Source organism: Caloenas nicobarica, chromosome 13 (assembly GCF_036013445.1).
Source record: "Caloenas nicobarica isolate bCalNic1 chromosome 13, bCalNic1.hap1, whole genome shotgun sequence".
Lineage (NCBI taxonomy): Eukaryota > Metazoa > Chordata > Aves > Columbiformes > Columbidae > Caloenas > Caloenas nicobarica.
The window spans coordinates 17203120-17338796 of record NC_088257.1 but is presented as its reverse complement, the minus strand read 5'-3'; the positions used below and the strand labels follow the sequence as shown (position 1 = coordinate 17338796).

At 50.3% G+C, this 135677-nt stretch overlaps 5 protein-coding genes across 21 annotated transcripts in view; 3 read left to right on the top strand and 2 right to left on the bottom strand.

Annotated features, from left to right (window-relative positions):
- The first annotated feature begins 20959 nt into the window (after positions 1-20959).
- On the top strand, positions 20960-48353 carry CYSTM1 (cysteine rich transmembrane module containing 1). Its single transcript, XM_065644258.1, has 3 exons — positions 20960-21010; positions 33688-33935; positions 47894-48353. Exons 2-3 carry the CDS (start codon positions 33707-33709, stop codon positions 47998-48000), a joined length of 336 nt encoding a protein of 111 aa, XP_065500330.1. The 5' UTR covers positions 20960-21010; positions 33688-33706; the 3' UTR covers positions 48001-48353.
- Positions 48354-51699: 3346 nt separating this feature from the next.
- Positions 51700-82380, bottom strand: PFDN1 (prefoldin subunit 1). Its single transcript, XM_065644087.1, has 4 exons — positions 82303-82380; positions 81971-82137; positions 68320-68404; positions 51700-51920 (listed from the first exon to the last, which is right to left on the bottom strand). The coding sequence occupies exons 1-4, from the start codon at positions 82333-82335 to the stop codon at positions 51837-51839; spliced, it is 369 nt and encodes a 122-aa protein (XP_065500159.1). The 5' UTR covers positions 82336-82380; the 3' UTR covers positions 51700-51836.
- A 4365-nt stretch (positions 82381-86745) lies between these two features.
- Positions 86746-93921, bottom strand: HBEGF (heparin binding EGF like growth factor). Of its 2 annotated transcripts, none has more exons than XM_065644044.1 (6): positions 93818-93921; positions 93250-93420; positions 90620-90797; positions 88424-88579; positions 88223-88315; positions 86746-87146 (listed from the first exon to the last, which is right to left on the bottom strand). In XM_065644044.1, exons 1-5 carry the CDS (start codon positions 93858-93860, stop codon positions 88243-88245), a joined length of 621 nt encoding a protein of 206 aa, XP_065500116.1. In that variant the 5' UTR covers positions 93861-93921; the 3' UTR covers positions 86746-87146; positions 88223-88242. The 2 variants fall into 2 exon arrangements, with proteins under 2 accessions (XP_065500116.1, XP_065500117.1); XM_065644045.1 differs by having other exon boundaries at positions 87130-87146; positions 88228-88315.
- Positions 93922-96927: 3006 nt separating this feature from the next.
- SLC4A9 (solute carrier family 4 member 9) lies at positions 96928-111156 on the top strand. The gene is made up of 21 exons (XM_065644043.1): positions 96928-97196; positions 98948-99108; positions 99323-99472; positions 99610-99671; positions 99748-99905; positions 101667-101754; positions 102039-102193; positions 102813-102929; positions 103143-103317; positions 103612-103745; positions 103860-104131; positions 104800-104855; positions 104951-105133; positions 105273-105386; positions 105938-106099; positions 106299-106477; positions 106730-106802; positions 108995-109063; positions 109920-110093; positions 110533-110688; positions 111106-111156. Exons 1-21 carry the CDS (start codon positions 96928-96930, stop codon positions 111154-111156), a joined length of 2958 nt encoding a protein of 985 aa, XP_065500115.1.
- A 1030-nt stretch (positions 111157-112186) lies between these two features.
- The window catches only part of ANKHD1 (ankyrin repeat and KH domain containing 1), a 117772-nt gene continuing 94281 nt past the window's right edge, over positions 112187-135677 (top strand). For 9 of the 16 annotated variants that reach the window (XM_065643730.1, XM_065643733.1, XM_065643737.1 and 6 more), the window contains exons 1-3: positions 112187-112554; positions 127633-127786; positions 134227-134250. In XM_065643730.1, coding sequence (XP_065499802.1) covers positions 112279-112554; positions 127633-127786; positions 134227-134250 — 454 coding nt within the window. In that variant the 5' untranslated portion in view covers positions 112187-112278. The remainder of the gene's footprint in view (positions 112555-127632; positions 127787-134226; positions 134251-135677) is intronic. The other 7 variants (XM_065643739.1, XM_065643732.1, XM_065643738.1 and 4 more) reach the window with 1 other exon arrangement.

Here is a 135677-nt window from a genome sequence, read left to right as displayed (position 1 = left end):
AGCTTTGGGCACATGGCCATTAGACGTGGGACTGCTGGTGGGAACATCCAGCAATCACCACTGCCTGCCCCAGGACGTTTGTCAGTCTTAAGGCCATCAAACTTTATTGCCACTGTGTTGTCACAAAGCTGGCACCCCCGTTGGCCACAGGAGGAGATGCCAAGAGGAACAGGCAGGAAAGAGACCTTCTTGGCCCCAGCTTACGGCCTGCTCTCAGACCACTCAGCTCCAGTGCCATTGAACCCGTAGCATGCTAGGCAGGATCTCCTGAGCTCTGCTGTCCTTCACGCAGGCTCGTTCCCTACAAGCAACATCATCTTCTGCCCTTATTTTGCCAGTAATGGGGAACACCAGGTGTACGGCTTGAACAGCCAGCACCTCTGAGCTGCTCAGGAGAGCCCACATGCTGACCAAGCCCCTCTGGGGAGGAGGGAATGAACCTCAGGCTGGACCACTAGTGGCCTATGTGTCTCCCACTTGCCCAGCTCCTACTGAAAGAGAAAGTCTTCCAGGTGTGGGTCAGGAAGCCAAATGAAGAATAAATTTCCAGTTCTTTTTTTTCACTTCACACACCAACGTGTCCAGTGAGGCGTCTTGTGCACTCCCTGCTGTGATGGCCCACGTGTCCTTGGTCAGCACTCCAGCCCACTTCTAAGCCTGAGTTTGACATCAGCCCAGTCCTGGCAGGAACATGTGCAACTCAGGTCACTCGTCAGGCAAATGAACCTGCATCAAACGGCAAATTTCAGTCTGTACCACAGCTCGCTGTGAGCAGAATGGGCGGCCTGGCCCTACGTGCTCACATCCGACACGAGCTCTCTCTTGCAGGTTACTGGAAAGATGCAGCCCAAGCCCTGGCGACGGGCAGACAGACAGATAGACACTGCCCACGGAACCAGGATCGCTGGACCTGAATGAAGGCACCCAAATTGCTGTTAGCGGGTGAAGCTGGATGCACTGGGGCAGCTCTCAGTCTCTTAAGAATGCAGTGCCTGAGGAAGATGAGGACAGGGAAGGCAGAGCAGTGACAGCCACATTCGCATTGGGTCCCTCTGTGGTGCAGAGCTGGGCTGGGACCCTCTGTTTGGTCAGAACAGAACCGGCTTTTCGGCTTTTTTTGCCTTTCGGTTGTGCACCCTAAGGTAATTCTCTCCAGACAGATCCTTGACACAAAATGGGAATCAGTGATTCAGAAAAAACGTAAACCATCTGTTGAGCAGCGTAACAGCAGAGACCTCTGGGATCATTCACGTATGTGAGCTCTCAAAAGACCTGTTCATTTGGACAAAGTAGAGTTAGCTGAATTTTTTTTTTAATGACACTGCTGTTTTGAAGGGAATAACTCATTGCTTTTTGTGCATGCCCAGCACATGGGCTTTGATCTTAAGTAATTATTTACAGCAGAGAAATGCCGGCACGCTGCTGCTCCTCTGTCAGCAGCCCACGTTTGGATGCTATGGGAGCTGCCATGCGGGGAAGGGGCACCCGCTGCTCTGCTGCCTCCACACACTGGATTTCTCCAGCCAAACCTTTGCTCAGCACCTTGCTGTTGCCATAGCCTAAGAGGTCTACGGGGCTGTCCCAGGCCCAGGGGGACTGTCCCTCCAGGCTGGACAAAGACCATTTTCCCAAGACGCAGAGTGCAGCTGTCCTGCTGCATCCCAGCATCGAACCAAGAAGGCTGCCTACAAATTTCTTCTTTTTCTACTGTAGGAAAGCCGATTTCCTGCTCAAAACAATGTGATGATTTTCACCTAATGTCCAAACAGGAACATTTAGCTTAAATAGCTTTGAAATGAGGTAAAAGGCTGTTTTTTCCACTAACTTTAGTAGCTAATTGTGAGCAAGCTGTGTGCAAAACCAGCATTTCTAATCCCATCCACTGGCTGCTCAGGGTGAATTTGAAGAGGAAAAGAAAGGAGACCTGCAAGGTGCTCAGCCTCGGTTGGGGAGTAAGACAAACTGGAGGTGACTCGAGGCTTTGGTGCTCCAAAACATCAGAGAAGCGAAAGAGATTCCCCGCAAGGCTCAGTGCATCCTGCTCTCCGAGCTCTGACAACACGCAGGTTTTCCTGCCCTTGCCTCTGCTCCCTGCCAGTGAACAGCTGGATTTGGCTCTCCTGAGGTGCTCACATCTGGTTTGACTCTGCCTCCTTTCACCTTTTCTTTAATCCTTTTATCTGCCTTTTAAAACTTCTACTCTAATTTCAGCATCTCTAGAAGATGAGTGACACTGACCACTGCGCGTTCTGCTGTTCAACACCCATTTACTAGGCACCAAGCCGCACTATTGTGAGCATTGAAAAAAAAAAAACATATCAAAGCTTTTCAGGCCTCTAACCCAATCGAAGCACAAAGAATTGGGATTTCAGCAGTTCCTGGGCAGTCCTGAGCAATTCTTCCAACCAGGCCTACAAAACCAATGCAGGTGCACGGCGTCATGTCTAAACCCAGCAACATCCGAATGAAACTTCATTACTAGGACATCCCTGCGCTTGGCTCCCCAGCACCCCCAAGTAGGAACAGGGCCTCCCTTTTGCTTCCCAACAGCTCTGGGCTGGCACAGAGGTTTTTCGCTGATGCTCGAAGACCACAAATGGTGCAATCACTTCAGCCCTCACTCCCCCACTGAAGTGGCCACATCCCAAATGTGATGGACCTTATTTCTGCCCGGATCTTTCACCCAGCCCTAGCACATTTAATGGTTGTGAGACTAAATAAAATGCTCACCTGTTTAAATAATTTCCAGATGAAAGTACAAATCCATTTGCAAGATGCAATCAGGTTCCGAGCCTGGTGAGAAGGAGGCAATAATACTTTCCTATGCAACCTTTTAGATTAATCAGCTATAAAATATGGTAGATTTAGTAGACAATTCTTTAGTTCTTGCACTGGTATTCACAAAAATCTTGGGTTCAGCCCCTCTTTTTTCCCAGCAGTCTGATATCAGGAACATTTGATAAAATGTAGGAAAACTGTGATTCACCAGGAGCTGCGCTGGAGGACTCTGGAGCCAAGGCTCTGTTACTGTACGTTACTTTGCAGGCAGGAGAGCCACCTTCTTACCTCTCGAAGGTAAATTCCTGCAGACGATGCAATATCCCAGTGGGGCTGGATCGGCCTGTCTCCTCTGCCCAAGTGTTGTCCAAATGGCAGACATCCAGAGGTGGGGTAGCACATCACGACAAGAGGGAGGGAGTGGCTGTGATGAAGGGTGGAGGTTTCCAATGGCACGCTACTTCGTGAATCAGCTTTCCCTGATGAGTTGCTCAAGTCATCTGAGCATCATTTGAGGGTTTCTTATAGTCCCCTTCTCCAAAAACCTCTGCAGAGCCAACGCTCCTATATACATTATTTGCATGTTGTTTTCTCACATCCTTCCCTGTTGGGGGTTCCTCTCTGTTTCTCCTGGGCTTGCTCACAGAGGGTCTCTCCTAAGACCATCCTGTTCCTCTCACTGCCACCCCATCTCACCCGCAGAGGGCAAGACTGCTTCAGTAAATGTGACCTGCTGCTGGGACTGCTCATGCACCGAATCCCAGCAGGTTTTACCATCCTGAGGACCTGCATGGAGCTTTCCCATGGAGCCAGGAGCAGGGACAGGCACGTCCAGCCATCCTGCTCCCACCAGCCTGTCCTGAGCGCCCCAGCCCAGGACATGGCTCAGGATGGCTCAAGGGGCTTGGAAAGAGCAGGGCTACCCAACAGTCGCCCCACGGTCCCATTCTGCCAGCAGCAGTTGAGGACACCCTGAAATGCTGCTCTTGGTACCCCTGTCCTGGGGAAAAGCCAAAACTGCCTGGGCAGTGGGGCAGCACACCCCGCACCACGGCTTCGCAGAGCAAAAGAAATCAGGGAGCCTCCAGGAAAGCTAAGATGCAACAGCCCCCCCCAGATTGAAACTGTTATGGGCAGGCCTATCAGGACAACAGGTTGCAGCCCCGAAATAACCCTCCATCTTTGCTGCTGAGACTGGTGGAGGTGCCTCAGGACAAAATGAAGTCCAGCACCCAGTGTGATGTGTCAAGGACAAGACACAGGGAAGTAAGGACAAGGCACTGTCAAAAGAGACACTAATTAGTGCTAATTGCGAGTAACCAGCCAGACCTAAGAGCATGAAGGAACCTAGTCCTGGCAAAGCCATTAGCTCTATCTGGAGCGAACATGGCATTTGCTTGGCAGGTCGCGGTGGGAGAACCCCGCAGACGGGGACTCCGCACGGCCTCCCCACACCGTCACCCGCTCTTCACGTGCCTCATGCAGACAGAAGTGCCTACATGCTACAGCATGTGCGTGGCTCCTCGCAAGCTGCTGTCCCACGTCCTTTGGAAGCTATTCCCTTAGCCAGAAGATGTATGCATCTTGGGAAATCCTACTGCAAATCCTAGGGCGGGCTGCTGGTCCTCCCTGGGCTTCTGGCTACTTCAGGTGGCAGGAATATCACTGGGCGACATGCTGGGAGATGCCACATCCCAAAGCAAGCCTTGCTCCTGTCCTCCCAGCACCCCAGGCCCATCCAGGGGAGATTCTCAGTGCACATGGGTGCTCCTGTGAGGCCTTGGGACTCCTCTTCTCTCAGCGGTGTTAAACCCATTTTCACCAGGTATTTGAAGTCAAATAGCATTTCCAACACAGCATCTGCTTTCTGTGGTCTGCAGTTTCTCTAGAAACCACACTCCCTTTAGCTCTCCAGCAGCTCAGCTTCAGCCCCAGGATCCTCATGGAGCTCTCTCTGCTCCGAGCAGATCTCTGAGCATGACACCAAGACCTGCAGCTCCAGAGTGACCTCGGCCAAATCATCACATCCCACTGCTGAGCCTTGGGGTACTTCCCTAAGATGAACGTGAGTGATGAACAGGGTGCTCTGGCTTGCTCTCAAAATGAGGATGGAAGTTTTTCTCTTTCGTCCTTGTAACGTGATTCTCCATCTGCAGTACATGGCAGTCCTCACATCTGCAAACTTTCTTGGGCACCCAGTTCCTCATGGGTATTGAGGAGCTCTCAGAATTGTGTTTCAAATCCTACCCAATTCCTTCCTTACCCATTCGCTGTAATTTCTCCTAGAAGACAGATAATATTTATATCCCTGCCCAGCTCTGGAATGAAAAGCAGGACACAGATGCACCCAGGTGGGCACCAGAGCAGGTGCTGGGCCAGGATCCCTGCCAGGGCTGTGACTCTTGTCTCTTCAGCACTTATGATAAATAGCAAACAGGACATATTCATAGCGAGCAAAATGGAGGTGTAAAGCAATCTCCTTTCCTCTGTGCCAAGCCCTGTGGACACCACACAGGTCAAAGCCTAACGATGCGCTTGCTCACCTTGCTGAACTAGGTAGGGCGGAGACCCACTGGCAGCCCTCTCTGAAAATGTCTGGAAGAAAAGTTCAATCCTCTGTCTTGCTAGTAAACTCCCATTCATGCGTGATTTCTCAAACGCCTTTTTGAGTGCTTTCCTTTGCTCTCCGTGCCAGTGATGAGTCAGGCTTGGATGCATATTGTCAGGCAATCCAGAGCTGGCCTCTTGCTAGGAAACACCATCCAGCAAGAGCAATATTTAAGTGCCCTCTGGTGGTAATTCCCTATGACATTGCTGAGATTTCCCCCTCTCCTTTCTGCTCAGCCTTCTCCTGGGATATTTGCTGGGATATCTGTGCACTGGTACCAGCACAGCTCCTGCTCTGCTATTCCCTATGCACTCACACGCGCTTCACGTCCTGCTTCCTTGCCAGGTTCTGCAGCAAAATCCTCAGTGTGTCCCTGATTCCATTCCTGCCATGGCCAGGACAGCCCCGGGAGCTGAGCACTTGGCCTAGTTTGCTGCCCACGTGTTAGCTCATCATCCTCCGCACCGTCCAACAGCAGAGAGCCGCGCAGCTGAGGATGCTCACAGTCGGTACTCTCACAGCCCCTTTCTTCCCCCGCTAATATTTGTATTTCAGCCAATTTTAGTAAACATTTGGATGTGTGAGATATCAGGGTAATTACATTCTCCTATGCTGCGTGAAAAGTGGCAGCCAGGCAGGAGAACGAAACCTAAACTTGCTCCAGTATGGAAAGAATGCAGTGAAAGCTCAACTGCAGTACAAGCCCTCAGAGACGCTGCAAGAAACCAGGTTTCATAACACTGCTTTTCCCGAAACTCCTCTTGCAACTCACTGTTCTATTTAATTTCTATAAAATATCTTACAGAGCCATTAATTTTTCTTTAGGAAAAAAAGCATTAGAGATGCCTGCACAGTGGCTTTGACCACTGTGGGGGAGAAGTGGGATATAACAGAAAATGTATGCTATGTTCACAACAGAATCAAAATCCAGCCTGACCATTTACTGAAAAATGAAAGAGGCATTTTTAATCACAAGATCGTGCCACTCAGCTCCCCCAGCAAGGGACACGCTTATACTGGCTCTTTCTGCTCTGCTCTGTAAGTGGAGCAGAAACGGGGAACTGCAAAGTAAAAGTGAGTCTAAGGAGGAATATCCTCCCAGTCTGGGATCCTGCAGACCCCGGGCAGACATCAGGGGCACACCAGTGGAATGCAGCACCCCAGGAGCTCCCTCCTGCCCCCAGGATGCAGCCACCGCGCAGCGACCCACCAGCCCTGCCACGTGCCTCTGCGCGTGGGCTGCACCCACGTGTTTAAACTGCATGGTCCAAACCTTTGTGCGCATCCCTCTTCTCTCACATCAGTCCCTGTGGGGACGTGGCGTCACCACCCCAAGCGCAGCCACCCGAGCCGCTGCGCAGGAGCTGCAGAGCTGTCACCTGCGGGTTGCATGTTGCTATGGGTTGGTTTAGCAGCAAAAGGACAAGTGGTCTGGCTAAAACTCTGCGTTGCCGAGAGCTTTCATTCTGCAGGAAACACTTGGCTGGCTGAAAGCCTTCTAAATTGGGGGCAAGGCTGACAATGTTTCACTCCTGTGTACGCTGTTCCTGGCACTCAGATGATATGCTCGCCTGAAACATGTCTGTGTTAAATACCAGCCTCAGGATGGTGAAATAAAGTTGCCTGAAGCTGACCTCTTTGATTTGTATTTCAGCCAGCTCAACAAACAGTCTGTATCTCACAGGAGCAGCTCAGCACATAGCAGTTTTGAAAATTCAGCGTAGCTGTTTAAACATAGACTAAAGCAGATATTTAAGTACTGATCATTTCTCTTGGCCCATACAATAAATCAAACAGCTTTCCTGTGCCCTTCTTCCCTCCAGGGCCTTATCCCTGGGACACTTCCAAGCAGATCTATGAAGAGGCCAAAGTCTGCTCTCCTGAAGTCCAGGGTTGTGAGCTTGCTTTTCACCCTCCTCCCTCTGCTCAGGATCCTGAAGTCTATGGCCTCTGTCTCAGCCTGTCCTGACCTCCAGGATGAGGCATATGATATGAGGCATCACCCTCCATCCGTCCTTAGTAGCCAGACGGGGTATTTTTAGTCCAAACCTGTCTAGCCAGCTGTGGACCTTCCATATTTTCTCCTCATGTTGACCAGGACTGAGTCTTCCCTTGTGTCAATTAATCTGAAAAGACCAAGCATCTTTGCTCTGCGCCTCACTCCGCCGTGTCCTGCAGCCGTGCCCACCACTCCTCAGCTGGGCTCTGGCCGTGTCCAGAGGGAGGTGTTCAAAAGTGAACACCACTGAGCTCCTCACAAACCAGGATGGGCTCCTAAAAGCAACAAGTTGCTGTTGCCCTGCAAAGTTACGAAGTGCTCTTGTGGAGCACATTCCCGGGATCTCAGGACAAGGATGAGGTGTAATTAGGCTGAGATTAGTTTGATTAGCCAAAAGTCGCACATTGGGGTGCAGTGCTGCACAAACATCCAATTTCACAGCTTGCCCTGTGGTTTTGCCACTCTAAGACAGGTACTTCACTGGAGATCAGGATGCATGCCGTGCTGCTGCTTTGTAGGGTGCAAACCCTGTGTAATTTGTGTCAGGTATGTAAATTATTGATCTTCAGCTCGGCAGCTCCTGGCAAGCACCAAAGCTCAGCAGCTTCCTTCAACAGGACATTTTAAAGGTTCAAACATCCATGCTCAGGGAGGCTCCCAAGTTCCCACACCACATTCACCCAGCCAGCAGACGTGGCCGGGACAGTGGGGAGTACATGTGCATTCATTGGCTCAGTCTCCTCAGTCTCAGGCTCAGCCTCCTCAGCTTAAGTGACATGGTTGTTCCCATCACTGCCCAGAGCTACAGGTCTCCTGCACTCCTGGGGCTGAGGACCACGTGTGGCTGCCCACGCGGGGCATGGCCGTGACCAGAAAGGGAATGGGCTGGGGACAGTCTGACCAGGCAGCAGCTGGCATTAAGGGGCAGGGGACTGTGACCACCCCCCAGAAGCCAAGGAGCTGTGGTCCCTGGCCTCTTTGGGGAAGTGACCTTCCCAAAGGATGGAACAAACTCTTTGGGAATAGCCACACTGAATATTAACTAGCACGAGGGACTTTCCCCACTGGGATTAAAGCTGCTGCTAGATGCCACCACCAGAACAGTGTCTCCGGTGACAGAGCAGACTCACTAGCATCTGCTTCTTCCTGTGGTCTTAATGATGGAGATACAAACCAATCTCCAACAAGGGCTCAGGTCTCACACATCTGGGTGACCCAGGACAGAAAGGACTGAAAACAGCCAGTAGGTGTCAGGCACCCCATCACATAGTGTCACCAGCACCAAGACCCATGGACACACTGCTTTGGTTTGCCTCGTGGCTGCCAGACGTGAGGATGGAGTCCCCAGAAGAGGACAGAAATCTAGAGAGAAGAAATGCCAGTACCCCAGGAGCCTCCTGCCAGGATTTCCTAGAGACAGCACGAGCTGGGAAGCCGGTCCTCAGAGGCTGGACCAGACAGCTTTCCTGATGGTTGCCTGGGAGCATCAGGGCACAGGAAAACAACCCTTGTGCTGTTGGCTCCCTCCTAGTGTTGTGTCCTGCTGCCTTGGGGATGGAGACAGTGCAGGAGAGTGATCACAGCAAGCAGGCAAGGCCCTGATTCCCAATGGCAGCAGCAGTTGCCTGGTCTCCACCTTGGAACATCTTCTCTGTGTTTAATTAAGATAATTAAAAAATGTAAATCCGAGAAGATGAACTCAAGCATTGTTCAGAGTACACAGGCTTGAGCTGGCTGACGCCTGCTGCCTGCCCGGGGACAGGTGAGGAGCAGCTTTCCTCTGGCCTGCTCGTTGTGTGGGTGGCACAGTTGTGTCTCTTTGCTGGGGTGGAGGTGATGATTTGAGTCTCCAGGGCCCTGGGTTCGCAGAGCTTCTTATGCAGCTGCCGATCTTTAAGCGAAGCCAAGCCCAATGAATGCACATGTACTCCCCACATCTGAGCCCCTTGGGAACTGCTGGCCTTTCCTCCCAGTGCTGGGACAGCTTGCTAAAGAGGTGACAGCAACTGCAGGGGTCAGAAGTCTTTCTGGCACCATGTGGACTGGAGGGCTGCATTCAGCCTTGTCAGCAGGACCTACTGAAACCTAGTGCAAAGCCATAAAGATTATCTATGTGCGCATTCACAACAGAGGTTCTTTGCTCATCACTTTACAACCCTGCTCATTGCAAAGCAGTATGTGGCTTTCTAGAAGGATAAAATAGAGCTACTGCGAGAGATCGACTTTTGCTTTCCTGGACTCCCTGCAGCACAGCCGTCCATGGGTGATGCATCTTCCCGGGTTGCACTCCGCAGAGGGTCTCTCCAGCAAGGTGCTGAGACTTGCATAGCTGAGGAGGGGGCACTCATGGGACTCCCCTCACTCCTGGGGACTCCTCCCTTGCGTGCCCATTCTGCCCAGGTTACCTGCATCAACTTGGACTCCATGTCAGGGCACCACTCCGCTGTCCCATATTTTGTAATGGTTCATTCTGCTGGCCCCCACCTGTCCCTCCTGCACTGCACCTGCACTCTCACTGTAAAAATCAATAGAGTTTTTTTCTTCCTCCCTTAATTGTTAAACTGCTTTATATTGGCTACCACTTCTTCCGTTTCTATGTATTTTTTTACAGGGGATGTCTCATAAACTGGTCTAAAACATCATTGCAATTCAGGAGAAATGCAATGCTCCTGGACAGAAGCTTGTAAACCCACTGTTATTTTCTTCCCTAATTACGATTTCAGTGACTCATCCCTGGTGCCACACTGCAGTGCACATCCATTGTGTGGATTTTTACCCAATCTTGAGCAGTCACAATTCACTGCTCAAGTTTTCAGGCCACCCAAGCCATTAGGAAAATAAATGTAAAATAAAAACCTGCTGGTACAGTTGGCTGGCTGAGCAGCAGAGCCCCTTGGGATAACAACAGAAGAGAAAGGCATTCAGTGCTTTCCAACGCTGCTTGTGTCCGTCATGGCTGAGCTAGTGCGAGCTGCTGTCTGAACGTGTGCTTCTCTGAATGAGAGATGACTTTTTCCTATCCCCTTTCCCATTCTCTTCCTCTCCACCTCTCTCTCAGCTCCATTGTTTCCCCTCCTATCCCATGCCTTTCCACTTTCCTCCCCATCTTCATCCCACACCACATTTTATCTCATCCCCTTTCCCTCCCTATCCAAACCCCACTCTGATCCCCATCCCTATCCCATCCATGCGCCATCTCCATCCCATTCACATCCCACTCATCCCATTTACATCCCTATTCCTATTCCCTATCTCCATCCCATACCCATTCTCTTCCTATCTCATTCCCATCCTATCCCCGTCCTCCTGTTTTGTATGGCATCCCTAAAGGCTTCCCCAACCACAACCATCCACCTCTGCAGGGAGAGGTTTCTCAGGACATTTCCTGGGAGGACGATAGTGCTGGGCAGCTCCTGCAGGAGCTGTTGGAGGGGTGTGTTGGGCCACAGACCAGAGTTTGCTCCTCTGCATCCCTCAGAGCACTTTGCCCTGGCCCTGCTCACGCTGTTGCTTCAGTGTTCAAGAGGCTTGTTGGGCTATTTGTAGAGGGATGTGCAATCCTGTTTTTCCCAGGGCCATTCCCCAGCTCCTGCCCAGTGGAAAGAGGCAGACGAATGCTGACTTTGGCCATGAAACTGGCACAACAACACTGGGACATGCCCTCCTAGTCCAGATGTCCAAATTCAAATCCAGGGCAACAAAGCCTTTTGTCAGCCTAACACAACATCCAGGGAACAGCCAACCGTATTTGTCCACCCTGTGCCAAGAGACCTGCTGTCTGCCATGTGGCAGGCTCTGCCAGCAGGTCCTAGCACCTTGCTGAGCATGGCTGAACCAATCTTGCTGAGCAAGGACAAACTCTGCTACAGGGAGTTTCATTCCACTGGGCTTTCAGAGCCGTGCTGTAGGGGCTCAGTGGGGCTGGGGCAGCTGGCAGAGGAGCCCAGGCTCCCCCCAATCTGCCATGCAGGACACAGCGCCCTGCTGAGCTGCTCTGAAGCCCATGCTGGCCACCCAGACCATTGGCCAAAGCACAGTGTTACCCAGCAGCCAGATGTGGTGGTTGTTGTGCAGCCCAGTTTCTCATTAGGTTCAGCATCATTTCGGATGAAGTTGAGTGATCTCATTTCAGACGCACACTCTCTGGCTTTGTTGCAAAGTGGGCTGGGAAGGAGAGATTGGAGCCTGTGGGAACCAAGCTGTCAAACTCTCCCAGAGTCTCTGTGGCAGGACAAGTTGGAGCAAAGGGGTTTCCTGAGCTACCCTGGGAAGCACGGCCAAAAGCTGGGTTTACATCACCTGGCAAGAGGCTCTTCAGCTTTCCCATTCCAGTGGTGCAGGGGCAATCACAGCTGGCTGAGAGGGATGGGAACAGAGTCCTCACTGACTCTGCACCTAGCAGAAGCAATGCACAAACACAAATCCTACTTGCTGTCTCGTACGGTCCCTGTTTACGCCCTGGGAAACTGCAGCGGGGGGAGCTGAGGCTAAGGATGTGGAGCAGAGCAGGGTGGAAGAAGGGGGAGCCCAGCTTGTCACTCAGCCCCACTGAAACCTCCAAAATACCTGCGAGCAGTGCACCAGCCAGAGCCAGCATGGTGGGATGGACCGGGGTGAGTGACCCAGGCATGCACTGAAGATACAGAACTCTGTCATTAGAGGGTGCCAGTGCATAGCGCTGCAGAACAAGCCGGTCCCCCTCACCTGTCCCGGCTGCAGCAAAGGGTTTCTGCAGCAGCCGGGGGCAGGAGGGGTCCTGGGGCTGCGCGGTGCTGTGAGGACAGCGGATCTAAATTCCTTCTTCAGAAGTTCAAATGCTAGAGCCAGCCTGGCAGTGGAGCCACAGGACTCGAGCAGCAGGTGCAAAGGTCAGGGTGTCCGGCAGGGGAACCCAGTACGACACAGGGATGCCAGCAGTGGTGGCTACAAGTCCGTGCACTGAGCTGAGCTGTGCCAGTGGCTCCAGCACCTCTTGCAGAGGTTGCTCGGCCTCATCCATGCTGGGACACCTGCACCACAGTGGCCACTGGCGCACCCAACAGGGCAGTGAGCTCACAACAGGCACAGAGCAACTGAAAACCAAACTATTCAGTACTGCAGCCCTCCCCAAGCTTCCCCATGGCAGTGCAGGCCTGGTGAGCCCAATAAACCTCAACCAAAAGGCTTAACCAAAGCTGTGCTTGGCTTCGGGGGTCCAGGAACAATCAAAACAGACCTCTGCATGGGGTCAAGGGCTTACACATGTCCCACAACAGAGGAGTCGTGGTTTGCTTTCCTTGTGAGGATGCTTTAATGTCAGGACTACATTGAGAGATGCCTCCAGAGCTTCCAGCAAACACAAATCTGCATTAATCCCCCTGAAAGGACAGTCCACAGGCTCCAAAACCTGCTCCGATGAGCTGCAGGGCTTGGCTTGCTGAGCAAGGTAGTGAGCAGCACTCAGCCAGGTTTGGGGACTCTAGGGCCATGGGTGTCTGTGACAATGACCTCCACACCTGGAAAGCCTCCTGACACCAGAAGAGGAACATTTTGTCCCTGTCTGCACTAACCAAACTACAGCAGGTACCTTGGAGGGACTTCGGTACAAACCAACACCTCGGTCTCCTTTGCTGCTGGGGACAGTCCTTCAGCATAAAGCAGAGGTCTTGGCTGCTACTGTTGGCTTCCACTGATGGACCCTCTCTCCCTGCACAGGTTTGAGGACTCAAGAGTCTTCCCATTAATCCAGGGGCTGTACAACAGAGGACATGCCCTGTGAGGGATAAAGCACCCCAGCAGAGAGAAATGCAGGTGTAAGAACAGGGACCAGAGCTGCACAAGCCAAGCTTTCTGCAGGAAACCTCCCAGTCGTGCATAAGAAGTGGGGCCTGGGTGCCCTAAAGGGCCCATGAACCACGGGGTCCCAACCCGCTCTTTTGGAGAGGCTAGGCACCCAGGCCATGCAATGGGGCTCAGTGGAGGGTTTGCTGCTCAGGGAGCAGCTGATCCACCTGGCACAGCCTCCCAGAGCCCCAGCCAGCTCCTCCACACCTAAACAGGCTCAGCTGGCAGTAAAGGTCATTCAGATGGAGCCTTTCCTATAACTGGGATTTTCCCCAGGCTCAGCTGCTACTCACAATACTTCTTAGAGTGATTTCAGCCTTGAAATCCCTCCATTGCCTTTCTGTGCAAGCATCTTAAGGAGCAGGAGGTTTTCCCAGGCTGAGCTGTGTAGCAACACAGCAGTGATGCTGTTCACACCAGAAACGGGGAGTTCAAGTGCAGAAGGTGCTACACCATATCTCTCCAGCACAGACAAGGCTGAAATGACCTGGGTCCCACTGCTGGAGGATGGAAAGCCAAAGTCAGAAACAAACCAGAACACCCACAAAGACAGACATGGGCCTTCCCTGTGCCCTCAACCTGCTAAATTGCTGCTGAGGCATCTGGAAGTAAGGTCAGTCCACAGCAATAGGGGATGCAGCTGAAGAGGGGCTGGCACAGCCCTTTGTTAATAGAAAGTGGTGCCTACATGCTGTCCCATGGGATATAAATTGTGTGCGAATGAGATTCCCAAGTGCGAGGGAAGAGCCCTGCCAGCGGCCAGGGTACAATTCTGCAAGGGCCTGATTTCAGCAGGTCCTGTGGGTCGGGGGTGGCCATGGGGCAGTGCTGGCAGAAGGGCTGTAGGCAGATCGCGTGGGTGTCCTGTGAAGTTTGGTATTGCTTGAGTCAAACCCCTTTGATTGGTGGCATGGGGAGCTTCCAGCCCTGGTCACCGGGCTCCAAGTAACTCACACATGCAACACTGAGAGCCCTCAGACAGAGGAGGTCTATTCTCCAGGTATGTGTCATGCCCAGCTCTTCCAGGACCAGGGCCAAAACCCATGATCATTCCAGGTACTGACAGAGAAACACTGAACAAAATCAAGGTCCAGAGAGGACTGCTGCTGAGCCACAGCCTCCTACCCTGGTAACAGTTGAGGATCTCACCAAATGGCCCTGTAGAACTGGGGGCGTCCCAGGGAAATCCCAGCTCAGTATTTACTCTGAGCCCCCCAGCACATTGAGCTGGGCAGCTCAGGACAATTTTTCCTTTCCTGCCCTGCTCATTAGGTCACAGCACTGTGGGTCACCCAAGACGGATGAATTTTAGGATGGAGGAAGATACTTCTTTCTTGCGTGGTACAGCTCTGAGGTTTAATTATTTAGGATATTGCAAAGCACTCGGCATTCTTGGGATAAAACGCTCTGTAGGAAGCACAAGGCACTGTTATGAGAGCGCCAACATTACTGCCTGCTCTCTAATGCTCTTCTGTCTGCCTTCCAGGAGCCAAGGGCTCCTGAATACCACAGCTGCTCTGCTCTGAAGGCTGGTGGTTTGCTACTAACAACAGAAAACTGCAGCCATCAAGATATAATTCCTGCTGAGAAATCTCATCTCTACCCCCTTTCCAGCCATCGTGCAGGACCCTCCTAAAACCCTTGCTGAAGTCTCCTGCGCTCAGTCTCATCTTGCACCACCTGCTCTCCCCAGACGTGCCTGGGCTCAGAGCATTGCATCCACGTGGACACACGCCACCCCCCGTGCACATCACACTCCTTGCAGTGGCAACGGCTGATCTATCCAGGCCACCCCAAGCATCGCCCCATCCTCTTGGCCATGCAGGTAGGGCTGGGTGCTCCTCACTCCTGCAGCGCAAGGAGGCGGCTGGGGTCTGCCTGAGGGTCCAGACCCAGCTCTGAGGCTGATTTATGGCTGCTTCGAAGCTCTTTTGTGCCAGCTCAGCTGAGCAGATCCTGTTTACAGTAAGAGCAGTGCCGGCTTGCCCTAACGTCCTCTAAACATGAAGCCTCTTAGCTGTGCGGGGGCCAGCATCAGAGTAATGAAAGAGGATCCTGGCCTTTTGGAGAACCAGATCCACATGGCCCTGCCACGACAGCCTGGACTACAGTGAGAATAGTTTATCCCATCTGTGAGGCCCTTCTTAAAATAGCACTTCTTGGGGACAAGTCTCATCTATGGGCATTATGGCATTTGCTGCCTGGCCTCTCAGGATCCAGTATGTTCTGCAGAGCATCAACATCATAGGCGCCAGGTACCCCAAATACAACAGGTCTGCAAATCCTGTGTCCACAAGTGAATTTCCCTAGCTGTCTGGCCAGGAGCTGCTCTGGCACTTTCAGACCATTCCCATGCCTTCTCCATTCATTTGTATGCAAGGCTTGCAGTGCTGCTGCCCTCTGCATCTCCCTGCAGTCCCATGCAGCCCGCAGGGCTCTCTGGCATTGCTCGGTGCTCCTGTGGAAAACCACACAGAGGCCCTGTGGCCTAAATAAAAGTAAGATTTCCACAGCCCACATCTACTCTGCCAAGCCTCCATTCATCTCTTCTGCTGAATCACAGTCAGGCCCGCCCAGAAATGATGTATTGTTCTTGGCTTATTGCTGCTGCTGGCTTGGTTTCCCATGGCTTAAACGCCTCTGGAGCGGAGTCAGCAGAACTGAAATGTGCCCTGCCTCAGCTGCTGCAGAGGACTCAGTCAAGGAGGTAACGGGTATTTCCTACAGCCATAAGCTGTAGGAGCAATGGACTAAACCATCCCCTTGAGAGCAACCAGGGTTTGCCTGCCCAAACCCCTTGGTGACAGCCCCTGAGAATGCACCAGCTGGAGAGCAAAGTGATCACATCTGCCTTTTGAACTCAACCCTGCAGCTCTGCTGCATGCTTTCTCCTGTACAAATGATGTCCTTTCAACGGCACCCGGCCTTGTGTTTCTTCACCTCATTTTCAAATGACGGTGAGTTGAAATCCACACTTGCAGGGTTGGCCTGTGCTCAGCCTTTTCTCGCAGACAGGAAAACTGAAGCACAGCAAAATTATCTGCTTATACCAGCCACACTGCAGTGCAGGGAGCATTCATGAATTTGAGATAGATCCCAAGCCTCTCTTACCCTGGTATAGCAGGAGCAGAGCGATGGCTCCAGCTTTCCCTGCAGTAGGCACCTTCGCATGGGGGTCTTTGAGCCAAGGGCCTTGCTAGATGATCTGCTCTCTTTCCATTAGTGATCAGCCTGGCCCTTGATGATGTTTGTTTTCCACATACACAAACATAACAGCCTTCCTATCTTATCTTCCAGCATAAATCTTACTTTACTGGGTGGGAGTGAGAGATGAGCATGAAGCAGGCAGAGATCAAAAGACACTGAGCGTGATGGAGCACAGATGCACAAGTCTCCAGAGAGACCCAGAACCAGACAGCAGGGGAGGATGCAGAGCCCTGGGATGTGCAAGCAGAAGAGCAGATCAACTTCAGGACTATCTTGCATGAGATCAGAGCACAGTGAGCAATGTAAGAGCCTTCTTCACTGCTCTAGCATGTGGTGCTTCCCAGCCCTTTTAAGAGAGGAAGGGAGAGAGGGAGGTGCTGCCAGTAATACTGCATTTCACTGCCAGACAGGGCAACTGAGACAAGGAGCAGCTGGAGGGTTTCAGAAGTCAGCGGGAGGTACACCAGAACCCATTCTGAAAAAGGAGGAACGAACACCACTTTCCTGTTGCAGAGCCAGTTTTTAGAGTGCAGGGCTTAGATTCACCCAGATGAGGCTGGCAAGATACGAAGGGACACTGTGTCTGTTCAACACCATCGCACTAGGAGGCTGTGACTCAGGCTAGACCAGCCAACAGGGCAGTGACTTGCTCCACACATGGGTTTTGCAGCTTGGGTTGCTGCTGCTCCTCTGCTGACAGAACCATGGTTTGCCATCAGGAGTACCAGCCCCATCCACTCCCAGCCCCAGTAGCACTTACTTGATTTGGATCAGACATCCGGGCACAGCTCCTGGCAAGACAGACAAATACCTTCTTCTGAAGCCATCCGTGTTCCTGAGAGAAACTATGGACCTGAACTTTTAAACCACTAATTTTCATCAAGCAAGTCAGAAAAATTTCCTGATAGTACAGGTGATGGGTAAGAAGTACCTTTGTCCTAGACAGGCCTTGGGATTTCAATACACGGTATGCAGATCCACTGACTTTATCCTCCCAGGCAGCATTTTCATTTTGAAGTGTTAGACCGATCCTTGATCTGCCCACAAGGTCCTTAATGGCATATTTGTGCGGAGGTGCTGGCATGTGATAGGAACGAACACACAGGCCGGTGGGAGTGTGGGGATGGACTGGGATCTCTTCAGCTGGCACTGTCACAGACGAAACGATGAGGACACCTCCTGCAACCTGTAGTCTCACATAACCATCTTGCAAGACGGTGGGGTGTTTCACAAGGCTTTTGCAACAGGTTTAACCAAATGACTGCATGGAAAGCGGTGCGAAAGACAGCAAAAATGGGGGCAAGCAACCATGGTAAGTCCACTGGGCAATGGTTTTGCAATCTGCTGTTCCCCTTCTTATGGTTCACCTCTTCTCTGCAGCTTGATGTGCTGTGTGGGTCCAGCATTTGTCCTCTGCAAGGTCAAGTCCTTCCCTCTGTTTTGTGTCTTTCAGGCAATCAGAATGACAGAAAGTAAACACCAAAGACAAAAGCTGTGATTATACAGCCAGAGTTTGCCAGGCATGGAGAGGGCTAAAGGAGATAAACGTTGCTAAACCAGAGTTTCCAGGCAGCACAGGTTTCCCAGTAAACAGGATTCACATCTCCTTTCCCACATCTGCCAGTAACAGTAGCTCATGTTAGGGAACAGGAGAAAGCAAGGGAGAAAATCACCAGTAAAAGTGTGAAGAGGACTAGTTTCATAGGTGCAAAAGCCAGTCTGTCTTCCAGCACCTCAGGCAACATTTTCAAGTGAAATTAGTGTATCTCAGGGGTTTCCTGCCCTTGGCTGCAACTCAGTACTGGCCACATCACACTCACACGCAAATGCACAGTGAAGCTCATGTGAAACCACTAATTCTATGTGTGTAACACCTCCAGGATGCTCCCACCACCTCTTGGTTAGCTTCTGCGGATGTGCTAACACAGCCGATGGAAACTGGCTGAACGTACCCTCCACCTGTCCTTGCTTAGTGGGATACCTGCCTCTTCTTGTCCCAGCGGAGAGCTGCCTTGACTCCTCTTTGTAGGCGCTAAATCTCGGTTTGTTGTATGGCATTACATCCCCGACTCATTTCCAGGGTAAAGATATCTGCACTTAGAAATCAATATATAATTTCTGTTGGAGGGGTAATAAGAGTGATAAATCCTGGACTGCATTAATATTTGAGATATGTGCAAACTGGGTAATAAGGAGATTCAAGTATCAAGTGTCATGTTAAGATTTTAGTGAAGCCAGGTAACATTTCTCAAGCTGCTTTCTCAGTTAATGTTTAACAAGACAATGGCGCGTGCCCACCAGAGTAAAGGACCGAGACAAGTTTAATGTTAACCAGTGGAACAATGGATATTGTGTCTGCTGCAAGGAACCTGGCCAGGCAGTATCATTTACAAATGCATATGTAAATAATATGCTAGGGTGAAGAAAGCTGTGCATGGAGGAACTGGTCTGCATCTTCCAGGGCAGTGGAGCAGCAGCCCTTCCTCATGCCCACATGTGCGGTGTCTTGTCCTTGACCCCCCGCACCAGCTCTCCCATTCATCACACCCTTTGCAGAAGTCTCTTGGGCTCACTGGCATGGCACAAAATGATCCAGAGGATTTGTTTTGGTTGGTTTGTTTTGGTCTGGGTTTTTTTTCCTGTTGGTTTTCTCCCGTTTTGCAGAATAAACTGTCTCCTGGGAGGCTCTGCCAGATGCGAGGAGGGCAGCGTGGCTGGGGAATGGTGGATTGGCAATTCACCCCCTGTATCCAGGGACCTATAGCCTTCCCTGGGGCAGCTATCTGCCTGGGAAGGGCTCTCTAGTATCTCCCGCACCTCCCACCAGTCACAAGGTTTCATTACGGTGCACTTAGGGTGCCGGGCTCTTCATACAGAGCAGCAGCAGCTGTGTATCTTGTTTTTCTCTTACGCAAGAATATAACATGTCATATAATGAATTTAAATACCATCTTCCTGGCTGAGCCTCATTAGGCAGCCAATATTGAACTGGTCTAATTAGATCTACTAATCGATGAAGGGGGAAAGGAAGCTGGCTCAGCCACGCGTGCCAGTGCAGGAGCAGGATCACCCCCTCCACTCCCACCACCGCCGCCGCCGCCAGCGCCCCTGCAGCCCCCAGCCCCACCACACTCCCCCCAGGCACAGCATCACTCTGCGGGTGCCAAGCACCATCCCATGAGCCAGCACTGGGCCCTTGCGGCCAGGAAGGCCAATGGGACCTGGGGTGGACTAGAAGGGGGGTGGTCAGTAGGTCAGAGAGGTTCTCCTGCCCCTCTGCTCTGCCCTGGTGAGAGCACATCTGGAATATTGTGTCCAGTTCTGGGCCCCTCAGCTCCAGAAGGACAGGGAACTGCTGGAGAGAGTCCAGCGCAGCCACGAAGATGCTGGAGGGAGTGGAGCATCTCCCGTGTGAGGAAAGGCTGAGGAGCTGGGGCTCTGAGCTGGAGGAGACTGAGGGGTGACTCGTTCATGGTGATCAATATGGAAAGGGGGAGTGTCAGGAGGATGGAGCCAGGCTCTTCTGGGTGACAACCAGTGATAGGACAAGGGGCAATGGGTGCAAACTGGAACACAGGAGGTTCCACTTAAATATGAGAAGAAACTTCTTCATGGTGAGGGTGCCAGAGCCTGGCCCAGGCTGCCCAGGGAGGTTGTGGAGTCTCCTTCTCTGCAGACATTCCAACCCGCCTGGACACCTTCCTGTGTAACCTCCTCTGGGTGTTCCTGCTCCGGCGGGGGGATTGCACTGGGTGAGCTTTCGAGGTCCCTTCCAACCCCTGACATTCTGGGATTCTGTGCTCCCCCGGCCAGCAGGCCCGTCGGTGAGTCACGGTCATGTGCCAAAGGCAGGAACGGTGATTTAATACTTTGACCTGTGTCCCTGACCTATTTTATCAGGGCAAACCTGAGTAATTGCTTTGCCAGTCTCTGTGCTTGGACCTGCTCCTACGCACATTTCCCGTTACCAGCAGCAGGCGACGCCAGTCCCGCCACGGGCAGCGCGTCCCCGCCACCCCCGTGTCCTCACCCTGAGGGGGAACGAGGCCGGAGGCGCCTGGGGGGCTGCGAGCCGAGGGGCTCCTGGCAGGGACGAGGCTTCCCCGCGCCCCGCTGCCCGACCCGACCCCGACCGGCCCTTTGCTGCCGACGCCGAGGCCTCGTTTGGCTTCGGAGCCCCCTCGTTTCCACCCCGACCCCATCCCTGTGCGGCCGCTCTTGCTTCCTCTTTCCTTCTCCTGCTCTTACTCAACCGCACTTTTCTAATTCCCCTTTCGGGAAGTCCCCGCTCCCCGCGGGCAGGGGCGGGCAGGGGCCGGGGGCGCCGTGTCCCACACGCTCCATTTGCCCCTCACGCCCCCGCGGCCGCTCCCGGTGCCAGGGGCCGGGGCCGGGCGGCGGGTGCGCGGGCGGGGCGCTGCCCCGGAGGCTGCCGCCTGACCACGCCCCCCGAGCAGGCACGCGCCGCGCGGGGCTTGTGACGCGCTCGGCCCCTCGTGGCCGCCCCGCGAGGGGCGGTGGCTCCGCCCTCCCTGATGACGTCACCGTCCGCCGCCGAGTGCGCAGCAGGTGCTGCCGGCGGCGGGAGACGGGCGGTGTGTGAGGTACCGGGGTGGGGGAGTGCGGGGCTGGGAGCCCCACGGGTGTGTGTGAGGGGCTGTGGGAGCAGGGTGGGGCTGGGAGCCCTCACGGGTGTGTGTGAGGGGCTGTGGGAGCAGGGTGTGGGGCTGGGACCCCCACGGGTGTGCGTGATGGGGTGTGGGAGCGGGGTGTGGGGCTGGGACCCCCACGGGTGTGCGTGAGGGGCTGTGGGAGCGGGGTGTGGGGCTGGAAGCCCCCACGGGTGTGCGTGAGGGGCTGTGGGAGCGGGGTGTGGGGCTGGGAGCCCCCACGGGTGTGCGTGATGGGGTGTGGGAGTGCTGTGTGGGGCTGGGAGTCCCCACGGGTGTGCGTGAGGGGCTGTGGGAGCGGGGTGTGGGGCTGGGAGTCCCCACGGGTGTGCATGAGGGGCTGTGGGAGTGCGGTGTGGGGCTGGGAGTCCCCACGGGTGTGCATGATGGGGTGTGGGAGTGTGGTGTGGGGCTGGGAGTCCCCACGGGTGTGCGTGATGGGGTGTGGGAGCGCGGTGTGGGGCTGGGAGTCCCCACGGGTGTGCGTGATGGGGTGTGGGAGTGCTGTGTGGGGCTGGGAGTCCCCACGGGTGTGCGTGAGGGGCTGTGGGAGCGGAGTGTGGGGCTGGGACCCCCATGGGTGTGCTGGGGGAGCCGTGAGGGGAATGTGCTGGTGAGGGCTGCTGCCCCGAGGAGGATGAGGAGGAAAACATCTCGGGGTGAAGCGAGGGACCCGTCGCACCTCCAGGCCAGGTTGCGGGGTCCCCGAGGGCTCGGGTCAGGTGGACGCTGTTGTGGAGCAGGAGGGTCAGCGAAGCCCCCAGGCGGGCCTGGGCCGTGGTGCTGCTGGCCTGGGGGTGTCTGTCCCTGTCTGCCAGCCCTAATGATGTGTTTGTTCTCGAAAAGTTACTTTAAAGGCTTTCAGGCTTTTGTGGCAGGGAGCAGGGTGGCCATGGGGTGCTGTGGGGTCTTACAGCCCTGCCCATGCACTGGGGAGAATGGGGCTGCTTGGCTGCAATTGTTTATGCAACATGGGGAGAGAAGAGGAAGGCAAGCATCTGCGCTCGGAGCACACGGGCATGGTTGATACTAATACACTTATTTAGTCTAGAGCAAGAGGTATGCTAGCACTCTCTGAGTAAAAATAATAATGCTACATGGTGTGTTTAAAAGCTATTATGGTTGTCCTGGATTTATATTTCCTGTTCCTAAAGCTGTTGGAGAGCTCATTTGGATAATTAAATGTCATGGTGAAATAGGAGAATGAAGAAAGGGGAGTACTCACCACCTGTCCTTTGCCACACGGATCTGACAGCCCCTTCAGATAGCAACAGGGAGACTGTCTCTGTCCAGTGCAGTGCCAAGATCTGTCCCAGTCATCCCAGATTCATGTTTAGCTCTATCTGAAAGGAAAGGGGGGGGAAAAAAAGTGCTTTTTGCTTTTGATGCTTTCACCTTTGCTACGAGACCTGTTTGAGCAGAAGGTTCAACCTGATTGTCTGAATAGGTTAAGTCTCGGTAAGGTAGTAAGTATGAATGAGTTAAAATGACTGTGTGGAGCAATTGCCGCCTCCTTTGTGCTATGGTAAATATAGTGATGAGCTGCAAGGTGTGGGAAGTGCTACTGTGCCAGAAAATCAGTATTTTTCTTTCAACTGTATCGATTGCTTTGATAAAAAGACTGACTCTTACTGGAAACATTGGGTGATAAGAATGCTATTGCTGTATCAGATAGACCGAGGAGGAGGCAGAAGACGCTGAGACTTGATACATCTTAATGCTTTTTTTGGGGAAGGTCAGGAGTTAGCGTGCATGTTGGATAATAATCTTCTGCACTGCACAGAACAGTGTTTTTACCAAATACTGAAACTTCTTCAGCACTAAGTCGGTTACTCTCTGCCCCTTATTCATGTGCTCTATAAAGGCCATCTTTGTTAAAATACTGATTTGTCATTCCCCCACAGTCTGAGAGCAGTAACTGATAATCTGCAGAGGCTGACGGGTGTCTTCACTGCAGAGGATGAAGAGAAGAGAATATCCTGCAAACAAGTGGCTCCAACATGAGTGGGGGGGCTCTGATGTCGGCTGATCAGACCCTGAGAGGTGCTATCCCAGTGTCAGTTAGAGGAAGGGGTTCCGGTGTTTTGCTGCTGTGTGTCCTCCCAGGTCCATATTGCATTTAAAATTGGCAGTGGCTTGCTGCTCAAAAAAGCAGAGACGTTCCTGTAAGCATAAACAGCGATGTTCCTGCTTATAGCGTTGCAGTGGGATGGTGAATTACCTAGAGGGTTGTGTTTCTGGTAAACAGAGGAACTACCTGTTTTCAGAGTAGCTCTGTGCATGATCAGATTAATATGTTACTTAATATTTTCTAGGAGGGCAGAGCAAGCTTGTGTAACTCTGGATTTTCAACAAACAGGTCTGCATTTCTCCTGTTACCTGTTCATGATCTCCCTGTGGCGTGGCTGTAAGCTTAGCAGGGGGCCGTGAAAACTTGTAGTGGGAACTGAAGACTTGAATGAGCAGGGCTCGAATGCCTGCCTTCAATATCGATGTTTTCTGCTCTCTCGGTTGTGCATTGTCTTTCTCAACTTCCTGTTTCTGAGCTGAAAGCATATGGCTCAATGAGTAGAAAATAGCCCTCTGTCATTTTTGGGAGTAGGGGAAGATAGCAAGAAGCCCGAGTTGTTCAAGCAGACAGTCAGTATTGCTGGGTCTGGCATCCTGCCGGCTGCAGCCTGGGAGCCTCCGAGGCTGCTTGCCCTGGATGGGAGAGGCCACCTTCCTCCAGACTTGGGGATGAAGTGCTTGGCTTTGCACCCATGCTGTGGGGCAGGCCCATGCTGTGTCCCAGGGAGCCTTTCCCAGCTGGGATCCAGTTATGTGGGCGCACGCATGTGTGTTAGTGATGCCACCGCGCTGGTTTCTTGGAGAGGCGGCGGTGCTGTGCTTGGGGTTGCAGGGGGCTTGGAGGAATGCACCTACTTGAAAGTGTCTGGTCTATTGTATTCCTTACACCAGGCACCGCCACTGCTAAACAAAAGCTGTTTTTTCTTCCAGTTCCGTATCAGAAAGATACGCATTAGTATTATACTGCATTGTCGTGGCTTTATTCGGTCTCATGAGCAATTGAGGGCAGTGCCCTGAACTGTCACAGCTTCTTGTCAGGCTCTGGCAGGGTAAGGCAAAGGCTTTCTTGGTTTCTTGACAGCTGGTATCAGAGGTACTTGCTTGTGCCCAACAACAAGGAGCCATGGAAAGATTCTTGAATATGCCCTATGGGCAAAGTAAAACATCCTGTTACAACTGCATGTAGGATGCGGAAAAGTAGAAAAAGTGAGAAAACATGAGGGGGAAAAAAAAAATCTGTCTTACTCTATTTTCCAGCCTGTCACAAAAGTATGTGTGTCATGAGATCTTAGCTGTAGAAAATGAATGTATTTCTGTCTGCGTACACGGACTTTACTGTGTCTTAGAAGCTGTATGTTCACCCTTAAGTGTTATTTCCTGCTTGTGATGGTAGAAGATCATCATGCAGTCTGGGTAAATCCATCAGTGTATCAGAACTGGGAGGTTATCATGAAAGACTTCTGCTGTTTCATTGCTGGGATGCTGCCAGCACACCATCTGAATATCATATATGAATGTTTCAACTGTGCTTATTAATTTTCTTGCCAGTCATAATCTTTGTTTCACATTCTCTTCCCAGTTGGACCAACAAAGCTTCTTTCTTCATTATTTGCAGGGTCTACTTTAACTTGACAATCAGATTTTATCATTGAGTTTTGTTTTGGTATTTGATGCACCTTAAAACTGTCTTAATACAACCCTTTAAGAACAAAATATATTTATGTATTCTGGAAGTATGTAATATAGCACATTATGCAAAGACTTGAACAAGAGCAGTGCATGCCAAAGCATTCAAAATCTGAAACCAGGGTGTTAGTGCCCATATCTGCAGTGATTTCTGTGTAAAGGGCTTTGGTTTTTGTACATTTTTCCACAGGCAGTTCTATAACTGGGCAGAGTCTCAGCTGGTGTGTCAGCAGCAAGTGCCTTGGCTTCCAACACTAGAAGGGCTGTACTGGCATTGTAAATGTTAGCCCCTGGTGTTAAATCATATTTTCTTAAAACTTTGAGTCAGATGTCTGAAAAATTTGAAAATTTTTCCCCGTAAGAGTGCAGTTCATGTAATAACAGTAGCAGAGCATTGGATTTTTTTTTTTTTTCACCAACACTTTTATCGCAGGAACTACACAGGCAGCTATTTCAGCTTCATACTTTTATTCTGCCATGCAGAACATGTAAGCGGACAGCATATTGCAAGCAGGAACATTAGGCAATAAGTTGTGAGTAGTATTTCTCAAGAGGTTTTGTATGTTCATAACAGTTTATAAGACACTGAAGCCTGTCTGCAGGCAGAAAATCCTGACATTTAAACCTGTGTGGGCATGAGGTTGTGTTGTTAGAGAGTCCTCTGGAAACAGAGCAGCAAGGACAGATTCTGTGACTGCAAAACTCTACAAAGGATGCAGTGTCTGCGGCAAATACTGTGAACATCGCTACAGGCCCTTTAGAGCTCATCAATACCCTGGTTTTTGAAACCAAAATCACCTGGAAACATGCATATTGATCCAAGAAGGCAGGACAGATGATGAGACTGGAGAGGCTGGACAGTTTGTAGGGACACAAGTGTCGCCTCACACATTGAGTGCGCTCTCCATTTGCACTGATGGGCAGACTTCAGGCCTCCAGAGGGCTTGGAGGCTGCTGGGAGGAGGCAACGCTTGGCTTAGGGAACTGGGAAGGCCAAGTGTTTGTTCATCCAAACCACTGCTGTTCGCTCTGCAGAGCTGCATGACGTGGTGGCCTCAGCCGCTCAGATCAGCAGCCGAGGTTTTTTTGTGCAGGAAATGCCTGGAAGCCACTCGAGTAAAGGTAAGGAAGTGCACATCTTCCTAATGACGCTGGAGTATCCCATAGCCCCGAAGACATCTTAAGGAAATGGGTTTGAACAAAGCAGCATTTTCTAGCTTTTCCTTTAATACCTTTTCACTTCTGCCTAGACTTGGGATGTTGGGAAGTAAAACAGTTTTGAGCTACTTTTGTCAGAAAAGGTGGGTGCAGTTCTTGTGCAGTTCTCTTCCAGCTATTACTCCAGGCTGATGTTGCTGCCTGGTGAAGTGGGTGGGTAAACCTGGGAGGAGTCTGTTCCTGGAAGTGAACCGAGCAAGAAAGGAATCTCTTAACATTTGTCCTTAATGTACCTTTCATGCAATCACTAAATGCAGCTTGCAAAGAAGCCGGTAAGAGGGAAACACAGAACCAGTGTCATTTAAAAGCCACTTGTGCTTTTTTTCGTTTGGATACTGTTCATTTGAAATGTAATTTAAATTCTAGGCTGGTTGCCAGGGGCTGGTTTGTTGATGTTAAATGTACTTTCCATTAGAGTTCTGTATTGGAAAACTGCTTTGTAGCGCTGCAGGCATTGGAAGGGGTGGGTTACATCAGGGTGCCCTGGCTGCCCTTCTCAGGATCCGTGCCTCTCACCATGCCCTCCATCTTCATCTGTGCAAAGGCCAGCTGAATCAGTATCCGACGTGCCCAAAATGTGACTCCTCCTGACTAGAGCAGCGTGTGAGGTGCAGTAGCTGTCCTAAAAACAAACAGCTTATTGCCTTTAACTTCCTGAAATCTGCTAGTTGAGGTTTTTTTTGGGGGGAGGAGGTTGTCTAGGTGTTCCAGACAGCCGATCTGCTTGGGTTTTTTTTAAATTTATTACCTCTATTTGTTTTCAGAGAGCTATTTCTTGCACTGTTCCCTATGGAACAGAAGGTGTTTAACGCTGTTTCAGTACCCAGACTAGACTGTCATCTCCCTCCACATAACACAACTTGTTATTTAATTCAATCACTTGCATAGGAGATTACATTTGAGGGATCTTACTTGCAGGCAACTGTCTGTAGGGACTGGTATTTCTTTGCAGGTGGATTAGCAGCTGCGAACACCTACTGTGTAAAAATGCAGATGGTTCTTCAATGCAGACTTTTTTCAGTTTTGCCAAGATAACAAGGTGTCATCAGTACCAACAGGTAGAAGCAGATTCGTACTGGTCTTCAGTCGCTTTGAAGGCCAGAATTATGCTGACCTCAGAAGAGATGCTTGGGAGCCCCAGCCTTGTAAGTGGCCTTTTGGAGGAGAGAAAAGGATGAAACTGGGTCGTCTTGGCCGAGTGTGAAGGCTTCTTGTTTGGGAACCCCTTGTGCTAACAGAAGAGCTTTCCTTCCATCATGCTCTCCCATGTTCTCTTAATTTTTGGTTGTTTTCCTGCGTCATGTTATCTTCTGACCAAAAGTCCTACCTGTTCAGGCCCTCATGCTGAGCTGCAGGGCTGCTCTTGCAAAGTGAGATAGTGGTCACATACCTAAATGAGGCTATCGATTTCTGTTTTCCTAGATTAGGGGAAGAAATAAAACTTCCCATTGATTCTTAAACATAGATGGGATAAATGTAGATCTCGCTTGATTCATAATCCACCACATGCTGATCTGTAAAAAGGGGTGAATAGGTGGCAGCTGTTGGATGATAAGATTTCTCAGGTTGAAACTAAGGCTGTTTTCAGAGACTTGTGGAAGGGTCTGATACTTGGTCAGTGAAACGGTGGAAGAGACTGTGCGCTGGTACTTTGAGCAATGTGTGCGAGAAGGATGACTGTCCTAGCTGTATGTGTGCAGTGAGAGGCTCTACGTGAGCTATCCTCACTTGGAAGGATCTTGTTTTAAAGCTGCAATTAGTTTGGTGCATTTCGAGCTCTGTGTTTGGCTTGTCATCTGTCAAGAGCTGTCCTGGGAGTGGGCAAGGACAGGGACAGCAAGCAGAGCTGCTGCAGCACAGCAGAGCTTCATGACGCCTGCTCGCTGCCTCTCAGACAAACAGCAAAACTAAAGGCACAGCAACGGGTGGCAAGAATGACTGAGGAACAGGACAGGCTTTGAAGAAGCAGAGACTTCTGAGCTCAGGGGAGATGCCTGGAGGAAAAAAGATAGTAAATTAATGAGCATGCTGGAAGAGGAGAGTCAGGAGCAGTGAGCACCTAGTTGTGTAACAGCTGCATTGGTATGCTGACCTGGTAGGGGCAGTAAGTTTAAAGCAATGAGGAAGAAGTAGGTATTCTCGACGCTTAATGGTGAAATTTGTTTCTCTGAAGTGTGATGGTTGCCAAAATGGACAGGTTTAAAAAAACCCTATATATATATATATATATATAGTGTATACAAAGCATCATAATTCTGTATAGATTGTGTATATGAAGTATCACAGTTATGTACTTGGACCTTTTTCTAAGCCTTAGTCAAAGACAGGCTACAGATGTAGAGGGACTTACATTCTCGTATAGGATTGTGTTTCCTATATATTGATATCTCTGTATGTGTCTATATATATATACACACACATATAGTGCCATGTGTGTGCTCTATATGATATATTGTGTGTGTACTCATACTTCAGTGATTTTTTTTTTTTTTTGCAGACTTTCTGGGAGACATTGCAGCCTGTTTGTTTAAAACCCCTCTGCTATGGTAGTTGAAATGATGCTTGCTCAGCAGTGTGGAACAGGAGTTCAAAGATAGCTTAAGGAAACTTAATGATATATTAACTAACGTACCTCTTAGCAAAAGTACTAATGGGAGGGAGAGGAAGGAATAGAAACATGTTTTTTCATTCTCTTCAGGTGGGCTAGTAATTTCTCTATTGTTAATCAGCAACAGATAGGGCAGATGCTTAGTGACAATCAAGGAAATCTCTTTGTTTGCTGGATTTAGTGCTAAATGAAATTTCGTATCGGGTGAGACTGTGCAGTGCTCTACTGGCTCTTCCTGATGGACCTGCAGTGCCGTGAAAAACAAAGGGCTTTACTGATGCATTGGCTTCTGGTCCCTTCCAATCCCTAACATTCTGTGATTCTTTCTTTGGATCTTTGTCTCTGAGAGGTACTCATTGTGAAACCCACAGACGTGAGCCCTGATGTAAATTCATAGGAGTTGGTCTTGGTTGCAGCTCACATGGAATTACTGGTTGAGGTGAGAACCCACAACAAATCTTAATAATATGTTTGACTAGGAGCTCAAGTACGTCTCTGAAAAGTATCTGCTTAATGATTCAAGGCTCTGTCTTGCAAACACATACCCAGGTGAGTAAATAGGGCTAGAGAGCATGTAAAATCATGTAAGAGAATGAGGAAAATCTAAATATTGTCACACAGTTCAAAAAGGGCAAGTAGGGAAGGGTGTATGCGTGGCAGTAACTGGTAGTAGAAGTGGGGGGACAAGGAAAAATTCTTCCTGAGAATGTAACTGGGGACAAAGACCATTGCAAGAAGGCTGACCTTCACAGCTGAGGCGGAGCTGGGAGGGACTGGACAGAGGTTGTACCTAGGACCTCTGGAGCACCTGATTTCCACAACCACCGCATGGGTTTGCTGAATGCTTTGATAAATTCTCCAGGAGTTTTCTCATTCGTCACAGATAAATCTTCAATACAGTTGCTGTTGAAGCTGTTCTTGGTGGCTGCTCTCCTTCATGCCTAACATCAGTTGTGTTACTTTACCCTCAACTTCGAGGGGAAAAAAAACCTCTTCTGTGATGAAATATGCCCTCCTTAATCTCATTCTTCGTCTTTTTTACTGTTCTGTTGTTCTTCTGAGGTCTCTGCCTAGGCACCTGTCTAGCTTTTAGTAGACTCTACAGTTTTCTCCTTGCATTAACAGTTAGAAGATCAGTTACTAGCTCCACTCCAAACCTGCCTCCTCTTCAAAAACTGTTTTGAGATGGCTGACGTGGAGTTGTTCATTGAAGAGCACTGGTATTTCTCTCTTGTTCTCTATGCCACCATTTCCCTATTTGCTCAAGCCATTGCCAGACTTGGATTTTTACCTTGGGTCCAGTTTCTCAGACTTTTCTGCAGAGCTGCTGATGTGCAGTTTTCTTTACTCATCCCCAACAGCTGCTGGTTTTAGCCAGGCTCTCACATTGCGTGCTCTTTTAGTGGTTTCCAAGCTTGACCAGGTACAGCCTTCACAGCTGATACCCATCTCAGACCTTCTGCAGAGATGGTTTTCTACCTATGTGGTTCCACTGGCAGTTGTACCAGCTCTCCCAGGGCTTTTGGCCCATGCTGAGTGCTTGTACAGAAACCAGGCGGCCTCGGAACAGTGGGCAGGCTCCCTGCTTGGGTACCAAAGGGAACAGGGAAGGGAGCAAATGGCCAGCCCTGGTGATGGAGGATGGGCCCCGGGGGTCCTGGCACAAGTCCCCATGGCACGGGAGTGGTGTGATGGCTGAGTTCAAGTTACCCATTGCCTGAATTCAAGTTCGCAGCCAACTGAAGCATTGCAATGTCTTTTAAGCCTTGCTACAGCACTAAAATGAATGTAGATATATGAATTTATGTGTATGAAGGGACAGACAGGAAGACTGGACTTAACTGAACTCCACTGGAAAGGATGTGGCTGAGCTGACTGTCTTCTTAGGTAGGACGGCTTTAGAAAACCGAAGTAACGAATGTGACCCTTTGCTGGGGCTTGGCAGTGATGGCAAAGCTGGGTCCTGGGGGTTCTTAAGAAAAGGTTTATGAACAAAAAACATTTTCTGTGGTTTGCTGCCTCTGAATGCCTTGTGTGTATATATATATACACACATATGTATCTAGGATGCCACCTTACAGCCTAGAACACAGCTGGAGGGGCTCAGAAGGGGGAGGTGTGCACAGGGGCTGGCTCCTGCCCAAGGAGTGGACAGTGGCCTGAGGTTCTTTGGCCTGGAATGGGGGGCTCCCACATGCCTTCTCCCTGGTTTGGGGAATCCCCAAACTGAGGAAAGTGGCTGCCGATCCCTCCCTCCCGCAGGCACCCTGCTGGGGCAGAGGCCGGTGTTCCACAAGGCCACGGCAGAGCTGTGGATCCTTCGTGCTTAACTGCTGGAGAGACTCCAGCGCAGCCACGAAGATGCTGAAGGGAGTGGAGCATCTCCCGTGTGAGGAAAGGCTGAGGAGCTGGGACTCTGGAACTGCAGGAGAGGAGGCTGAGGGCTGACCTCATTCATGGGGATCAATATGGAAACGGGGAGTGTCAGGAGGATGGAGCCAGGCTCTTCTCAGTGACAACCAGTGATAGGACAAGGGGCAATGGGTGCAAACTGGAACACAGGAGGTTCCACTTAAATATGAGAAGAAACTTGTTCCCAGTGAGGGTGCCAGAGCCTGGCCCAGGCTGCCCAGGGAGGCTGTGGAGTCTCCTTCTCTGCAGACATTCCAACCCGCCTGGACACCTTCCTGTGTAACCTCCTCTGGGTGTTCCTGCTCCGGCGGGGGGATTGGACTGGGTGAGCTTTCGAGGTCCCTTCCAATCCCTGACATTCTGTGATTCTGTGACTCTGTGGGAGTGGGTGCTGCAGCTGTGTGCCAGCCTGGGGAAGCTGAGCAAAGTTGGGGAGCTCATGGGGGTCTGCTGGTTGCCTGCACCCTGTCTGGTTTGGGCACCAAATGATTACCCTGACACCTGCAATGGTATGTAGGTACGCATGCACTTACTCTGGCCCTGTTCTTTCCTGGGAACTTGCTTTTGGCTGCTATTTTGGGATGATTTTCTGGGTTAGATGAACATTAGTGATCCATTATGTCCCAATTCTCTAGTTTGTTGCATTCAAGTGAGTTCTAGGGCTTGCTGTCTGCCTTTCATTGGCTCTCTGGAGGGAGAAATTCCTTGCTGCAGACTTGATAGACGAATTGCAGTGTAGAAGGGTGGTTAAAGAGCCTCAAGTTAAATGTATGCTGTGCTTGTCCGTTTTAAAATGAGCAGTTAAGTGGTCTGTCTGTCCTGGCAATGGGAAAAAAAAATCCTCTGATCCCTGGCATTTGTTAAACAGTTAAAGCTCTTGTCAAAGACATTAAGAAATCTTGTTTGAAAGGTAACAGCACTGCCTTAACAGTTAACTGGAGCTGTGCCTGGATTGCACAGCAAGAGGAGCATTAAAACGAATTCAGGTGAATGACAACTGCAGGCTGGCGAGGCCCGGGAAGAGACAGCCTGCCAAGACTGAAGGGCTTCTTGGTGTCATCGTGGGAGGGACATCAGCCCTGTCCCCTTGGAGCCGTTTCAAGTTGGCAGTGCCCTCCTGGGCTTGGTGTGTGATCAGCCAGGCTGTTAGTGCGAGAGTGAGACAGTTCTGTGCCTGGAGGAGAGCCCCGTGGTGCCCGGACAGCAGTGAGCATCGTGCTGTGCTAGTGACGTTTGGGCAGGACTATTGGGTAAATAAGCAGAGAGCCTGGGGACAGACAGTCCCCTTCCTTGGGGAGGGACAGTCAGCGCTCTCTGAGGTGATGAAATAGCAACCTGTAAACAAACAAAGCTTGCTTCAACTCTATCAGGGACTGCAGCAGCTAAACATAGCCCCAGAGGCTTGGCTCACTTGGCTTCTGCCCGGCAGATGACTGCTCTGAGCTCACTATAGAGTGACAAAGGTGCAATTCTTTAATCTGCGTCACACCAAAGCCCGGTCTAGATGTGCTAATTGTCTGCTCTGGACTCAAAATCTGCACAGTACTGAGCATCCAGGTCAGTCAAGCCCGGCTGCTTGCCCTAGCACCATGCAAGGAGGATCCTGCTGGTCAGCCTCTCTTGCTCCGTGCTGGCAGCAGCAAGCCTCACTGGGGGCAAGTTATGCTCCTGGTATTTCTCCCTGAAGCCAATGGCATGTGGGAGGAGGTGTGCAGCAAAGAGGAAATGGTGACCCTTCTGCACCCTGTAGTGGTAAAAGGAGATAGCAGAGTACACCTATTTCAGTCGGGATGGTTCCTGAACACATGGTATTAAGGACACTTGTCAAACAGGGAGGCACTTCAGAAACCTAGTGTAAGAAATGGTTTACTAAGTCATGCTTCTTAAAGATTAATTAAAGTTGCGTTGTTGTGACAGTCTTGTCTTTCCATGGCTGTACCATGAGTAATACGTTAGACAGGGTTTGTGGACGCCAACTCTCTGAGGTGTCCTTAATGTTGCTTTTTGAATGAGACCGAGCCCAAGGTCCTGATTGCTTGTGGCTGCTTAATGATTCAGTTGCATATTACTGGAAGAATATGCAATGTGGTGGGTTACAGTGTCATCAGCAAATTATTCATATACTGTCTGGCTCCTGAGTGCTGCTCTAGATGCTTGTAACAGCAGAAGTGTAACAGACATTTGCGTTTGCTCTTTTTCCTGTCGACGCTATCAAACATGTCTGGAACAGTCTTGCATTTCTACATGTTTTTCTTTTTAAATATTGATGAAACACAAAGTAATCACTTCTAAATATCTCTTAAAAGTAATTTAATCATGAGTGGAAGCAGAGGATTTTGCTTTACAGTTCCAAGACTGTTAAATGTCTTGGGGTGAATAGCTGATGCATGACTGGATAGCAGCAAGTCGCTCAAAAGAAATCGTTTCAATTTAGTTTCTGTTCCTGTGATAGGGTTAAAAATAAACTCGTTGCTTGACCAGGTATTCGAGGTCTGCTTCTCATGCTTAATGTAGGGTCCTCTGAAGAGCAGTCAGAAATGGGAATCACGTGGTCGTGGATGAAGCAGACAAAAGCAAACCAGTTCTTCTGTTTGTTTTCCTTCTGCAGGACAGATTCTGCATCCCACATGAACTACGAAAATCCTCCACCTTACCCCGGGCCGGGCCCAACTGCCCCTTACCCGCCCTATGCCCAGCAGCCAGGTGGTGCTCCCGGCCCGTACCCCGGCTATCCGCCCGGACCCGCTGGGCCGTACCCGCCAGGCCAGCCGGGTTATCAAGGTTGTCCCCAGTATGGATGGCAAAATGCACCTCCGCCTCCAGGACCGGTGTATGCAGATGGGCCTAAAAACACAGGTATGCCTAGCAGCCACGGTGCAATGTAAACATGACCCTTTCTGGCTTGCAAATGCATGATTACCTTGAAGTAATGGGGTTACCGGTGTTTGGTCCTAATGGGACTGTGGGAGGTGGAGACTTGTTTGAAGTAGCAATGCTATTTATAGACTGTTTTCCTGCTTTATCTTGCTGTTGTGTCTCTAACACTTCTCTGGCTGTTGGAAGATACTGCTGAACATCCTTAATGCTGATTCCTCAAGGCAGTCCTATGCTGAGGTTGTTACACAAGCTTTTTGCTGGCTTTAGATTTGCCACAACTCTCATTCAGTCTGTCTTTTGGTTAATAAGTTTCAACTTAAGGCTGCACAGTTAAAGCTTCTAATATCCAAGTGTACAGCTCCTACCAATTAATGTGCTTCAGTTTTCTTGAGCCCAGCAACATCTGTCCATGTGATCTAGTAGTGCCATTGGAATAATTCCTGGGCTTTTGTTTGCAGCTGTTATCGTTCTGTGGGAAAACACAGATTTCTGGGGAAGGGAAGGGAAGGAAAGGAGGACGGTGTAACTTAGCTTGGCAGCCAGCTGGTCCATCTATGTGCTGCACCTGGTATGCTGGTTTACTCTGGCACCCGTAGCTCTCATGGGGCTTGCTGCAGTGCTTGGTGCAGGCTCAGATTGTCAGACGAGGGATGAGAAGACAATTAAGGGACCAGAGCATCTTTATATGAGAAGCTGAGAGAGGTGGGACTGTTCAGCCTGGAGAAGAGAAGGCTCAGGGGGGCCTATCCATGTGTATAAATACCTGATGGGAAGGAATGGAGAAGAGGGAGCTGGACTCTTCTCAATAGTGTCCAGTGACAGGACAAGAGGCAATGAGCACAAACTGAAACGCAGGATGTTCCTTTTGAACATGAGAAGACACTTTTCTACTGTGAGGGTGATCAAACGCTGGCACAGGTTGCCCAGAAAGGTTGTGGAGTCTCCATCTGTGGAGATACTCAGAACCTGACTGGACGATGGTCCTCAGCAGCCTGCTCTAGCTGACCCTGCTTGAGCAGAGGGGTTTGACTAGATGGTCTCCAGAGGTCCCTTTCCAACCTCAACAACTCTGGGGTTTGGGCAAGGTTGGGTGTGGTCCCTGTCTTTTCCCCATTGGAAAGGAGAGGGTTTAGCTTGAAGTTTTTTAACTCTTTGTCTTGCTGGTAACGACACGTGCCTAGAGACCAAGTTTATTCTTGTCAGTGTTTCACAGGCTTTGGTTGGAAAATCTCTGCTTGTACATCATGGGGGTGTACTTGCCCCCTCACCATCAGCATGCTGTCATGCCATCTCCCATACCTTTTTTCAGGCTTCTTCAGTGATAAAGATATTCATTCAGGCTGGAAAGCCAGAAACCATCCTCACCTCTCTTCCTCTGTTGCAGTGAACAGACCTGGACTCTCGAGAAGAGTCTTAAGTACCTGCAGCTGTTCCGGCTGCCTTGGGGTGGCAGAGGATGTGGTTGGAGCTACCAAAGGGGCTGTTCTGCAGGAGGGAATGTGGGGAACACTTCTGTAGAGGTGCTGTCTGGGCACTATGCTTTAAGTGGTAGCTGCTCTCAGGAAAGAAGCTCAGGGTTTGCATATGCTGGGTATGTCTGGCCTGATCACAGACAGGCTAACCTGGGGTGGAAGGAAATGAGACTAACATGTAGCTCAAACCAAAACCTAATGCTTTACAGCTATGCAAGGCACTAGCACTTTGGGTACCACCGCTGTAAAGAGCAGCTGATAAAGCGGGTATTGATGCCGACATCACTTGGAAAATTGTCATCACTCAGGCAATTCCCCCAAGGCCTTTGCCCCGCCACATACTGTTGTTGCCATGGCTTGGGACAAGGTGCACTTGCGGCCTGCTCAGAACTGAGGTCTGTGTGCATTTGCTGTATTTTGAGATAACTGCCTGCTGTGCCCCTCTTCCGCCTCGTGTTACTCTGGCTCAGCAACGTGCTATGACAACGGTCTTTCCAAAGCCCTCATTTTTTGGAAAGCTGGAAATTGAGAAGTTCCCAGCAAGAGTTTTTCACTGTGGTAAATCCGAAGGAAATTGACATGATGGGTGGACAGGCTGAACTGTGGAGACGGCATTTTCAGTAACTTTTTTTTTCCAGTATTCTTTACTAAAATGGTGGACTAGTGGACCGGTGTATATAGAAGCATCCCTGGATTTATAGCTGATGTAAGATGTCGGGAATATTCTGGTGTGGTTCTGGCCAGAGGACCCAAATATAAGCAGTGAACAATTGGTGTGAGTGAATAAGAACCTGAACGAGTGCGAGTCGTGAGTTCAGCTTTCTCTGTGAAGGAATGAAAACCTCAAGGGTCTGCCTTGGAGAAGGAGGAGGCAGCAGCATGGTGATGCTTCCCACCGCTACCACCACAGGGACTCAGAGGTGTAATCAGGGTTTTCTCTGGGAAATGCATATGGCTGAGGTGGCTAACAGGCATTTTGCAATACTAGGGGGAAAAAATTTCTGGTCTCCCTTGTAGAACGTCTTTGGTTAGTGCAAGTGTCACTTTGCTGCTATAGCCACAGAAAGAGACATGTCAGGGGAAGCCAAGAGGAGAGCGGGTCTGCTGCTTCGGACAGTCTGCCTTTGAGCCAGATCTGCTGCCTTGGAGACTTAAAGGATCTTGTGTCAGACAGGATCAGGGAACCGATGACACTGAATGTCCTCTGCTCAAGTCATGTCTCTGCTCACAAACTTGTGCACGAGCACAAAGGAACAGGCTGGGAAATGGGAGAGGACAAGCAGCCAAGTGTTAGAGCATGTCTTTTGCTGAGAGCCCAGGCTTGTGCTTCAGGAGGCATGGTTTTGTTGTTAAACCTGAGCTAACGCAGCTGCAGTTCGGCAGAAGCAGTGCCCTAACCTGCAAACCAAAGATCTTCTGGTAAGTCCTGTCTTCGAACCACCTTTGGGTGGCCGTGTGCGGTCTCTGGACACACCTTGGGAGCCTCCAATTTGCATTGCTTTTGCTGAAGTGGATGTAATGGACAAAAACCTTCATTTATTGCATGTAAAATGAAGTCAGGTCTATAACTTTGTGTTGGTCTGCAAAAGCTTTTCCTTTTTCTTGATTCTCCTTCTGTTAAACATCCTCTGTTATACCAATGTTATATATCTGTTAGTGTGGTTGAACTTCTAATATAAAAAATTGATGTCTAAATTTAATCAAGTCATTACAGCCTGCTTAGCTGGTCTGGCATGGTTTAACCTGGCTTGTCAGTTCTTGTGGTGTTTCCAAGCAGTTATCTGGGGAGAGATACTCTGTGCATCCATTCAGAGGGGATGTTTTGCTCTCCTGGATGACTTTGCATAATCTAATGAATTAAGGTACTCCATGTAATGCATTAGTACTTCTGAACAAATGTGTGTCTGCATTGAAAACCAGGAAATTTGCTATACTTTAAATTTTATGCTTTAAGTCATTTTACTGTGTAGGCAAAGTGGGCTCTTCTGTCGTAGATTATAGCCTCTGTGGTAATGTGTTGAAGTAATTATGCATCATATTTTGGTCTTGAGTGGATCACACAGATGGAAATAATAACTGTTGAGCTGTCAAAATCTGATGGTGAAGGAGCATTTAGTGGTGATGGTGTTTTTAAACGAACAATTTGTGGCCCGTCTGGAGTTGTAATGGACATAGCCTGTCCAGTTGGCCCTTGGAGACAAATTCCACATACGGCTCGCTCTCTGTATTGAAGAGGAAGCTGCATTAGCCATGATGATGGTCTGAATTGCACAAATCAGCGTGTGGTTTATGCGTTAAGACTTAATGGCAGTGAGCCCCAGAGGCCAGGCGACTTGCTGAGGTGGCACAGAAGACCTCATGGCAGTGGTTTTGGTTTGTTGATAACTGGCTTTTGGGCTTGCACAGGCTACCAGCAGCAAAGTCTCCAAAGAAACAACACTTTTTGCATCTTGCAAGGGCTAATAACTGACTTGGCTGTTCATTAGAAGTAACAACCTGACCTTTACCTTTAAAGCTGACAATTTATTTGCTGAGCCTGAGAGATATTATCCTTAAGGGTATCCGATTCAGCTTCCTAGCACTGTGAACCATCTTGTGCTGGTTTCTGTCTGCATCTTCCCTTCTGTAAAAGCCGAGGGCTTTGTGTCTGTCCACACGAAGTCTGTCCAGACGTGAGTTCCTGGAATGCCATAGATCTGCTGTTTGGCATCGCTCAATGCTTTGGGTAGCTAGGGGGAACTGGCCTGCACCAGAGCTGGGAAATGTGCAGCAGTAGGAGCGTGGCATAAGGAGCTAGGCCTTCTTGAGCTGCCGGGGCTTCCTTAGGAGGAAGAAAATATCACAATCTGGAAAATATCTCATTTCCCCACCCGTATTTTCATTATAGAATAATTCAGTATCAACTGGTATAAAGAAACCACGGTATCGGCTGACTGGTCAGCAGGTACTTCCTTGTCTGTGTAAAGTAGAGGTGAAATTTAATGCTGTTGACAATGTGTGCTTTATAAAGAAGCAGAATGAGCCAAAGTGCAAAGTGACATAGCAATTTTGAAAGTGCTAGCTGGTGTTAGTAATTTACCCAGCTTCATTTCTCCCTCCCCCCACCCACTGTTGATATATAACAACGTAATGGATGAGGCTGTTCTGTGCCGTGCCAAAGGGAGCCAGGCTCTGTGAGCAGCCTCCCTTCTAACCGAAGGCAAACAAAGCTCAGTATTGCATTTGACCTATTGTATGCACGGGGTGGAAATCTTACTTCTGGAAGTTGATTACTTGTAGCAAAGCCAGCTGTGATAAGAGTAATAGTCACAGTGATGCTACCTGCCTCCTAATGTTTACCCAGCTGCAGGAATAAACAGGTCACCTGGACACCGTCCCTGCCTTCTGCCAGAGAGGTGGATTTTTCGTCTTTACGGGTCTCAGTGTGGAAAGGAGGAGAGCCCAATCACTCTGGTTCGGCCCTCTGGTGCCTTTCAGTTGTTACCCCTTCGCTTCTCAAACCACATCGAGCTGAGCCTTCCCCAGCAGAGGTTGATTTGAAGGGCAGCATGTAGCAATTCCCACAGGAGTTCTCTCTGTATATTGACCCTTTCCAAGCAGTCTGTCAGAGCATTAAGTTTAACTGTTACTGTACCTTCAGGACCTGCAATTCCAGACAGCTGGTGTCCTGCCAAAAAAAAAAAAATTTAAATCTCACTTGGCAGTTGTTTCTTACCTGCTTCTCATCCCGTAGTGTGCATTAAAACCTGGTATTCTCTCTCCCCGAAGATTGCTGTATCATACCTCCCTCTGTTGCTGGCAAACAGTGCTGTCCTGCAGCTCAGATCTGACCTCACCGTCACTGCTCTGCACATCTGACGAGAAGATCATCTGAGAATAGTCTGATGCAAAGAAAAGGGCTTCCAGATTCAGGTGCTGTGTCTGAAAACGTGCTTCAGACAAACTAGCCGAAGGAGGCTCAGGTTGGCTCCATTGTGGATGAGTTAAATGAAGCTGCTGTTCTGAACAGCCCTTGTCAGCTGGGCACGCAGCCTGGGTGAGAAGCGAATTGTGTGAAGCCTTTTTCCAGCACTGCAAGTCCTGCACAGACTGTGGTACTCAAGCCCTGCAGCGACTGCTCAAGGAGAGCCTTGCTTACCCTGAGTGACTTTGACACGTTCCCTTTGCTTTAAAACTGGACTTTGTCCCTGTCACCCAGAACACTCTCGTGCAAAAGACCCTTGTAAGCCTGAGTTTGTGCTGTGTAAATCCATCCCGGCCAGGTCTTGTTTAAATCTAGGACTGATGCTGATTTTTCAATGAAAACACTGACTCTCAAGCTGAGGAATGTCCTGTTCTTAGCCCTGTGGTTGAGTTGGTGGAAAATGCCTCCTCGCTTGAACAGGAAATTAAGATTTCACTGATTAAAAAAAAAATACAGGAAGATCTCACGTTCCGTAGTTTTGGGAATTGTCTCTGCATGTGTTGCAGCCTAGAAGAAAGCTGAAGAGTCTGTGCTGAATTGCTCTACTTTTGAGCTGTTGGGAAACAGGTTTCTTATATGATGTGTCTGCTGTACACTTTCTAACCTTTGTGATGGGGTTTATAGTGCTTTGGAGAGCTGGCCGATGCCTGCTGACATCCTGCTGAGACTCAAAACTTACTACATAAGGAATGCTTTTCTCCTATAAGGGGTGACTGCAGCCCTGCTTTTTAGAGATGTTGAATCCTTCCTGGGCACATCTATTCTCCTTAAATGCTGATTAGAATTGCTTCCATTATCTTAAAGATCTATGAATCCTATCCCTGTGTGCTTGGGTGAAGAAACTCGCCTCTTTCCCAGCCCTGAGCTCAAGTGCAAGTAATTTTTCTGCACGGTTTATGATCAGGCATAACCTATGCATGGCGCATGTGCCGTGTGTTAGAGGGGAACAGCTTTACCCTTGTGTGAAATGTGGCCGGTACAGCATTGGGTTTGGAAAGTGCTCACTTGGCACACCTGCACGGTCATTTCCCCGAAATGCGTTGGCTGTTTAGCTCCCTGAAATCTGAAACAGCTCTCTAGGGTGATCCTAAGAGCTTCTCAGACTTGGGGGAACAGAAAGGCAGGAATTTTCCTAACCTGCTGGCGATAGTCACGCAGGCATGGAAGAGAGCAGGTCTGACACAGGGGTGGGGAGCTGTAGATCAGTTGCTTCTGCTTGAGCCCAGGCTGAAGTCTGGGCTGGGTGTCAGGGGGGATTTGCAGGTGAAACTACCCATGCTCACTGGCAGCTTGCTGCCTTGATACTTGATTTTTGCTCACTTGGCTATGGCAGTAGAGTCGTTTGTGTTTGGAGCTAGGAATTGTGAAATTTGCTCTGGGCATTTTGCAGCTTTGGAAGATTTTTTTTTTTTGCTTGGAAGAAAGCTATTGCATTTTCATCTGGCTCTGACTGATATCTATTTCAGGAGTGCGCTGAGGTATTTCCTGTAATCTGAATATGGTGTCGGTCGAGACTGTGTGTACAGTGAGAGCCTCTGGGCAGGAAGGGGCTGGGGAATGTGACGTGACAGGCGTGAAGCTGTTAAGCATGAGCAAATATCCCCACAGAGGAGAGAGAATAATTAAATGCCTTTCTTGCCAAGGGAGTTCGACCTCATCTGTGCCCAGGCTCTGCCCTGGAGCTCTTCCGGGCGAGGGAGGAGGCCCGGGGCAGAGAGGAGCCTTGTTGGCAGCTAGTATGAAAAGTTTAGTTGAAGTCCTACGGTCCCTGAGCCCGCATCATGCAGTGTCTTCTGCTGCACTTGCTGCCTGTGTGGGATTTACTGCAGGACACAGGGCTGGGTGTGCAGACCTAGAGCGCACACCCCAAAGAGTGGCTCGGAAAAACTTCATTTCTAGTCGCTGTCGCCTCTGCATCCCTTGGCAGCTGCTAATGCCCTTGTGCTGACTTTCCCTTCTCTGGCCTCCATCCTGAATGGAAAGACTTTCAAACAACTTGGGTAAAAATGTTTTGAAGGTAGAACCAGATGCACAGATGTACTTGACTTAGCAATCTGCTGCAGGCAGCACTTAATGTTGTAAGAATTTATTATTAAAATGGTGTTGTGCAGTTTTAAGCAAGGCTTCTTGCATGCTGACTGGACAGGCAAAAACAAAACTCTTGGTGCAGAAGTGGCTCGTGATAAAAAAAACCACTTTATTCACATGTTGGAAAAGATTTATTGGTTCCTTCTCTGCTGTGTGCTTCCTTCCAGACAAGACTGTGGTATTAATACATACTTCTGCTCTCAACAATTGTTACTATGGCAAACAGCCATTCAGATACCATCGAAGCTGGTGTCCAAGTTCTGCAATCCTTGTAAACCCAGTAAAGCACTGCGATAAGGAGCACTGCAGTCTAAGGTCACAATTTTATTTTATACCAAACTGGGGGAAAAGTACTGCTCATGCCTTTCCCTCATGGAGCTAATGATTAACGTATCAATTAGGCATGAGAAGAAACAAAATGTGTATGCTTAAGATAAAGCAGACGGTACATAAAATAACAAGGTACTGTAGTATTTGTTTTAAAAACAAAGTGGGAGTTATTTACACTGGATTGTACAGGCTGGTACTGTGTGATTACTGGGAGTGCTACCGTTTTTGGGGGCAAGCATGATTCATTGTGATCTACCCTCTTTTAAGGTTGCTTAGAAGACGGGAGGTTCTCAGCTTTCACCCTCTCCCATCCTGTTTTACAAAAAACAATGGAAGCATCAAAACTTGAGCTGAAAACTGAGTGCCGTCTAGTGCCTCTGAGAGAAATCGCCCGTGTCTCTCATGTTGGGCCACCAGTCCCAAAGTGCTAATGGGCTTCTGCTTATAGTGGCAAGGACTCCGGCATGCCATAGGAGATCTTCAGAACGCCTGACCTTGGACAAAAGAGAGGCACAAAGCAGCTAATGAAGCCTCCACCACAGCAAATTGGGTGGCTTTAGCTTGGAGGCATTCAGACTTGTGACAAGGAGCCTATGAAACCAGCGTGTCCCTTAATTGACATATTTTGGGTTGGGGTTTTGTTGGCAACGTTATTCCAGTAGAAAAGTTGATCTCTGTTAGTGGAACGCTGTTGGTTGAAGTGAGTTGGGAAGATGCTGGGTGGCTTGGATCAGTGATACGCTGTCTCATACTGTGCTGTTTACACGGGATTCTCTGCTTTTAACGAAGCGCTAATGCATAGGCTGGGAAGAGTAAATAAAGGTGCTTCCGCGCACTCTTGATTTCCTTGAGTACTTCTGTCGCTGTGTTTGTGTCAGTGGTTTGAAGCTGATGATCACTTGCACAGTGTCCAAAATAGAGAGGATGGGTGTAGGATGACCCCGGCTCAAGGAGAGGCTTGGCTGGGAACAGTTTATCTGCCTTCCTTTGAACCGCTTTTGACCCTACGCGCTTTGGTAGCTGTAGGAGTGCAGCTGACCATCCTTCACCCGTTCTGCTCTTATCCTCTCCTTTATAAGCCCCGCACCCAACTGGTTGATGAGAAAAGCTTTTTAACATTAATGGCTGTGTTAAGTTTCTCTGGCAGTTTGGTGACAGCAACAGAGCTACAACTTCTGAAGCGTTGATGAAGCTTCAAAGAAAGCAGTCATTAAACTCGAGCTGTAAGAGAGACGTGGTTGTTTTGTGTTTAGAGTGTTGCCCAGATGCCCACGAAGTCTGAAAAGTTTCAGTGGCGGCTGTATTTCCTCCCAAACCGCAGCAGCAGTTGGCAGCAGCTCCCGTGAGAGATCTGCTCTGCGGGGACTCGCGCTGTCCCTGGGAGAGCAGCTCTGCAGTGGGAGGCAGCGGCTTCTCAAACCTATATTTCAAAAGGTCTTCTTTGGGGTTTTCCCTGAACTTGAAAGGTGAGTGGGTTTGGTAAAGTACTGTAACCCCCTGCATGAGGAGAAACACAGCTTTTTTGCGGGGGGGTTTCTGCAGAAAGGTACTTGTGCCACAGCGTGCTGCTGGTTTAAATGACTTCCAGCTTTCAGCAGAAGAGAGCGAAGGGATGTGGTCTCTTTCTAGTGCTGTTTCTAACAGAAAGGCACACCCCGAAACCCATGGTGAGTTCCAGAAGGGCTTTGATGTGGCTGCCGTCCCTTCTTCTGTCCCAGTCCTGCCCGGAGTTGCCAGTGGGTGGTTGTGCCTGCATCGGCCGGTTGGGTGCAGACCTTTCTGGAGCTCGCCATGGGTTTCGGGGTGGTGCCGAGAGGCAGCTGAGCCGCCGCGCGGTGGAAGTGCCGGGCTCCACTGCGCAGGCCCACGTTTGGAAGAGCTGTTTTAATATTTCAGCAAGTGTTTCATAACAGCGCTGCATACATGCGTTGAACGTGCTTTGCCAGCATGTCCTCGACACTTGGCTGTAGTTTAAAACTTCTAATGGATTAATCATAAATACTTCAGGCAAACTTTTCTTGTATGCCTGCAGTCATGGACAGCTTACTATAAATTGCACAGCGCAGCATCCATTTGAACTTTGCTTTGTGGTGGGGAAGGTTTTGAAGGTTATACAGACTCATCCCCCAGCAGAGTACACAGGTAGACTCAATTTCACTGGCTTCTTTGGAAGTTGCCAACTAACCAACAGAATCCTTTTCTGGTTTGTGTGCTACAACGGAGGACTTGTTAGTGTATCATTTGACAGCTCCTGTCTTCAGCATGCTCAAACGTTGCTCCTTGGTAGCTTAGCGCTGAGCTACCAGAAAGCGAAGTTGCTTTAGCTCTCGCAATAAAAGGCAGTGGTGTTAGCTGTTCCCTGGATGGTGGCTGCGGATACAGACACGGCTGCCTTCAACCAGGGTGGAGATGGGCATGGTGTGAGGTGCCATCCCTTAGTGCTCGGAGCAGAGGGGACCAGGTGGTCTCAGTCCATCTCAGCTGCTCCAGCAAGGGAGCTGAGGGCGCGTGAGACACCCCCAAAGCAGTGTGACCTTATGCTGTCTGCCAGGTTCGGGATGTCAGATGCTGCAGAGCTTTTTCTGGGGCAGGGAGGGGTGTCAGGTTCCCTTGGGCTTCTCGCAGTCTGAAGCTGCAAGGACTTTGCTCTGGAGCAAGTTGTGTGGTATCTGGTTTTGCTGGCGTTTTCCAGAGGTCAGAGCCATCCTGCTCCCTCCAAACTACCAGGAACCAGTGTTTTCCTAAACATCCTCCCAGCCCCCTTCTGCTGTGCAGATCTGTATGTCTCAGAGCACTGTGGCCCTCAGTTTTGGGTATGGCGATGCTCTGGCAGCAGCAATCCAGCTCTCTGTGACTTCGAAGCAGGACAGCTTGAACAGCACCTGGCAGCCGGTTAGAACCCAGAGCTGCCTCAGGCCTCCAGCACAGGGAGCTGGTGCGGAAGCTTCCTGAGCAGCCATGGGAAAAACACCCTCAGCTCTTTGCTCTGAGGGGTGGCAGGAGCCGCTGAGGATCCTCTCCCACCTGAATGTAGGCAGGAGAGCATGGCTGGTACCCTGTGCTGCCAAACAACTGCTTGTCATTGATTATACAGGATTCTTGAAGCATTTAGTATGTGTTTTGCCTTTGCTCATTATAACAGGACCTTCTCAAAGGAAAGAAGGGCACCAAAGAGTTAGCTCCTTGTCCAGAGCTTCTGGATCCACCAGGGAAAAAAAGCCCAAAGGTTTTTCCCAGCCTGAAACACCAGTGTTTCCTTCCGTCCTTGCAAGCTGAACTTGTTCTGCACAGCTCTGCCCTGCTGTTCTTCCTTCCGGGGTTTGCACAAAGGTGTTGTTGCGTGGCACCAGGGCTCACTTCTCATATCAGCTCAGTGTGTTAAACCAGACCAAAGGGCCACTTCTGTTTGTGGCAGGGGAGAATGCTGCTCGGCCAAGGAGGGCAAATGGATCAAACATCAGGGTGTCCAGCTGCTCTCGGCAGCGCTGGTCGGTGAAGGAAAGCAAAGCAGGGGCGCAGGCGGAGGCCGGGGTGCTGGGCTCACAAGTCCTTGACTCTGTTCTGTGCTCCTTGCTTGTGTGGCAGAGCTGCTGGAAGTCCCATAGCATCCAAGATAGACGCGGAGCTGGAGCAAGGACTGGTCGCTGCCCTGACTTCCAAGGGGAGGAGGCAGTTATGTGCATAATGGGGCTGGAGCAGCACCAGGCAACAGCCAGTAATGAAAACAAGCTGACTTAGAGGTGCCAGTCAGACAAGCAAGCAGACAAACTGCAAATGCACTTGTAACTATGGAAGCTGGGGTGTCCCAGAAACCTCTGTCTGAGGTGCATGTCCAGTCTTCTGCCAGGCCAAGCCAAGCAGGCACGTTCTTGTTATCTTCACTGTGCTAAAACTGCGGTTTTTGATTGTACATGGAAGTGACCCAGCAACTGCTCGTTTTCCAAGTCAGCCTGCTGCTGATCCCGGAGTCCTCTAGACACGGGCACTGTCTGTGTTCCTTGGCCTCAGCTACAGAGGCTGTGAGGGAGAGATGCTCTGAAGGCGATGGATGCGTCCCAGCTCTGCCACAGCCGCCTCCCCCTTGTTCTCCTCACAGTGGGTTGATAATCGGGCAGGTCAGTCAGCCAGAGCTGATGCTGCCATTTCTCTGGGGCCTGCTGCCTGGGAACAGCAAGCTCTCCCTGCCGCTGGTGCAACAGCACCCTCTACCCAGTGCCCAAAATGCAGAGGGAGCTTTCTCCAGCCTCGAGGGGCAAGAGGGACACTGCTCTGCCTCTGACCTCAGCTGTTCCTGCGACTTGTCTGCACCCACCTCCCCGTGGCCATTCATACACAGTTGCTGAATCTCACGTGGGACCTTACCTCTTTGTCCTGCTGTAGGTGGCAAGGCTCTGCAGCAGGCTCACCGCAGAACGCTACTGAGCGCATCAGCAAAGCTGGAGGCGCTTCTGTGAGAACGTATTTAAGAAAGGGTAGAAAATGCCAGAGAGAGGAGGGAACAAAAGAGTGAGAAACAGTAGAAGGTTGGAGGAGGAGGAGGTGCTCCGGTATTCACTGCAGCCTGGGGAGGACTATGGTGCAGGTGGATGTTTCCAGAAGGACCTGTGACCTGTGGACAGGACCCATGCTGGAGCAGGGTCCCCTGGCAGGGACCAACAGTTGGTGCCCAAACGCTGTGTTGGAGCCGGCTGGGAGCTCTGCAGCAGCCTGTGGCAGTGCCCAGCCTGGGCCAGGGCAGCTGCTCCTGCTGGTCTCAGTGCTTGAGCTGCCTTCTCCATCACCAGCCGCCTAATGAGCCCTCCAAAGATGGATGTACCCAGAACACAGATTGCTGCAGGGGGGCATGGGCTCTGCCGAGGCTGCAGGGAAACAGCGCCAGCCCACGGGTCACATGCATGGCCACACAGCCCATCATCTCTCCTGGTCACACAGCCCACCGGTCCCACTCACACAGCTCATCTCTCCTGCCGGACAGGAGCTGCTGTTCCCCCTGTGCTGCAAAGGGGAGGAGAGGGAGGAGGCAGGAGGGAAGGTGCTGTTCTAGTGTTTGTCTTCGTTCCTTGCTACCTGAATCTATTTTAATCAGTGATAAATTATTTTAGTTTTCCTCAAGTTGAGCTTGTTTTGCCCGTGATGGTGAGAACTCTCCCTGTCTTTATATGACCCACAAGTTTTCTCAGCCTGTTTTCCCATCTTGCACTGCTGAGGAGGGACAGCAAGTGGCTGGCTGCGAGTTTGGCCTGTAGCCGTGTCTGACCCACCGCCCTCCTTGCACATGCCCCAAGTGCCCCAGGACCCTTTCTGTCCAAGGGGGGCTGCAGGGGTGGGAACGGGCAGCGGGTCCTCACAGGGTGCTGCTGTGGTGGTGAAACTGTGGCCCAAGTGGCTGCCGCAGCCAGCACAGGACCCCAGCACCTCCCTCTGCCCATGCACCAGCTTCTCTGCAGCAAGCGTGGGTGTCCTGGGTTAACTCCAGCTGACAACTCAGCACCACGCAGCCGCTCACTCACTCCCTGCCCCAGTGGGATTGGGGAGAGAATCAGAAGAGTAAAAGTGAGAAAACTCCTGGGTCGAGATAAAGAGAGTTTAATAAGTGAAGCAAACCAAGGGATTCATTCCTCGCTTCCCATCTGCAGGTGGTTGTTCAGCTGTCTTCAGGAAAGCAGGGCTCCATCACGTGTAACCGTTACTTGAGAAGACAAGTGCCATCACTCTGAACATTTTCCCCTTCTTTCTTCTTCCTCTGGCTTTGTATACTGAGGATGCGTGGAATATCCCTTTGTCTAGCCAGGGTCAGCTGTCCTGGCTGTGCCCCCTGCCAACTTCTTGTGCACCCCCAGCCTCCTCGCTGGGGGTAACTAAACCACCCCTGTGTTATCAACACAGTTTCTGCACAAATCCCATGCCAGCTACTATGAAGAAAACCCTACCCCAGCACAGTGGGGAAACCCCAATTGAGCGCTGGGTGCCGTGGGGCACCGCGGCTGTGCCAGCGATGGCAGTGCCAGGGCAGCAGACGTGCTTGGCTGCTGCGGGTGTTGCTGTGCTGCGCGTGGACTGACCGAGTTCTCCTGTTCCCGCAGTGTATGTCGTGGAGGAGCGGCGGAGGGATGACACGGGCGAGAGCGCCTGCCTGACGGCGTGCTGGACTGCGCTCTGCTGCTGCTGCCTCTGGGACATGCTGACCTGACTCTGCTGCAGCCGCCCCCCCGGCCCTCTCGCAGGGTGCTCTGCAGGCTCCCCACTCCTGTCCTGACTTCTTTCTGTTACTGTAATCAATGCTCTGCTTTGCACAGCCAAGAGTTCCCATCTGTCCGTCCTAGCGCCTTGTTGGGGTGGGGGTGCACTCCTTTATTTTAGTAAAGGAAAAAAATCCCTTTTTAACATTTCTAAGACTTTTGTTGTAACTTTGAAGAATGTGCTAATGGTATATTTCAGCCAAAGGCATTCTGATGAAATGTATATTTATCAGTTGAAATTTTCCTAGTCCTAGAAATGAAGACGTACGCAATAATTAAAGCCAACAGTTGATTTTCTTCACTATGTCCTGGCTGTTTGAATGAATCTGTCCCGTAGAGGGTATGCAGCCTCCCACGGGCACTGACTCTGCAGCAGCAATGATGGACTTGACTTCAAGCAGCTTTGCTGCACAAGTTTGTGCCTCGACCCCTTGCTGGGGACTGGGCTGGGGGTGTCTGGCACTGCAGTTACCAGCATCTGGGGGATTTTCTGCAGCAACTTGGTGTGTAAGCAGTGAGAGCTCAGTGAAAACAGCGCCTGTGTCGGACACCATCACCCCCTCATCCCTCACAGGGCAGCTCAGTTGGGTTTTCATCTCTCTGCTTAAGGCGGAACATGCAGGTCCTTTCTGGGACCAGGGGCCTCTCCAGCAGCTCCCAGGATGGCAGAGCTGGGTAGCACATGTGAGCTGCTGCGTGTGTGTGCCAGCCGCTCCCGGGGGAGGACTGATCCCGCTGGATTTCAGCACTGATCCATCATCCCCTGCTGCAGAGTATAGGCTTGTGGGAGGTAAATTAATGGGCAAGAAGAAACAAGGCTATGGATTAATTTAGCACTGAGGATCTGTAGTTGAAGCTATTTCATGACATGCCTGGCCAGCAGAGGGATTAAAAAGCTTTCGTTTGCAGAACAGTAGGGAAACTTGCTGCTGGTCACCACAGGGGCTGGTTCTTGCCCACTGCCCCGGCTCCCTGCTGTGTGTTGCCTGAAGATCACCTGGAGATCCTGTGCCCTTTTGCAGCAGTGTCCCTTGGTTTGCGTACGCTGCATTCAGCCTCTCGAAGACCTGAGAGCAGGGCCCAGTAGATGGAAGGGTGGCCCAGGCTGAGCTAAATGGGAGTTGTACTTTTTCTGGCCACTAAGGCTCCTCCTGTGCTGCAGCTGAGGCAGCAGCTCTGCTCCTGCATCAGCCCAGCTCCAGTATCCAGGCCCAAGGGAACCGATGTAGGGACAGGGCTGAGCTGTGTGCTGCACGGCAGGGACGTGGCTGCCATGCTGCAAGGCTTTCACAGGCCTCACAAGGCACCTCGATGGGTTCCTCTGTGCTTTTCTGCTGGCAGTTCCGCCCAGCTGGGTGCTTGCTGTTTCTGGCACACCTCTGCAGTTGTGGGGCTCTGTTCTGGGGCAAGACAATCTGGTTTGGCTTGATGAAGGCCCCTGGCAGTAGCCTGTCCCCAGGAGCCTCCAAGCCCCTTGCATGGGGCTGCCCCCCTGCAGGCTGCAGCGCAAGTTTGCTGCAGGGCTCCCGTAAGCTCCCTGCCCTGGAACAGTCACTGTCACCTCTCTGGCAGCTCAGCAGCTGTTGGGGCTCAGAAGGGTGGCCCTGGCTCACCCTGCCTTGGCATGGGGGGGCGAGTGAGTGTTCAGCTCACTGAACTGAACCTGCCCTGCTGCCACCTCTCCCTCCTGCCAGCCCCTCGTCCCAGTGCGGGGGTCAGCCCACCCAGCCTGGCCTTGGCTGCTCCCAGCAATGGCCTCGCTGGCCCAAGGCGAGCCCACCGCCCTGCACGGTCACCTCACAGCAACAGGCTGGTTCTTGCTCTGCTCAGGTAGGAACAGGAGTTGGTCTAGGGCCATTTGCTCTCAGTGTGGGAAGGGGCGAGGACTTGGGTTTGCTGCTCTCTGTCTTCTGCTCTGGCACCCATCACAAACACCAACAAGGATGGCTGTGGCCCTGGGCTCATGTGGCTTCAGCAGCACACACCCCCTCAGTGCCACAGTGCCTGCCCTTGGGGACACGGAGGGAATGCCACATCTTCCATGCTCCACCAGGACGGGCTGCCTGGAGTTCCAGCTACCTGGGTGCCAGCTGCCTGGGGCTGTGGGGGAAATCAGCCTCAGTGCCAGAGAATAGAGGGCTCCACCAGCCCCAGGGAGCCTGGGCACTGCCTGCCCTGTTCCAGTGCGAGGGCTGGGCAGGGGTGACGCTCAGCCCAGCCCAGGGCACAGCAGCCCCTGCAGTGGGGATGCCCCGGCCCCTGAGCCAGGCTGTGGGCTGATCCTCGCTGCCCCGGACCAGAGTGGGTGGACACCTGGTCCAGGACCCACCTGCTTCACCCACTCCTGCACCTTCACTGGGTGCTGCCAAGCACCAGGGCCAAGGTTGGGAAGCAGTAGACGTGGCCCTTTGTGGTCAGTTATGGAGTAAGCGCCTCTGCATACACCCACACAGGAGCTCACTGAGACTCAGTGGGAGGGGAGCCCAAGTAATACCCAGGGTCTGTCAGCCTCTCACAGACCCAACCACAAGCCTGGAGGAGCACATGGGCACAGGGGCAGGCAGGAACCCCACCCAAGGACGCTGGAGGCACAGACACCTCGTGCAGAGCCTTTTCCAGGGCTGTCCCTACAGAGCCACAGCCCCGTGTCCCACGGCTGACCCACAGCAGCTCTGCAGATCGCCTTTTGGAAGACGGGGTTGATGTCTGGGGGGTGAAAGGCTGGAGCAGGGACAAGCTGTTTGGGATTACACAGAACTTGCTATGGGATGTTTAGTGGAGGACCCTAAGGCAGAGGTGTAGGTGATTTGGGGAGGAACAACTGTGAAAAAATAGTGATGTAAGAGGATGAAAGGACCATTTGGGTGTAAATGACAGTACATTTCTCCAGCACCTGCTCAGCAGAGTCTGTCCAGTCTTACTAAATTCCACTTAAACTCTGTCCTGGGTGAGGACTCTCCACTGAGTGTGCGTGTCTGTGCGCAGGGTGTGAGGGCAGCAGGTCAGATGTGGCAGTGACCGCAGCAGTGCCGGCACGGGCTCAGGAGCTGGAGCTGGACCAACCAGTGAGCAAGTGAGGCGGCCTGAGAGCGGGAGCAGCGGGCAAAGGGCCAGCCCAGAGTGTGACGGTGGCTGCGTGTCCACCGGGCAAGAACACGGGGGTGTTGGCAATGGGACCTGCAAACTCCTGCCTGGCTCCATGATCCCCAGGAGCTGGAAGGAAGAGACAGGGCTGGTGCACTGCGAGCACGAAGCACAGGGTGGCACTGGCCCTCCACAAGCTCGCTGCTGCGCTGGGGCTCTGCCAGGCCCGTGTGCAAGGAGGGAACCAGGGCCCATCCCTGCTGAGACACAAGACCACCCGCATACGCCTGGAGGTGCCAGTGATGGGCTCTGCCTGGCCCTGCCCACCTCCCTGTTCCCCTGGCGCAGCTTCACCGGCCCACTCCAGCAGAACAACGCAGCGAGCTTCCCCAGTGGTCAGGAGCATGTGGGCTCTTTCTGGAGGGCAAGGGCTACGGCTGCTTTAAAGTGAAGCAGAATTCCCTGAAGGGCCCCCCACCCCAAATCCCACCACCGCCTCCTTTCTCCATCAAATCCCCACAGGGAGAGCAGCTGTTGTGAGACACCAAGGCAGCAGGCACACGAGCTGAGGCTTCGCAGCCAAGTTTTATTGAAACTGCCGGAGAATGGAGCTTGTGCAGCTGGGCAGCAGTGAGCAGCATGCAGGCAGAGCTGCCCAAAACCACCCAGAGGGCGTTGGGGAGGCCTGGGGGGAACTGCACAGCTACTGCGCCCTTCGGGCCATCAGCATTTCCCGGATGTTATCTTCTGCTTCCTTCACGCTCCGCTCCAGGTACGACTTCTTCTGCTGCAAGGCAGAAAGCCCGTAGGAGAGTTAAGGTCCACCCTGGCACTGGCAGCATGTGCTGGGCTGCTGGGGCCGAGAGCTGCCCAGGGCAGAGCTGCAAGCAGCCTGCTGGGGATACACACGACCCTACGAGTTTCCCAAGGGAGGACAGCGGTTACTCATTTCCAGAGGCATCCTGGAAGCGTTAATATTAGCCTGGGCAACGTTTAACACAGACTTCAAATTTTGTTCCCTCTGAAACTTCTCGTTGGAACTACCAGGGTTGTTTCAACAGCAGAGCTGCAAAAAGTGGGATACATTAACCACAGCGAGGCAGGAAAATGAAATCAGGTCCTGTAACACTGGGAGCCTAGAGAGGAATTAACATGCTAAGGCCTCCTTACAGAAGACAACAGCAAAATCCTTTTGCACTTGGGTAAAAAGGGCTCTTCTTCTCAGCTGAGCCAGTTTTCTAAATCCTTTCCATCAGAAATTCCCTGGCATCATCATCACATACACGTGGTGGTGGTTCCTTAAACATCTTTAATTAGGCTACGCTTGGCAGGGCAGCAGCCCAAAGCTGTGCATCCCAAGATAGGAATTCTGCATGCAGCATATTTTCCTTCTAGTCTGGGTGCTCCTAGGTGACTGAAAAAAATCAGTGCTTGGCTCTTTTGACTATTTTCTCTGGGTTTCCAAACAACAGACACAACAGTCTCTGGTGGACGCCAGAGCAGCAGAAGGCGTTGCTGGCTGAGCGCAGGCAGCCCTCGACACTGGACACAGCCTTCCTGAGGGACAGCACAGCTCCAAAGGCATTTTGCTGTGGGCTGGGGGCAGCCCTAGGGAGCCACAGGCAGAGCAGTATGGCAGGAACGACCTCCAGAGCCCACCAAACCCAAGGACAGCTAAGGGGGACCATGCGGGTCCTCAGCACTGCTCAGCTGTGCAGCGGGGCTGGAGGAAAAGGACACCAAACTGGGAGGAGTGGCTGACACTGGGAGGCTGTGCTGCCATCCAGAGACCTGGACAGGCTGGAGAGTTGGGTGGGGAGAAATTTAATGAAATATAACAAGGGCAAGTGCAGAGTCTTGCGCCTGGGTAGGAACAACCCCAGGTTCCAGTATAAGTTGGGGAATGAGCTGTCGGAGAGCAGTGTAGGGGAAAGGGAGCTGGGGGACAGCAGGATGACCATGAGCCAGCACTGGGCCCTTGTGGCCAGGAAGGCCAGTGGGACCTGGGGTGGACTAGAAGGGGGTGGTCAGTAGGTCAGAGAGGTTCTCCTGCCCCTCTGCTCTGCCCTGGTGACAGCGCATCTGGAATATTGTGTCCAGTTCTGGGCCTCTCAGTTCCAGCAGGACAGGGAACTGCTGGAGAGAGTCCAGCGCAGGGCAACAAAGATGCTGAAGGGAGTGGAGCATCTCCCGTGTGAGGAAAGGCTGAGGAGCTGGGGCTCTGGAGCTGGAGGAGAGGAGACTGAGGGCTGACCTCATTCATGGGGATCAATATGGAAAGGGAGAGTGTCAGGAGGATGGAGCCAGGCTCTTCTGGGTGACAACCAGTGATAGGACAAGGGGCAATGGGTGCAAACTGGAACACAGGAGGTTCCACATAAATATGAGAAGAAACTTCTTCCCAGTGAGGGTGCCAGAGCCTGGGCCAGGCTGCCCAGGGAGGTTGTGGAGTCTCCTTCTCTGCAGACATTCCAACCCGCCTGGACACCTTCCTGTGTAACCTCTTCTGGGTGTTCCTGCTCCGGCGGGGGGATTGCACTGGATGAGCTTTTGAGGTCCCTTCCAACCTCTGACATTCTGTGATTCTGTGAAAACGCTGCTCTGGGCTGCTCCCCCAGCTGCCGGAAGGCTGGAGCAGAGCAGCACCCATGGGTGCAGCCTGCAGCAGAAGTACCCCCTGGCCTCTGCCAAGTAGCACTCTCTTACTATGGGGGAGCAGGCAGAGGGGGCTTCTGTGTGAGTCGGAGGACACTGCCTCTGCCAGCTGATGCTCCCCTGACAGCCTCCCCGGCCGGGACCCATAACCGAAGGAAAATTCACCCGCACACGGGACAGTCCTGCTGCCATCGCTCCCCACCCATCCCCTCACAGCAGACCTGCAGTGACACTTCTGTATACTCAGCTGAAATGCCCGTGCCATGAGGACATCTCTTCTAGCCTCATTTCTAAGTACTAAAGGGCTTTTGTTTAAACAGTAAAGGTTGCTAGCGACAGCTAGGGCCGTGGGTACACCAAAGGGCTCCTTGTCCCTCTCACGCAGTCCCCAGGCATGTGGGATCCCTCTCGCTTACAAGAGCTGCTTTTCAGGAAACCACTAGGAAAGGAGGCACAGCGTGGGTTCCCACTGCCGGCAACTTGCTGACGCACGAGCAGCACTTCTGCCGCCGCCACACCGTTCTCACGCTGCCCGGACAGACGGCGAGGGATTTTGTATCTAAGGAACGGAATCTGAAGGCTGCAAGAGGAGACAGGTCCCATAAAACCTGCGTATGTCTGAGCTCCTCCTCACTCTGTTGACTTCCATGTGTTCATTTATTACTAAAACATTTTTTAATGCAATTAATTTATGAAATGGTTCTGGCTCCCTGTCCCTGACAATGAGGGACCCTGAGCACTACCGTGGCCTGATGCAGTGCAGGTGCATTCACGGCTGTCACAGCCCACACACAGGGCTGCTGCTACACAGCTCATGGCAGAGGGACATGGTTTAATGCCATTTTTTAAGCACCACCTGCAGCCCCAGGCAGCTGAGGATTCAGGGAAATTGTATTTCCTTCATTCACTCTCCTCGGTCATGTAGCTTCTGGGGCAAGAGGATCCAGGCTGGTCCTGATGATTTTACTCCTTCCTTCCAGAAGTCATCTCCAGGGAGACTGATTTCCAGGCTCAAGGAGCATCCCTTGAGCATCAAGGAAACTGCACGCGCAGCTGGGGGCTGCAAACTTCTGAGCTCTCCTGCAGCCACAGCAGCTGGCTCTCACTCCAAATAACAGCCCAGAGCAAGGGGGAGCGAGGAGCAGATGGTCATTGCATTTTCTGAGACAGTGTTCCTTTCTGAGGAGCTGCAGCCTCATTTTTGCTTTGGTAATCACGGGAGAAAGAGCAGGAGCTTGCGTGCAAACCCCTCCTCACCACTATTACTGGGGTCTAGACAGGAAACTCCGTCTTTCCCTGGTCGCCTTGCCAGGGAGCAGCGCCGTGAGCAAGCTGGCTGACACACACTGCCCAGTCACACAGCTCTCCCAGAGACATCTGCCAGCACAGCTCTGAGCTCACACCAGAGGCTGCTCTGGTCCAGCCAGATGTGCCAGGCTGGTGGCCCCTGCTCCCTGCAGCAGGAACACCACCGCAGCCACCAACTCCCATTTCCATGGTGACTTGCAGCCTTAGATAACCCTGTGTCCTCTGACCCCGCGTTCTGGGCCAGCCCCTGGCTGCTAGGTTTTAGATCATCACCCAGTTAGCTGCATATATTTTCCTGAGAAGGTGTGTTCACTGCTCCAAGTGTTAATTCTCTGTTGGCTGTGCCAAGGCAAGTGCAGCTAGCAGCAAGTTTCCAGAGCAAAGCCAGAACTGTACTGCTGGTTTTGGTCCCTCATGAAATCAAAGGCTGCCTCGGATATTACTTCTACACCAGTAACTCCAGTCAGGAGCCCAACAGGACAGGGCAGCACACTGTCCCTGCACAGCAAGCCACACAACCTACAATCTGCAGATCGAGAGCCCTGACCTGCTCCCCACACCAGCAGTGTCGTAAACTGCCCCCACCCACCCACCAGCTCCCAGCCAGACAAGGTGGTTACCCAAACCACCAAGAGATACCATGGCCTGAGTCATGGGCTCTCAGGGCAGGACTGAGAAAGGAGACTTGCTCTGGGAAGGTGACAGGGTAAACACACGCCGCTCGGCTCTAGAAAGGCCTGAACGCCCGGCTCACAAGCAGGGCCACTCTGCAGGGAGGACGGGCAGTGCCATGGGGCGCTGGGGTCTCCCCAGCAGTTGCATGGAGAGCATGGCCAGGCAGGAAGGGGAAAAACACAGCACAGCGGGAAGGGGCTGGTTTGTCAGCAGCTGGGGTGAGTTCTGCCTCCTGGTTCACAACCGCCACATCCACTTGCTAGATACTCATTTACCACACTGCAAAATACACTTTGAGTGTCATCAAAACATATAAGAGGCACAGCTTGTGAACGCCTGCATGGCCAGGGCAGTGAGTGCACCCCTCCTGCAACCGCCCCACAGCTTTTGGAAACGCCACTTCGTTTGCATGACCCATGCACCGTAACTCCCACGCAAGGAGGAATGACCCAAGGGTGCAAGAAGCATCTCCACCGCAGACAGGAGGTAGGGGAGACAGGGGACACCTCGGAGGTGGCTGAAGGCATGTGGGAAGGCAGCAGGATTTGCAGGTGCAGAGCTCCAGGCTGGCAAGACACTTCACACGTGCTCAAATCAAGGCAGCTGCCCTGCTCCAGCACAGGAAAAGGTCTTGTACCCTTACTTGTTCCCACCACGCTAGAGGTCGAAAAATAAATGGGAAAAAGCCCCAAACAAGTAATTGAGGTTGGTTTTGCTTTCAGATTCAAAAAGCAAAGTTCTATGAAAGCATTATGAAAATTCTGAGACCTAAACCAGACTATTTTGCTGTTGGGTATTATGGCCAAGGATTCCCCACATTTCTAAGGGTAAACCTGTTTAAATTCTTACTTTTCTCATCTATTTTCATGTGCTTCTAAAACTAACCTCAATATGTGATATTATCTTGTAGAAAAAATTAGTACACCAGTTCTCATCCAAGCCCTTATTTGTGGTGACAGCCTCTCTGTCCCCCTCCTGTCCCCACGCAGGAAGGGCACTGCCATCTGCAGTGGGACACAAGACAAACACACGGATACTGCAACAGGCTAGCGAGGTCTGGACCACATCTAGAACAGCTGATAGAGTGAAAAACTGCAGAAGATGCCCCCAAAAAGCCAGTGCTGTCAAGGCCTCCCAGCCTGTAGGTTTATAATTCTTTTAAACTAATCCCTCTGCCAACGACAGCCACCTTCCCCAGCCAGGAAGGGCTGCAGGACAAACCACAGCCCTGATGATCTGTCTGAACTAGCCCAAAAGGAAACGTCTTGACCTAAATCTGCTTTCTGGAAGCTGGTTTGCCATGCTAACAGCTGCCTGGCACCAAGATAGATGGCGACAAGTGACGGCCACAAACTCTTCTTTGGGCGGCAGAGCCAACCCCACCAGCTGGGCCTCCCAGCACTCCTAGTGGCTCTGAAGTTGGGCTCGGAGGCTCTCCTGCACCTGATCACAGACGCTGCCACCAAGCCTGGCCCTTATTCTCCCCTCCCAGTTGCCCCATCGTTTCACCTGTGTACAAAGCACAAGATCTGGGAAGCAGCAGTTTGATGGGCCCCAGCCAGGGGCTACGTAGAGCAGCACCCACCAGCCACCCATGCTTCTTACTGGTGAGCACAGAGCCCGTGCCCTGGCGCTGGTGGGTACGGCAAAAGCAACGCCATAAACGCTCACTCCAGCACTGTCCCTCACCACGTCTCTCCCTTGTACTTCACTCCATGTCATGAGCAAAACTTGTGCCCCGACCCGCTCCGCACTATTTGGTTTTGGCAGCAGGTGTGGAAATACTAGATTTAATGCAAATACAATCACAGTTCACATCCTGAAAAAGAAAAGGCGTTGTGGTTAAGAGAGGTGGCCTGTGGCCTTTCGACATAGCGGGAAGTCACCTCCTGCTCGAGCCTTCCACCTCCGGTTCCACTGCATCACAGAGCCATCGAGGCCGGTGCTTTGCTGGAGAAGCACGATGACGCACCCAGACCTCACATTCCTGGCAGATTAAAGAGCCAGCATCCACAGATTCCACAGCAAGAAAAAAAAACTATTAACGAGCTCCTCTCACACGGGCTTTCGATGATCAGAGCAACATATTTCCCCCAGCACTGTGACTCAGATGCGTTTGCCTTCAGAGAGAGCCTGGCAGCCAGAGCCAGGTGTCTGCAGAGCCTGTTGGGGGGGCAGTTCAGCCCAGTGTTGCGCAGGGTGCACACGTAGCCCAAAAAGCCAGAACTGCACTTCTGCTCTCAGCAGGACATCAATACACAGCAGCCACAGTTTATTCATGCTGCATTACGCCTTGCACTCACAGGTGAATTTCCTGTTTCACGTAGCGGTTTCTCATGCAACATCTACTCCTTTTGCTCTTCAAATTCCACTTCTCTCTCTTCACCTCAGCAAGAGAAAAAGAGCTTCAACCCCTGACCTGCAAACACAAACATGCTTAAACCCAAACAAAAATGTTTCCATGGAAATTTAAGGATCTGGTATTGGAACATGCCTTCTCATTTCAACTTTTTTTTTTTTAAACAAAAAAACACAACCTGTTTTTCTACAAACTGGTTTTACATCCAGCTCGTGAGGACAAAACAAGCTGGCAGATTCCCTCGCAGAGAAAACCTCCTTCCCCACAGCACACAACATGCTTGGCTACCAGCCACCACATGCTGGCATCCCACTACTTGCGCTTAGAAGGCTTTCGTCGAGGAATACTGTGGAGTCTTCAGGCATGATCCAGTGCCTCAAATAGAAGCCCTGATACAACTCATCTTGTGACACTGTCTCAATAAATCTGCTAGCCGAGAGTTTCTGTATCTCCTGAAGTTAACTCGAGTCATTTTTGGCATTCCTCAAGGGCTCTGTGTGCGCACTCTTTGGGAAAGTGATCAGCAGAACCTGAGACAGAGCTGGGAGCACACACTTGTTTGGGGAAGGATCTTCCCCGAGAGGAAAGCAAAACCGTGCTGCCCGCACGCAGGGGCCAGGCAGCAGCGCGAGCTGCCCTTGCTCCCAACGCGAGCGCCACTGTTTTGGTGGCTGGAATTGCCCAAACCCCCTTGCTGGAGAACGGCACACCAAGCCATCACCACACGCGTCACGGGCAAGGAAAACAGTTTGGTCAGCCTGAGATCACAGACGATGATGCGCCTAGGGCGTGCGCTCTGTTTAACAGGGGAAGGAGGTGACCTGCTGAACAGCCCACGGCTGCTTCTGCGTCGGGAGAAGCCGCAGTAGTGGGCAGCGGGGCGGGATGGGGCTGCAGGCAGCCCCACGCCCTAAGGGTCCACCCAGCACCCGTCCTCACCCAGGGCAACACTGTGGCACACACACACATCAGGAATTACCACACTACAGCAACCACCAAATATTTAGATCCACTTCAAGACTTCCCAAGCAGAGTTACTGCTCTCAGGAAGTTGCCCAGAGTTTGCTCAAGAGTGAGTGAACTGCAATAGGAAGGGAGCCCAGCTGGTTTCTGATGACAGCTGCTTACAGAAGCATGATGATACCATTTACCTAAGAGAAGTGATGATTCAGATCCCTGGGTTTTCCCTTAGCCATTCTTTCCAGAAGGTAACGGGGGCTCTTGGTCACTTCAAAACCATCTGGATTAGAGTGAAGAAAGACATCAAGCATACGAGTGCACTTGCCAACTCAGGAGGATCTTTAGAAGCACCTTCCTAAAGAACTGCTGGTGCAAATCCACTTTCATCACACATCCATCCTACCTAGAGCACAACCAGCAGGGCCTCCCCATCATTATCGTAGCACCTTGACACCCTGAGAAAGCTAATTTGGAAAAGCACCTGCTGCTTCCACACTTGGTACCAAGGCAGGCCATCTTCAAGAGAAGAAGGGGCAATGTCAGACGCCAAACCTGACGTTAACTACTACAGAATCAAGCCTACTGGGAGCCTTTCAGTAGGTGGCAGCAGAAATATATCATCAGCTCAATGGATTCCTTTACAGATACCCTTTCTTGGCAAAATTATCCACTTAGAGTAGTTTTTGGAGGCACATTGCTTCAGGTCAGATGCTGCACCCTAGCCAGACTTTGGACAGTAGAGTCAGGTCAAACACAGAGAAGCTGCGGAGGGGAAACTCGCCCAGATTCCAAAACTCCCTATGTTTTGCTTTGGTGGAAGTGTCCCTCACCAAAGCGCCTCTTGCAAAATGCGGTAAGTTCCCTAATTTGGTGCTTTGGTTTCTATGGCCCTGCAGAGCCAGTATGGCTCATCAGAACACCTTCTAGCAATGTGACTTTTGCAAAGTCATCCCGCACCTTTCCACTCTCGCAGTCTCGGCCAAACGAGGCCATTTTAAAAGAAAAATTTCAATGACTCAACAAATCAGCAACAAAATATATGACGTAAACTCCCAGCTAACCAGCATCCCCCCTTAATTGGAACACCCATGCAGTCGGCTGCCTGGCAGGCGGAAAGCAGCCACATCCCCGCTGGGAACACATTACAGAGGGAGGGAGCGGCCGCGACAGCCGCCCCGCATACCTGGCGAGCAAGGTGCGGCTTTACAAAGCTGACTCAGGGCTGGGTCAGGTCTCCTACACGCAGGAGCATGCTTTCCAAATAATCGTTTCCTGTTCTCCCCGGGCGAGATGGAGGAGATGGGGCAGGAGGAAGGTTTATCGGGCACAGATAATCCCCCTCCCAGAGCTGCTCAGCATAAAGGGCAGCAACAAGCGACTGCATAGGGCCGGTGACTAAGGCAAGGACAGCGGCACTGGTTTGGTGACTAAACATTACTCATGCAAGGAGGAATTTGGAGAGGGACCCGCATCCAGCTCGGCGCTCTGCTTTGGATAGTTCTGCAGCCATAAGCACAAAAGAGAGCTTTGTCACTTTATACCAGGGTCTGATTCACTGTCAAAGACTGATTTATCTACCAACTTTGTGTTAAAATGATTTCAGTGTAATCATAAAAGCAGCTTAATGCTAATCAGAGGAAACAAGCAATGTTTTCAGACCCAGATGACTAAATGTAGGCTTCCGGATGGACAAAAATCATTTAGATGCAGCAGAAGTAGTGTTTTTTTAATTAATGCGTAATGTATTTCACTTTCCCCTGAATGACAAAGGAATACGAGCATACTGGCAATGTTTGCTTGAAAAGCTTTTTCAAATTAGTTTTTTTTAATTGGAGGAATCCCCCCCCCAAGAAAATCCCAACACAAGTTCAGGGATACATTTATTTTGAAAGCATCTCTGTAATTAGATTATAAAGGATTTAAAAGGAAGCAATCAACACCCATGTTAATTATTCTGCTGTTTTTTTAAATCTACAGTTATCCACCTAAAAATAAAGGTAGGAACAGTGAAAATAAGGAGTCATCAAATTCCAGTTCTCCCTTCATGAAGCCCTTGCCCTCTCAGCTAGTTTGTGTGCTTACTTTGCAGTCTGCAGCGCAGGGAAGACTAACAAAGAATCACTAATTAAGCAGCTGCTTGCAAAAATCTGGGATTTTGAAAACTTAGTGTGGCTGAAAGATCCATCCAACTGAAAGATCCAGCAAAATCAGCATCACCCCAAAACCACTCTTCACAAAAATGTGGTGAGATGTTAAAGTTCTCATAAGCCATCCCAGGTCTAAACCAGTGGAAGATCCTTTCAGAGCGCTGGGAATCCCCTCTTAAATGTGATGATTTCTTCTTTCTATGCCTCTAAAATTACATCATGTTTTGCAACCAGTGACTTGTGCACTAGCACAGGACAAGCTTCTTACGCAATTCTCAAAGCAGAACATATTCTTATTCGAGCTTTATCTAACAAATCTACCACAGGAATCAGAACCAGTATTTGAAAAATTATACCTCCTTTCTTGTGATTACTGAAAAGCATTTGTTCCCTTTTAGAGCTGCAAGGTGCTAGTTGCACACGATCAACTTTCATTTATCTGGGATGAGAGATGATGCAATTTGGATAAAAGAGAAACAACATAACATGCATGTTAAGTTAGGCTGTAGGAATGCAATCCTTTTGCTGTCCTCACTTTTGACAAGTGACAATAAGACTGTTAGGCTTTAAACATAAAGTAGTAAGTTAAGCCAGTGATTCATCACAGCCTCAAGAGCAAGAAATAAGGCCTGTTGTTCATGTTACCATCAGCACAGTCAGTTTAGAAGACAGAATTAGAGCAGCATTAGCTATGCCCCAGTTCCTCCAGTATTTACCTTAAACTTGTATGGCCCCAGTCCAATGACAGAGGTCTTCTCCATAAAGAATGATTCTGTCCCAATAGTGTTAGCTCTGTGTCCATTACACTCTCAACCTTCTCACCGTTTTATTATTTTAAATCGTATTTTTCTCATTGCTCAGAGTACTTTTCATTAAAAAAAAAAAAAAAGGAATTAAAATGCAGATTCTCCTCCCTGTAAGACAGCCAGACCCATGGGGGAAAAAAAAAAAAAAGAAGGAGCTTCAGCTACTCCCTTGTTCAAACAAGCATCACCACAGAGGGCAGAGCGGTGCTGACAGCTCCGTCTGTGCCTGTGGATGCTCCCCAGGTGACAGCAAGCTCAGGCAGCCAGCCAGACCACCCATGTCCTCAAAAAGCAAGCCAAGACTGCCAAGACTGCAGCTTTGCAGCCTGAAAAGCAGGAGCAAGCCCTTAGTGAAGGCACAGACTCAGGCCTGGATGACAGAAGCCAACAGAGTCAAGATGAAACACATTTCCCAGGAATGTCACCATGTCCAAATGTCCATGCCCAGAAGGATCTTCCCAGACACCTGCAGCTGCCTCAGGCACCCAAAGCCATGCAAGATGCAAGATTAAGGCCACTGCATGGCTGGTTATCCAAGGCGGCCTGGTGAGGCTCCATGCTCACGTTCACATCAATCTCCATCATTTGTGGAGCTCCCACAGCTTCCTCCTAAAAGCCCCATGCAAGTCCAAATGTTAAGTTCACTTCCATACTCCATCTGTCCCCACATCAGGTGTCCAGCCTCCCCCCTACAGTGAGCAGAGGGAGAAGATCACCTCTAGGAACAAGTGACCCCCTGGATGCATTTATTGTCTCTCTTACCTGCAGAGAACATCTGGACTCCTGGCTCATAGATGGCCAGGGAAAGTTAATGAAACTCCAACGTGTGATTCAGGAGCAAGAGGAGAAGGAGATATCACCACTCTGAATTCTCAAATATCAGATACCGTAAAATTGTGTGGGGAAAAAAACCAAACAAACCCCACCCCACGACATACCACCTTCCAGGACGGGTAAATTTAGAAAATAAAAATCAATCTGCTCTCCAGCAACATCCCAAACCTGCAAACAATCTGTGCCAGAGGAGTTTTGTACACATTTGCAAATCATGATTGCAGCCGAGGCCCCAGGTTGCACGGATGGTTCTGGCTTAGAGCAGAGCAGGACAGAACACCAGTGGGGCTGAAACCAAACCAGGGACTGACTTTGTCCATGGAAACGCTTAGAAACAAGGGGCAGCTTCATGACCACATGTGTTTAAAATCATGTCCTCAGTACGTGCATGTATGCCAGCAATGGAATGAGAGAACAGCACACTCATCCAAAGTAAAATCTGCTCCAGGCTAAAGCACAGAAGACTACTCTTCAGGCTTCCCCTCTCTGAAGCAAATAAGATCATTCCTTATTTTCCCCTGTCTATTTAAAAAGCCCACTGCACATTCCCGGGCACTGATCTATCCCAAGCCAACCATGGGATGAGAGCTTCGATGCTGTAAATCCCAGGAAGAAACAGATCTAACTTGGGAACAGCCTAACAATTGCCACCTTCTGATGGTCACTTAGCGGTCTGCAAAGTGCACCACAAATCTCAAGAGACTCGTTTTCATCTCGTTAAAGTCACCCTCAGAATTGGCCTCCACAGTGATGATTTCAGCACAAAAAACGAAGCGCCGTCCAGAGAGCGGCCGCAGGAGTGCATGGCCACACGGAGCAGGTCTATCCCAGCCATTCCTGCTCGGAGAACATCAACTCCCAGGATCCAGCACTTCTCCCCAGCCAAACCTCGCCTGCATAAAAAACTTTGTTCCCACAGGGTATGAAAACACTGTTGTGGCAACCAGAGCCGCCCCGGTCGACTCATGGAGAAGTGGGCACCACCATTACGCCTCAGGGCTGCAGCAAAGCCATTTTAAAGCTCCTAAAGAAGATTAAAGAAATGGAAGCCACAGCATGAGCAAGTTTGCAGCCAGGCAGCACCAGGGAAGAAGTCTGCTGTCACCTCTGACGGCTGGTCACCATAAGGCATCGCAACACAGTCACCTTTTAACTTCACCAGGAAGGAGCCCTGCAACACCATTTAAGCCTTTAAACATGAAGCACGGTGGTGTTTGAGAACAGAGTGTTTGTTTCTCTACCACGAATGAGAGCAAAGAGGTTTTCTGTGTGCGACAGGGCAATTGGACATCGCATTTTAGAGATCACATGAAGAATTTCTGAATTAGAAATCAAGCACTTAGGTATAGATCTCCCAATTGTATTTTCTACTCCGGGCAGTCAGAGAAGAAAACAACCAACCCTTTATCTCTGCAGCAGTAAACTTTCAGTCTCCCACAAACGTGTGGAAGAATTGCCTGGGAAACAGGCACACAACAATGTTGTGGTCAGAGTTTAAAACCGAAATCCAGTTCAACCAGAAAGCTGAAGGTTGATTTTGCCCTTTTCACACAGGAGCTAAATTCAGTGGCACACAGTAGTCAGAGCTGCCCAGCAGAGCCTCCTCCTTATTTGTTATTTTTAGCAATTTAGTCTGACAACGCCTGACAACTAAACATGCTGAATATAGCAGGAGAGAAGGGGACTACCAGATATTATCAGAGAAAACACACAGCAATAATCACTTTCTCCACCCCTAACGAAGAATCAATTTTCCATGTCTTTATAACATCATAGAGTTTGTTCTTTTTAAAATGCCACATTTAAAAACAGAATCCATCTAGCCCTACAATGGAAACGGATAACATTTCCTGAAACAAAGCATTGTTCCACCCCTCACATATCATGTTTCCTTACAAACAAGGGAAGAAAAACATTACTTGGTTTTTCTCCTAATACTGCACAAACATTGCTGAGCTAAAAAGAGTCTGTGCTCATCCCTTTAGAATGCTTTCAAAATAGATTTAACACATACCCCTGGTACTGTGAAACACAACAAGAATTTGATAGTATCAGGACTGGAAAAATCCAATTGCTACTACTAAGCAGGACGCTTCCCGTGCCAGTACGTGAGCGCGCCTATGCCATCAATCCCTGCTAGACCCAGGCAGGTTTTTGTAAGCCTCACTGGCAAAGCCTTTAAGCAGGCATGTGTGTTTTGCCTGCAAGCCTGGGCAGTCTATTTGGATTCCAAACGATTATATACAACTCGTGAAGTTAGGAATGCTACATATGTATGTATACATATTCACATTCATATCTTAGCTGTAACACAAAGGGTAAAGCTACCTTGCTTTTTCTGCAGAGTAACAGACAGGCTGTGTATTTATCCCTCATACACATCCATACCCCTTGGGTGTTTTCACAAGAGTTCCTCTCACTGAGTACATCCAGTGCAGATTCCAGCCAAGTCTTACTTTCCCAGCCCTGTACAAAGACGGGTCTGGTTCTCCTTGCTGCTTTGCCATGTGATGAGCAGCAGGGAGGACCGAACTAGCAGTATCACATCGATTCTGTGACGCTGCCTTGAAAAAGGCAATGCACTGCTTCAGCAGCAGAAGAACCCAAGAGAGGGGAAAGGGAATAACTGCAATCATGCATTGCAATGGAGACTATCAGAGGAGGGATAAAAGAAGCTTTCAAACCAGATGCAAAACGCCTCAATGTTTTCAAAGTTCGCTCTGACAGCTGCGAACGTCAGGAAACCCAGCTTCCATCTCTGAAGCAAGTTAAAGCCCACATGTGCACAAATGGTCAGCACTCAGGAGCTCTTCTTGCATCAACACTGGATGGATTTACAGAAGAGCTTAGCAGTGAACCCAGACCTCTGTGCTGTGCTCCTCTGCAAACAGCACCAAGCTAGTGCTGAAAGCACCTCTCAAATTCAGGCTTGTATCAAAAACATACATTCGACAATACCTTGGCAATAGCGTTGTAATAGCAAGGCATAATTGACTCAAGCTCATACTACATGAGTACGCAGATCAGCCACACCATATGGATACTGAAGGATTGCCATGACCAGCTTGATTCAACTACGCGAAGTGAGAAATGTGAATAAGTAGTTAACAATGTAAAATATAAACCTAAGCTTTAAAACCCTTCCACTTTTAATAACAGATGGAGGGAAGTTTTAACCTATCTTGGTTTGATATTTATTTTACAATGATGCAGTGGAAGCACAAGGTCACAAAGTTTCACATTCTTTCCTGCTTCTGTCACAACTTGTTTTCATGACAGCAAAATCCCCTACTCCTGTGATAAGTGCTCTCTGACTTGGACTCAGGTATTTCCCCTGAAATCTCGGTTTCCAGCAGTTGTTAGTCTAAGAGTTTGTCCCCTTCCGCAGGGAATCCCAAGCCTAAGGAAAATCCTTTCCACAAAACTGCCAGCCAGCTGGAAGCAGAGTAGTTAAAAGATCGTAGAATCATTTTGGTTGGAGGAGACCCTCAAGATCACCGAGTCCAACCATTAACTTAACACTGGCACTAAACCAAGGTCCCTGAGAACCTCATCTCCGCGTCTGTTCAACTCCTCCAGGGATGGCAACTCCACCACTTCTCTGCTGGGCTTGAATGTTCACTCAAAACAAACTGTTGAATGATTTAGCAATCTGAGCCCTACTATCCACACTTAAAAAGAAAAACCAACCTTTCCATTCCTACTGCCTTTTGAGGCAGTCATTATTGCTGGGAACTTCAGTGGCCACAACCAGAGATTCAAGCAACAGGGAGCTACAAAGTAGAAAAACACACTTGCAAAGCAGCCAGCTCTGGGGCTTTGTGTAAGAATGGCAAAGGTTATAATTTCGGGGTGAATTCCATCCATTCTGCTGAACTCAGCAACCAGAAAGTTCAGGGGGTAAGATCATTCCCCACCAGGAGCAGGAAGAAACTGAAACGCACAGCAGAAGGGCACAGTAGCCAAAAAGCTGACCACAGCCCGATGGACCCGACGGACAGTTTGTAAACAGCGCTGTCAACGACACTCCAGTCACTCCCCAGTCCAGACGTGCCACTGCGAAGTTCTCCAACCCCAGTGACAGGGCTGCCCTTGCGCAAAGCCGCTGGCATCTGGGACGGCTCCAGAGTCTCCAGGATACAATGACATTTATCACATAACCATAAAAATGACTGTGCCTTGTCTGAATTAACACCACCTTAAATATCTAGGCTATACATGGACTATACGTTTTCCCCGTGCAGAAAAACTTCTCATGGCCAGAAACACAAAATCCCTTAGTATCTGGCACGGAAAACACTCCAGGCAACACAACATATGGTGATGTGCTTGCCCTACGGCTTCCCAGGTAAGCTGAGTTTTAAGAAGGAATTAGAAAAAATACAAACTCTACTTGTGCTCTAGTGTAAGTAGGAGACAATGGAGACAGAACTGCACAGGTTTGAGTAGGTTTGAGCACTGACTTCCTACTCCTGCTTGTCCCTACTTAGCTGGTCTGCACATTCACTTTCTCCAAAACATTAACAGGTGAGACAAGCAGCTTGACATAACTCAGTCTTTCCCTGTCATTCCTCAAAAAACAAGGAAGAGGGTTTTGTATAAATTACATTATTGGGGCATTAAGAAAAAAAAATACACTAACAGCCTTGGAAAAGCACATTTTGAACACCTCCGAAGAACTGTAAGCTGTACAGATAGTCACTAGGAGATAGTCAAGATTAACTAGATAACTTGTTGAACATTGGAACTTGCACAGACACTAAATATTACATGTTTCCTAGATGTTCTTCTCTGCCTTGAATACTCCAGCCAGATAAACATAAGAACACAGAAGTGCTCTGACCACATTGTCAAAACAACATCCCATCTCTCCCCAGATCCGGTCTGCAACAGCAGCCACGAGCAGATGCCCAGGGCAGAGTGTAAAGACAGGGCAGGCGTATACAGAACTTCCTCATCGTACTTTCCCAGCCTCCAGACGTTTTTAGCTCAGGACTTCCTGAGCAGGATGCTATTTCTACATATTTGGTAATTCCCAATAGATTTCTCTTCCATGAATTTGTGCAATTGTTCTGAGCCAGCGTGAACTTTTAATAAGCACAGCACCGGCAGAGTTTCACACCACCTATCTGCTGCAAACAACCACACAAACATCCTTTTTCTAGTTTTAAACCTTGCTCCTACTAATCTTATTTGAATCCCTCACTCCTAGATTTCATATCAGGACATGGAGCGAAAAATCAATCCCTACTGGGGTTGTAGATCTAACAAAGAAACGAAGTGACATGAATTACTTGTAGGTTACTCGTAACAGGCGCTATTTTCACCCAGCTACAATCCTTCAGAATGGAAAGTACCAGATAAAAACAAGGGATGTAGCAAACAGCATCTCGTTGACCTTAAGTGTTCTACTTTCATCATCATTACCTGCCAAAAACTTACCTCTAATTCCTTAATTTTCTCTTCGGCTATTCTCTGTTTTTCTAAGAGCTGATTATGAATCACTCCTTTAGACTGAAGAATAAACCTGCAAGTGAAAAATAAGAGACAGACAACTGTTGGATATGTTTTACATCTGTTGTACACCGAGCTGCACACCAAGTTAAACTACAGTGACCTCTGCAAAGCATTCATCCTCAACCCGCACGCTCTGGCCAGAAGCAGAAGAAATTGCTATGATGGCTCACACAAACCACCCTGTTGGCCTCAAGGGCTTGCTCACTGACCTCACCCATGACAGGGGAGGAAGAAAAGGGATGCACGCAGATCTTCCCCTATCATTCAGTGTCCTTGAATGATTTGAAAGCAGTTCTTGCACACAGCCAGCAAGGAGAGTCTGTCATCACATTCCTTCAAAGGGATCTAAAGCAGGTGATGGCATATAGTCAAGGAAGCTTCTTTCAACAGGTAAAAGCCATTCATCATCATTTTAGTGCTCACAAGCTAAACAAACCCGCACAATAAAAACAAAGCTTTCTACAAAGAAAGGCTGAGAGACCTGGCTCAGAAGAGAAGGCTGCAGGGAGACCTTACTGCAGCCTTTCAATATATAAAAGGAGTTTATAAGAAAGATAGAGACTTTATACTAGGGCCTATAGTTAAAGGACAAGGGATAATGGTTTTAAGTTGAAAGAGGGGAGTGTTAGACTGGGCATAAGGAAGAAACGTTTTACAATGAGGGTGGTGAAGACACTGGGACAGGTTGCCCAAGGAAGCTGTGGATGTCCCATCCCTGGAAGTGTTCAAGGCCAGGCTGGACAGGGCGTAGAGCAACCTGACCCAGTAAAGATGGCCCTGTCCATGGCAGGGGATTGGACTGGATGGTCTGTGAAGGTCCCTTCTAACCCAAACCCTTCTGTGGTTTGATGACACAGAGCCCGGTGCTTCCACCAGAAACACAGAGCCATGGTACACTTGCCTTTTCTTGAGCTTTCAGAGCTCCCACTGGTCAGGGCTCGTCTTTAACACACCCTCGCCGACCTCCAAATTCCCAGGCTTTCTACATTCAGAGGGTTTTTCTGTGGGGTAGGAAGCGGTTGTTTTTAACTGAAATTGCAGCCACTGGTTTCCACTTGTTCTGGTTTTTAATTGCCAAATGGATTTGAAAGATGCATCGCTAACATCTCAGTCACGGCAATCCTGCTCACCAGCATGCAAAAAGCTGCTTGACTTGCTCAGAAGAGCCTCTAAAGGAGCACCAGCATCCAAAGCAGCTCTCCAGCACGTGGCACTGGCATCCCGCAAAGAGGTAAAGGACAACTAAGTTCAAATGAATTTTAGGAACCCTCCATGGTTGTTTTTCATCCTTCCAGACATAAAGAATGTAAAAGCCGCAGATTCACCCCTTCCCAACTTAGAAAGTCCCTCAGGGGATTTAAAAGGAGACTCCACGGGTCATACCAATGAGGTCAAGGTCTCCCTGCAGCACCAACTAGGGTCAATGTCTTCCTGCCAGGTGACAAGAGCTCATGCTCAAACAGTTAAAATGGGCAGCTTTAGACAGGGCAGAATCAGAGTGCATTCCCTGTCTGCTACAGACAAATCTGAAATCAGTTTGTAGTGCCATCTCCCATGACAAATGACATTATCAACGTGCTTGCTCAAGGCCTGGTAAACACAAATGTGGATCTACCACTCAGCTTGAAACTCAGCATAATCTGCATCAGCAACACAACAGACACAAGGAAAACTACCTGCCGCATGCATTCCTGAAACACATGGGAGCAGAACTGCAGTTAATTGTAACAGGTTTCCAATTAAAAGTCTCTTTGGTGCTGCTGTTAACTGCACTTAGCAATCGCTTCCTCCTCCTCCTCCCACTTCTCCCCTTGTTCCACTTCAGCTCCTCTTTTCTACAGTAACTTCCGCTATATATTTTACGTCGCAATGTTCTCAAATCTCTCCTTATTTCTTCCCAGTCTTAGCTCATGCTTGTTACTGGTGCCATCTTTGTTCTATGCCCGCACTCCCACTCACTGTCCCCTCAATCCCCCCTTTCCATTAGGTGCCCCCACAATCCACTTTTACACAGCGGTGATGCTTCCAGGTCCCAGCGCACAACAGCCTGATGAAATAAAACACAGGTTTCACTCAGTTTTGTGAAAATCGAGTCCATGACCACCCTTCTATGACAGAGGAGTTATTTACATTGCTATTAGATGCAGAGCCTGGATCCAGCCAGAGAAGAGCTACTTTTCAGGATCACCAGCAACCATGTCATTCTGACACTCTTCCCTTGAGCCTGCGATACCAGAAGAAACAAAACTTTAGCCTTCACGCACACATCCCCTGTAGGTTTTGGGGTGAAGACTAAAATTTTGCCTTGCTTCTGCAGTAGCTGCCATTAGCGAAAAATCAAAGCTGCAAGATGCCCTCAGTGAAAAAATAAAAAGTGGGGAAAAAAAAAAAAGCGCGCCATCAGTCCTTTCCCACGTCACAGCTTCCCCGCGCCTGTGTGTGCATATGAATGTTTCCTTAATTACTTCCTTTTCTTGTGGGGGCAGCCAAGAAGAACAGAATACCTTCTCATTTGCTTCCCCAAACTGTATAGCGAGACCGACCCTTTTGATTTCGCTGATGCTCCTGGTCTAAGAAACAAACACCATGACCGCTGGATAGATTTTCCCCACGCTACAGCTGGGAAGGTCCCTGCTGGGCTACAGGTGCTGGCTGAGAACTGCTACAGGCACGAAAAATCTTCAAACAAATGGCTGACTTCACTTCTATTCTGCAAATGTCAACAGAAGTCATCAGGGAAAACATCCTCCCTCCCACCATACTCTGGCAGACATGCGACAGCAAATTAAACTCGCATGGCTGAAGTTAGCACTGACAAGGCTTATGCAGGCAGCTGGGCACAAATACAACCACATTAATGTTATTTGCTATAAAATAGCAGGCTGGAACCTGTGTCCATTGACACACTGGCTCAGAAGCAGGTCAAGTGTCCTTGACTTGGCCAGCAGCATGCTTCAGAAGGTCTTCACCAGTACAGGCTTCCAGCCACCCATTTTAATTCCCTGCCACAAGACCATCAAGCGCTCAGCCTAAAGGACACAGGTGCTGCTGTGTAAACTGTCAAAGACCAATTTCCTGAAAGCTGAAGCTATGAATCCACATCCACAGTTAACTACTTAAATCTGTGGCTTCAATGTCTAACATAAGGAAGACTCAAAAAAAACTCAGTGTTTTAGCTTCTAGCCTGGGAGACACACATTATGGAGACCTTGGCCAAAGTTTTTACCTAAGGAAATAACGTGGTTTATGGCAGCGCTTGCAAAAAGCAGAAGCTTGTTCTGCTCATTAAGTAAGAGGTGCTGCAGGGCACTTGTAATAAACCACAGTTTAAATTTAATCTGGATTTCATTCTTCCAACTTGATAAAACACCAACTTGATAACTTTTTTTTTTTCCTCATCAAGCTGAAGAAACATGGCTGTGTCATTCTTCTGCCTGGTTTTAGTTAAATGTGTTTATCTTATTTATGAATTTTTAAGGTCATGAAAGAACTATGGGAGGCTCTGAGGACCGAGTTCTTCCCCGAGTTTGTGACCAAGCCTTTCAAACACAAGAACTTCACTCACCACCTAGAGGTACACCACCAGCTGAGAACTGGCCCCACATTAGAGTCACCACATCAGAGAGCTGAGAAGCCACTTTCTGCTCCATGACACTGAGCTTGGTAGATGACACAACTAACACCAACCCCTCGGTGCAGACCAGCACTGAAGAGCTGCCTCCACAGACCGCTCTGCCGAAGCCCATCACAGGAGGCTCCAAGTTCTGAGAGTTTCTGTGTTGAACTGGGATGGCTTAAGTATCAATAGTCCACAGAAGACAAGCAGCAAACCAAATCCTCTTCCAGATGAGTTCACTTGTGTCTGCCTTCTCTCAGTGGAGTGTCACAGCACACGCTAATAGATCTGTCAAACAGAACACCTACACTGTCAAACATGAAATGATTCAGAAAAATGTTCAGCACTACAGTGGCAATTACAAAGCTTAGTAACAATCACCTCTTCACACAGGAACTTTTTCGCTGTTGTTAAATAACAGCAGAAATATCTGGATCAGAATAGACAAGTTCACCACATCTCAATTGGCCACCCATCTCAAAGGGAACGGCTAGACTGTCCAGCTCAACAGAATAGGATTTGCCCTATTCAGGATACTTAACAATTTTTCCTGTGTCCACAGATAAAGGTAAAAACCCATAACAAAGCAAATGAAATTAGAAAGGAATGCTTCAGAGGAGTGGGGTCCTCAAGGACAGCAATGTTCAGTCAAACCTGGGCTGCCAACAAGAGCAGCTCTATAACAGTAAAGTGTGCGAATCGGCTGTACCTACACGCTTCAGTTTCTCGGTGACTACTGGTTGTTAAGTGTAATACGAGGAACGAAAACAGAGCACAAGGGAACTGAAAGAGAAACCTCACTCTAAATATTCCCACTTGTTTCTATTCTCCTCCCGCTGCTAGTTCCACATTGGGATTTTGTTTCCCTAAGGCAGAGAAAGCGGTTTATACACTCTCTCTGAGAGTCGTTTTTTATTTTCTTGTGAAGGGATCTCTCACTCCTTCCCAATCGTAAATTTCTAGATATGGTGCCCATTTGTTCAGTGTTTAGACAGCACTCCCTTATGCCCTGGTCAAAATGGTCTTGAGGCTCTAGTCAGGCTGGTGGGCACTGCCATCAGCTTCATCATCTGTCTGCTCCTTCGCGTCACACCGACACACCCATCAAGTGACGTTCGTACGCTGTAAGTAATTCCATAACTCAGACTGTTTCAACCAAAATGTACTGTTTACTTGACTTTAAGACATAATATTAGATACTGAAAGACTCATCCCTTAATGAATGAGGTTATGGAGATGTTTGTTCAGCACATGCCACTCTTCATTATGACATACAAGTCATTAAAGTTATTAAAGGTGGAGTACCAGTGATGCTCATAGTTCAGGTTTCCCCTTAAGAACCCCTATTTTCAATTACTCGCAATGGAAACCAACTTCAGCCTTTATGTCTGAAGCTTTCGGTGTCAGGCATCTGTCCCAGACACAAACGCTCTCTCCTCTTCCCCTGCGGTCAGCGAACGTGGCTCAGGTGTTTCTCCTGCACAGCTTGTACTAAAGCGTTCAAACCAGGAGGGAAGGACTCACGCACACAGCAGGGACTCCCTCCTGCCAGGCTGCAAAACAGCTCGTCCCACTTGGGTCCATGTCAATCGCTGCAAGAACCTGCGCAGGTACAAGGGGAAGCCTGAGCTTCTCCCCTGCCCGACACTCAAATACATCCCTCTAATTTCAGAGAGAGAACATTTTACCGGTAGGAATGCTCCAGCGCTGTTTTGTCAGAATAATGATGAACAACGGATCTAAAAGTCCTCTCAGCCTGGTTCCCAGCCCACACAAAAAGGTCGTTATAACTTCAACCATAGACTTCCCACTGCATTTGGGAAACTCTCTAAAAAAATTAAGATACTGAAAAGAAAACTAACAACTTTGTACAACGCCATAACATTATCATGTTTATTGTGTTTCTAAAAAAACTAACATGCTGTGCTACAGCACAGTCATGTACGTGGAATATCCCGCTCCTTGAAACCAAGCGTTTTCACTACACTACTCCATGAGAAAAGTTAGGCTAAGCCCAGTCATGCCCTTATCTATTTAAAGACACTTTTTAATTCTCAACTTGCACTGCTGTTCAAGCTCTGAGCATACTCAGTAGGGGATTACTGCGTTTTAAGTACTGTTCAAAGCCAATGGAAGAGAGGCTCCACATGACCTGATCCCAAGCAATCTAGCTTGATTGACCAGGGCCTGGCTGTGCACAACTGGGAGCACCCAGGACTCCCCTGGGTTCTGCTTGTGCTTCTGTAAATTCCCTATGCAGTTCATAACAAGCACTGCTTATGTCCCAGCAAATTCAAGTTTTAGTCACCCTAGATGAATTACCCAGGTCCGAATAAGCCAAGGAAGCAATATTTAAAAAAAAAAAAAAAAGTAAAATCATGACTAATTATAGTTTCTGCTGTCACCCTTCATGTCTAAGGGTTTCACATTTTTCAGTCTGATTTTGAATTTCCCATTCAACAGATCATATGCCCTAACTAGAGCATGTTCAGAAACAGATGGAGTTGGAACAGATGAGCTGAAGCTTTTCCTATGTTTGCATTTATTTTAGTGGTCAGTCTTTAATTGGGTCACTCTCAATATAGCTAAACCTAACTTCCCCCCACCAAAGCAGCACATACTTTAAAGCAAAACAAATCCTGCAGCTTATATTGGGAGGATTATATATGAACACATTCCAGGAGCAGCAGTTTACAGTTCACATGTGGATATACAGCAGGAGCTGTTTGGGAAGGAGAGATGGCTTGAAGCACACTGGGAGCAGAACCTGCACAAACTCAGCCTCGCAGCACTCGAGGCCGCAGAGCCCAGGAATGGCACTGGAAGCCGTCCAAACCCAGCCTGACATAGGCCACAGCAAGGGTAACTTTTACTCAGATGAACATTTGAAAGCCATAAACCTATTTACTTTAAGAAGCTAAAGGAAGAGAATAAAAAGCGCCGCAGCAACAGCGCTCCCTGCAACCTCCCCACAGACCAGCCCCGGGCAGGGGGTTTGCTCTGCACTTCAGGCCGTGTTTACATCGAGTTTTCACTTTTTTTTTTTGGATCTGTCAATAGCTACAGCTTATTACACGACCTCAAGCCAAGATAGTAACACATCTTGCAAACAGCAGTTTCTGCATTGCCAGACACTTAACTAGATGTTAGATTTATACCATTGTTCATGCTTGCTTCTTTAAAAAGGAAAGCAGGAATATACTTCTAAGTGTGCACTAAATATAGCACAACTCAAAATAATAAAATAGTGCTGTGGTCTGCTTTTAAAGATCATCACATCATCAATTCTTTTTGAAGGCTCAATCAAAATAAATGGAATTTTCTTTTTTTAAAAAGAAAAAAGGAAAGCAAATGCCTCCTCTCTATCATACAGGAATTAATAACATTTGAGATTCAAACCAGGTGGGGAAAACAGTGCAGACATGACTGCAGTTCATGGAGGTGAAATCTTCCTTCCATAGTTTTTCCTCCCTGGTTCAGTGGTTTTATCTTCTAATTTTGCTTTAATGTAATTTTTTAGTATGTAGCAATGATGACCTGTAGCTTGTTTAAGCAAAGAAGGCTCAAATGACTACAGCGTGCCTACTAGCACATGCACTTCAAATACATTTTTTGCAGTCTAGGCTGTACTTTATTTGAAATTTGCAAGCAGCAGAAAACAGAAACAATTTTTCTGATAACGGGAAATCAAGATCCATTTCTAAAGTCTCCTGTATTTTTAAGAATTCTTCAAAAATTCCTAAGGAAGAACATTTAAAAAAGAAAAGCCACAAAAACACCACAACATCAAATAAACACACATCTAGAAAAACACAAATGAGCAGAAAGTTGGTGGGAACACCCTGGTCAATCAATCCTAAAGAAATTTCTATTTTTAAAAAGTTGTTGGCTTTTTTTTCCATTGGTAAATCTTCTGTGATGAGAAAGGCGAACTTTGCAGTAGGAAATGAAGTGACATGGAGACACTGTGATACTCTGACAGGCAAACTTATGTTCACCCTTCACCAAGAACCTATACAAGAAAATTGGCAAATTCAGGATACACCTCTTTTGAAAAGCAAAACCGTCCACAGTCGCAAGAAAAAAAAATAAATGTTTCATGCCTTGTCCAGGAAGAAACCTTTGAACTGCTAAGTGAGAAGGAAGATCCAACTTTCAACCTGTGGTTCGTTCAATAGTGCAGCCTCAGCTTCTGCACATGGCAACTCTTTCTACAACAAAGCATCAAAGCAAGCAATACGGCAAACATCACTGAAGTGGATGTAAAGATAACTGATTCAAAAGAATTCAAGCATAACCCTAATAAAGAGATATTTCTGGATGCCAGACTTAAATTAGCTAGCGCTAGAACAATCGTGCTGTTGTTTCCTAATCAGTAAGAACAAACATTTTAGAATCAGCATTTGTGGACAGAAAAGGCTGGATGTTGTTTTGGAAAATCATTTCTTCTCAGAAAGTCTAATTATTTTATTTTTTTTAAAACTGTCTGAAACATTCTGTTAGTTCAGCAAATGGTTTTGGAGAAAACAAAAATAAAAATTCAAAACAGCAGTTGTTGCATTCCTGAGTTCAGCACTTTGGTTCTCATGCCTCTGTATTAAATTTGTGTAAAATAGCAATCTCATCCCACAGGATTAGCTTTCTCATATTTTCTTTCAGTGTTTTAATGTAGGGGTCACGAATTAAGCCCTCCTCCTTTCAGGCTTTGACCAGGCAGCTAGGTTAGAGGATGCTCAGACCTAGATTTCTCATTTGTACTAAGACTGTTCCACATAAAGTTTATATATTACGTTGACGTACACATATCAGACCAGAGATGGACTCCAGACACCTCCACCCCACAGCTGGGGTCCCTGAGCGTTGGGGACCTTGTCACCCTGGCCCCACTGGCCAGACACCCCTGGACTCCACACCGGGAAGTTCCTTGCTGCTTCAGAATATCAGAGTGACATTTTAAGTGTTTGGAGAACTTCAGAAATAAGACAGTCATGTTCCATAATTTTTTTGCAAAGTCATTTGGCACGGCAAGCCATAAAAGCAGGTGCAGTTCAAGCTCCCTAAAACATTTAATACTTGTCTAGCACATATCCAAAGAGAACTCTGTACCACTGAAGAAACAGACAGGTTGCATTCGAAATAGATCCCAGATTTCCTCTTTCTGGAGGTAGGGACAAAACGACGGTGCCTTCCTACGGCCCTCGCTCCCCACAACAGTTTGACCTCCGAACTGCTGCCCTGCAAGTGCAAGACTTCTTGAAAGTTCTGGCATTTATGTGCAAGCACATTGCCTCTGGATCACAGATCAAACTGCCTTTTCTAGTAACAACAGCCTACACGAGTAGTTTGTCTCTGTTCTCCCACCTTTACACTTACTCAGGTAGCTCCTTTCTCTGTGCAGGGAACAAGTCAGGGATCCAGATGAATGGAACAGATTTGTTTGAATGTCATATTCCTAGTCCCAACAAAAAAACATTCCTAAAGAGTTAAATACCTGCAGGCAAGGGAGACAAGCATCAAATAAAAGCTGTATCGCTAATCTTCTGTCACAATGCACATGAAGTGGTGGAACTATAACCAAGAGGTTTATTTCAAGTAGGGCTAAATAAAACACCTATTTTTTTAAGTTAGCTATTATTTTTATTGGAAGACCCTTTTTTTCTGCTGCTTACACATTTGACAAACACTGACTTATTGGATGTGTCCATTCTATACCAGTTCTCTGTATAAAGGTGTTTTTTTAAAGAAATGCAGCTGTTTCCTAGAAATGACATGCATCTTGCATGCAAGCTCTGGAAATCTTTTCTTCTCTGAAATTTCAGCATCCCATGGTGAAATTCTGTAGAGCAGCAGAGCTACAACAGGACTAAGATATCCAAGAGATGACAAATGAGCAGCCCAAGGCAGCAGGAATACAATCAAGAACTAAGTGGGGGAAGGGCAGGGAGGAATGTGTTTGAGAAATCAGAAGATGTCAAGTTGGAAAGGAGCCTGTGCCCAAGACAACGAGCTCTGTTCCTGATCTGGAACAGAATCCAGGAGTTCAGACTCCCAGTATCCCACAGGATATGACGGCCAAGGCCTGCCCCTTATTTCACTGCTCATGTCAAAGGCACCTGTACAGACCAACTACTGCATTCCCCCTGCATACTCCACTTTGATTTTTGCTTTCTGTGACAGCTCTCTAAAAAGATCTTGAGAACTTTTACAGGTTCACTCACACATAATACTGTGAAGAACATTGTTCAGGCTTTATTTCAGAAAAACGTGAAATAAAAACCAGCTGGGTGATGGAAACCCTTATGGCTTATGCACATGTATCATGCCACACAGCCTTTGATTCCCCACGCACCATCTACCAACAACTCTGTCTTGTTCAACATAGAGCATAAACAGTGGTCAAGTAGCTGGACACAAATTTTGGTTTCTTCACAGTTCAGTGCCCAACTGTACTTACTAGACACACCAGACTTACTGTGGAAAATAAAATCTTCCTGGCTTCGATAGCTAGATAGAGGAGCTTCAAGTTTATGAAATTCTTCCTGGCTTCGATAGCTAGATAGAGGAGCTTCAAGTTTATGAACTGACCAGAGGCTGAGAGCAACATGCTTGTCTCTGGCATTTATTTAAGTTTTGCAGCACCTGTCAGCTCCTCAGCAGCTGGGCTTCAGCACTGAACTCCACACAAAGCCTTACCCAAGGAGACTGGCGAGAGAGAAGCCACTCAGATTTCACAGACCAGCCTATAGTTAGTAACTGAACCATAAAGATTAAGCCTTGCATGTCCTTCAGTTCCCTGTGAGTTTTTTGAAATGCGAGCGGGAAGCACAGCACAGCCACCCTATCCTGCAGCGATGTGTGCCAGTAGAATCCAACACCAACCTCATACACACACACAAAGTAAAAATGCAGCTACTGCAGCTGTATTGAGCGATGTGTGGTAGCGATTGCTGTCTTCAGGGGTCCAGGAAAGAGCTCGCAATAAATTTATGAGGTCTCGTTTTCAAACAAAACCAAGAATCACAGCAAAAGCAGTAATGCATTTAAATCCCAGAAATGTTTCACTTGTGGATGGTCCAGCCATCAAAAATCTGAACCGCTCTTAAGTCAAAATCATGTTATTACAGCTGTCCCCATAAAATACTTTACTCACACCAAGTCATTTTATAGTGACATCTGTAACAATACACTATACTTGCAGAAAACCCTGAACATATATTTGTGCTACAGTATTTGCTTGATTTTTATTTTCTTGTATTTTTCTAAGTGTTCTACTATTCGTTGTAGAAGTAAACTCATGATAAAGCAGTATCAAACCAAAACTAACTGTGCATTTTGGCACAGCATGAAAAACAGCAGTGCTCTCTTCACTGTGCCTAGCATAAGTGCCAGACATTTTTCTTCTGTAAATAGGGATCTTGTCCAGGTTATGGGTTAAAAGAATGTAAAGGGAAAGGTCTGAAACATTCAGACAGAATTCTGAAGCTTAAAATTTTAGCATAGTTCTCAAAGAAATATGATGATATCAGTTCACAAATAGCTTAAGCAGAAGTCCAGCATAGTGGGAGTTGTCTCAGGCTACGTAACATGCCTTTCAAAAGAGTATGAAGTAACAGAATTGAAATGTATTTGGCAAGACGCCACCACTCAGATGATATCCCAGCCTCACGGATATGTACAGTACGCAGCAGTTCATCATCTCATACTATGTGGCACTGACATTTCTTCTGTCAAACCAAAAATAGCTATAGCAAAAGTAAACTGAGCCCCACATGTGGAGGCTAGTAAGGGCCTCTGCATGTTATACACACTACAATATATTTAAAAAAAAAAAAAAAGAGAGACCAAGTAGAGGAACTACAAATGGACTTTCACATTTGCCAGCAGTGCAGAGAAAGCCTCTCAGAAAGGAAGGAGGCTCAAGATAGGGGTTGAGAGAACAAAAACCACACAACTGCTTTCCAAGTAGTACGGAAGCAAGTACCGAACAAGGCAGACTTCCTCCCAGGATGCAGCCCATCACCACAGTTCCTCAAGCCTTCAAATTCCACGAAGACCTGGAGTATCTTATCCTACAGAAGTACACATACACCAAACTACCAAAGCTAAAGAGGGAAAAAAACACAAACAAACAAAAATATAAAAAAAACAACCCACACAACAACAACAACACACAGAGAAACATGCAGGAATGGAAGACAAAACTTATTTCAAAGAATTTAGCTATTCAAGCAAGTTGCCAGAAGAGGTTGATAATCAGAGTTAACACTGATGCAAGCCTCCACCCTTTACGGATAACTGAAACCCTCTAGAGCCCCAACATTTGCATGCTAGACTATGCAAAAGAAATGGAGCCATTGTAAGTATCCCTTTGGTGGCTGAACTCCCACGTCTGTGCAAGCCAATGAAGCCAACAAATTAAAAAAATCTGCAATTCCACTTCACAGAACATGGTTTATATGTCCAGAAGAACGATAACGACCAACCATCTCCTTTGCTCTGTAGTGGAACATAAGATGCCAGACTGCCCTTGGATTTTAACTCCTACATAAGGACTGCTTTAGCCTGCTTTGCTAAAAGCCCAGACTTCAGCAGTAAATTCTCTACTAGGAGTTGAACTAGGCTTCAGGAAGAGCCTCGCATCCTTGGTGCATGTTCTCCACACTAGGGAGTGACAAAGATCATACCAGAGCATTACTGCCAGTTGACAAGGCAGCCTCCAGCCCCACGGCAAGAATGGGCAGAGCTCACAAAAATATCATTATCAAGCTAAGGCAGCAGAAAAAAAATAAATTAAAAAAAAATGAATGAGTAGTATTCAGAAGAAGAGCACTCAATCCATATTTGCATAGTGACTAGTACAACAAAGCCCATGAACAGTTCAGTGTTCAAATATTATCATAATGCAAATATTTTTCTGATGGTGCCTCTGCCACCCCTGAGGAGCTGCCTGCCATGCCTGAGCCACCCCAGCTGGTCACAGAAACGTCAGCAAACGAAGACTCCCCAGAAGACTGTTACTCCTGTGGCTGCTGCACACAGAGAAAGTGTAAATGGTTTAGACACAAAGAAGTTAAGCATCTCTTACTCCTAAATGGGAGGCAGAAGCAGAAAGCAGGACAATGCATCTCAGCCAGCGCCGAAACAACACCTGCTATCCTGTAAAGAAGCATTCCGTGTGTCTCCTGACTACTCCAAACAAAAGTGTTCGCTATGCCTATAGCTGCCCAGTTCAAATCAGTCTCCTCTTGCAAGAGACCAAAAATCAATCTCCTTTTAAGGTACCAGTCACTAGCATACCCACAGAAACCAAATATTTCACTCATCTACATGGAAAAGTTTATCTACTGGGAGCCAAGAAGAGGACTCTATCATGCTGAACACATCCACGAGCCTGGGTACAACTTCATCTAAAATCTCGCAGCAAAGGGCAAACTATGCACCATTCCTGGCTTCCCAGTCCTGCCACCTTCCTACAACTCGCTTTGAAGATTGCATGGTCTGATGGATCAGGATACTTGCAGCCTGACCTGGCTTACCACTCAGCCCTGTGATGAGAAGGTGGGTAAACACAGGGTGGGGAACAGGTCGGTACAAACACCCCTTTTAGCAGCAGTCGGAGCAGATTCAGTGTTTCACAACACCACATCCTGAGCTGGGCTGTTATCCCTGTTACCCAACTCAAAAGAGACACAGGAGACAAACCACAGTACTCTCGAATCAGAAACACAGAAGTCTAGCATGATATTTACCAAGTGAGCACTCTTCGGATGTGAAACCACTTTGCACGGTCGTCTATCAGGGGCTGAAGTCAAACAGAAGAGCATTGTGGAAATCAATCAAAACACATTACTTCTGGTTCAAGGCGTTTCTTTTGACAGCCATCCAACACACGGAAGCACACCGGCGTGCCTGCCGGTAGCTAACCCCAAGACACACAACGCTGTACTCCCAGCTACTCACATCCTGCCCACGCCCTCGTACATGCGGGTCTCGTCCACCAGCATCATGACCTCCGTGTCGGTGAGGTGGGCGTGCTTCTTGGTCTTGCTCAGCTGCTCGATCTGGATGTCGGCCAGCTTCACCTTCTGCTGCGTGTCTATCACCTTGGCCTGCAGCTCGGTGAAGGCCTGCGGGGGAGAGCGGCCGTGAGGGGCGGCCCTGACAGCCCGCGGCCCCGCGCTGCTACGACTGAGCGGCGGGGGCCGAACCGCCTCCCGGCTGCAGGGCGGGAAGGGACCGGGCACGGGGAGGGCACGGGGAACACACACCACCCGCCGCGGAGGAGCTCGTACCTTCTTGAGCTCCAGGTCCACGGGCGCCGCCATCTTGTCTCCGCACGGCGCCTGCGCGCTGAGGCCGCGCCGGCCCCGTCTCCTACTGCACATGCGCGGGGCCGCCGGTCGGGCCGCGCGGGGCGGGGCGTTCCCGTTGCGCGGGCCCGCGCGGGGTGCGCGTCCCGGCCGCCTCCGGCCGCGGCCCGAGCCCGGCGGTGCCAGCCGCGCTACCTCAGCTCTGCCAGGGCTCGGGAGCCCCGCAGCCACCCCCGTGCCACCCACCAGCGCCGACGCGGGGACCCTCGGCCGGCCCCGGGAGTGGGTCCTGGAGCACCCATCTGAATATTGTGTCCAGTGCTGGGCCCCTCAGTTCCAGCAGGACAGGGAACTGCTGGAGAGAGTCCAGCGCAGCCACGAAGATGCTGAAGGGAGTGGAGCATCTCCCGTGTGAGGAAAGGCTGAGGAGCTGGGGCTCTGGAGCTGGAGGAGACTGAAGGGTGACCTCATTAATGTTTATAAATATATAAAGTGTGGGTGTCAGGAGGATGGAGCCAGCCTCTTCTGGGTGACAACCAGTGATAGGACAAGGGGCAATGGGTATAAACTGGAACACAGGAGGTTCCACTTAGAGATGAGAAGAAACTTCTTCCCGGTGAGGGTGCCAGAGCCTGGCCCAGGCTGCCCAGGGAGGTTGTGGAGTCTCCTTCTCTGCAGACATTCCAACCCGCCTGGACACCTTCCTGTGTAACCTCCTCTGGGTGTTCCTGCTCCGGCGGGGGGATTGCACTGGGTGAGCTTTCGAGGTCCCTTCCGACCCTTGACATCCTGTGATTCTGTGACTCTGTGAATGCCAAGGGAGGTTTAAACTGCCACGTGCTTGCCAGGCGGGGCGGTGAGAGGCTGGGGGGTCTCCCCGTGGCGGGGCTGGCAGTGCTGCGTCTCCTGCTGCCACAGCACCTGGCAGCCTCTGCCCACGAGTGAACCACCTTCGCTTCCTCCAGCCCCATAGCTTCCTTTGGCGCTTGCCCAGGTGGGCAAGGGCTGAGATCATTATGAGGCCATCAGATGCCTTTTGGGCGAAGGCAGCGAAGACCGAAGGGCTTGGTGTGCCGCTCTGCAGCCAGAGTCGGGCAGGGGGAACCTGCTGAAACACCCCTAGTAAAAAACACAGGATCATTGTTGCCACCAGAGCACAGCTGCACCTTTCAGTGTCTTTCCTGGCTCTTTCCAGCCACCGCAGCTGCCCACCCACCGTCCCCCCAGCACTGCTACTCACCAGTGCAGAGCTGGAGCTGGGGGACGGTCCCCATTGCCTGCACCCCCTGCCCGCGAGGGCAGCTGTGCACCAGTGTGAGGCCTCTCGCTGTGTCCCCGACTCCCCAGGTGACATGGGGGATTAGTGTCACCCTCTCTGTGGTGACAACGAACCCATGGGAGGTGCCTCGTTGTGGCAAAGCCCATCCCAGGCTTGAGGCTCAGAGGCTGGGTGAGGAGCTGAGCAAAGCCACCAACCCCAGTCAGGAGGAAAATCAGCTGAGTGAAGCCAGGCGCAGGGGTGCCACCACCTGCTTCCGAAGGTCTCTGTTTTCTGAGCCCCAAAACACAGGGCTCGGTCTCTTTTTCTGAGCCCCCTTGGGCTGTCTCTTATGCCGACTCATCCCTGCTCCCATGCATTGCTGCCTCCTCCGTCCAAACCCTGCTTCAGTGTGGTGATGAAAGGCACTGAAGCACAGCTACCAAGGTGCTGGGGCAGGCAGGGGAGAATTAGTTATTAAATTGACAGATGTAATATATTGCAATTTTTCATTACAGAATCACAGAATGTTATGGATTGGAAGGGACCTCAAAAGATCATCTAGTCCAATCCCCCTGCCAGGGCAGGAACACCTAGGTGAGGTTACACAGGAAGGCGTCCAGGCGGGTTTTGAATGTCCCCAGAGAAGGAGAATCCACAACCTCCCTGGGCAGCCTGTTCCAGTGTTCCGTCACCCTCACTGAGAAGAAGTTTCTTCTCAAATTTAAGTGGAACCTCTTGTGTTCCAGCTTGAACCCATTACCCCTTGTCTTACTGTTGGTAAATCCACACCTGGGATTTTGGAGGTCTCCTAGCTTTGACCCTCACTCAAGAGAAGAATCTGAGAAGGCGGCACAGGGCTCTCCTTCAGGTACATGGTCTTTGCCCACCACGGGACCGAGTGAGCCCAGGCCAGGGGCTGGGGGACACCCCAGGTGATGGTGTGTATTGGCTGGGTACATGTGTCATCCGTAGACAAGCCAGGCACAGGCATCAGTAGGATCTGAAGGGAGACGCCAGAGGTCACAGTATGGAGTCAGTGTCAGAGGCAGCAAGTGGGCTTGACACAGTGGCAGCCAGCAAACTGGCTGGTGATGCATTTGTGTTCCTGGGTGTGTGCCTGGAGGGGGGTGGAAGGCCAGGCTGCTGGGTGGGGCTGCTGGAGGCCACCACCTGCCTTCACCAGGACCCACCAGTGCTTAGCTTCACCAGCTGCCAGAGCGGCCCCCTCCCCTCCGGGGGGGATGGCGGGGTGGTGGACACTGCTTTCCTGGCACCCCATTCCTGCAGGCGCAGTCGGGCGAGTTCCCCCTGTGGCGCGTGTGCACCCCAGGTAGGGCAGAGGCTGTGGGACACCTCCTGTTTGGTGGTCGCAAGCACAGCTGGACCAGGGAGCTATCCAGGGGTTCTTCATCCCTGCCTTAGCTAGGGCAAGAGCATCTGTAGGACTGTCAGCCTTTCCCAGCCCAGGGAGGACAGAGGGAGCCAGCCCACAGATCCAGCCAGCCTCCTGCTCCCTACATCTCTAAAATGTTTCCCATCCCTTGGCCTCTTAAGTTACCACCTATGGGCTGCTGGCCTATGGAGGAGCAAAGTGAACAAGAACACATCCTTGCAGGGAAGGAGGAGGGCAGAGGGCAGCTGGGCTCCAGGCAGAAGTTCCAGCTGTCTGCAGAAAAGCCTTCCAGCGGGGCTGCTCCCAGCGCTTGCCAGGATAGCGCAGAGCCCCGAGCATGCAGAGCTGCCCACCATGAAAGGCAGAAAGGTGGCAGGGCTGGAGCAGGGAGCAGCTCTGGGAAGGGAAACAGCAGCAGCACCACAAAGCAGGGACACAGCCAGGCAACCTGGAGCTGAAGGGCCTCCTGCACAGCAGCTGGAGGCATTATTTGCTTAATAGACATTGAAAAAGGCCAGAGTTTGGAGTCTCTGATTAAACTGGCACTCCCACAGCATTAAGGTTCAGGTTTGCACAAAGCAGAGCCAGTAACTTGTTTCCCTGGCTCTCAGGCCACTGAGCTGTTGGGGTGATAACACAGGAGGGTGCCTGTTGTCACCCACTCGCTTCCCATCTGCTGCAGCCGTGTACTTTAGCCCTTCTATCTCAGGAAGCACTGGAAAACCAAAGTATTGCTGTGTTCCCCCTTCCCATGGTACCACAAAACGTACTAGCTGCGTAAGAGGGAGGAACCTACATAAACACTTAATAAACAACCCCTCCTGCAGTGAGCATGAAGCTTAGTTCATACTTTACCAGAGCTCAATTTTGGCTAGATTAAGCCAAAAAGCTCTGCAGACTACTCACTGCCTGGCTTCAGTGCACACTGCAGGAACAGGAATGGAAAGCAGTAGCTTAGCACTCCCCTTTGAAAACTGAAGTTTGACATCTGCTGAAGGGAAAGGGGCTGGAAGAAAGCAGGTTTCCTGCAGAGGTGAAGCATTTTCTCTCTGCTTCAAGGCTCTCCAGTAGAGCCAGCATCTCACCCTGATCTCAGCTCCCCCTGGGGAAGATCAGGGAAGAGGAAAGAAGCAATTTGTGAGTTATTTTTACTGCAAAGTCAGGAATCAGTCCTGAACCACCATCTGAAACAATGCTCACTGGAATGACCCCAGACCCAGAAGCCTGTAGCCACCTCAGGAACTGCTGGAATCCCCTGCAAGGGAGGTGCAAGTCCACCTCTTGATTTTTTTTTTTTAGCTGGCTTAAAAATCAGGAATCAGTCTCATTTGGATTGATCAATGGCCGGAGTAGTTTCACTCATACCAGAGGCAGCTTTGCTTGATGAGCAGACACCCAAACATCACATCCCTCCCAAGGTATCATCTGGCAAAGATGCAAATCTCCAAAGAAGCACAGACAGGGCTGGCCTGGCTGCAGGTCCTGCAGGACGGTCCTGCCACCAGCCCCTTGTACCACATTGCTCTGCCACCCGCCATGGACGGCACAAGCCAATCCAGCAACCCCTGCCATGCGCTCAGGATCTCTGCCACTGCCTGCAGTACCCCACCAGCAAGGGCATGTTGCTACGTGAAGTCTTCAGAGGTCTGACTCCTTTCCATCTCTGTCATTAAATTAACAACCCCAGCGTTTGTAACAAAGTGTTATTTATTAGAATACGACATTGCACTTAAAAAATAAGGGAGGTCTGACCCTGTCATCTTGACATGACATGAAGGATGCAGAGCCAGACCTACAATAAATATAAATACTATGTACAGTTTATCTAAAATAAATATATAATTTAAAATGAAAAATATCTTGTTAAATAGCTGTTACCCTCCCACCCCTCCTGCACCTAAGAAAGCCCCGAGCCCGGTCTCCTTGCCTATCACAGTTTGTTCCTCAGCATGCACCGCAGTGGACAGAGAGCTGCTGAAGAGCCTCTTCCGAGACTGCTCCATCCCGGAGATGGCCACGAAGTTCCCTGCAGTGATGCCGCTGCCCGACCAGCGCCAGGCTGGTTCTGTCCTCCTGCTCCAGCAAGCTCCCACCACTGTGGGCTCCCAGAGACAGCGCTGGCTCCATGGCTCTCGCCTCTTCCAGGAGGTAGAAGTGTGCTAGTGCCAACCCCTGCAAGACAGCGGCAGAAGAACTCACAACAGGGCCCTGGGCCGCTCTGCCCGCAGCGACATTCCTGCGTGGCAGGGCCAAGGTGCCCATCCCATCCCGCCCAGCCCAGCAGGACAACCCTTGTGGCCACCGAAGCTCCAGCAGCAGCAGCCACTGCAGGGCTGGACCCCAGAGGCTGGGGGAGCAGTGGGTGAGCATTCCCCACGCATGAACAGCAAGCTTCCCTTCCAGGAACTGGAGCGCTTTTTCCCCTGGACACATCCACCCCAGTAATCCTCAGCGCAGAGGGGACAGTGATGAAAAACCTTGTGCTGAATCACCTTCCCCAAAATCCAACTCCTACAAACAGCTAAAAACCCCACCCCCAACACTATTACTAACATTACAGAAATTCTTTGAAGGCATTACTTCATCCTCGCAAAGAACAAAGAATTTTTTTTTTTTTTTAAAAGACATCCCATGTCAGGGTTTGGACCAGACCAGAGGAAGTCTGCAAGCTTCCCAGCACCCGGCCACAGCCATCCCTGGGGCAGGGCACACCCCACCACCCTGCCAGAGTAACAGCACATGGGGCTGGCAGCAAGTTTCCCCCATGCCCAGCTACAAGGCATTACATTGGTGCAAGTGAAAAGCAGAGTGGGAGTGAAAAGGATGGGGATATATATACACATAGGCAATATCTAAGGAAGGGAAATGACTCAGAAGGTCAGAGAGAGAGCAGGAGGAGTGGGAAAAAAAACCAGAAGCAGCTTCTCCACTTCAAAACATCCCCAAAGCACACAGCAACTGGGCAAAGCAGAGACTTAAGGTTAGAAAGGAGGAGGAGGAGGTGGTGGTTGGGGATGTCAGGGGACAGGGGCTTGAGCAGGAAGGGGAGGAAAGAGGGCTGGGGCCCCACAGGTCAGCCCAGGCTCTCGGGCCAAATCCAATGAGCTGATTCTCCAGGCTCAAACCGCCTTCAGCTCCTGCCTGGCCCTGGCACAGGGCCCACACAGCAATCCCAGCCAGCATGAACAAGTAGAGCCCGCAGCTGCCCACCAGCCCCACTGCTGCCCCATGCCCAGCCAGGGGCTCACCTCACCAGCACCTGGCATCTTCAGTGATTCACAGTGATGCCCAGCTTGATTTTCTCTTCATTTTCTACATCGTAGACACCCCTCTTGTGACACCTGTGAGGCCAAGCAAAGAGATGTTCACAACATGGAGAAGTCCCTGCCACCCTCCCCTGCACATGGTGTTTCCAGGGACATGGAACAACTCAGCCCTGTCGCACTCACCTGAGCATCAGCAGGGCTGCGATGATGATGAGACACAGGGAGGACAGGATGACAGCAACGACAGCCAGTGCCGTGGTGTGGTCGTATGCGCTGGGGGGATGCTCCACAGGCAGGGAGAGACCGTGGCATCTCTCTCCATGATATCCTGGCTGGCATCTGGCCAAGACAAAAAGTCTTAAAGGTTGGTGGTGACCAAGCACAGAAATTCATTGAGTCCTTCACACCTTCATGGAAAGTAGCTGCCTCTTTGCTCAGCCTTAGCCAGCATCCTGCCCATTCCCATTGGTCCCTCTTGCCTGAGCTGGGAGGTTTCATGTCACCATCACCTCCCTGGTACTGGTAAATTAAGTTCCTCCTGCCCCAAGCACCAAGTGAACACTCCTAGAAATGGTGAGCTCCCTCCAGTAGAAGGCACCAGGGTCTGTGCTCTTCCTAGTCATCACCAGGCTGCCCAGACCACTTCTGGAAGTGGGAAGTCCCACACATGGGAGCAGAAAGGCAGCTGGACCAGAACTCAGCTCTTCCCTTGGAGCAGGACATCCCTACACACCCTGCCAGCCAGAGAGGTGCCACCTCGCTGCAGACTCAGGAGGTTACTCACGTAACAGAAATAACGCTCCGCAACGGAGCTGAGAGGCTGCCAACCCCTCCTGTGAGTCAAAGCACACTGATGCAGCCAGATATATATATCTACCTATTTCCAGTGCCACTGGCCCTCAAGCTTGTCTCCAAGATGGGGTCTCAACCCAGTCCTCCTGCCTAGCTCCCAACAATGCCACATGCCAGTGTCACCTCCCAGCCACAGCAGCAAGGCTGGGCACAAGGCAGAGGTGCAGGACTCAGCCTAGCAGCATCCTCACCCCATCTCATGCCCCAGGGACCAGCCCAAGGAAGTGATCCAGGAGACCTTGTGACACGGGCAGCCAGTCACCAAGAGCAGCTACAACCAAGTGACACCAGCCAACACAAGTCCTCCTTATCAGAGGGGACAGGGGGAGATAGCCACTGTCCCTAAAAACCATGATGGCTCTGGGCAGATGTCATCCGGGGATAGGCCACCTGGATGGACAGTCCTAGCTGGCCCCCAAGCCCCTCCTGCTTGCCTGTGTCCCAGGTCCTCCCCCAGCCCCAGGGATTTGGGAAGGACAGGAGGCTGGGCAGGCGACACCGGGCTGTCCCAGTCCCGGGCAGGGCTGCTGCACCCCACATCACACCGGGTCACCTGCTCGAGCTGAGCCAGCAGAGATCTCCTCCTGCTGGCAGTCCCGAGCCCCCTGCACAAGGGCCCAACTTCAAGACAGCTTCCAGGCAGAGGGAAACTAAGCGGTTCAAGGAGCTATGTGGAGCCTGATCCCTGCGGATTGCAGGGCATGAGATCTTGTGGGCACTATAAGCCAGGGAGCTATTATCTTCCCCAGGCTCCAGGCACAGGGCTGGGTGGCTCAGAGGATTGATAGCAAAGAACAAAGCCTCTTATATATCTGCCAGCTCAACCCCTGCCCACGTCAGCAGGGATCAAATGTGCACCCCTGGGTATTTCCTGTGGTAGCAGTGCTGGATCCAGGTGCCCCGGCAGCAGGCAAACCCTTTCTCCTCTGCTTGCCTCGTCTAGTCTCTGGTCTGTAACTGCATCCTGGGGGGTGGCAGAGCGGGATATGCACTGCCCTGTGTTTCATCAGGACCAAGGGATGGCTTGGACATGGCTTTGGCAGATTGTCCCCAAAGGCCAGTCCTCCTTGCCGGTGCCACGGCAGAGATGTTCCTCCTGCCTGCACCAGTACATCCCGACAGCCACAGGAGCCCCAAGCTCTCAGCCAAGGCTGGCAGCAGCCACGGGGACACGGTGCTACAGAGTCAGGATGGGGTCTTGCTGGCCAGACCCACAAAAGACCTTGGCTGTGAGACCCCAGCCCCTGCTCCCCACCCTCCAAACCCCACCACCGCGACTCTTCACGCAGCAGCTCAGCCAGAGCTGACCGCACCGGCAGAGAATACTGGGTCTAAGTCCATGACAGACTTTGGTGGGGGTTGGACATTGTTCAAGAAGCACAGGGAAGAGGCCAAGTCAGAGCCATCCCAGCACGGACGGGGAACACGCACTAAAAATATCTCCTCTGCTCTTCCTCTGCACAGCACGGAGAATTGAAGGAACCATGACTAAGGCTCCCCCGGCACAGACACACGCCAGCAACTCACATGCAGGAGGGAGCTCCCAGCTCTCGGATGTATTTGCATTCGCCATGAATACAGAAATCCTTGTACTTCCGCAGGCACGGATCTCTCTTCTTCCCTAGGCCTTTGCCTTTTCTTCTTTTATTTCCATTCCCTTTTTTCTTGGGAGTAACCAAGCCTTGAGGCTTTGACAGGAAAGCAACTGCAAAACAATTTAGGAAGAAGAAAACAGGGGTCAGATCATTTCCGTGTGTCAGCTGAAGAGAAGGCAGAGCAGCAAATACTGGGCTGCTGCAGCCAGCTCAGCCCTGGCACTCCCGCAGCCTTTTGTGCGGTGATCTGCCCCAAGCAGAGGATTTTTTCCTTTTTTGTTCTTTCAGCTTCTCACAAATATCATGGCCTTTCCGATTCATAAGAACAATTCTCAAGGAAAGAAAGGAATCAGGGTGGAGGGGAAACAGAGCTTTATGCATCTCAAATGTTGCTATTATATGCACCAGTTTCCACTGAACACAGAAAACTGTTAATTGCCCCTTTATCTGGCCTTTTTTTTCCCCTGATGAGTGCAGTCTTTTGTAAGACCCTATTCATGGCTCTGATGGACTCTCCTTCCTATGGATACAAGGACACGTTGCACACCCGGAGCAGGATTAAGAGAGCAAGCCTGGCTTAATTTTTGTTTTTGCAGAGCCAAAGAGATGGCAAGGGCGGCATTCCCATGAATTACGAAGGTATGTTTTTAATTGTAGTGCAGAGACCCATGGCTTTTGGCACAAAGCCAGCTCCCTGCTGGGTTGGTGGGAACTGGAGCACTGGGCTCTTCGCTTGGAGACAGACTGAAACCAGCAACATTATTTGAATAGTTTAAAGATGTGCAGATACTCCAAAAATCAGCCTCCAGCTTGATCTCACAAGGTGCCGAGACGCTAGAGAGTGCTCGCTGCTCTGAGAGGGACCTTTCAGCTGTCCCGGAACCACAGCACTTAATAACTCCAGTGAGCCCGGGGAAATATGAACTAAGCCCTGTGCTGCTTGGGAAGGAGAGGATGGTCAAGTCTAACCTGGCAAGTTGTAACCTGCCTAATTCCTTCTCAGCCACTTCCTGACGTAACCGAGCCCGCCTCCTCCTCCCCGGCGAGCGCCTCTTGTGCTGCAGCACACCGGTTGCACACCTGGCAAAGTTATTTCATGATTTCGACATCCTTCACGCTGGAGAAAACAGATACTCCAGGAAATTCTGCAACTTGAAGAAACTCCCGGATCCAGGTGAGGCGCAAGGCTCTGTCCCCTCCCCTGTGGGTTATCTCCCAGCCACAGCCAGTGGCCACACAGTGGTGCTGACCCTGCCAAGCCACCTCCACTGTCACCACTCCTCCTCCCCAGGGCTCCATCCCTTAGGACAGACAGAGAAAATCTGGAAGATCTTGCTGGTAGGAAAACTAGTCCAGCCCAGGTGGGCAGGGGGATGCTCAGATACCCTAGGGGCTGTGGCACAGAGGAAGGTGCCTCCAACACAAAAGGCAGATTTTTCTGACCACAGCTCAGCTCAAGGTACCAAGAAAGTGCTCCAAGAGGCCTCAGTAACCAAATATCCCCCATCCTCACAGACAAAGGTCAGCCCATGCCTGCCAGACCACTTGCTCTAGGACAGGGTGCCCTCCTCACAGGGATGCACAGAGGAGCAAGCTGGAGCATCTCCCTCCCAGCAGGAGGAATAACAGTGTTTCCCAGGGGCTGCGTGCCCTTCAGCGCAAGGGGGTCAGCCTGGTTTTGCAAGTTCCTTATCATGGTCTGGTGGCACAGCCAGAAAGCAAAGAAAAACATGGAAAAAAAGAGAGGGTGAACAGGGTAGAGCGTGCTCGTCCTGCTGCCAGATTACTGATCTCAGCATGTCACGTGCAAAGCACAGGTACAGGTCATGCTCCTCAACCTGCAATGGGCCCCTTGTCCCACCCCCAAGAGAGTCCCCAGGACAGTCTCTGGTCCCAAGCTGGGGGAAAAGAGCCAAGCATGAATGCCCAGCGAGCCTAACAAACCAACAGTGTCCCCAACGCCCCCATAGCAGGGACTGCCGGCTGACTAACCCTGCCTAGGCATGAGGAGCAGCCATGTGTGGGCAGCAAGTGAGTCACAGCGATCCCCTCGCCGGCGGCCACCGTGGCCACCACCCGGAATGCACTACGGTCCCACTGGCTGGGCTGCGCACCTGCAGGCAGGGGCTGCCATGCCCCCCAGAAAGGCTCTGCCTTCCATCTGGCCAAGGAGGAGGGGGCCCGGGAACTCTTGGGACACCCGTGCCAGGGACTTCAGGGACACAGACAGCCCCTGGCACGAGGTGAGGAGCTACCAAAGCCCAGTTGCTCCGTGCTAGTGCCCCATGGACTGGCCCCACTCAGGGCTTCTGCCATGGGCGCTCGGTACTCAGGGACTGGGGAGTCCCCCGCAGCTCCCTCCGAAGGGGAGCCAGAGCTGCTGCCGGCGAACCCCCGGCCTGAGCCGAGCCCAGCCTGGCCCCTCCGGCTCCAACCGCCGCCAGCCCGCCCCGCCGGACCGCACCGGCCCCGCGTCCCACTACCCCGAATCCCCCGGAGCCCTCGCCTCGACCCACCCCCAGCCGTCCCAAGCGCCCGGGCGGCGGCTCCCTCCGCTTGTACCTCTCGGCAGCTCGCTGAGGTCGTCCCCCGACGCCGCTCCGCCGCTCTCCTTCTCCGGGCTGCCGCCGAGCAGCGGGGCCGTGGCCGGGACCGGCGCCCCGCCGCCGCCCTTGTGCAGCACCTCGTTGTGCAGCTCGTCCCGGTCCAGCCCGCCCGCCGCCGCCGCACACACTGCGGGGAGGGGGCACGATCAGGCGGGGCAGCCTGACCCTGTCCGGAGCCCCGCACACATGTCCCACCCGGGACCGGAGCCGCCTTGCCTATGACCGGGACCTCCCTCACGCGTGACAGGGGACCAGTTTTTCTGCCCCGACTCGTGCCCGGGACCCTTCACCCGGAACCCGGGCTGTGCCCGCGCTGTCAGTGCCCAAGACTGGGACCCTTCCCCAGGACCGGGGACGTGCCCGCGTTGCCAGCGCCCGGGGCCGAGACCCTCCAGCCGGGACTGGGGCCGCGTTGCCCGGACCACCCCTCCCCACACGTGTCTGGGACCCCTCACTTGGGGGACGCGTTGCCCAGGATCGGGGCCGCGCCGCCCGTGCCCGGGACCCCCCACGAGTGTCCGTACCTGCCGCCAGCAGTGCGTGGATCAGCACCGCCCGTCCGTCCATGACCCGCGGCACACGCGTCCCAGCCGCTGCCAAGACCCCGCTCCGCTCGACCCCGCACCGGCAACCGCTCTCCAGCGGCGCGGCCCCGCGGCGGGTAGAAGGCGACGGGGCGGGACGGGGCGGGTCTTCCTGGCCGTCCCGCCCCCGGGAAGGGTTTCTCCGGCCGCCGTGGGGGGGTCCCGCCGGCCGGAGCCAGCTGGGGCAGGGGGGAAGGGGCCGTGGCGCGGGGGGCACCCGTCGGTCCGGGGCTGCCGGGGCTGGGTGGGCTCATCAGCCAACGCCGCACCGGTACCACCCCCCTTTCTCCAGCCCGAGGCACCCCGCAATGTGGGCCTGGGGGGCGTGCTGGAGAGCCCAGGGGAGCTGATGGTCTCTTTAGGGCTGCGCCAAAGCTGTAGAGGGGAGGAGGTGGCTCAGGAAAGCAGAAAGGAAACTTTATTGACTGGTCTCGGGCAGGGGCAGAAGAAGAGGCGTCACAGTGGGCACCGTGGGATGCCCACCACTGGCTGGTGGGACTAGTGCCAAAGGTGGCCTGGGAGGTTTTGGGAGGAGCAAGTGCACCTCGCCAGAAGGGCATCAGGCAAGAGGCAGGACCTCATGGTTCAGAGCTAAAACCTCCTTTTAACCTTGGTAATGGGGTGGCACCCTAATAGAGGACAGGCTTCCAGCCACTTGCCACCCTGTACTAGTGACGGGAGAGGGGTGGCAGTGGCAGCTTGACATGGTGGCAGAGACCCACTTTGTCCACAAGGCCACCTTTGTGCCCTGACGGAGAGCCTGACCAATTCAGTCACAGCTTTAGCTCGAAATCCCCTCCTAGTTGGCTGCTGTCCTTGTCTCCTCCATCCCAGCCTTTTGTGACCATTGTGTTTGGGGGCTACCACTACTTCTGGGTCCCCTTCACTGCTCTGAGGACTGCTTGTTGTGTTTGGCCTTGTCCTCAGCCCAGGTGATGGCCCAGAAAACGCTGTTGACACCAGCACTGGGCGAGCCCAGAGTCTTGTCCCAGCTCACACTCTGGTTGTGGGACCTTGCTGGTTCCTCGAGGTCCTGAGCCCCCAGCCCCGCTGCCATTTTGGGTTCAGCAAGGCGTGATTAAATATTCCTGCCATTGTTGTCAGCGTCTCCAAGGAATACTACCGGATTTGGCAACCCCCCTGCTCACACCCTCCTTCTTGCTCAGACTTGACTTTTGCAATTGTTTGTTGGATGTTTTTCCTTCCGCCTCCTCTGGCCATCAGAAGCCTGAAAACCTTTGGCAGCAGAGCCAGGAGGGTCAGCGGTGGCCTGGCCAAGGGGCTGTTTGCAGGGAGCCCCACATGGTGGCTCCCCAGAAGGTCCCTCCATGGGGATAGGATTTTCCCCCCTGCCAGTTCACCAGGACATCCCCGAGGCTGGGCGTGCGTGGGCAGCGTGCGCAGGCAGTGTTTGCTGGCTGACCTGGCACCTCGGGAGAGGGAGGCATTGGCTCACATCAGCTGCCAGGGAGGCTGCTGGCACATAAGGCTGGCAGTAGGCAAGGGCGGGGGGGCTGCAGGCTACCATTCCTGCCTGCCTCCCTGCATCTGCCTTGCTGCCTTCTGCTGTCTGTTCCCCTTTGCCTGCCTTGCCCCCAGCCTGCAGTCTCAGCCCTGACCTGTCCCCAGGCTCCACCCTCCCGCCACCACCCTGTCCCCACCTCACACCTCTCCTGGAGGATCTGGGGGTCTCTAGGGGGCCGGGGCCTAAGCCGAACCCAGTGCCATGTGGCACAGGGATGCCTCAGCACACTGGGGTGCCCTGGCGTGGCTTCACCCCCACCGTGCCACAGGCTGCTGCCTTCACCCCTCCTGCCTAAGCTGCAGGGGGCAGGATGAGGCCAGCCCCATTGGGCAGCTGCTGGTGTTGGAGTGAAGCTGGTTGTGGGGCTGGAAGGAGCCCTGGAAGTCAACTATGGGGCAGCGCATGGGCATGGAGAAGGTTCGGTTGTACTTGTGAATAGTGGGGTTGATGGGGAGGGGTGTCCCCCACTGCCTTCCCTGGGGCTGGATCCAGCACCAGCAACTCCCCAGCCTCAGCTCCTGGCCCATCTGCTGTGAGACAGGTACCAGCACCCTGGGGACCAGCATGCGCTCACCCAAACTCCCCCAAAACCTGACTTCGGCTGTGGCCCCATGCCAGGCTGCTCCTGGGGCTCATCCTGCCTGGGTCTGGTGGGTTCCAGCACAACTCGCCCATGCTGGCTGGGTGTTTGTGTTGCCTGCCGCCGTGTTTGTACTGCACACAACCTGGCTGTTTGTTTGCACAGAGCCAAGGGAGCCAAGCCCGGTGACAGCGATGGCAGGCATGCTGCAGGTAGAGCAAGCACGGGGCATTGCTCTCCACCGGCAGCACCTTGCTGGCCATTGCATCTCCCTGTGCCTGGCAGGGTGATGAGGCTGTGCCCGCATCCTTCCTTCCCACACACTGCAACATCCGCTTGCCCGCCGCAGCCCACGCAGTTGCCCTCCACATGCCAGGGTGGCTGCAGCCCTGATGCACTCCTGGTCCTTGCCATGAGTCCCGCCACCAGCAGCCCCCTCTTGCCCCACTCTGGATTTCCTCAGCAGTGACACATCCTTCCCCAGCACACGTCCCCACATCCTCTTTCTTGGGAAGAGCTGCCAAGTGCCGTCCCTCCTGCCATGGGCACATGCACCCTGGTGCAGGCATCAACGCTGCCGCTGGCTATCCAGCATTGGCCTTGCCTTCCCCTCACCAAAGCCTTGCGGGGTGCAGGACTTGAGGAGACCCTGCTTCCTGGAGTACAAGTGCAGCAAGTCCGTGGAAGTCAGTAGAAGGAGGCAGGGGGGTCCCCAAGTTGGCAGCTGGGGATGGTAGGAGCCAGCCACACTGGGACCCGCTGGGCTGGCCTGTGTTTTGGGATCGTTGTTTTGGGATCGTTGTTTTGGGCTTGGCTCCCTTGTATTGGTTTGTGTCCAGTTTAAACTGGTTTGCAGCTTTTATAAGTTGTGGGATGAGTGGGATCCTATGAGTGCGGGCAGCTCTGGAAGGGAGCCCACATCTGTGGCTGCTGGTGCTGTTGGCCATGACAGCCCACGTGCCTGGGGCGGATGCAGCAGCTCTCCAGGCAGCAGATGCCAGCTCACAGCCCGGACCAGAGGGGAGCAAGCCTGAAGCTGCCTACCATGCTTTTGGCTGCAGCATCTTCCCCTCCAGCATGGCTCCAGCAGCTGAGCAAGCTGGTGCCACCCTACAGCAGGAGGAATGGGGGGACGTCACCTACCCTCTGCTCTTCATCCAGCTCAACCAGCTGTTCAGCACCCCAGCCGGGCTGGAGTGGAGAGAGACGGCCAGGTAAGCACAACTGAAATGGCCAAGCTGCCTAGTGATGCCTTGGAAGTCCAGCCTTCAAAAGCCCAGCTCTGATGGAGCCCACGGCTTCTCCAAATGTTGGTGATTCCTCAGCCTCAGCCCCAAAACAGGGCTATTTGCTGCCCTCTGCTCCCATCTGTGCCCACACTGTTTCTGTCTGGCTCAAGTTGACTCATTTTGCAGGAGAGGGCAGAGTGTCAGGCAGTGACCCTGCACAGGCAGAGCACCCTTGCCTTTGCTCCTGCCTTTGCTGCCTCGCCAAGGCTCCAGTGGCTGCACTGGGGCTGGGAAAGTGCTCTGATGCTCCCCAGATCCAGCATGTCTCGGGAGGTGACCAGGGAGGTAGGTCAGGGCAGGCTTGGCTGCTGGACAACGGGGCCAGCTGGGTGCTGGTGTGGAGCAGGAGAGTGGCTGTGATGTCCCCACGCACCACACCACCCCTCTGAAGCTTGACAGGGGCACAGGAACATGAGTGCTGTGGGTCTGGGGACAGTGATAGGTCTGCCTCAGGGGTCAGAGGGCCTGGGGGGGCAAAGCCACTGGGCTGTGCCTATGACAGGTCTCTCAAGCACCCAGCCCTCTTCCCCCCAGCACAGCTGCCTGTCAGCAGGAGCCTATGCAGCACACCGAGCCACCCTGCAGCACTGCGCCCACCCATGGGGACAAAGGGAAGCTCTGTCTGCACCCAGCATTAAAATATTTGGCAGAGGCTGAGCGTGGCAAACATCTCAAGATATTTCTGTTCCGACTCCAGCAAGTGCTGCTAACGGCAGGGCAACCCCCAGTGCCAGCACAACCTGGGGACTGGTGGGTTGGGAGCAGCCTGGCGGAGAAGGACTTAGGAGTACCAGTGGCTGACAAATGGGACAGGAGCTGACACTGTGTGCTTGCAGCCCAGAAAGCCAAATGTCTCCTGGGCTGCATCCCCAGCAGCGTAGGCAGCAGGTTGAGGAGGGGGTGCTTCCTCTGTGCTCCGCTCTGGTGAGACCTCCCATGGCACCGCACCCAGCTCTGGGGTCCCCAGCACAAGACAGACATGGACCTGCTGGAGAGGGGCCAGAGCAGCCACAGAAAAGGTCTGAGGGCTGGAGCAGCTCTGCTGTGGAGAGAGGCTGGGGTTGTTCAGCCGACAGAAAAGAAGGAAGACCTTACTGCACCTTTCAGTGTATAAAGGAGGCTTGTAAGAAAGATGGAGAGAGACTTTTCTCCAGGGCCTGTAGTGATGGGATAAGGGGCAACAGTTTTAAACTCAAAAAGAGCAGGTTTAGGTTGGACATAGGAAAGAAATGTTTTACAACAAGGGTGGTAAGGCACAGGAACAGGCTGCCCAGGGAGGTTGTGGATGCCCCATCACTGGAATTGTTCAAGGTCAGGTTGGACAGGGCTTTGAACAACGTGATGCAGCGAAGATGTCCATGGCCATGCTGGGGGGTTGGACTGGATGGTCCGTGAAGGTCTCTTCCAACACAAACTCTTCTGTGATCCCATGACTGATGAAATCCCCCTGATCGGGAGATCAGATCAAGGTGTGGGTCAGCAGGAACGGAAACGTGACGTCTGAGGCTGCTCACCTGCCCCTGCTCCACAAGCCCACTGCAGCCACCTCTGACCACCCGAAACCGCTCCCTGCCCATGCCAGCCCCATGCCAAACTTGGAGATGGACCCAAGCTCCAGTTCCTGCTGCCTGGCACAGGACCACCCTGCCACTGACCCTGCACATCTTTCTGGGCAGGTGGATAAAGTTTGAGGAGAAGGTGGAGGACGGCGGGGAGCGCTGGAGTGCGCCCCACGTCCCAGCCCTCCCCCTGCACAGCCTCTTCCAGCTGAGGACATGCCTGCAGAAGGGTACGGTGCTCCTGGATCTGGATGCCCCCAGTTTCAAAGAAATAATCGGTACGTGAGGAATGCAAAGGTCACCTCCTGAGACAGGCTGGTCACCAGAGATGGACCAGGCTGCCAGGAGGTCCCTATATAAAAGCACTGATGCATGATGGCCAGGTACCTGGGGTGGCTGTCTGCTGCTCCAGCAAAGTGGGGTTCTCACTGGGCAGTCCCCCACTGGGCAGCAAACCAGGGGGACTCAGGGCTGTCCCCATCCCTGTTGCAGACAAGGCACTTTCCAGGCAGACTGAGGAAGCAGAGCTGCAGCCTGAGCTGCGGGAGCGCCTGGCAGCCCTCCTGCTCTGCCAGCCACGGCACCGGCCCACCAAATCCCTGCTGCAGCTCCTCGTTGAGCTTGGCCTCTCTCCCTGCCGAGGTAGGCATGGTGCCCAGCCATGGGTAGTGACACGGCTGTCCCAATGAGCATCCCTGCGCTGCCACCAGCCTGGTGCAACACTCATGCTGGCTGTTCACTTGCACACATATTTTGCTGCTTGCTTCCTTTCTTTGCAGGGAAGGCCAAAAGCTGGTCTGAGCCTGGAGCCCAGCTCTCCAAAACACCTCTTAAGGAGCAGGTAAGGCAGGATGGAGCTGGGCTGAGAGCAGCTGCTGCATCCCAAGTGCCCAGCCGCTGCATCCCTTTGCTTTCAGCTGAGAAACCGATTTAAGAAGAAGGTCCCACCAGGGGCTGAAGCAGCCCACGTTGCCGTCGGTGAAGTTGAATTCTTGGAGAAGCCCTTCACTGCCTTCATCCGCCTCAGGCGAGGGGTGACCCTCGGCTCGCTGTCTGAAGTCGCTCTCCCCAGCAGGTAAATGGAGCACAGCTGGTGGCCCTGCGCCCTCCTTTGTTCCAGTCTCCTTGCTCCCTCGCAAACAGGACAAGGCTTTGCTTGGTGAAAGCAAAGGGTATGGGACTCAATGCTGCATGCAGTCCCAGAACCCCGGCTCACTGCTTCCCCTCCTGCTTTTCCCAGCTCCTCAGGAGCACCCCAGGATGTGCTGAGAGTGGAGCAGCTGTTGGGGAGCCTGGGGGAACATCCCCTGGGTTAACCCCACCTTGGCTCTGTGTTCACTGTGCTCCTTAGGAGGGTCTGGATGTTTACCACTTGCTGCCATGGTGGCTTGTGGCTGGGAAGGAACACATGTTTGCAGCAGCCTCTTGCCCTCCCACTGCCTGAGATGCTCTCCTGAGTGGTGAGGTGGCTCTTGCAGCACTGTTGGTGCAGGGGGAAAGGAGCAGGGCAGGAGGTGTTTCTCCATGGCTGAGGAACGCATCATCTGAAGCCACAGGGGGAAACGGTCAGTGTGCTTCTTGAGCTGGGGACTTCCTCAGGCAGCATGCGGAGGATCAGGAGGGACATTGCCACCTCCTGGTCACTCTGCCCAGAGCACCCATCTTCCAGGAGCTAGGACATCCATCCACCTTCTGCTCTCTTCTTGGTGGGAGATGGGTGGCAGTCCCTGGGGAGTCCCTGCCGGTCTTGAGGGTTTCATGACAAGCCCTTGCCCTGTATTTTCCTCCCTCAAACAGGAGGAGAAGGGGAGCTTGTCCCTACCCATTCCTTTGCCTGTGCTGTCATCCCCTCTGCCAGCCACCCCAGGCTGTTCCACAGGCACATCCACTGTCTTGGGGCTGTCTCCCACCCAGGTCCATCTCTAGGATCTTAAGGTTTTCCCATTGACTTGATGAAGATGCCTGGGTGAAAGCAATCCCAGGTGGGTATCTGGAAGCAGGCTCCAGGAAGCCTCCAGCACTGACGTCCCACGTCAGGGCTGTAGCAGGTTCTGTCAGGCCACCTTCAGCCCCACTTGTGCTGCTGGAGAAGTTTCCCTACCCCGTCTCTGGAGATTTGCTTGGGGTATGATCACTGGAACCGCTTTGCAGACTCAGGGTACCAGGACTGTAACCATTTTTTCCAGTTTTGGAAAAGAGCTGAGGGCTTGGTTAAATATTTGGACGGGCTGTCCTTCTGAACATTATTCTTTTGCAGCACCCTCTGAGGTGTGGGATGTTAGCCATATTTCTTCAAGGACTTTGAGCCCTCTTTCCAATCTCCTTCCATGTCCCTATAGCGTGCAGCTGGCAAGCTCTCCTTCCCAATGCTAATGCTCCTACCTCCTGCCTGCGAGCAACATTCCCATGAGCATTACCCCACAGACAGCCCCAGTCAAGACCTTGACCCCAAAGACATCCCCATCTCAGATCTTGACCCCACAGACACCCTCAGCTGAAAGCGTGACCTCAGAGAGATCCCCAGACAAGGACGTCCCTTCTCTGCCCCAAAGACCTGCCACCCCTCCGCCCCTGGGTTTCTGCAGACTCCATGATCCAGTCAGGATCCTGGCGGCCCATGGTCTCCCGTGGGGTTTCCATGTGGTGGGCAGCAGACACGTGTCTTGTCTTCTGTCCCAAACACCCCGCTTAGGGTGGCCACCCCTGAGGGTGGCAGCAGCTCACCACACCTGCCCAGCCACTGTCCCAGGATGCCCGTAGCACTGTGGTCCCTCCTGGAAGAAGCATACCCCAGCGTGGAGAGGGCTGCTTGGGACATCTGCTGTCTCGCCCACAGGTTCCTCTTCATTCTGCTGGGTCCACGGGCCAAAGTGAAATCCTACCATGAGGTTGGCAGGGCCATGGCCATGCTGCTGACGGATGAGGTGAGCCTGATGCAGCACCCATGGGTGGGATGGAGTGGAGCTGAGCACACTAGGGCTCCTCTCCTTTGCAGGCTGCAGTAGGGGAGGCAGAGGATGGGGCAAGCTGGTGGTGTTCCTTGCCCAGCATAAGAAAACAAAGGTTTGGGGTGGGTCTGCAGGATGTAGGTGCATCCATTGCACTGAAGTGGATGGATGGGTTCTCGGTGATGGCTGCAGGCTGGGAGGAAGGCTCCGAGCGGCTGAATGCAGGGATGTGGTGGCTAAACCACAGCATCTCCCTGCAGGTCTTCCAAAGGGTTGCCTGGCAGGCTGAGCAGCGGGAGGACCTCATCGCAGGGATGGAGGCGTTCCTGGACGAGCTGACTGTGCTTCCTCCTGGGAAATGGGACCCCAGTGCCCGAATTCCTCCACCAAGCTGTCTGCCATCTCCACACAGGAGGTGGGCTGGAGGGAGGGCATGCATAGCCTCTGCCAGCCCCTCTGCAGGGTCTCAGGTGGAGAGCCCTGCCTGTGACATTGAAATCTCCATCTCCGTGGGGATGAAGGCACTCAGGAGCCAACCTTTGCCAGTGAGGTGCTGCCAGCCGAGCCCCTCTGCAGCTCCAAACAATGACCACAGCTCTGGTCCCTGGTGCTGTTAGTCCTGCTATCTCACCTGGCAAGAGATGGCAAAACCACCCTGCATGCCCTTTGGGCAGGACCTGCCAGGAGCACTGGGTTTCAGCACTCAGATGTGAAACTCATCCTCCAAGCAGGACGTCTCCAGCTCTGCCTGTCCCCTCCATAAAAACACTCCTGCTAGGGCTGGCTCCAAAGCTTGCTGGAGCAGACCATGGTTGGTTTGGAAGGGACATTTGAAGATTGTCTACTCCACCCCCTCCCATCTTTCCTCCTCTTGATCCTTCTTCTCATTGTCAGGGGATACACAAGGTCTGCCCAGCCCTGCTTGCACCCTTGTCCCACCTCCATCCTCCCTGTCCCCTCGTAGCATCTCCTAGACGTAGCTGAGTCCTGAGGTCTCCAGCCTGAAGCCTGTCTCCGTCTCTGCTCTGCCACAGGACCACTGCGCACCAGCCGGATCGGCAGTCTCATGGCAATGGGGACATGGCAGCAGCTGGGGACAGAGCCGGCCCAAGGCATGCACACTCCAGGGAGGAGCTGGAGAGGACGGGCAGGTGGGTGCCTAGAAGGACAAGGGTGGTGGGAGGTGCAGTAGGATGCCGAACTCAGGGCAGGGTGCTGGCTCTCCACAGCACATAGGGCCACTGCGTCCAAACCACACTGGGCTAGTGTCTCCTGCGGAAGGGACTGTCCCCTGCCTTGCAGCTCTCTCAAGGGGCGATGGCCAGCTGGGGGGGCTGCTCTGAGATCTTCCTTTGCTGCCCCAGGCTTTTTGGGGGGCTGCTGCAAGACATCCGGAGGAAGGCTCAGTGGTATGGCAGTGACTTCTCCGATGGCCTGCACCCTCAGTGCCTCTCAGCAGTGCTGTACATCTACCTGGCAACCGTCACCAACGCTATCACCTTCGGGGGCATGCTGGGGGATGCAACTGCCAACATGCAGGTCGGTGCAATTGTGGGATGTCCCCACCAACCCCCCTCAGCCCAGCCCGCACGTCTCCTCTGTGCCCACCTCTTGCCTCTGCCCAGGGAACCAGCGGTGCCCCCAGGGCATCCTGAGCATCACCCAAATCCTGCATCCTTTCCCAGCCTCTGTGTTCCCTGAGCCTTGACCCTGCACCCTGCAGTGCAAGGAGGTGCGGGCAGCTGCCAGCTGCTGTGTCACTGAGCGGGGGCAGGCCCAGGACCCCCACCCCACTGCATGCCTGGTGCCTGCCACCCCTCCCCTGCATTTCAGGGTGTGCTGGAGAGCTTCCTGGGCACAGCCTTTGCTGGCTCTGTCTTCTGCCTCTTTTCCGGCCAGCCCCTGACCATTCTGAGCAGCACCGGTCCTGTGCTGGTCTTTGAGCGCCTCCTCTTCTCCTTCAGCCAGTAAGTGTCCTGCCAAGGGCAGTTCCACGAGCTGCCATCCCCTGGCTGGGGCACAGGCCACCGTCACGCCAGGTGGGTGTCACTGTCGAGGCTTTGGGTTGCTCTTCCCACCAGGGACCATGGCCTGGACTACCTGGAGTTTCGCCTCTGGATCGGGCTCTGGGTGGCCTTCTTTGGTGTGGTCTTGGTGGCCACTGAGGCCAGCCACCTGGTACGGTACTTCACTCGCTTCACTGAGGAAGGCTTCTGCGCCCTCATCAGCTTGATATTCATCTACGACTCCCTGAAGAAGATGCTGAGCCTAGCAGACACCTTCCCTATCAACTGGCAGTACCGGCTGGACAATGTCACCTTCTATGGCTGCATCTGCAACTTGTCCAGCCCCGGTGAGCCCAAGCAGCCGTGGGGCTGGTGGGGAGCAGGGAGCTGCTGCCCTGGGACCCCACTGGGACCCTGACGCCCTGCTAGAGGATGGGGTAGGCTGCTCAATCCCATCCTCGCCTGCCTAACTTCATTAGCACCTTCCTCCATGCCCCTCCATGCTGTCTGTCCGTCTCTCCCTACACCCTGGCACTGCCCAGCACCATGCAGGGCAGTGCCAGGAGCAGGGAGAGCCTAGAGCCAGTTCCCACAGCTCCAGGATGGGGGATGCTAGGGGCTCGAGGTGGGCACCTGGCTAGGTTTGTGCTGCTGTCTCTAGCCTGGTCTGTAAATCAGAGGGTGTTTCCTGGGAGGGTGGAGATATGTCCACACTGATCCTGCAAATGGGACCCCTACTGTGTACCAAAAGCACCAGTGCTGGGCACAGTCTGGGCCCAATGGTGCCTCTGAAAATGCTGGTACTTCAGCCAAGCCCATCCCGGGAGTGTCCCCTCTTGGTGCTTCCCGGGTATCAGCCAGTGCCAGGGTCCCAGGGATCCCATAGGGCCCCAGCCAGCACCCTGAGCACTTGGGGAGAGCCTGGAGAGCTGCCCTGATGGCAGTGAGGTCCCAGCCATCCCTGATGGAGCATTCCCATGGTGCTGGCACCCTCTCACCCCCATTCCTTTTGCAGGTCACAGCTCCACAGGGAATGACACTCCACTCCCCTCGCCCATGGCACCCTGGCAGGTACAGCCCCTGCTCCCAGTGGGCAGGCGAGGGGCTGGGGTGGGTCCAGGGTGTCCATGCCCAACCTCTCCTTGCTGCCTGCCCTGTCCTCACAGCCTCCTGCCGCCCTGGCCATGCTGAGCAGGACCCAATGCCTGGATCAAGGCGGGCATCTCCTGGGGACCAGCTGCCAGTATGTGCCCGATGTCACCCTTTTCTCCTTCCTGCTCTTCGGGGGAACCTTCCTCTCCTGCACTGTGCTCAAGCGTTTCAGGAGCAGCCGTTACTTCCCTGTGGGGGTGAGCATCCTTTGTCCAACCCAGCAGCATGCCACCCACCCCAGCGGTGTGGGGACAGTTCCAGGTGCTGCAAACCAGGGGTGCTCCTGGGGCAGCCCCCCACCCTGGCCAGCCCAGGCCAAGCCTTCTCCATCTGCAGGTGCGGAAGGTGGTAAGCGACTTCGCCATCATCTTGGCCATTCTCGCCTCCTGCACTGTCGACGCTGCCCTGGGACTGGAGACCCCCAAACTGCTTGTCCCCAGTGAGCTGAAGGTGCTGGTGGGGTGGGCACAGTGCTGTCGGGAAGTGGGTCTGTCCCCCATGGTGGCTGTCTTGCTGTGCTGCATCTGTCCTTCCCACCACCAGGTCCAGCCCTACAGGGATGCAGGCTGATTCCACAGTCTGTAAATAACCTGGCCCGGTCCTGTACTAACCATGTCATGGTACAGCTCACGCTGGAGCGGGAGCCACAAGCTCAAGTCTGGGCTTGGGCTCCCTGCCCTGAGTGTGGAGCAGGGCTAGCAGCACCTGTACCCACAGCCACCTCCTCAGGCTTGCCATCATCCATGTGTAATGCCAGCTCTTCCACTGGCTCCTGGGGCCATGTGCCCGCATCCCGGCTTGGGGTGCCCAGGAGCAACCCCCTGCTCCATCAGAGCCCAGGTGTCCTCGTGAGGGGCTGGTGGCTCAGGCTGCCCAGAGGATGCTCTTCCTCTCCCTAGGTGGAGCAACCTTGGGTGCCTGCAGGGCCGGTCCTGTCACCCAGCTGTGCCACACACCTCACAGATGGGTGGCAGTTGCTGTGACACTTCTGTTCTCCACAGCCTACAAACCCAGCGCGGGGCTGGATCATCTTCCCCTTTGGAGCCAACCCATGGTGGGTCTGCCTGGTGTCCATGGTGCCTGCTGTCCTCGTCACCATCCTCATTTTCATGGACCAGCAGATCACAGCCGTCATTCTTAACCGCAGAGAGTACAAGCTGCAGGTGAGAGGGGGACAGGGGATGGGCAGCACCCTGCCAATGTGGAGGACCCAGGTCCTAGCTGGACCCTGTCGGCCAGTGGGGGCATAAGGGAAGAGCAGCACCCCGAACTGGCTGGCAAGGTGAGCAGGCCCCACTGCTGCCCCTCAGACATTGCTGGGGAGATGGCTTGTCCCCAACCCCGCTGTCTCTCCCATTGCAGAAAGGAGCAGGCTTTCACCTGGACTTCCTCTGTGTCTCCCTCCTGATGGTCGTCACCTCTATCACTGGCCTCCCCTGGTATGTATCGGCCACCGTCATCTCCCTGGCGCACATGGAGAGCCTGAGGAAGGAGAGCATGACCTCAGCCCCCGGCGAGCACCCCAGGTTCCTGGGCATCAGGTGCGCAATGGGCCTGGGCCCTGCCCTGGGAGGCCCCCTGTCCATGGCTGCGGAGCCAGGGGACAGGGATGTGCCCATGCTGGCCGGCAGGCCTGGCTTTGGGGCTGCTTGTTTCTCCCCAGGGATGCCACCAGCCCCCACCGCCAGCAAAGCTGAAAAGAGCAGAGACTCTGGGGGCTGGGAGGGCAGGTGGGGGCTGCAGGCTCCCGAGGGACCCCAGGGCACCCATGACACCTGTGCTGCCACCTGCAGGGAGCAGAGGCTGACTGGCCTGGCTGTCTTCGTCCTGACAGGGGTCTCTGTCTTCATGGCACCCATTCTCAAGGTAGAGAGTCTGGCTGCTGGGTTTGGCCTCTTTTCCAAGGCAGGGGTGGTGGCCATAACCACGCAAGGCTGGGGGGTTCCTAACTCAAACATCTCTCATCCCATCAGTCCACCACGGGAAGCCTGACTGGCGGGCAGGGAGCTGCATGCTGCGTGGGAAGGGGCTGGGCAAAGGATTTGGCTTGGGCACCACAGGATGGCTGGCCCACCAGTGCACTGCTGCCCCGTGTCAGGTGGCCAGCCTCCCTGTGGGCATCAGGGTCCCTTGCAGTCCCCAAACACACCCCACCACTACCCTCCACACAGCCACATGGCTGGCTGAGCCTGGCTGGTGCTGACTCTCACCTGCCACGGCTGCCACATCAGGCAGAGCCCCCCCAGTGTACCCTGGACAAATCTGGGTTACTTGGGGGCAGGCAGGAGGTCCCTTTTCCTCCACTTCTGTCCTCACATCTTAGGATGGCCTTGTAAAACCTTTGGTATGGTCCCCCACAACATTCTTACCTACAAATTGGAGAGATATGGGATTGATGGATGGACTCTTAGATGGATCAGGATTTGGTTGGATGGCTGCATCCAAAGAACTACAGTCAGCAGCTCAATGTCCAAGTGGAAATCAGTAACAAGTGGTGTCAAGGGTCCTTACCGGGATTTAGTATCTTCATCATCAGCATAGTTGGATCAAGTGCACCCTCGGCACATTTGCAGATGACACCAACCTGAGTGGTGCAGTTGAGGGAAGGGATGTCATCCAGAGGGATCTAGGAGGATGTGGGCCCACGCGAACTTCATTAAGTTCAACAAGGCCACGTGCAAAGTCCTGCAGCTGGGTGGGGGCAATCCCCAGTATCAACACAGGCTGGGGGATGAAGGGATTGAGAGCAGCCCGGCGGAGAAGGACTTAGGGGTACTGGTGAGTGACAAATGGGACAGGAGCTCACACTGTGTGCTTGCAGCCCAGAAAGCCAAATGTCTCCTGGGCTGTATCACCAGCAGTGTGGGCAGCAGGTTGAGGAGGGGATGCTCAGTCTCTGCTCTGCTCTGGTGAGACCCCCCCATGGCACTGCGTCCAGCTCTGGGGTCCCCAGCACAGGACAGACATGGACCTGTGGGAGCGGGGCCAGAGGAGCCACAGAAATGATCCGAGGGCTGGAGCAGCTCTGCTGTGGAGAGAGGCTGAGAGAGCTGGGGTTCTTCAGCCAGGAGAAGAGAAGGCTTTGGAAGTGTTCAAGGTCAGGCTGGGCAGGGCTTTGAGGAACCTGATCCAGTGGAAGATGTCCCTGCCCATGGCAGGGGGCTTGCACTGGGTGGTCTGTAAAGGTCCCTTGCAACCCAAACACTTCTGTGATTTTGTGGTGGAGAAGCTGGAGACCAAGCCTACCTGGTCCTCCCTCTCCCTTTGTGGTGGGTGGTGAGATACAGGGCAGTGAGGGGTGTCTGTGGGCTTTGGGAGCCTCCCCCAGGGCAGCTCTTTTTGCTTCCCCAGCCCCAGGATAAGTCTGGCTTTGTCTTCTGTGCAAGGACCCATGTCTCCTTACAACCCCAGCTGCCACACCTGTAGCAGCCCCAGGACTAGCAGTTACCTCCTGCCTTGGGCAGATGGATTAACGCTTCCTCTACCGGCCCATGAGTGTTGGCAGGGAAGCTGACCCAAGCCGGGGCAGTCCCTGTGTCCCTGATGGGGTCCATGAGGAGTAGTGAGTGAGCCTTGGCTCCCTCTATGTCTGGCTGGGCTTGGGAGAAAACCAAACCACACTGAACAACACAGAAGGCAAGAGCCAGTTTGAGGTCATAGAGGAGGAGGTAAAGCAGTGTGCTGGGCAGGCAGGATCCCCCTGGCATTTATAGATCCTGAGCTGTAAGCCGTATCTCCAAGGGGCTTGTCATCACGTTCTCCATCTCCAGCCTGGATTGCTCCCACTACGTGCTGGAAAATGGGGCAAGTTTCCCTTCTCTGAAGATTGCAATGTACTCACATGAGCAGCACAGCACAGCCAGGAGCACATCCAGGCTTTAAAGACCTCAAAGCCATACGATGAGCAAAAAGCCATGAAATTAAACTAGGCTGTTGGAAATGAAGGAAGCAAATGCTGCAGCGATGTGTGCAGGCTTTTATACAGGAGAGGACACTCAGAGAGTGCAGCGCCCTCAGGCAGTCGCACCCTGCTAACCCCTCACCTTGCTGTTTTGCAGCACATCCCGATGCCGGTGCTGTACGGGGTCTTTCTGCACATGGGGGTGGCGGCGCTGAACAGCATTCAGGTGAGCAGGGGCTGTGCCCAGGGTGCTGGTGGGGGCTGTTTTGAGAGTAAGGGAGTTTGTTCGATACCAGCTCTCGCTGTGCAGCAGAGCTGGGATTTTAGCCCTACATGATGTGCAGCCTGGCATGGGTCTGCCTCAGGCTCAGGACAAGAAGAGACAGAGGGACTGTTTTACATCAGGGGAAAGCAAAGGGTGGTGTCTGAGATGCTGAGGAGTACAAGTGACTTCTGCACTGATGTATCAGGTGGTTTGGGAGCAGTAAAGGGACCAGTGGATGACCCAGACCTGATCCTGAAGCTGCACAGACATGCCTGTCTGGGAGCTGCAGGCAGAGCTGGGATCTGCTGGTCCTTTGGTCCTGGTATTGCCGCTGATGTGCCAGCTCCATTCCTCTCCTGAGAAACCCACAGAGGGGAAAAAAATCCCACTCTGGAAACATCTACATATTTGTTTGTTTGTTTTTCTCTAAACTGTACATTTTCCTTGCAATTACCCTGCTCTGGATGACAGGCTGGGAAACCCCCTCCCTCTCTCTGCTTGAGGAATCAGGTTGTGCTCTGGCAAATGCAGCAGCAGTTTCCTGCATGCAGGGAGAGAAATCAAGGGGTTGTTATCTTTCACTTAAATCCTTAAGATCAGCTTGAGGCCTTTCTAGATGTCTAGAAAGCATTCTCCTGGCCTGGGCCGATGCTGGTGCCACAGGCATCGAGCTGGTGGCCAGCACAGACAGCAGGAGGGCTGAACTGTGAAAAGGATGGCAAAACCCCGTTCTGCCACCCTGGTCCCAACAGAGTGGTGGGTGAAATTTGCCCAAAAGCTGGAGGTGTGTGATCCACATGCTGTCCTCTCGCTACAGCTCACAGACCGCGTGCGGCTGCTCCTGATGCCAGCCAAGCACCAACCAGACCTTGCCTACCTCCGCCACGTGCCCCTGCGCCGGGTGCACCTCTTCACCATCATCCAGCTGCTGTGCCTGGCTCTGCTCTGGGTCGTCAAGTCCACCATGGCTGCTATTATTTTCCCAGTGATGGTATGACAGCCCTTTTCATTGGGTGGCACTGCTTTGGTGCATGGCTGGGTGCTGCCCACGCATGTGCTGAACGTCACTGGAGCCCCAGTGCTCACCTTGGGCAAGGGAAGAGGGAGCTGCCCTGGATGGGGGTGCATGCTCTGGCAGGTGGTGTACATGGGTGCTCAGACCCCCAAGAGCTGGCAGGGCCCCTGCAGGGCCACGACATGGTGTTGCCACCAGCCTTCACGTCCTGGGCTGGGGCTAGTGGGGCTGTCACTGCTTTGCAGGTGTTGTGCAAGTATTGTGCCCTGGGACCAAGCCAGAAGAGGTGACATGCCACCTCCTGGCATTTACCAGGAGGATGGAGGGGGTGTGACAGGGATCATGCTGCCCAGCATGCCTGGCTGCCCACACCAAGAACTGTGTGATGCTGATCTGTGCTTCGCCTGGGTCCCAGCTGCTGGCTCTGGTGGGGATCCGGAAGGGGCTGGAGCACATCTTCTCCCTGCACGACCTGAGCTGGCTGGACAGCCTCCTGCCTGAAACAGCCAGGAAGGAGGCAGATGGGAAACAGCCCAGGAAACAACAAGAGGAGGAAAGCAACAGCGAGGAGGTAGGTGATGTCCTGGATGCTACGCTCACGAAAGAGCTGTCCCAGCTGTCCCCGGGAATGCTTGGGTGTGGGGGCTGAGCCTGGCCTGAGCTAAGGCTAAGCCGGGCTGGGACTGAGCCCAGGGAGGTTGTGGAGTCTCCTTCTCTGCAGACATTCCAACCCGCCTGGACACCTTCCTGTGTAACCTCATCTGGGTGTTCCTGCTCCGGCGGGGGGATTGCACTGGATGAGCTTTTGAGGTCCCTTCCAACCCCTGAGATTCTGCGATTCTGTGTGATTCTGCGATTCTGTGTGATTCTGCGATTCTGTGTGATTCTGCGATTCTGTGTGATTCTGTGAGCTGCTTGGCAGGGCTGCAGCTGCCGGCACGGGCTGGGAGCGCTACCAGCCTTGTCCCACTCCTACTTCTCCCCCCAGTCCGAGCTGATGCACCGCCGGGGACCAGAGATCAACGTCTCGGTGAACTAGGCCGGCGGCACAGGGCACGGAGAGCGGCGCAGGAGGCCGGGGCTGGCACCAGCCCTTCCGCTGCCCTCCAGCGCGGCCCATGCGGCTCTGACGGCAGGCGGGCACCGTCAAGCCACCGAGTGGTCTGGGCCCGAGGGGACCTTCATGGACCTGCCAGGACATCCCCGCGCGGGGACATCGCGCTCCAGGCCGGGCTGCCCACGGCCCGTCCAGCCCGGCCCCGAACGCTCCCCGGGACGGGGCACGCACAGCCCCCCGGGCGCTCTGTCCCGGGGTCCCCCACCCTCACCCTGCAGCGCATTTTCCCGGGTGCCCCCGCCCTCCGGCAGCTCCGAGCGGCCGCCCCGTGTCCTGTCGCAGCGGCCCCGCCCGTCCGTCGGCTGCCCGGGCCCGGCGGCAGCGCGGACAGAGGCCACGTGTCCGCGCCGGTGTCGTCACGGCGAGCGGAGCAGCACGGCGGCCGGACTGACGGCGCGACCGGCCAATGGCGGCCCGCGCTCGGGGCCGGGGGAGCGGAGGAGGGGACGGGCCGCGCTCTTGGACGGGCAGCGCCTGGTTCCAATCGCCGCTCGGGACAGGCGGGCGTGCGGCAATCTCTCGCGCTGACGAAGTCCTTCAGGGGAGTTCGAAGAGGAGAGAGGCCCAGGGCACGGCAGGAGCCAATCGAGCGGCGCCAGACTCCTGGCGTCGTGAGTGATGTGCCTTCCGACCAATCGAAATCCACGGCTCCCGAATTCTCCTTCACCGACAGCCCGCTCGCCCTATCGGCGCCCGCGGATCTGGCGAGGCGGATGACTGATGTTCCAGGTGGCAAATCAGTGCCTGGAAAGTTCAGGAAGCGAGGCTGAGGGAACGGGGCGGGGCGGCGGGCTCTAACCGCCTCGGCGTGCGCTCTCAGGGCAGCATGCTGGGAGTGCGTGACGCGACCGAAGTGGCGGGCGTCGCGCCCAATAGCGCGCCGCCTTCGCCCGAGCGCGCCCAATGGGCGCGGCTGGAGCGGCGGGTGGGCGGTGCGGCGCCCGCGGCCGGGTAGGGTGTGAGAAGTTAGTGGCGCTGCTGCGGTGCCGTGAGGGGTCGGAGACGGCTGGGCTCTGTGAGCGGCGGCGGCCCCGGATCAGCGCGATGCTCACGGACGGCACAGCCGCTCCCATCGGCGACGAGGAGATCGACTCGGTCGCTCCCCGCGCGCCGCCCGCCGCCGAGCCGCCCGCCGCGGCCGGGCCCTCCCCACTGGGCTTGCGGGCCGTGCGCCTCTTCGGGGAGGCCGGGCCCGGAGGGCCGGGAGGCCCCGGCGCGCCCGCGGCCGGTGAGGCCGCCCTCGACTTCAAGCTGGCGGCCGCCGTGCTGCGGAGCGGGGGCGGCGGCGGCTCCGCCAGCGACGAGGACGAAGTGTCCGAGGTGAGCGATCCCGCCGGCGGGCCCGGCCCTCCCCTCCCCTCCGCCGCTTCCTGACAGGCCCGGCAGGCGGCCGGGGCCGGCGCTCGCTGTCCCGCTCGCCACGCCGGGCCTGCCGCCGCCAGCCGGCCGCTCGGCGCCGCCCTGACCGGCCGCGGGGGTCGCGGGCCGCACCGCACGGCCCTCGCTTCCCCCCGCCGCCCCGAGCCGGCCCGGGCCTCCCCGCCGCCATGGGCGTGAGCGGCCGCACCGGAGCCGCGGGGGCGGGGTCCCGGCGGCCCCTCACGGGCAGGTCGGCCCAGGGCCTTCTGCTGAGGCTGGGGAGGAGCAAGGGAGGGGGTCTCGGCACCGCCGCGCCGCCCGGCCGGCCCCGAAGAAAGGGGACTGGGCGCCTGGCCTGCACCCTGCTGGGGCGGCCGGGCCCTCTGCTCGCCGCCGCTTCTGCGTGCGGAGGGCGGGGGAAGATGTCTCCGTGCTGCTGCCTCCTGACCTCTAGCAGTGGTTTCCACTTGGAACCAGGTTTGGAGGGGGAGGTGAGATCCTCCACCCAGCGGAGAACAAAGTAAAGCCTCCGGTCCCCGGTACTGGTGCCGTGCTCTCGGGGAGAAGGGCATGGGCTTCCTAGACTCTGCTAAATTCCTGAGATATACGTATACACGCACACACACGTATTTATGCAGTAGAAATATTTCTTATCCGACAAAATGGTAGAGTGTAATGGAGGTGTCTTCCTTTGATCTTCCAAACCTGCGGAGGGTTTTAAGGGAAAGGTGTGGGGGAGGGACTGGAGCCTTGTCCCAAACCACATGGAGCACTGTTGGGCCTGTAAACCTGCATCTCATACTGCTTTATGTAGCACAGGGAGAGAAGATAAATGAAGGCTTTTATCTATTGCTATTGCCCGCTCATCCTACACCAAAGGGTGAAACTTATTTCCTTAGTTACCTCTTTTAGAAAGAAGAATTGAGATCACAGCTGCTATTGAAGCCCCTGTGTAGTCTTAGTGGAAAGCAGGGGAAAGTGGCTAACACAAGCTTGTTGCAGGTCCAATGTTTGTACTTCTGCAGGAGGAGGAAGATGGTAGCCAAGGCAATACATGCCTTTTTTTTCTTGGAGGGCCAGGAGCAGGCACTTTGGTATGTGTTCACATTTATTCTGAAGAAATGGAAGAAGGGGAGCCTACATTCATCCTCCCATGTCTAAATTTTTTGCCTTGCGTTGATGATGCTCTTTTGTCCAGCCCTTCTGAAACCCGAATGGACGGGTCTTATCTGAATAAAAAAGTCATTAAGCTGATGCCAACCCACATTTGCACTTTGCTTGTGACCACCTAACCTAAGTTAAAAGTTGTGTTAACGGCAGGACATTTAACAAAACTAAAAGTCTAATGATCAGGCAGATGAACACTTGTGTGTGGACGTTCCTTGTGTGATTGGTATCCTGAACATATGATAATATGGGATTACATGTTCTAGTACGTACCTGTTGTGGGAAGCTGGAAGACCTACTGTGTGTAGAATAGTACACAAGTAATTTATGAGTTTCCACTCTATAGGATGTCTTTTATGTCACATTTTACTGTATCTCTGAAGATACAGAGCAGTAGTTACAGAACCTGGAAAATGATGGGAAATGGGCTGTGTCAGAGTGTTTGTGGCTATTTACAGGATGAACAGAGTTCTGCTTATCCCTTTTGAACCCACCCCATAATTTAAATGATGTGAAGATTGAACAGCTAAGGTGTTTACTATTGGTCTTTGGACCAATAGCAAGTATTAAGAAAGACAACCTATTATAAATGGATCTGGGAGGTTGGCATTGAGGTCAAAAATATAAAGGTTCACAAACAGCTTCTAAAGTAAAATTACTCGTTTGAAAAACCTAGGAAAAGCTTTATTGTTTCAAATATGTAATAAAATAAATAAGTTGGAATTAAAACACTTCGAGATTTCCAGAATACATGTAGAGGAGTGGGGCTAATCTCAAAGCTGAAATTGCCTGGGGTGTTCTGTCTTGCGTTTCTGGTTGTGGAGATTAACCTGGGGAAGAGGCATGGGTGGGAAGGATCACCTTGCAAGGCTACAGGATATGGCTGGGAGGGCCAAGAGTCTTTCCCCCCCCTCAATTTTTTTCTTCTGTATGTATGGGAACTAAAGCAGCACCTGTTGCCAGTGTGCGGTGTGTGATTTTTTTTTTTTTTTTTTTTTTTTTTTTTATTCTTTACCAAAGGAAAAAAACCTCCTGGGATGGAACATTGCAATTTTTGAACAGCACTGTTTGGACTGTTGTCTTGTGCCATGAGTCACTGATTTGGGTGTATGCCTTCAGCTATTACCAGTGAGTGGAACTAGTGAGAACTGAAACAGAATTAAAATAAATAAAATGAGTGCTTGCCATGCTGCCCTGATCTGTATTCTTTTCTCTACTTTTGAAGTCATAAAAATAATGGTACAACATTCTGTAGGCTCTGCTGTGTGCCTGCAGTGTTATTTAGGTTTTGTATCCTTGTATTAGTCTTAAGTTTAATATGCTAAAATGATCACGTTAGTCAGAATGGTATATTAGGTAGAAAAGAAAAACATCAGGGAAGCGCAGGACAAAGAGTGTAATGAAGGGTTTATGTAGAGAATGAAAAGAGCAATGTATTTTAGCTTAACTTTTTCAAAAATATATTGCATTTCTTGCATCAGAACTTCAAGTACTTTACAGTGGGAGTACTGTCCCCATTTTACAGGTGAAGACAGAGCATGCCACATTTATCCTGCCTTGCAGAACTCGGAGAAGAATCAAAGCTTTCTGGTTTACTAGCTCAGTGCCTGGTTATGGTAGTCACCAGACTGCTGGTTGGGAAACCAGCGGCTGAAATGAATACTGTATAAATCAGTTGTATCAGGTCTGCAAGGTGAAATGTAAATGCAAGTGTATAGAATGTTTTCTAGAATTACCAGTTAAAATGATCACATGCAAATAGAAATAATAGCAAGCTGAAGCATGCCTTTGGGCATGTAAGGATGAGGCCAGGAGGCTTTGTGCTGTTTGGGTGTTAAAGAGGGGTAAGTCATGGTTCTTCTGGGGGTTCAGAGAGACTTCTATCAATGGCTGCAGTCTGAGAGATGAGCTGGTTTTGGCCTCAGTGTAAATAGTTGCCTGGTTGCCTTCTAAGGTTGATCAGGATTTGGACACAGCCTGCAGCTTGCTTGGAGTGAGATTTTGGTGTAATTTTAAGTATATTACTACCACTTCTTGTGAATTTTGTTGGCACTTGAAATGGTGCCAAAGGCGTGCGTATTAAACAGCCTCCTCCATGCTAGTTGTGAAGCCTGTAGGTCAAGGTGAAGGTGAGCTGGCAGGGCGGTGATTAATAGTGCACGTATGTGAAGTCCCTAGGGTCCTTTGGTAGTTGAGGGTTTCTGGCCATAGAGCACACAGGTTCGTATCGAAAACCATCATGGCAGAAAACTGGGCTGTCAAAATAAAGAGTTGAAGCAAGTGATAAATATGGCAGCGTTAGTGCTCGCAGGATTCTGCGGTTTGCTGATCTGTTGTAAATCAAGTAGGAGAAACCAGCTGTGCTGACAAAAGTACCAGAGGATCAGTTCCGTAAGTGGCTTTTGGTGGTGAGCGTATAAATGGAGGAATTCTCTTGTGTTCTGTAATTCAGGGGCTTGGAGGCCTTCAGTGGCAACTGGAGCTCACCCACCCCATGGCCACAGAGTCAGCTCAGCTCTTGGCTTCCCTCTCCCAAGCAGGCTGCCTGCCTCCACCAGCTTGCCTTACTTAAGCTTGTACCTATTGCATAAGCCTCTGGGGATATTTACATAAAGCATAATTAAAAATCAAGATATAACCTACATCCTACTATGAGTAGAATTAAGTTGAATGGTGTACACTCCAGATCAGTTCAGCACTAGGAGATTTTTGTCTGGGGCGTAATCCCCTGCCAAATCCAAGGTCTTTTAATTTTTAAACTGGGTTTTGAATTCAGAGTAAATACTTAGTTTGTTTTAAATTGGCAATGTCATCTATTAAAGTCGTTGATGTGTCAGTGAACCTTAACATGACACTGCTTCCTAAATGGTGTACACAATATATCTTTGAATTCTGATGTTAATTTGATGCTTACACATTTTAATTTCCTGTATTATCTTTGAAATTATGTAAATAGCAGTATTTTCTCGGACATAAGAATAGAAATTCAAAAAGTTTATGCAAATTAAGGTATATAATATTAGGCAGAAATGCCTTTTATCTGGAAAAAAATTAAGTTTCAGTTTAGCAGTGGATGTTTTTCTTATTTTGACCAGGACTTTTAAAGTTGAGGAAGTACAAGGTGGAAAATTTTATTCAAAAATTATTCACTGATTAGCAAACATCAAGGGATGACGGGTTCACGTTTCCAGAAGTATTGCAATGATGCTTAAGGATGCAGAGAGCTTGTTAGTAGGGTATTCCTTCATGCCCGGCCTGATTAGGCATCTAGTTCTTGGAAAAATCTTGGTAGGTGTTTCAGTAATTTTGAAAGCCTGGCCTGTGGTAGCCAGAAACAGTCTGTCTAGTTATGGTTAATACTTACTATTCAATAGCACTTTAAAATGAACTGATTTCTGCAGTTTCTTGCAGAACTCTGGTTTCCCTTCAGTGCAGCTTGACCCAGTTGAGTAGATGACCTAAAATAATTGTCAGCAACCGTTTTCTAATGATAGGTGTAGAAAGTAAAGATGTGAAATACTACTGTATAATTATATAAATATGCAGTGCAACCCCTTGGTAAGGAGAGGTTTACCCAATTTAGCAGAACATCTATATTTAGGTACAAATTTGCACATAGGTTTCACTAGTCAAATAGTTACAATCTGGCAAGGGGAAGGGTACATTTAAACATTAAGGCAAGATTACAGCTGGCGAATCACGAGTTCTTGTGTTTTGATTTAACCTGGGGCTCCCCGGTGGGCCTGGCATTGGGGTGCTCTCCTCCTGCCTTTCCTTGGCCTGGAGGATCCTAAAACACAGCGGTGAGGACAGCTGGATGATGCTCTTGCCACATTGTCCTGTGCTTTGAGCTCAAACCATCCCCGTGACATTCACTTCAAAGAAGGTGTACTGGTTTGACTGAAAATGGGTTAATTTTCTTCATGCATTTAGAAACCTTTTTTTTTTTTTTCGCAGCTAGCATGCTCATTATTTGGACTTAGTTTGAGAACAAGAAGGTAACACCCCAGCACAGAGTTAATGTTTTAAATTGCTCTGGTCTGAGCGCTCTGCCTACAGGTGTGAGGCAGCGAGGAAGCTTGACTGACATCCAGACTGATCAATGAGAGTATTCCAGCCCATTAGCGTCATGCTAATTATTTAAGGAAAGTTGGGCTCTCTGAGACGCTTTCTTCTGCTCTTCTCTCTCTCGGGCGCTTTCTCTTGCGTGCGTTGGCTTTTTTTTCCTTCACTCTTTTTTGTTGGAGCCGGGGGAGTTCTGTGCGGGATGATTAGTTCAGCTTTTTGCTGTTTTGCAGAGGCCTCTGAGCCTTTCTGCCTTTTTCCTCCCTTTCCTCTCTCTGGGATTGGCTGTGGGACCAGGTGCCGTTTCCTGGGACTGGCTGCTCTGTGTGTTTCTGAGGAATTGCCTTGAGTATTTTTTATTTCTATTTTATATATATATTTACTAGTAGCGCATTAGTATTTCGTTATTTTATTAAACTGTGTTTATCTCAGTCCAAGTTTCTCCCTTCCCTTTCTATTCTCTATTGGAAGGGGTGAGTGAGCGGCTATTGTGGTTGCATTGCCAGCTCGGGTTAAACCACGACAGAGGGGTAGATGTGGATGGAAGGGGAACATTTTTCTGTACTCACATGTGGCCTGGCCTTTAAAACTGGGAGCAGCAACATTACTGAAGTGGAGTTGAAGGAGTTCAAAACTTGTGTTTAGACCCTGCAGGTGAGGAGGCTGCATAGCTTTGATCTTAGTAGGTCATTTTGAGTTCTTGTAACATCTACGAAGATACCTTAGAAGTATTAAGCTGTTGTTGGGGGGTAAAAATGAGTCTTGGATTTAAAACTGAGCCAAGTCTGACTTACATGAAAAAACGAACCTTTCTTGGATTTGTTTCCAACTTAATGAAGCAAGAAAAATAACTTCTGTATCTTGTTTGAGGACTATTTGAAGAACTCGGTGTACAAGTTCAGCTCTGGAGCCTCAGTCTTCAGTAGGATGCTTTCATTTTCCTTCTGTGGATACTTTCTTTCCTGATAGCAGTCAGTGTACACCATGCAAATAACATCTGAAGTCCTTGTGTAAAGCTTATCTCTCTAATGGGAATGTCCATGTGAGGAATGGAATACTGTAAGTAAAACTTCAGCAATCAGTAATTTGTTCAAGGATTTTTGTAAGTTTAGGAAGTTTTTCAACAGTACCTGGCCTCAGGGGTTATCTTAAACAGAAACTTTCTCATTGGTAGTTCGTATGACCTTGATCTTCTTTGATAAACTGAAGATTAGTTTAACTTTCAAATGATACAAATACTGTTTTTTTGTAGCAACCTTGTTACTGCAGTCTATGTTACAAAACCGAGCTACCTTCTGCATAAGAGGGAAAAACTGGTTACAGGTGAATTCATATTTGGATTTAAGTGTTTGTTTAGTTAGGATAATATGCTTCTCTGAGCTCTAACCTTTTGGTATACCTCATTAATAGATAGTTTCTGTATTGTTTTTTTCCTGACAACTAGCTCTCCTTGTTTGTTATGAAGGTGCAGAGGTTTCATTTTGCATATTTTTGGAGGAAAGCTGAGAAGTGAAATTTATGGAAGTGCATCATATCAAAGGATAATGTCTTCCTTTTACTCTTGAAACTCATTACGTAAGAATATTTTCTTAGGTAACCTTGATTAGTTGGAAGTTTTACAAAGTACTAGAAATTTTTCTCAATTTTTGCAGTATGGTGCATCTTCTTTTCAAATGCATATAGAAAACACTTTTTGCCATAAAACAGAAATAAAAGAATTGGTCCTGTGCTGGATCCTGTTGCTTCTTAGTTGCTTTTCATGGGATGCAAACACTTACTAATTTTTGCCTTTTGCTTTTAAGAGGGAGTTGTGATTTTTTATTTTTTATTTTTTTTTGCAAACTTCTTTTTGCCTTTAGCTCTTCCAAAGCATCCCAGAATCTGGAGGAAGAGTGTCCTAGACTGAGAGGAGTTGCTCATGGTTGAATTACTGTATTGTGTTTGTCAGAATGCTGGTGGTGAGAAGAAACACATGTGGCTGGTTCTTCTGACCAGGGGAGGTTTTGAAAGTTCCCTAACTGCATAGCCATCCGCAGGAAAAATTATTCCCTATTTGTCAAGTTAGAAAATGGATCTTCTACTGGCTGATGAAAAGTAGGTCAACTAAAAAGTACCTTTCTGGTTGTTTTAACATTTCATGGGTGTTAAGTTTCAGGTAGGTCTGTAAGTTATTCTCATTTGTCTTCAGTAAAACATAGAGATTACTAATTGGTTTAAGATTCTGTTCTAGGAAAATGCCTAACCCTGTTGAACTCTTCCCTTTCCAAAATCATGAATAAACCTAACGGTGTCATATGATGGGTAAGGTAGCAAACCAAGGGAAAAGAGGAGATCAGCTCAAGGCTGAATGATCTACTTCTGAGCCATGTTTCTCAGTCATGGTGGCTTCAGAGCATCACCTTTTTGGAGCATATGTTCATCCACAGCATGACGAGGTAGCCTGGGGAAGATGGAGGCTATGGAGAAGATGCTTAGTGGTTAGGATTTGTTAAACTCAATACCTTATATAAATGTACATATGTCATGGTTTAACCTGAACTAACAATACAACCATGATAGTTGCTTGCTCATTCCACCCCCTTCTCCCTCCCCAAATAGGAGAGAGAATAGGAAGGGAGAAAACTGGATTGAGATAAAAAGAGTTCAATAAAATAACAAAACACTAATACACTACTAGTAAATATATACATAAAATAGAAACAGAATATAAAATAAAAGGTGCTCACTGCAATTCCTCACAAACTCCGTCCACATGCAGCAGCCGGTCCCAGGAAGCAGCACCCTGGTCCCAACAGCTGATCCCAGAGAGAGAAAAGAGGAAAAAAAAATCAGGCCCAGAGGCCTCTGCAAAACAGCAGTATGGCAAAGGCCGATCTAAAGAAAGTCTCGAACAGAACTCCCCTGAACAGGTCTCTGAGAGCAAAGAGAACACAAGAGAGTGACCAGAAGATCCTGACTCTCCTTAAATAATTAGCATGACACTAATGGGCTGGAATACTCTTATTGATCAGTCTGGATGTCAGTCAAGCTCTGTTCCCTTCCTCACACCTGTGGGCAGAGCTCTCAGACCACAGCAATTAAAAACATTAACTCTGTGCTGGCGTGTTATCTTGTTCTCAAACTAAATAATGAGCATGCTAGCTGTCGGCGGGGGGGGTGGGAAAAGGTTTCTAAATGCATGAAGAAAATGAACAATCTGTGGCATGGAAGAGTAGTCCCATAAAGCATTAATTCTGATGTATTGTTTTATCTGCATGTTTCAAATGCTAGCTGTAATTTTGAGAATTGACTATAGTGACTTGGGGTGCCAGGCCCGAGATCCTTTGAGTCTGGACTGAGCAGAGCGGAGCTGCCGTCCAGGTGTCAGGCCCCTCTCAGGGCTGGTCATCTCACCCTTTGTTTTAGTCACCTTAGTTAGCACCAAGATCAATTTGAGTGTGTGCTAACGCATCAAGGAGATACAGCGCAGGTTTATACATGATTGTCAGGCTTCTGGACCACACGGTGGGTCTGAGAGGCACTTTCCGTGTCTCTAGTGACAGAGCGTAAAGTTGTGTCCGTCTTTATTTACATTGTATCTATAGCAGCATTTGCAAAATGAATCTTTGTTGTGGAATGAATTTATTGCAGCCCAGATCCTATAGCTGCCTGTTTCTTTATCTGATAATTGCTTAATATATATATTGGAATAGAGGCTGTCCTTTAGATAATCCTGCCTCAAGTTAGCCAACTTCCTATTGTAATTGGAGCTAAATAGATTTGCACCTCTCCTCTCCCCCACCCTCCCTGTCTAATTTGCTGCCTACAAAACTGTTGTAGCCTGCCAAGCTGAGACAGCGTGCAAGTACTAACAGCTCTGCATAAATGCGGGGGCTGTGGGCTTTGTAGTCCAGCAGGAAGCTGAGCTGATCTAATGTCCTGCTTTTCCCAGAAGAATGATGTTCCAGCTCATCAGACCCCTTTGTAAGGCCATGAAATTCAGTAAGTGGTAGAAAGATATTTGGCACCCCTCCTTCCCACCCACCTGAGTTTTCTCCCTTTGTGTTAAATCAACTGATGAAAGTGTCTGATAACTGCCTGAGTGGTGGCTGGAAATGGTGCTTCAGACACTTCGTGCTTTCTCTGTTGGGGTGGTGATGTCTGCAAGCACCCTGTGGCTCCCTTGGGTTCTGAGGATACTTTGTAATCACAAGACCCATTGGGCTGGCACTGGAATATGATCTCTTGGCAATACACAGATCTTAGCAGCTTCGGTGGTCTTGGGCTGAAACTTCTTTTCAATTGAAGAAACTGTCTTTGGAAATTAGAGTTCGAGCCTAGCAGAGTGGTGGGTATGGTCTTATGTCGTTAGTGATACCTGAATTGTTATTTACATTGATTATATTATGTTCCTATATACTGACAGTGAAAAACTTCTCTGAAACATTTTTCTTTCTCTAGCTTTGGTGTGCCAAGAAAGGGTAGTGTACTGAGGTGTCACTGAAAGGTTTTGTGAAAATACCAGCATTTGTGTGTGTTTTTTCTTCTTCCTTTATGCCATTGCTTGAAACTGAAATAGTAATGCCAGGAGGATCGCTTAAGTAGATACCAAAAGGTTTGCCTGGCATGGCTGGGTTGGGATGGGGACAGGACGGTGTTGAAAAGTACATACAATAATAGAATCATTTTGGTTGGAAGGGACCCTCAGGATCATCGAGTCCAGCCATAACCTAACTGGCACTAAACCATGTCCCTGAGAAACTCATCTATACACTTTTTAAACACCTCCAGGGATGGTGACTCTTAAGGTAAAGCAAATGAGGCCTGTGGCTGGTATGAAGAGGCTACGCCAGGATGTAGTGGTGCACTTGTCACAGGAAGCTCCTAAGAGTGCCATGTCAGTGACAAAGTCGTTCACTTTACTTTCTCATTAGAATAATTATTTTTAATAGTTTTTAAACTGACATTCTTCAGATGTGGAATTTGAAGGGGCTTGGTGCCAAATTTGAAATACAAACTGATTTTCGGTCTTAACTTAGTGTCATGGTATCTGACATCCTCTCAGCATTCCCTGAAACTTTTAGAGCAGGATTACAAGTAGTAATCAGATATTGGCCTCCAGTGTAATAAAGGACGTGGCAACATAAACTGTCAGAGGTTTGGTTTATCAGACAAAACCACAATATCTTCCTAGTGTATTCCTTATGCAGTGTTACACATCTTGTTAATTATGGAATGGAAGTAGTTTAAATGTAGATGATCTATTTCAACTCCATCATCATGAACTTTCGGTCTGATATACAGGCCTGTATTAGCCTTAAGGAAGCCAAGGTCCCTCTGCATATGTTCACATGTATTTAGACATAAGTCGAAATGGAATAGTTACAGAAAAAAATAGGCAGGGTTACCTAACACAAAAGCAAAAATCAGGTAATTGTTTATTTGCATAATAAAGATGAGTTTGGAAGTCCCAATCAACGGTTCAGGTCCTCGTTATTTGTAGACACTCCACAAACACAAGGGGCATTGTAGTGGTGTTACCCCAGAAAAGTGTCACAGCTTGGGGTTATGTGGAAAATTAAAGTTCAAGAAAGTGGCCTAATAGCAGCTCTTTTTTTTCCCTGTCAACACTTTTTGTAAAGATAGGCTTCCCAGAAATACTAGTTTGGTATAAATGGAAGGAGAAGGTGGAATGGATGAGCCATCTCTGTTGCTGCCCCTGCCTGCAGTAGGGGAAGGAGAGAAGGGTGCTATTTGTGAGCAGGTCCAGGCTATTCTGGCAAAAGTACTTTTTTGCAGGAATGCAATGTAGGAAAGATCAGTTTAGACTTAATATTAGAAATATGTTTCCAACTCTGTATGTCACTGCCCATCTTACAAGAATTGGTAGCGTTAGTTGTGATGTTAGTGCTTGCAAAGTTGCCTTTACATACCCCTGACCTGAGGTAAACTCAGTCACGTATTAACATACAAATACTGATGTCGTTCAGTCCAAATAGCTCTGAATGTAGCTGCTATGGAGGGAGGAACCAGTGGTGTAACTGGATCTGCAGAGCTGTGAGGCTGCTGCAGTCCTTGGCAGAACTTCAGGAAAGGTCCATCGTTACTGTGGATGAGCATGAAACACACCGATGTAGTGAATTATGCTGATGTTTAGTGCCCTGTCCTCAGATCCCATGCAGCTAGCAGCTTTTTGGGGATTTTTATTGGGAATTATTCCTAGTGGCAATTGTTTTGGCAGTTAGAATAATGTCTTGGATCCATGTGTTCCTAATGAGCCTTACCAAGTAAGATGCTTATTAACTGCCCAAAGCAGCTCGCAAAATAATCCAAAAATAGCTCGGTGACTGGTTACTCTATCACTTTGCTGCAGATCTGATTAGGATAGAGCAGAGTGCCTAAATTTTGCAACATGAGCAGTGTATTAAGTCTTTCAGGAATGCTAACATGAAATCTATTTGGTTTTGTGGGTGTTGGTTTTTTTTTTTTAATGTTTATTTTTTGTTTATAAAATAACATTTGTTTGGTATGTTTGGAGTTGTTTGAGACTTGTTAAAATTCTTATTATTAATATTATGTGATCATCGCAGGTCACTTCCATTCACAAGAGACATCTGGTTGATGAGGTAGTTTACTCTGCTATTGGTGATAAGGTGTCCCGCTGTTCATCTTCTCGCGCCTTCTCTTAGTGTGTAAGAAACTGCGTCAATTTATGGAAATGTCAGATGTCCTGACTTGAAAATGCATTGAAACTTGTTCTGGGAGACTGGCAATGGTACAGCTATTTTAACATATTGCATAGGGATTTTCAGTATTTTCACACTCAAGTTATATTTGTATTGTGGGTATGTTATTGAGCTCCCACTAAAAATCAAAACAAACTAAAATTTGATGCTCAACATGCACAGAAATAATGAAAGCAGCTGCCTTTTCTTGCTGCGATAGAAAACTAAGATGAAAATACTGCATTTGAAGTGAGATTTTTGTGTGAGACTTTAAATGTGTGAGGTCTCTGGAACTACAGTTGCAAACCTAAAGAAGGGCTGAAAGGCAGTGGTGAAAAGAGTAGATTGCACCAGTACTACCCAGCTTGTAGCCTAAGAAAAAGCTGTATCTGCAATTTGCTTTAACATTCATTATGCAAACACTATTTATTAAAGAGAGACTTGTTTTAGAGACTCGTGAAAGCAAGTTATACCTCCTGTTGCGGGGAGAGAGAAGTTCCTCCCAAATTGATAGAGTATCTGTGAATGGTGAACTGACGCTGATTTAGGTTCAAGAGTAGGTTGCGGGTAATGTCCTGTAAATATGTACAAGTGAGATTGGGGTGGCAGCAGTCCAGGAGAAAATGGTCCGTATTTTAATTCCTTGTATATACAACTACGTATAATGAATAGTCGTTCATGTACAGGGTGGGATTTTCTACGAGTCAATAGATCACACAAACATTGTTGCAATAGTAATGTTATTTCTGGCATATTGGTGAGACAAAGTGCCTTATGTAGTCTTGGTGGGGGGAAATGAAAAACTCTGAAGTACTCCTGTGGATAATGGTGAATTTTTCCAGAAGGCAGTTTTGTGTCAGAGCTTAAGCCAGCAGGGGGTCCTTAAGCTGGCTAGATGGACCTGACCTGGAATTTGAGTTCTGCACAGGAGAATTGTAGAATCATAGAATTGTTTGGGTTGGAAGGGACCTTCAGAGCTCATTCAGTGCCACCCGTGCCATGAGCAGGGACATCTTCACCAGCTCAGGTTGCTCAGAGCCCTGTCCAGCCTGGCCTGGGATGTCTCCAGGGATGGGGCATCCACCACCTCTCTGAGCAACCTCTTCCAGTATTTTACAACTCTCACTGTAGAAAATTTCTTCCTCATGCCTGGCCTGAATCTCCCCTCCTTTTGTTTAAAACTATCACCCTTCGTCCTATTGCAGCAGGTCCTGCTAAGAAGTCTGTCCCCATCTTCCTTATCAGCCCCTTTTAAGTCCGGAAAGGCCACAATAAGGTCTCCCCGGAGCTTCTCTTCTCCAGCTGAACACCCCAACTCTCTCAGCCTGTCCTCCCAGCAGAGCTGTTCCAGCCTCAGATCATTTCTGTGGCTCCTCTGGCCCCTCTCCAGCAGGTCCATGTGTGGCCTGTGCTGAGGACCCCAGAGCTGGACCAGCACTGCAGGTGGAGTACTGAATCTTACTGCTGGGATATGTGTTGCTATGAGTTGTAAATAACTCTTCTTTGCTTGTAGTAAAAATGTGTATCGCACATTTAGCTCACTAATTTGCTACTTGTTCAATGTTCAACTCTTTCTCACAGTAACAGTTCTCTGATTTTAGGATCATTGTCTGGGCTAACCTAGAAATCTTGCTTCTTTGAGCCCTATATCATAGCCTGCTGTCTTAGCTTTCTTATTTGTGCCTTAACACACAAGCTGTAATACCTGTAAGCTAGCCCAAGTCACGCATGTCCACTGAGATGTAGAACTCATGTTCTATGTTCCTAAAAGCCACTCTTTCTCCCTGATGCCCACTGTATTCATATGTTAACACTGCATTTCACTGGGCACCCACGGATTGGCTTGGCCATTGGAGGATAATGTTGCAGGAGATTTACATATCAAAAAGGGGAAAAATTAGCACAAGTTGCTCTTGAATTGCAGTGCTCTCTGTAGCTCTCTGCATTAACATTCTTCACACAGTGGGGCACTTAATGGGTTTGCAGATGGCCTGATTTGATTATTTTGAAGTATGAACCATCCCTTTCTTAAGGTGGTGTGTGATAGGGCTGGATATGATGACAGTTTACTGCTGGCATGAGAAAGACAGGGGAAGTATTAGGGGAAAGCAGAGAAAGGAAGATGAGTCTGGGGCATGGAGTAGGAAAGGGCAGCAATGATTGTATGGTGAGCATGTCTCATTTCTGTGGCGTATTTAAGCCACTGATAGTGTTGAACAGGGAACGTCTAATTATGAAAGTGTTTTTATCTTAAAATATCATTGAACATAGAGGGAACTATGTCTGAACTTGGGATGGATTCTGAAATGTAGTTGTGCTCTCGTTAAAGTATGAGTCAGGTATCCTCCTTGTTTACTCTGGCAAGCTGTCCTAAAATTACAGTGTGTTCTGTTGAGTAATTCCATGAGCTTGTATTTGGATGTTGTGTGGGCAACTGGTGGGACAGCATTATTGATGCTCAGTTCAAATACCTGCTTGCTTAATTGTTCTGCATATCTGTTCTTATGTAGAAAACATTAATGACTGGGGTAATACTAAGTGCCAGCTTGGAAACAGATTTTTTTGATTTTGCATTTTAGTCAACGATTGTTTTTCTACTCAAAACAAACAAAATCCTTGTCCTACATTAGTTGAAATTACTTCAAAAATAGAACTGAAAGGTATCTTGGGAAATCATTCAGTCCCTCACTGGTGCTCATATAGGTTTATCTATACTGAAGTCATTACTGACAGCTTTTTGAATAACAAGGTAGACAGACTTGTGATGACAAAGATGCTACAACCTCTTGTGGCAGTCTGTTTTGGTGGTTAACTTTCCAAACGTGTAACGTTTTTTAATATGTACTCTGAGTTGCCCTTGCTATAGTTTACAATCCTGTTAATTGCAACTTTTACAGTAAACTGTTTTTCGTGTAGAGTTAATTCATTATTTCAACTACCTTTTCAGTGGGTTGACTAGATGATTTTTACAATTTTGTCCTATAACCTTACAGTTAAAGCATTATTATGATAGCAAGGTTAAATTATTTCATTTTTTCTAATATTTTAGATTTAGTAAAAAACTTCAAAAATGTTAAAATTATTTTTCTAACTTGGCAAACAGGTTGAATCATTTATTTTGGACCAAGAGGATCTTGATAACCCAGTACTTAAAACCACGTCGGAGTTATTCTTATCGAGTGCTGCAGAAGGTGCGGACTTGAGAACTGTGGATCCAGAAACACAAGCAAGACTAGAAGCCTTACTGGAGGCAGCAGGTACTTTCTTTGTATAGTGCTGTGTGGTTTTTTTTTTTTTATAATTGAACATAACTTGCACACACATCTGGCAACGTATAAATTTTGACCCTAGTGAAGTATTCACAAGTCTGAAAGTTTACCATGATGATGGTACAAGGAAACATGGAACATGGAAAACAAGTTCATAATTCTTACAGGTGTTAAGGGTCACTTGGTCCATTCTTTCTGTACATACAGAGTTACAAAAGTCAATTTGAAGTAAATGGTCTTTCTTTGACCAGATGAGATTTCACGTGTTGTCCCTCCGGTAACTAAAGGGGAGAGAATGGAAGGAAGTAGACTTGCTAAAATGACATTCTTTTCTGCTGCTTGGGTCAATATATAATTATGAATTCATTACTCCAGAAATTTACAGGTGAAATACTTATTTGTCTGTTTTGACTTTCAGAAAAATATTTTTCTATTCTGTAATTCTGAGATCTGACAGTTGGAAAATACACATTTAATGTTCATGTTTTGGAACCAGACTGGATGAAAATAGTGCCACTGCATTTGTTACTTCTATAGTGAAAGCTTGACTATAGAGTCTTCCTAAGGTTTGTGAGTCAGGTGTTGTAATGGGTTTTATTTGTCAGTTTCAAAATTCCAAGGACAAAGATGTAAAAACCCTTCTTTAAAACAAATCCTATTGGGTTACTATGGATGCATACTCAAACTAGTAATATTGTGCTGAAACTGGAGTTTTCAGACTTTAGCTTTGAACACGCTTGAGAGCTAGATAAAATAGCATTTATTTGTAGGTGGTTAGATGCGAAGCTGTGTACAGTCTTAAAGGAGATGTTCATTCTGAGGAAGCAAAGGGGCAAGGGCTCCCTTTGCATTTTGATTTTGAAATCAACATAGCATAGCTTTTGTCAGGAGAATGTTGCAGCAGCCTGATTAAAGGTGATCCCCTAGAATTATTCTGAACCTGATATAACTCTTGAGGACCAAACTCTGCTATGCAGGGAAGATAAACTGTTTCTGGGACACTCCAGACACTAAGAGAATTTGCATAATCTGATCTCTTTTTAAGCACTTTTTAAAATGAAAATCAGTCGCAGTTTGTTTCATGTACCTGATGACTGACTAAACCTATTGCTGGCTTTACGAATTGTCAGTTGAGATGTCTGATGGCTAGTGTTTAGAGGGCAGGCAGTCTCACAGTGCTTACAAAATGATTTCATGGTGTTTAACAAATCTAGGACGTACCATTGCTTGTGGTAATGCATGTGAGAATGCTTTCTTTAGATTTCTAAGCAGTAGTCGTCCACTTGTCCCCAGGATTAGATGGTTTCTTTTTAATCTGAGGTTTCCATGCTTTGATTCCCTGAGTGCTTGGAGAAGGGATGTAGAAAATGGGCAGAGCGAAAGGAATCTGGAAAGAAGAGCAAATAAAAAAAAAAAAAAAAAAAGACTGCTTTTGTTTGGGGTCTCCATCTCCCTCTCCAAAAAGACTGGACAAAATAAATGCCTCTTGGTGAACGTGTGAGATCAAAAGACTGAAAACACTTGAGAAAGTCCTCTAGATAAGCAGTACTTGTCTTTCCCACTACAAATTTGAACACTAAAAATATCATTAGACTAACCTAAAGGAGGCACAGAGAATCTGGTAGTTTATTAATAAAAGCCATAATTTGAAAGTGATTGAAAAAGCAACTAGTGTTTCTGGGAGATGTTCTAAAATCTTCACTGGATTTCTCTGGCTGGTTTGGCTGAAAATCCCCTTTCTAACCGTGAGCTTCTAGATTTCCATCATGGCAACAAACAAAGCAGCCTAGTGTTGGGACTCTGTATGTTTTCCAGTTTGGCAAAAGCAAGTGATTTCTCCTGTTAATGCCAGAGACTAAAATGTAAATAAAATATGGTTAGCTTGCAAATTTAGGTGGCAGAACTATTCCTCAAACTTTTCACTGGGTGGAGAACTGGCTGGAGGGCTGGGCCCAAAGAGTCCAATCCAGTTGCGGGCTGGTCACAACTTTTGTTCCCCATGGCTCAGTGTTGGGGCCAGTTCTGTTTAATCTCTTTATCAGGGATCTGGATGAGGGGATCGAGTGCACCCTTAGTAAGTTTACAGATGACACCAAGTTGGGTGGGAGTGTTGATGTGCTGGAGGATTGGAGGACTCTACAGAGGGAACTGGACCGGCTGGATTGTTGGGCTGAGGCCAGTTGTCTGAGGTTCAACAAGGACAAGTGCCGGGTCCTGCACTTGGGTCACAACAACCCCATGAACGCTACAGGGTCGGGGAAGAGCGGCTGGAAAGTGCCCGACGGAAAAGGACCTGGAGGTGTTGATGGACAGTGGCTGAACATGAGCCAGCATGTGCCCAGGTGGCCAAAAAGGCCAACAGCATCCTGGCTTGTATCAGAAATGTGGCCAAGAGGACCGGAGCAGTGATTGTCCTCCTGTCCTGGGCACTGGTGAGGCCAAAACTCCAATACTGTGTTCGGTTTTGTGGCCCTCACGCCAAGAAAGCCCTTGAGGTGCTGGAGCGAGTTGAGAGAAGGGAATGGAGCTGGTGAGGGGCTGGAGCACAGGTGTGATGGGAGCGGCTGAGGGAGCTGGGGGTTCAGCTGGAGAACAGGAGCTGAGGGGAGACCTTCTGATCTCTGAACTGCCTGAAAGGAGCTTGGAGCCAGGGGGGGTCGGGCTCTGCTCCCCAGGAACAAGCGCCAGGACCAGAGGAAACAGCCTCAAGTTGCATGAGGGAAGGTTCAGATTGGATATTAGGAAAAGTTTCTTCCTGGAAAGGGTTGCGAAGCATTGGAACAGGCTGCCCAGGGCAGTGGTGGAGTCACCATCCCTGGAGGTGTTGAAAAGACATACAGATGAGGTTCTTAGGGACATGGTTTAGTGCTAGAGTTAGGTTGTGGTTGGACTCAATCATCTTAAGGGTCTCTTCCAACCAAAAGGATTCTGTGATTCTAAGTAGTTTAGCCATGGCCTTGTCTTACGTGGCTTCCAGGGTAGCCTGGCCTTTGCTGTGGTGATCCCTTCTCCTGTGGGAGGCTTGATCCTAACTTACAACCTAGTGGAAAATCAATCTTGCATTTAATGTGTCAGATTTCTTACGGTTTCTCACGTGCAAGATTTGTGGCTGTGTCACTAGGATCTTAATGAGTATGACTTGCAAAACTAGTTTTGCTCATTCTTTATGAATCTTTTAAAGCTCAGATCTCATATGGACATACTGTTTATTAATTCTGGAAGGTAAGTTCTAGCAGCTGCAGCCAGATGTGTTCTTCAAATTACTTACGCAGAAGTAGTTTTCAACCATTGCACTCTTCAAAATTTGTGAGAGATTTGTTTTTTAAGTAGCTGTCTTGATTGGAGAGCCAGTTAGGCCTGCATATGCAAGTGTAGAGGCCAGAGGTTATTTGAACTGTTTAAAATGTCTCTATACTTTATATTGACCCATTTTAAGACTGCTGGATATTTTTTCACAGTTCAGCTTGTTTATTCTGTTTTGAAGAAGGCTTAAAATCTTTTGTGGTTTTGTATACTGAGGGTGACAGCCTTAAGCAGAATTTCTAGCAAGAGGGTTGTGCCTCACTCCCCTGTAACGAAGCAGCAAGTGTACACATTATGTACGTATACATGTGTACACAAACAACAGTTCGATTCCTTTTGTTTACTACGTTCTCTGAAAACCTTGCTGATTTGCTTTAGTCTGGACAACCATACTTCCTTCTGTACTCTGTTTAAGCAAAGCACAGCACAGCCCCTTTGTTAATGAAAAACTATCTTTAAACAATTGTCAGTGATTGTATTTCACAAAAACCCTAGTTTTACATTCTGAAGACAGAGAGACTTCACTATTCTATGACCATCATAAATGTGAGTTGTTTTCATCTTCAGAAACTGAAGATAAATTAAAACAATTGAATCCTGTTCTTTGGAAGTTAACCTAAAAAACCCAAGTCTTTTGTATACCTTCCCTCAGTTTGATTCTTAGTAGCAAAGGAGAGATATGTAGGTAAAATAACCTTTGGAAAGAGAACCATACTGTTTGGAGATATTTCTGTTTTTCAGAGTGTAATTAAACAGATTCTCAGTATTCTGACAGTGGATTCATGTTCTGCACTGGAAACATTCAGCTCCACTGTTAATTAGGATGCTCTTGATTTCTTAAAATAATATTCCAGTTCTGAAAAATCGTGGGGTTTTTTGTGGACCTTCAGTAAGGTTGCCTATTAAATTTCCTTTTTAGGGGCAGTAGTTGGGCAGTGGAGGATGAGAGCTCTTTGCTGTGTGAGTGAATGGCTCTAGTGTTCAGAGCTCTTGTTCTTCTCGGCAGGTTCCTCTGTGGGTCCCTCAGCACATGTTCTTAAAAGGGCAAACTTGCCTCCAAAGAATTGGGGAAAGTTTGACAGGTTAAAGCTGTTTCGTTTTCTGGTCCCACCTTTTGTAGGCATCAGGAAGGGAAAATGTAGTGCGGTCCTCTTTCTGGAGTACAGATTGTTTCTTCAAGAGGATAGAAAAAAGTGTTGGTTGAAGCAAGCAGTCAAAAATTCCAGACGCCCATTTGGTGTATTCTGCACCCAAAAGATGGAATTCCACAGAAAGGTGTAAAATGTCAAAGTATCAATCCCTGCAGTTAAAATATCCTGTTTATAGTATTTCAGCGTGGTTTTGGTGAGTTTTCTAGGAAGTGACATAGAACATTACTGGGGTTTTTTTTGACTTGAGGATACCTGTATCCTTACCAGCAGATCTTTTGAGCAAGTTCCTTCTCAATCTGCACTTCATCAATACAGCATCAAAAAATAGATGCGGAAGAAAGTGGTAAAGAAACTTTGTCTAGCGTTGGAGGACTTGGTCTTCCTGTTGAGTATCTCCACAGCGAGGAGTTTTGTTAGGAATGAGTTCTTCAGAAGTCCCACTACTGTTTATAAGAGGTTTGTGAGGAAAATCAGGGTATTTTGGAGAGGAACCGTGTTCAGCAAAAGCTTTGCTCAGTGAAACAGATGCGAGTAGTCTGTCCTCACGTTCAAACAGGGAGCAGAGCTATATGCATCCTTTTTTTTTTCCTGTTGAAATACAGGATTAAAGGTGACTAGAGACCCTCTCATAGATGGTTTGGTGTATTTGAGACTTGGGGGGATTAAATGCAGTGTAAGTTGTGAGAAAGAAATCTAGTTTTAAGAAGTGTCTGTTAATCCCGAGTGAATTTCAGCAGTTGTTTCAGGCATGAGGACCTGATACTGCTCTCTGGAAAGCTGGTAGGATGAAGTGGGGAGGGAATGGGTTGTGTATTCTGGGGCTGTGGAAGGCAAAAAGTGGACGTAATCACCTACTTAGTGGAAATACGGAACACAGGTCAAAATACAAATGGGCCCAGATAAAATCTGCCTGCTTTAGGATAAGCTGAGAGGATAGAGTGAGATTCAGCAACTTTCGATGATGTGACCAAACCCATTCATTATTCCCTAACAGCAAGGTTGTTGTGTGGGTTTCTTTGTGTGTGGTTTTTGTTGTCTTTGGTTGGGTTTTGTTTGTCTGTTTTTAGTTAAGATAAAGCAAATTATGTTTGTTTCCTCCAACATTAGGCAGCTTGCATGTGCCAAGATAGACCTGTGATCCAGCACTCCCGAGGAGTGAGCTGTGCTCTAAAAGAACAGTTCAAAAAATGCACAGCTTGCTTTATCCTACATCGGAGAGACGCCCTGGATGGTGTCGGAGATCGGGCTAGATAAATTCTTGGATCATGTCGTCTATAATTGATAAGATTCATGTGTGAACCTGGTGTTTCTTTTCTTAGGGCTGATGGGTAACTAACTTGTGGTTTAAATGGAGGTAGGCATCTAATCCATTAGAAACTTAACCTCTGAAGGGTTATCCAAGCTCTACTTCAAACTGGAGAAGTTGAGGGCTGTGAAAAACCGACGGTTCGTGTTTGTCAATTTAATGGCTGCATCTCTGTGCTCGTGGAATGTAACGTACGTTTCCAGATCTATATGCATGTTCTTGAATAAAAAAGAAAAATGAGATCTTTATGAGGGGGAGTCTGAGAAAGGATTGCTGGAATTTGAGCCAAGATGGAACTTTATTGTAAAAATGTAGCAATATCAAATTTGAAGTGTGTTTAGCTGCCATCAACATGGCAAAAGCCTTACCTTAGTCCAACTGTTTTGACTGTTGGTTTTGTTTTTTTTTTTAATACCAAGAAAGCCTTTTCACTCTTAATTTGATCTGATCTGAAATACTTGGTGTTATATGGATGCAGTATACAGATCAAATAAGAGAAACAGTTTTCATTCAGAAGTTCAAATAGGCTTCTTTTTGGGTGTTTCTTTAGAGATCAAAGCTGTACTACTACTAAAATTGCCACTGTGTTGTTAACTGGAAAACTTTTGCCTTGTGAGATACTGGCACATTACAGTGACTTGCTCATTTTCTTTCTTCACTGTCCAAAGATTCAGAGTGGGAAGAAATATATGGTATGTGAAACATACACGTGTTGTGCTTTTGAGTAAGTTGGATAAACTGTATGAATTTTGTGCATGTAATTGAGTTATTAATATTATATTTCTCTGAGGTTTTGCATGACTTAAATATTTTTCTAATCTAGTAGGCTTTTAGATGAGAACAAATCTAGTCTAATCCTGCTCTTATTCAAATTAACTTCCATACTTTGAAAGTGCATTAAATGTACCAGCTTCATATTTTTTGGCTTTCTTTCAGTTGGATTTTGCTGTGAAGAACAGTTCCATTGTCATAACACTTAAATTGATGCTTTTAGGTATCAGACAGCTAAGTTATCTTACCAGATTTGAACTTTTGTGCTTTTGGAATACTTTGGCAAAGGTGATTCTGAGATTTTAACTTTTCCTCTGCAGGGATGGGGAGAGGAAAGAGACGAAAAAAAGTTTTGTTACAAGTTTTAATTTGTGAGGTATTAAAATTGGCCAGGGTACTCCTCAATCTCTTAAGTTGTCTGCATATTTATATATATCTATATATCTGTCTATGTATAGAACTCAGAGGTCATTGTTAATCAGCCAGTGCTTTATGACCATACCGTAAACAACTTGTGCAATTCTCCTGTTAACACAATTTTTTTTCAAAGTCCTGCATATTTATTTTTTCAAATTTACTTGTCCTTTCTATTTTACTTCTGCCATCTTTTATTTTTCATGCGGGTTGAATTCTTCTGCAAGATAAAATCCCTGTTGCTCTCCTGTTCCAATCTGAGGGTATTCCTGGTTAAAATCTTTCTTCCATTCGGTGTTGTTCTCAGGACTTCTTGTTATGTTAGTGCTTGGAGTAGGCTCAGCCAAAGAAGGAAAGCAGGGAGAGTTTCAACAGGAGAAAAGCAGTGGTGCTTTATTGCCAGTCTGACATAATGCCTGAATTGAGATGGAATTTCACCTGTACCAAGAGGAGAGCCTACTCTTGTGGTTTTGGTTTGTTTTTTGGTTTTGGGGGTTTTTTTACCACATGCTTCCTTCATCCATCAAAGGCTTTGCAGTGGGTGCAGAAGCTTGTGCTGGGCTTTGTGCTGTCCTGGGGGCTGGGAGCCAGGCTGGGGACAAGGGCTCTTGTTTGGTGACAGTACCTTGAAGGAAGTTTCTCTTTTGGTTTTGAGATTTGTGCTAGAGTTGGTAAATAAAGATCTTGCATGGTAATACTGCAGGTAAGCTGGTTATGTGGGTCTGTGATGTTAATCAGTTACAGAAAAAATAATAGAACACTAGCTCAAACCACAGGTTACCCAAAACTAGTATCTGGTAAATATTGCTGCTGACCCCAATGTCTTACCATGGAATGTATCTTATTTGAGTGTGGTACAGTATTTTTTCTGTTCTTTTGTTTCATTCTTGTGCATGCTTTCTCTGTCTAAACAGATGGCTACTGGTATGATTCT

What these genes read in the sequence shown, in the direction of transcription:
- HBEGF (XM_065644044.1), bottom strand. Translation starts at nt 93,860, where the DNA reads ATGGACGGACGGGCGGTGCTGATCCACGCACTGCTGGCGGCAG. An exon ending in CCTCAGCGAGCTGCCGAGAG is followed by an intron (nt 90,798 to 93,249) that starts GTACAAGCGGAG and finishes ATTGTTTTGCAG; the next exon opens with TTGCTTTCCTGTCAAAGCCT. An exon ending in CTGGGAGCTCCCTCCTGCAT is followed by an intron (nt 88,580 to 90,619) that starts GTGAGTTGCTGG and finishes TGTCTTGGCCAG; the next exon opens with ATGCCAGCCAGGATATCATG.
- CYSTM1 (XM_065644258.1), top strand. Translation starts at nt 33,707, where the DNA reads ATGAACTACGAAAATCCTCCACCTTACCCCGGGCCGGGCCCAACTGCC. An exon ending in AGATGGGCCTAAAAACACAG is followed by an intron (nt 33,936 to 47,893) that starts GTATGCCTAGCA and finishes CTGTTCCCGCAG; the next exon opens with TGTATGTCGTGGAGGAGCGG.
- PFDN1 (XM_065644087.1), bottom strand. Translation starts at nt 82,335, where the DNA reads ATGGCGGCGCCCGTGGACCTGGAGCTCAAGAAG. An exon ending in TGGACCTGGAGCTCAAGAAG is followed by an intron (nt 82,138 to 82,302) that starts GTACGAGCTCCT and finishes TCTCCCCCGCAG; the next exon opens with GCCTTCACCGAGCTGCAGGC. An exon ending in AGAAAATTAAGGAATTAGAG is followed by an intron (nt 51,921 to 68,319) that starts GTAAGTTTTTGG and finishes TCTGCCTTGCAG; the next exon opens with CAGAAGAAGTCGTACCTGGA.
- SLC4A9 (XM_065644043.1), top strand. Translation starts at nt 96,928, where the DNA reads ATGACAGCCCACGTGCCTGGGGCGGATGCAGCAGCTCTCCAGGCAGCA. An exon ending in AAACACCTCTTAAGGAGCAG is followed by an intron (nt 99,672 to 99,747) that starts GTAAGGCAGGAT and finishes CTTTGCTTTCAG; the next exon opens with CTGAGAAACCGATTTAAGAA. An exon ending in CGGCGCTGAACAGCATTCAG is followed by an intron (nt 109,064 to 109,919) that starts GTGAGCAGGGGC and finishes CTCTCGCTACAG; the next exon opens with CTCACAGACCGCGTGCGGCT.